The following is a 141845-nucleotide window of genomic DNA, read 5'->3' as shown; positions in this document are numbered from 1 at the left end:
GAGGATACTGCCTGGCCCACCATATACGCTCATTAAATATTAGTTGTTGCTGTTATCAGTCGCTACGAGTAACAACAGGCTTTCAACAGCCTGGTAGTTGAAAACTGTTCTTGTGGTCCATTGAGAAATAGATGTCGGGAGTGGATGAGACAGATAAGAGATTTCAGAGAGGGAGCAGAAGACGGGGAGGTCTTCAGACTTGTAACGACTCAGGCATGGCACCTGGGGATGGAGAGGAGGCGGGAGGAAGGCTGGCTGGGCGGGAGGAGTCCCGGACTGTAGCACACAATTGCAAGAAAGGCTCGGCTGTGCCCACGGGAGTCCTTGAGCCAAAGCCATCCCGGGGGGAGTTCTGCCTTTCTGGGATGGGCTTGCTTCAGTATCGCCCTCATGCCCAGTCACTGGCCGGCAAAGCCCACAGAAAGCAGGGGTTCAGCGTGAATAAGGTGGTGTGTCCTGGGGTGGGGGGGCAGCTGGGGCTGTCAGTCAAACTTGTTCAACACAGCAGGAGATCTGAGTGGTGCGTTTTTTTATGCTGCCACAAAAAGCAGACGTGGCCCTGGAGCCAGAGTCCCCACATCCCGCATCGACCCATCAAAATGGGCTCGTGCAGTGTGCGGTGCCCTCGGTGTGATAAGCTCACCCGCCAGGGGCGCTAGGGCGAGGGTGCTTGGCCGATGTCCAGAGACACATCCTGGACAAGTTTGAGGTTGTGCAAGACGAAGAATATGACAGGAACCAGACCAAAGGAAGGCCCAGTTGGACCAAACGCTGCTGACTTTGGGAAGGGAAAGCTGGAAATAGCCTTGTAACGGTAAGGCAAATCCAAAAATATACCACAGAGACTGCTGCAGAGAGTCCTTGCTGTTCAAGGGACATGAACACTGGTGACGGGTGCTGTCCTCACGGGGAGACGTAGGTGGGGTGCCTGATCCCACCCAACCAAAGGATCTGGGATTTGTAGGGAAACACCCCTGCTCTCTGTGGAAAGGACCGCTCGCTCACTGGGTCCGCCTTCTGATGACAAAGACCGAGAAATTGAGACCCGGTTGTGGACAAGAGCTGCACACACTCCCCTATGAATTACAAGCCACTGAACTGAGTCTTGAGCCAGGGATTAGGGACTCCCAGGGCATGGCTGAGCCCTCTGTTTACCGCCAACATTTACCGAGGCTGTGCTACAAAAAGGGGGCAGGTACCCAGGGAGGGAGACAGACAGACGGGGCTCAGGGAGGAGACAGGCTGACATCTGGAAAAGGATGCGTAGACTCAGGAAGGAGGCCGAGGTTCAGAGAGGAGCATGAGAGCTTAAAGAGGGTCAGAGTGTCAGAGTGGGGAGGGGCTCAGACGGCGGGAGCCCAGACAGAGGGACAGAGCGTGGACGTGCAAGTCCCACGGCTGGGTTCGGGCTCTGGGGACTCACTCACCCAGGCAGCTCTCGAAGGCAGCAGCCACCTCTCCCCCAGGCTATCCCTCACCTCACCCCCATTTTCTGGGGCACCTGTGCTGCCACCCAGAGTGGGAAGGACCGACACCCTTGGGCATTAGTGGTGGTTAAAAAAAGAAGCTCCAGTGGAGCCTGTGAAGAACGCGTCTCCCAGTTTAGGGTGCCAACGGGCTGACGCCTCCCCTGCACCCCACTGGGTGGGGTGGGGGAACTGGGCCTTCCAATGATACTAAGAAGCACAGGATACCATTAGTAGTAGTTTGTGACTGTCATTTCTCTTGCCACTGGCCCAGGACTGTGAGGAGGGATCTGACCCCCACCCTGCCCAGGGACCATTCGTACCCAGAGGCTCCATCCCGGGCCACGTAAAGGGTGTGATGAGCGTGGGCCTGGCCAGGGCAGCGGCCTACGTGCAGCTGCAAGCTGCAAGGGACATGCAAAGTCCCTCACCCCTCACTGAACAGGCGGGAGAGCTGGGGCTATGGAGGGCAGTGGCACTCCAGTGTCACACCGTGAGGTGCCGAGGTCTGCCGTCCCCAGGCCAGGAGTAATCCCAGCAAACCCACTGGCACTTCAGGAGCCTGGCTCCAATGAAAGAGTGAAGAATGATGGCTACCATTCATTCGTGCTGACTCCGGGCCAGCCTCACGTGAGGATTCATGCAACCCTCAGCAATTCTCTGAGGCAGATATTATTGTGAATCCCATCTTCTGCACAAGGAAGCTGAAATGAGGTGCCAGAGGCTGCAGAGCTGGGAACTGGTGGAACCAGGAAAAGAGCCCGGGCCGGCTCCAGGGCCCGGGCAGTTAACCACCAGGCACCCTGCCCCGTGTTAGACTTCTTGGGAAGCCACCATTCACTGTCACCTGTCATGGCAGGTGCTGTGCTAAGTGCTCCGTGTAAATGCATTCATTCACGTAATGACCACGTAAATTAGTCATCCAATAAATATTAACCATCTCCTATATGTCAGACACTGGGCATCCAGCCATCACAAGGAGAGTTGGATGCCTGCCTCCCTGATGTTCTAATCCTCACATGGGGTAGATATTTTTATCCCCATTTTTAGATGAGGCACAGAGAAATGGGGTCACTGCCCAAGGTTACACAGCAAAGAAGTGGTGCAGCCTGTATTTGAGCCTGGGCCTGGCTGAGGCTCATCCTCTGCTTTTAGGGAACCTTTTTAGGTGATATCCCCAGGAGGGTCTGGACCAGAGATGGCCCCCCCCGGTAGCTGTCCAGGACTCAGACCCTTTCGAAGCCCCCAAACATGCCGTCCCGCCTGGCCTTGGCCTCAGTTCCCGACTGGTACAGGGGCTAACGGCCCTGCCCTGTCCAAGCTGTTGTGAGGGTTCCCTCCTCCCTCCCTCCATCTTTCCTAACACAGATTTTGATGCTTCCTGACATTGTACAGACATCACCGTTTATGAAACCCCTCCTCCTCTTCTGGAGGTTATTTTTGCTCCATTGTGCAAAAGAGAAAACCCAGGGGCGCAGAGAGATGAAATGGCTCACCCAACGCAGCAACATGATCAGAATTTGAGACCAGACATGTATACCTTAAAGTGGCCCCCGTCAGGGTCCCTGTAGGAACCCAAAGAGCCACCCAGTTGGGTCATGTGGTTCAAGTTTAATAAAGGAGTTATTTACAAGGGGGCGGGGAGGGTTTAGGAACCCACCGAGGAGAAGGCCGTACCTCAGGGGGGCTGCGAGCGCAGCTACTATCAGCCACAAGGGTGAGAAGGGGGAGAAGCTACTGGCATCAGGAGACTGAGAGAGAGCCCCTGAGAGCAGCTGTGACCTTCGGTGGGGGACACAGCTGGTCTGAGATGAGCTTGCAGGGAAGAAGCTGGGAATAAACACCCCAACCTCTCCCTCTGCCCTCCCGCGTACTCCCCGGGGGCCAGGTCCACCTGGAGGCCAGCGGGCAAGGGAGGTCATGGACAGGATCCCTGGAGGGCAGCCTCCCAGGACAGAGAGTGGGGAGAAACGTAGGAAAAGGATGTAGGACGAAAACCACACGCTCTCCAGGCAAAGTGAGTGCTCTTTCCCTTTTACCGGCCCCCTCTCGCCCAGCGCGGCAGGCTCCGCCGCCTCTGCCAGCAAGGCCGCTAACGAGTATGCACGTCATTATGGGTAGGTCATGGTGCAGAACCAAACAAGCCCAATTCTCAAGATTTCAAACCGGGTAAGAAGTTCACGGCCTGCAGGCTCGCCACTTGTTTTTGTCGAGTTTCGTTGGAACGCAGCCACAGGCATTCGTGTCTGCATTGTCCACGGCTTCTCCCCTGTTACAACAGCAGGGCTGAGTGGCTGCGAGAAGCCCACAATGTTCATTATTGGCCAAGAAAGTTTGCCAACCCCTGGCTTAAGAAAACACAAAGGTTTGTTTTTCGTCCGTGTTACACATCCATCTCCAGCCGGCGGGGTCCCTGCTCCGCAGCGTCCTCTCCGTCAGTCACCCAACTGGTGAGCCCACCGGTCTCCAGGTCTTTGTCTAAAGCAAGCCCTGTGGCCAGCCTAACTTCAAGGGGGCAGGAAAGTACCATCCTCCCAGGCGCCCTACGCGGTGAGAACCGGAAGTAGACGACGGGCAACACCCCAACCGCCGCCTGTGAGCGCAGCCAGCGGCGGTGAGGCAAAGGAGTGAGGCTGCCATGTTTTGCAGCAAACCTCACCGGACTTCCCACTGGGCGCAGGGCGAAGGATCCAGTACAGGTGGAGAAACTGGAGAGGTCAGTCATGGCTCCCCAGCCTTGCCCCCCTTTATTACAGCGCCTATGGAGACAGGGGCAGAAAGGTCTTGAGACCAGAGGGTCCCTGGGTCCTTGTCTAAGAACTCGGCCTTGAGGGGTGTGTGTGTGTGTGTGTGTGTGTGTGTGTGTGCGCGCGCGCACGCATGTGCGCGGGGATGGGGTGGTGATAGCCTCCCAGGAGCTTCCTTCTCTCCCTATCACAGACCGGAAGCTGGACGAGAACCTAAGAGATCCTGGCTCTGCTGCTGGCTTTATGACCAGTCACCTTCCAGCTGCATGGACGGGACACCATCCCTCCGAGCCTCCATTTTCCAGGCTATGATAAACTCCTCACCGTGTGATTCTCAGGATGCGTCCTGGGACCAGCAGCATCAGCACTGCAGGGAACTGATTGGAAACGTGAATTCTCAGGCTCCGCCCCCCATCCAGTAAATGGAAACTCTGGCCTGAGGCCCAGCATTGCTGGTTTTAACAGGTCTCTCAGGTGAGTCTACTGTTCCTTCAAGTGTGAGAACCGCTGATAACAAATGAAGCTTAAACCATTGGGATGTGTAAAGCCCGGGCACACACCTGCTTCTCCTGCAGCCTTCTCCACCTCCGAAAACCACAACTTCATTCTTGCTCAAGCCAAAAGCCTGGAGTCATCCCGGGTCAGGGTTCCGCTTCCCCAACTCTGCGTTCTAAAACGTCCTGGAAGGTGCGCCGTCCTCACCACCCCCTCCCCCCTCGGGGGCCCAACCTCCATCCTGGGGCAGAAGCTTCCATCCGCAAGAGCTTCCCAGTCCGCCTTCCTGCCCTCACTCCCCATGGCAGCTCCTCACCCCAGCAGCCGAGAGGATTCTCTTAAACATGAAATCAGATTATTCCACTCCCCTGCTCAGAACCTCCGATGTTTCCCATCTCGCTCTGAAGAAAATCCTGCAGGGCCCTGCTGGGCCCGGCTCCCACTGACTCTCTACCTCCTCCCGCCAACACGCCCCCCCTCGCTCCCTCTGCTCCAGCCACACCGACCTGCCCCCTGTTCCTCCAACATGCCAGGCACGTGCCCTGCCCAGATCAGGGCTTGGGCTCCAGCTGTTTCCTCTGCCCCAACCCTTCTCAGGATATCCTGGCTCCTGCCCTCACCTCCTGTAGATAGCATTCAGATAGTCCCCTCCTCCTGCTTTGTTTTTCTCAGGAGCACTTACCACCACCTGACATACATCTTCATTGTTTCTCTGTTTATCATCTGTGTCCCCACTCGGACCTGAGGTCCCTGATGTCCCTGAGGCTGGGGACTGCCTGCTTTGTATACCGATGCCCGGAAGATTGCCTGGCACTTGGTAGAATCTCAATTAATTTTGTTGAGTGATTAAAGAAAGAATTAAAGAAAACCCAACCAGCAAGTAAGTGCTGGTTTCTCTCCCTGCCACTTCTGTCAATGACTTCGCCTGTGCAGGGCCTGGCTTCAGCCAGCACAAGGCCAGCCCCCACCCTGGGCACTCACAGGAGCTGGCACGCAGAGGGACTCTGGGATTAAGGACTGGGCCCTGGGGGGCAGCTCTGGGATCAGCAGGTCTGCATTCAGGTCTCTGCTTTCCCCCTGTTTAGCTCTGTGACCTTGGGTGAATGGCATCACCTCTCTGATCTCCGATTTCTCACCTCTAAATTGGGGAATGATGATAATAACGTGCACCTTGTACCTTGCAGGGCTGCTGCAAGGACGAGGCAAGAGCAGGTAGAGGGCGCGGCCCTAGCTCGTATTAAGCACGCAATACATAGGGATTACTGTCATGACCCTTGATATTGTTCTACTGGATTCGAATCCCAGCAGCTGCCATCTTGCTACAGGACTTCGTGCAAGTCACTGGCCCTCTCTGGGCCTCCTCTTCTCCATCTGAGCGGTGGAGAAGGGGGTGTTGAAGGAGGCAGTCTCCACGGTGCTTGCAGCAGACTCCCACGTCCGTGCACAGAGCCAGGCCCATGCTCCCCAAATGCCCTGTGCAGTCCTGGGGCCAAGGGGGCCAGCTCAGCCGCACGCTGCCTTCTCCCACTGTCCTCCAAGGCTCCACAGGGAGGGTCGAGAGGAGCCCTGATGGGGGGTGAGACACGGTTCTGGGTTGGATCTGACAGCGCAGAACCCAGGTCCAACCTGGAGTTCTTCCTCTGGGAGCCGTGTGCCTTGAAGGTGAGGCACTTAATCTCTTGTGCCTTGGTGTCCTCGTCTGTAAAGTGGAAATAATTATAACTGTTGAGAATGAAAGTTTAGACAATGAAATGTTTAAGGCAATGCTTGGCACAAAATAATCACTATTATTACTATTAGCTGTTATTGTTACTGACAGTCACAGAGAGCCTTTGGACCAGGCACCATGCTTAGCATTTTCTAACTTTGATTCAATTCTCACAAAATCCCATGACATTTTGTCTCCATTTTGGAGGTGAACGAGTTTGGCTCAGAGATGTAAGCCGCTTGCCCAAGGTCTCTCAAGTTCAGTCCTGTCCTCTTGCCACACTGTTCCCCCCGACTCTTTGTCTCACTGTTGGGGAAACTGAGGCTCAGAGAGCTTGATCCCAGGCTCCAATCCTGACGAGCCTTTTACAGGGGTCTTACAGAGGGCAGTGCTACGGGCCCTCACTCCCATTCAGAGAAGGACACCGAGGCTCGGGGCAGAAAGGCGCTCTCCCAGGGCACTCCCGTGGGGCAGAAAGAGGACCCGCGCCTGGCTGCCCAGCAGGCAGATGGTGAGGTCTGTGCAGGTAGAGGCCCCAGCTCCACCCGGGAAAGCGGGCCCCTGCTTCAGCCCTGTTCCTCCTCCCCTCTCTTTGCTTTATGACCTGTTTTATGAGCATGGCCTGGCGGCTTCTGTGTTACCATGGGAACCAGCCAGCATGAGCTCCTGGCAGCTTGATCTGGGATTGGCAATTTTGAGTCAGGAGCCAATCCTGAGGGGCAGTGGGGGTCCAAGTGTTGGGATCTATGGGGCCCTGGGGAGGCGTGGTGCCCACCTTCCCCTTTGCTCTACTTCATCTCCCAGGCACTAAGGAGCTCAGGGCCCTTGCAGTGGAGAGCTCCCAGGGCTGCTGGAGCCTGGAGAGGCTGGAGCTGACTGGGAAATAAGACGGGTCACCCAGTGGGGGCTCGGCAAGCCGACAGAGCAGGAGGGGTGGGCTCATGCACTCAGGGACCCAAAGAGACACAAGAGGGAACATGAAGGGCCTCACAGACACACAGATGCACACAGAGAAACAGACACGTGCACAGTAGCTCAGGGAAAATACACACACACACAAATCCAGAGGGATGCCTGGGTGCCTGGAGACACACATAAGACACCCAGACTCATGCAGACACAGAAAGAGACATACAGACGTACGCTCCTCACCAGCCGTGTGACCCAGGCACATTGTCCAACCTCTCTGAGACCCAGCACATCATCCGTCAGAGAGGCCTCTCAACGTCCGGCTTGTGAAGACAGAAAGGGGCAGAGGAAAGTGCCCACAAGTGCTTAGAGGCCCTCATCCGTCCACTCAGTGATGCATATTGAGGACCTCTGAGCTGCGAGAAGCGAGCCAATAAGGACCTGCTCTCAGGAAGCTCACAGTCTCGTCCAGGAGATAATATACAAATGCATAAACAAAACAAGTCTGAGTTGTGAGACCTGCCATGGAGTCTAGAAAACAAAATGACAGTGACTTGTAGAGAACCAGTAGTCAGGGAAGGCTTCTCAGAGGAGGCACTGCTAGCCTGCAATGGGCCTGATGAAGCTCGACATGGAAAGGTGTTCCAGGTAGGACAAGCAAGTGCAAAGGCCCTGAGGTTGGAGAGGGGCTCCATGTGTCCAAGGAGCACCAAGAAGACCTTCTGCTATAGCAGAAGGAGAGGGCTCAGCGAGGAGGTCAAGGCTAACTTGGGTCCAGATCAGCAGGGCCTTGCGGGCCACATTGTGGACTGTGGGTTTCACAACACAAGAGATGGGGCCCACTATACAGTTTCTCTTGGGGGACGACCTGGTCAGAATTGCACTTGAATGAGCTCACGTTGGCCACTGGTAGGGAACTGCCTGGGTGGGGCAGGACCGCAGATGGGGAGGCCGGGCTGGGCGCTGTGGCAGCATCCGGGGGCGGAGCGACTGAAGCCTGGAGTAATTTGGTGCCGATGGTGGAGGGGAGAGACGGCCCATGAACGCGCCCATGCAGCGCACTTTTGTTCCTGCGCCGGGCACCGTCCTGGGCCCTGAAGATACGGCAGCAAGTGGGACAGGCAGAAATGTCCCCATACAGGGGTGTCCGGACCTGCGGCCCGCGGGCTGATGCAGCCCAGATGGCTGTGCACACAGCCCGACACAAAACCATAAATTTACTTAAAACATTACGAAATTCTTTTGTGATTATGTGTCACAACATATTCAATGTGTAGCTAAGACAACTCTTCTCTTTCCAGTGTGGCACAGAGACACCAAAAGGTTGGAGACCCCCAAAGATGAAAGACGAAGACAAATGAGTAAAATAAATTACAGCAGAATAGTCAGTGTGTGATGAGTGGCCATGAGGGCTACAGAGAAAAACAAAGCAGGGGAGGCAGAGGGGGAGAGGTCGGGGCAGGGGGTGGGGGTCAGACAAGGTGGTTTGCAGTTTGAAGTGTCAAGGAAAGGCTTCCCCGAAAGGTCGGCATTTGAGCAAAGATCTTAAGGAGATGTAGGAGTGAAATCGAGAGAAGAGAGCTGCAGGGAGCAGAAATAGCAAGTGCAAAGGCCCTGAGGCAGGATCGTGCCCTTACATTTGAGGACAGCAAGGAGGTCCCTGTGACTGTGGTGAAGTAAGATGTGGAGGCAGGTCACATGAGGAAAATAGGGAAGGAAGAGAAAGGACGCGGCGAATGGTGATGGGAGATCAGGGGACCCGGACACCTGCAGGAGGAAGGGAAGCCAGTAGTGGGGTGGGGGCAGGGCAAGAGCTCAGGTCAGTCTTGGCCCCAGTCTCCATTTGCCCAAAGGGCCCTGGCCCAAGAGAATGGAATCTCTTATTTCTATCTTCCAAACCTTCATCAGTCAAAAAGTAGAAGAGAATGCGGGGAGGATGTCTCCAGGAATGGAAGGCCACTGAAAGTGTCCCCTTACCCATACCTGGCCCGGCCCGGTAGGGACTTCTCACGGCGGCTCTGTCAGAACACCCTCGGCCATCAGGATGTGGCGGGGAGCTCATGGGGGAAGTGGTGGCAGCCAGAGCGTCAGAGTCAGGAGGCCCGTGTGAGCCTGCCTCTCGTGCTTTCTCACAGTATGGCTTGGGCAAGTCGCCCCCAGCCCATTTGCTGGTGGCCTGACCATATCCTCCTGCCTGGGGTACGAGGATGGAGTGGCAGTGTGTACATTCAGCACCTGACCCGAAGCTCAGGAAATGCCACGGCCCTCATTCAGATTCCCGAGCAGGTATCTTAAGGTGGACTGGTCTCCTAGGGTCTATGAAGGCACAGAATGGGGTGCACAGCCAGCAGTGGCTGGTGTCAGGACTCCTAATCCTGACTAGAGATACCCCAGCCTCGATGCAGGCAGCAGGTGGTCCCCAGGGTGAGCCCCCTAAGCTGCCAGTGAGCAGAATGGATTTTCCGGGCGGCAGGTGGTTAATTAGAGAGCTGCCTCCCATCACTCGCCAGGTCCCCGGATGCCCTGGGTTGGATTTCAGGCTCCTTGGTAGTTTCTTGGCACAGCCAGGCAGTGCTGCTCTGGCTATGAGCTCCCCAGCTGCCCAGCCCTGCCCGGCAGGAGCAGGACACAGGAGGGGGGCTCAGGGCTGCGGTCCACACCCTCCTCAGCCCCCATCTTTCCCACGTCATCCCCATTTGTAAGCCCCAAGGCAGACCCTGGATTCAAGGCAGCTGGCTGAGATGCCCTCATTCCTGTCTGTCCAAAGGGGACATCCACCTTGTCGCACCTGACTCCCAGAGCTGGGACAAGGGGCGTTAAAGAGTGGAGGCTAAATGCCCCGAATCGTTAAAGAGACAGGCGGGCCACAGTGTAAGTGAGGCAGAGTGCCATGCGGCCACCTGCCGAGGGGCCCCCTCCCCAAGCAGCCCCGGGACAGGTCAGAGGACGACCCTGGGATCCAGCCGTCCTTCTGGGTATGAATCTGAAAGAATTAGAAGCAGGATTTCAAACAAATAGTTGTACGCAGTGCTCACAGCAGCGTTATTCACAACAGCCAAGAGGTGGAAGCACCTTAGTGTCCACCGATGGATGAACAGATAAAAAAAAGTGAGACATACATACAATGGAATTATTATTCAGCCTGAAAGAGAAAGGACACTCTGACACAGATGAAACTGGAGGCCATTATGCTAAGTGAAATAAGCAAGTCACAAAAAGACAAATACTGTATGATTCCACTTACATGACATACTCAGAGTCGTCAAAACCACAGTGACAGAAAGCAGAATGGTGGTTGCCAGGGGCTGGGGAGCGGAGAGTGAGGAGTTATTGTTTAATGAGTACAGAGCTTCAGGTTTTCAAGATGAAAGAGTTCTGGGAATGGATGGCAGGGATGGTTGCACGATACGGTGAATGGATTTGATGCCACTGACCTTATACTTAAAAATGGTTAAAATGATAAATTTCATGTTATGAATATTTCACCACCATAAAAAAATCGCATGCACACAATACCCACTAGATCAAGCAACGTCTTCCGGTGGCTCTCAGCAGCCCTCGCCGCACGACACCCCCACCCCCGCCTCTCTGGCCCCTCCCCCCGCTCACTCCACCCCTGCCCCACTGGCTTCCTTGCTCTTTTTCTGACCCACCGACTTCAGCCTTAGGGCCTTTGCACCTGCTGCCCCTTCTGCCGGGAAGGCTCTGCCCCAGATTTCCACAAGGCCTATTCCTCATCCTCCAGTTCTTGGGTCGAATGTCACCTCAGTAGAGGCACCCCCTGAACAACTGGAATAACAGCCCGGGCCACCCCCCTACCATTCTTTACCCCCTTATCTGAGTGTATGTCTCTTTACAGCGTGTATCATCACCCGAAATAAAACTGACACTTACCTGCTGTCTGCTTCACTGGAACGTCTCGACTCCAGGTGGGAGAATCTCAGCTCTGCGCTCCTACAACAACGCTGGCACGTAAATTGCTCGCTAAACAGTTGTTGCCTGAAGGGAGGAGGGTCCCATTCATGCGCAGTGTCTGTTGATGAGGGGCACGTTTCGCTGTACCTGTGCACATGGAACATACAGGAAAGGCCTGGAAACACGCCTGCCAGGCACACGGCAGTGACCCCCCAGCAGCGTGGGCAGGAGGAGCCGAGGGCAGTGGCTGGTCAGGGAACTTTCGTGGTTTTTGTTGCACATCAGGCACCGTGTGCGACTGCAGTGCAGAGCGTAGCCGTGTGGCACCTGCAGAGCCAGAAACAACCCCGAGGTAATGATGTCATGTCCCTGTAGTGAGGGTCCCGTGGAGGTGCTCACCCCACCTTCCCAACAGCCCCTCCAGAGGGGACCGTGACGACCACCCCTGTGTCCCTGTGAAGCCTACTCTCCAGTCCCCAGAGAGTAACTGACTTCCTTCCAGGGACTGCTCTGGGCTTGGTACACCGCAGAGAAGCAACTACCCTAGCTCCACGGGGCTTCCACCTTAGGGGAGATTAGTCCCAGGTAAATGGGACTTGTCTGGGGGGGTGTAGCAGACTGGTGGGACTGGCGCAGGGAGAGCGGGGAAGCAAGCAGCGGAGGGATGGCAACTGAAGTAGGGAGTCAAGAGCAGCTCCCGCTGGGAGGGTGGCATTTCAGCAAGGATCTGAAGGAGGGGGGGGGGGGTAGAGAGCCTGTGGATCCGGGCAGGCCGAGGGACAGGCAAAGTCCCTGAGGCATGTGGGAGCACCAGCCAGGAGACCCCTGAGGCCAGGGGCACGCTCTAAGGGGAGGAGGGCAGCCGAGAGTGCTATCTTGGGTCTGTGCGGTTGTTGTCAGACCTGTTTACCACAAAGGGCCTCAAGCTGTCCCCTAGGGAGGAAAGCCCAGGGGTTGAGCATGGGTTAGGTGCCAGACAGATGCAACAAGTACATTTCGAAATTGCTTGGGTGAATCCCCCATCTTCCTGGGACTGCCACTGCAAGAGAGAGAGAGAGGGGAGGAGCCTGGGAGAAGGCAGCCTTTGCACAAGAACCCCTGTGATTGCTGCTTTCCGCTGGTCTGGTGTGTGTTAACGGGGTGGGAGTGAGGATCCAGGCACACGTACACACAGCCTTGTGCTCCCAGCCCTGAGGCGTGTCCCCGTGAATGTGTGTGCTCCCCTGGGGCTGTGGGGAATCCCGGGTTAGGCAGTGGTGCCCTTAGGCCTCCAGCCTGGGGGGCGTGCGGGTGCCCTTGCCTTGCCCTTGGGAGTATTCCTGCGTCCGGGACAGGCTCCCCGATCATCGGGGGGTGGGTGTCTGTGTCCGCACCCTTACCATCGAGAGTGTGTCATGTGTTTATGTGCCATGGATGTGCACAACGGCTGAGAACTTGGCTCCTGCAGCGTGACTCACTGGGCTGGGATCCGGGTTTTGCCACTTGGCTGGTATGACCTTGGGCAAGGGACCTGACCCCTTTCTGCCCCACTTCCCCAACAGTAACATGAGGATGATGATAAGGCCTACCTCGTAAGGTTGTTGTGAGAAGCAAATAAATTAATATATGTGACATGTTGGAATGAATGTGCCTGGCATATTCGAAGCGATGTGTGAGCGTTACTGTGTTAGCACTCTGTCTGCATGTCTGTCTGTCTGTCTGTCTGTCTGTGGAGGCAGATCAGTCTCAGCCCTGCATTTGCAGGGCTCGGCCTCCTCTCTGGCGGATGAGAGCTAACGTGCTGACTGGGGTGGGGGCCGCGGGAGGGCTGGCAGGAAGGGGCTCCCACCACGGCCTGGCCAGCTGCACTTTTCACAGCCCAGTGACTCTGACCCTCTGAGCAGCCAAGCGGCTAGACGGGCGGGCAAATGAGTGACCCCTCCCCTGGGCCGCCCGGGGCCTGTGCTGGAGCCATCTCTAGCCCTGGCCACAGCAACTGGGTCCACGTGGCCAATGCCTTTCGAATTGGGGGGATCTCAGAAAGCAGAGTCAGGTCTGAACCACCTGGGTCCCCACACCACAGCATTGACTCTTAGTGACAGCTGACACCTACGGAGGGCTGGTGGGGTCTCAGGCCCTGGTCAGCACTCATACAAGGTCTAACTCGCTGAAACCTCCCATTGGTGCTCTGAAGCAAGCCCTCCCATTACCCCCACTTTGCAGGTGGGGAAACTGAGGCACGGACTCTGGATTGCTCACTTAAGGCACACAGCTGGCAAGTGGGGAGACCAGAATTCAAACCTGGTTGTCAGGCTCCAGAAGCTGCAATCTCATTTCATGTCTCCTTCACTGAGTTAAACATACTGAGTTAAATTGACTGAATCAGTGTATGTTAGATGAGTGAATCAATGAAGAACAAGCTCCGAGGTGGAAAAAGGAGGCTGAGAAAAAAATGACGCGTGATTCTGGCAGAGCAGGGGACCAGCTTGGCGCCCTGCTGGGGAGCCCTGGGGATGGGAGGGGAAGGTGGAGGGGGCCAGATGGTGGGGGTCCGGAGGGCCAAGCAGAGGGGCTTGAATGCGAGCCGGCTCCACTCTTCAGAGACCTGGCCACGCGGAGGTGCCATGGGGACAGGCCACCTGGATCCCTCTTTGTGGATAAGTTGGTGAGTGAGTCCCGGTCTCTGGGACAGCTCATGGCTGGAGGTGGATTAACAGGTCTGGTTAAAACAGAAGTTCTGCAGCCAGTCCAGGGTGGAGGCCAGGGTGCCCTGGGGGCAGGTCACCTCCTGTCCCTGAGCCTCTGGTTTCTCGTCCGAATCTACTTGTGGGAGAGACAGAAGTCATTAGTTTACTGCTCAACGCGTATGACTTAACTAGTGACCATCTGCTCTCAGACAAGGAATTTAACAGAACTAAAATAAATCAATGGAAGGACACAGTGGAAAAGGTGGATAACATGCATAAACAGATAGGGAGTTTAGGAAGAGAAAAAGAAACTATTTAAAGCAAAGAACAAAAAAGGACTGACTGGAAATGCTAGAACCGTCCTGCAGAAGAAAAATATGCTATCAGAGGGAAAGAATTCTTTTGATGAGATTCTCAGCGGACTGGACCCAAGAGAGGGCAGCAAACTTGGTGAAGAACTCTTCCAAACTGAAAAGAGAGAACGAGAGTAAAAATTCCTGGTACAGGCTTCCTAGATTTGTGAAGGTGGCTGAAACCCAATGCCAGACACAGGTCTCGCTCAATGGCCTCGCACTTTTAACATTTAACAAATATGTATCAGGCTCCTAATATGCACCCGACAGTGTTCCCGGCACTGAGGTCTCACTGGGGATCAAAACAACCAAGGTCCTTGCCCTGAAGGAGCACACACCTACGGGGAGAGTCAGACGAATAAATAAGGAAAACCTAGAGTATGTTAGGTGGTAACGTGTCCTTTTGAAAAACAGCACGGGAGAGAGTCAGGAAAAGTAGAGGCGACAGATACAATTGTAGCCAGGGAGGCCTCAGTGAGAAGGTGAGATTGCTGCAGAGACCTAAAGGAGGTACTGCAGGGAACGATGTGGTGATGATCCAGGGAAAACGAACAGCTAGCGCAGAGGTCCTGGGTCTGGGTGCCCGCAGCCAGTTAGTGGGACATCCAGAAGGCCGGGTCTGGAGAGACGCATTTGCACAACACTGCCCCAGAAGACCAGCGCCCTGAGTCCCTGCCTCCTCCCCTGACCAGCTGGGACTCTCTGGTTACACTGGGCTTCCTGGAATTGACTTCGTACCAGACTCTAATTGTCACTTGTGCCCGACTTATTTGACTTATTTGACGTTAGGCCTCCTTCATGAGGAAACTCACTAACCATTTGGGGAACTGAAACCTTTGCCCTCTCTCGACTTTCCTCCCATCTCTGTACACATTAATGTAGGTTGCATCTCAGGCCCAAAGCCAACCTTTATAGCACAGGGGTGAGGCTTGACAGTATTTCCCGATGATGTCCCCCGTCCCGTGATGATCGAATAATTCTGGGGATAAGATGTTCTGGAAATGAAGCTTCGCATTACATATCAGCATATAAAAGAATTCACTCAAGAAAAAAAATTGTCAAACTTAATCCAGTTCTTCAAATTTTATTTAAGCACACAATCATTTTTTCATAGCACCTATTTGCATCTCTGCCTGAGTCAGTCAAGTTAGTTTATAACAGGTTAGCTTTGGGGACTGAAAAGTCTGGCAGTCATGAGGGCCTCAGATCGATTTAGAGCAAGGCTTTGGCTCTATTGGGAATTCCCCCAGGATTTCCATTTCTTCCTCTTTGTATTCGTCAGTTTCATTCTCAGTCTGGCTACTTTCCTGGCAACGAAGTAGCCACAGCAGTTTTGGCCATTATATCTGAGTGCCCACTACACGGAGAAAGAGGAACCTTCACTTCTCCCCATTGTGGACTGGATGCCCTGACCTTATTGTTATTATTTGTTCATCCCTGAGCCAATCGCTGGGCAAGAGGATGGGCACTGGCCAATGACAGCCCATTCTGAGCATGAAAATTTTAGCATCTTCCACAAGGCCTATGGCAATAGCCTCCTCCTTAGTAACACTCATTCTACCTACCCCAACCCCATTTTTCTCTGCTAAGAAAACCTTTGTTTGTTCCCATGGCACTGGTCATCCACTGATCTCTAGGAGGGTTGGCCCTGCCTGAGCTGTTGGTCCAAACTTCATATAACCCTACTCCTCTTCGCTAACTGTTGGCTCAGGAATGGCTGTATGGTGATTCTGGCAAATTAGATGCAAGCAAAAATCTGCCGGGTGGGGCTTCTAGGAAATCGTTTGCCTTTCTGATATAAAAAACCAACCTAGCTGGCATGACCTTTTGCCTACTTATCATTCTTTTGTATTTAAACCTAGAATAAAGACTTGATACCTGGAGGTGTTGCAGCCATCTTGGGACCAAGAGGCAACAACTGTAAAAAACACGCCATTGGGCCAGATGGCAGAGCAGAAAGATGGAGCCCAAGATCCAGACAGCATGGTTGGGCAGCCACAGGTACCCTGGACTACTGTATTAAGTAAAAAATTAGAAATTTATATTTGTTTAAGTCAACGGCATTCCTAACATAAAACCAACAAATGCAACTTTTTTTTAGTTTTTACTTTTCTGTAAACTAGGAGCATAGAGACACAGCCTTAGAAGCACAGCTCAAGTTTCACTGAATTCCACATTCTTTCTTAAACACACCTTGCCTCAGGCAATGTCCGCACACAGGCAGATCAGCCCAGCCTTTGCATCCAGTCCAGCGGTGGGTTGAGTGTTCCCTCTGTTGAGTGAGCATCCAGGAGACCCGGAGCAGCAGGCCACAGAAGACAGCCACTACCTCACCTGCTTCATTGTGGGGTATCCCTGGGTGCTGTGGGCTGATGGCAGAGACCTTCAGCGACACCAGCACAAAAGCACACTCTTGAATCCAGATACCGATTGAGGTTGAGCAAAATCTATCTAGAGCCTTAAATTTATATTTTCCCTTTTCATCCCAGTCATCTCACTTTTGGAATACTTACTGAAAAATAATCACCACCCCCTACAAAAGAAACTGGACAAATCTAAATGCCCTCCAACAGGGAACTGATTAAGAAACTATTTGATGAAATAAATATTACATGGACACAAAACATGATGTTTACATAGTTTATAATAGCAAAGGGGGATATTCAAAATACTTGCTAATGAGAAAGCCAGCTGCAACGTTTTATATATGTATGGTATGATCTCAATTATATAACAACCAGGAGAGAAAGACATTAAAATGTTAACAGTGATTGTGCCTGCTTAGGGTTGTCATGGGTATTTGGGGGGCAAATTTTTCCTGCTGTTCTATATTTTTCCATTTTGCCTATATGTTCTGCTTTCACAAGCAGAAAGAACAAAATTGACTTTCCTTTTTAAAGCTTTCAGGACCCTCCACTGCGTGAGATCATTGCTGTCCTCTTCCCTCCAGTAAAGCAGATAATCAAGGGCTTCCAGGAGCAACTGACCCCCTTCAGCGTGGAGCCAAAAGCAAAACAGCTTCCAAACCTGGCATGTTTGATTAATAGCTTGAAATTCTTTCAACAGGCAACCGGAGTGGTGGGAAAAGGGGAAGATCAACACCCTATTTTTAAATGGTGACGTGAGCTCACAGGAACTAAAGGCAAGAAGAGGTACTTACCATTCCAGGCCTTATGCAAATCTATGCAAATGAATCACGCTCTGTGGCTAAGCTAGAATTCTGGGTCTGAGCTCCCACCTGGGTTCCTACCTGGATTCCTGGGTCTCAGGAAGCTGAGCCGAGAAAGGAGGCGGGAGAGGAAGGAGTAGGGATGGCCATCATTCACTGAGTATCTACTAAGTGTCCAGCTTGCAAAGCAGTTTCACAGGCTGCAGCTTTTTTGACCATCGCCATGCCCAGAGGTGCAGGTAAGAAGATCATCCCCACTGTGCAGGTGGGTCAAATGGAGTTCAGAGGAAAAAAATGACCTTCTTTAGATCACAAAGGGATCAGCCAGCTCCCAGTCTGGTGCCTGGGACCAGAGTAGACCACCCTGGAGTACAAGGGAAGGGTGCTTGTCTCTGGCGGGCCCGTCCACAGTGAGACTGGAAAAGAGGAGGAAAGAAAAGAGGTGAAGGCTGCTGCGGCCTGTGAAGCACAAAGGTCCAAAACCCCCAGATGCCAGGCCAGTAGACACCCTGGTGGGGTGCAGGCTGGGCCTCACCTGGCGTTTGCACTCCTCCTGTCCTCTGCCCGGAACAACCTCCCCGTAATCACCTACTGGCTCTCTAACTCCCCAGGCAGCTTTCCGTTCCAAAGTCATTTTATCAGAAGGGCCTCAGCTGACTCCTCTACCTAAAAGAGCCCGAAACCTCCCAGCCCCAACATCTCTACCCACTCCACTTGGTCTCTCCTCAGAGCACTGACCACCTCTCTGACTTACTGTACAGCAAGTCCTCACTTCATGTTGTTGGTAGGTTCTTATAAACTGTGACTTGAAGCAGAACGACATACAATGGAACTGATTTTACCCCAGGCTGATGGATAAAAACAAGAGTTAAGTTCCTATAGCATATTTCTGGTCACAAAAGCATCACCAAAATTCTATATAAAAAAAAGACTTTTAATATTAAACACTGAAATAAATGTGAGTTGTATAGACATTTAAGAAAGATTAATAAACACAAGTCAGATGATTTTTTTAAAGTTTCTTAAGTATATATTTGCAAAGCAATATAAACACTGTGTTCTTCTATGAGTGGAAGTGAGTAATAAATAGGTTTTTTTTAAAGCTACAAAGAAACCACCTTAGTTGCAATGTTAAAACTTTATTTTTTTAATATTTTATTTATTTATTTTCAGAGAGCTGGGCAAGGAAGGGAGAAAGAGAGGGAGAGAAACTTCAGTGTGTGGTTGCCTCTTGCACACCCCTAACTGGGGGCCTGGCCCACAACCCAGGCATGTGCCCTGACTGGGAATCAAACCAGTGACCCTTTGGTTCACAGGCCTATGCTCAGTCCACTGAGCTACACCAGCAAGGGCACAATGTTAAAACTTTAAAAGGCAGTATATTATAATTATATTTTTTAGTTTTGTTTTTATTTTTAAATTTTTTATTGTTTATTGTTTATGCTATTACAGCGGTTCCCGATTTTTCTCCCTTTCCCCGGCTCCACCCAACCCCACACTCTCCCCTCCCTAGATTAGCCCCCAGATTGTCGTCCCTGTCCATGGGTTACGCAAGATGAAGACAATTTTCCAACCCACTTTTATTCCAGGTCAGAATCTCAGGAGGCCAGAGGCTGCCCCGGAAGCTCAGGGTGCAAGGCGGGAACCCACGCTGCACAGGACGGGTTTCCACCACGGGCCCACTCACACACACCAGAGAAGCTGCAGGCTGTGGAACTCACTCTCTTATCACAGGCTGATCCCCTCACGTGCACCCTTTCCGTCTGTGGGAGGAAACCCGAGTACCCAGAGAAACCCACGCAGACGTGAGGAAAATATGCAGACTCCACACAGACAGTGGCTCCGGCTGGCAATCAATTTTTCTTCCTCCTCAACGTTATAACAAAACAACTTTGAACAAACAGCATCAGCCCAGGACCTTTGCAGATGTATGTGCTTATGCCACAAGAGTGTGCCCCGTGAGAGGCGGAAGTTTAGCTTTTGAGTTCACCCTGTGTCTCTAACACCAGGGACAGGCCTGCTGTTCAAGACACATGTAGCAAATGAATTAAGGAGTCTCAGCTCCCTGGGGACCTAGTTACACAGCCTGGGACCATGGCCCAGCAACAGTAATAACACCTCCATTAAGGGTACATTACTGTAACAACCCACATTTCTGAGCACGAATTCCACATCGCTGTCCTCATTTCATCCCCACACCCACTATCCAAGGCAGGAAATGTAATTACTCCCGTTGGATAGAGACTGAGGGTCTGAAAACTCAGGTGAAGGCTCCAGAATCAGAGTGTAACCAGCAGAGCCAGGTCTTGAATCAAGCATGTGTGATTCTAGAACGTACTTCCCTACCCACCACATGGTGCTCTAGGCGGATCCCCCGCAGTGAGAGAGAGCAGGTGTTGCATCTGCATTATTTATGTCTGCATTCCCTGTGTGTGGCAAGGCATAAACTGCCCTGCACGGGTACTAGCAAAATAAATCCGGGGTTCTCGAAGTATGGCCCTGGACCGGCAGCGGCAGCAGCATTGGGGACGCGTTGGAAATGTTCATTTCCGGGTCCCATTGAAGACCTACTGAATGACACAAAACTGTGCCAAGAGTATGAGAACCACGAGGATGAATGAACGGACACCCCAGCCTATTGCCTCATCAGTAAAGCAGGGTGATCGACCGCCCAGGGGAGCGATCATGAGGGTAAAGCGAGACCCAGCACCGGGCCAGCAGGGGTTCAAGCTCCCCTCCCACGAGCCACCGGAGGAAAAGTTTCATCTCCAATTTCAAGGCCTTTGATTTGAGCCTCATCTGGCCGAGTAGATGCCAGCTTGTCAGAGGGAGCCAGGAGCCAGGAGCTGGGAGTGATGGAGCTGGAGCAGGAGGATCTATTATTAATTAGCATGTAACATTGATTAAGAACCCATAGGGCACCTCAGCTGTGAGGAGCCTGAGTGAGCCTCCATTCTTGCCTGGAGGGGAAAGTGATTAGCAACATTATGAAAGGAAATATTCATCCTGTAGCAGCCCTGGGCAAACACCTCCAGGGCTGGGAAAATTTTCTCTCCCAGGGGTCTCTCCTTCAGAAGCAGGGCAGCTGCCTTCACAGCCTGGGGCAGGCTTCTCCTGGCAGGAGGGTAGACCAGCTGCCTTCCGACCTGTCTGCAGGCATGGGGTGGATGGGCAGCCAGCATGCTCCGGGTCCTCCGCCCAGGCCGAGGGGCCAGAGATGCCGTAGGTTGGCCTTTGGAGATAGCAGTTCAAAGTGCTGGGAACTTCCTGGTTTTTTGAGAGATAGAAGCAAACTAGATTGAATGTGTCAAGTCTCCTAATTTTTAAATATGCATAAGACATTCTGGGTTGGCAACTTTTTTAGCTACTCAGATGCCTTTGTCACATTTAATCCTTTCAACAATCCCATCTCCATCTTCCGGTTCAGCGGTTTTCAACTGGTGTGTTGCAAGAGGCACCCTGGTGTGCCTCGAGAGTTTTCGAAACGTGCAATGCCTGTCATCGAGTCCGGGGTGTTGACTTCTTTTCCCTTAGATTGTCAAATTTAAAAAAATGACAGCCGCCAACAAAACAATAGCCGTCCATTGCAAATGAATCCAAATTATACCTATTTCTTTGTCAGATCAGCAAAAAACCTAACATGTTTTTGGCATGCTGCTGAATTTTACTAATTAGTTTACGTGTGCCACGAGGTGGAACATGTTGACAGTAGATGAAGAAACTGAGGTTCCGAGTGGTCACTCACGCAGTGAGTCAGTGGAGTAGCAGGGGGTCGGAGCTTCCTGGACCCTTGCCTTCCGCACCGGACCACACCGGTGTCCTGCCTCTTGTGTTCCCAAAACATCCAAAAATATCCCAGCAGGTCTACGAGGACTGCCCATCCAGGCTCTTCCCCTCCACACCCAGTCAGACGACACATCTGGGTGTTTGGATTTGAGCGCCTGGACATCATACCTGCGCCGTGGCCCTAAGGGTAATTCTCTGCTCCTCCCAGACCCAAGTACCCATGAGCCAGCTTCCCCCCTCGGCCTGCTTCTGACCTTTGACCTTACATGTCCTGACCAATCCCTCTCACTCTGCACCTTGGGACTCAAGTCTTTTCTGCCACTGACTGGCCTTGAGCTTCAGGTAAGACCCCACACTTCTCTGTTTCTTCTCCACCCCAAAGAGGACGGTTTGGGTCCACGAATCAAGGTCCCGACCTCACTGGTTCTGTGATCAAGCCATCGACCAAGTCATTCCTCAACTCCAGAGCAAGAAGATGGACTTGGTAAGTGATGATGGTGATAATATAACATTGTTTCAATGCTACGTACGCACCAAGCACTCGATATGGATTCTCCCGCTTAATCCTCACACCAACCCTAGGAAGGAGGTGGTCCTGTAAGTGCCGGTTCATAGCAGATAAAATTAAAGCTCCCCCTGGAAGTGATTCCAGGGCGCACGCGTGGAGCCGCCACTCCGATGCCCACCCCACGTCTCCTCCCAGGGCCCCCAAACACGAGGCTTAGTGGCGCCTTCTAAATTCCTCCATCTGTAAGCCAGGCCACACCAGGTCCCTGCAGGCTGAGCAGGCTGCCGTGTTTCCCAGGAAACCATCTTGAGCCCTGCGGATTTATTAAGGAGTCCACAAACTCGGAGAAGAGTTTTCACAACGGTAGAGCTGACCACAGATCCCTGGAGAGGTGGTAAGCTTCCCAACCCCGCAGGTGTGCAAGCTCATGCCAGACAATAAAGTTGGGAGAATGTTGTAGCAGGAATTCCAACAGGAGATGGGGACGCAGAAAGGATGAGCTAAATCAGTGGCTCTCCGGGAGAAAACGGCAGCAGCGACGAGCCAGGCCTCCTGGGTTCAAATCCCGCTTTCTTTGCTGTGTGACCTTGGGCAAGTTACTCAACCTTTCCTTTGCTCCACGTCCTTACCTTTACTGCAGACCTAGTCACGGGACCTACCTCACAGCCTTGCCGTCAGGTTACATGGGTTGATATGTGTGAAGCGTTTATCAGAGTGCCTGGCACGTGGTAGGTCTGGGAAGCCTTAGCTATTACTTTCAAACTTTTCCTTTTAACTTCGGGAGTCCTAACGTCCAAGCAAAACTTCACTGGATGTCCATGCAAAAAAAGTAGATTAGAGAGAAGCTGCCACCGGAGCAGGTGGGGGCCGGGGGCACTGTGCTGTCAGATCTGCCCCCTTCCCACCGTGGCCTCAGCACCACATCATGGGTCTGTGGGGCTGACCACAGCCTAGGCCACCGCTGGCCCTACACCCAGGAGGCGCAGACATGCTCCCTGCCATCAGAATCCAGGCTGCTCGGGCCTCTCAGAATGATAGCATCCAGCAGCCCCATTTGACAGTTAGGGAAACTGAGACTTGGAGAGGAGTGGGGGCTGGCTGAAGGCACCAGCCAGTGAAGGAACGAGTTCCTCAGGTCGCAGAGGAGCCCGGAAAGCCGCCTTCTTGCCCCCTCCTCCCACCGTGTGAAGCTGGCTTCAGGCCTCAGCTGTGGCTGCTGGGAAGGCAGCAAGAGGAAGTAACATTTAGAGAAGGAAAGAGGGTGGCGGGAGCCAAGATCAAGTGTGGCAAGAGGAGAGGAGCTCAAGGCTGGAGGAGGGGCTCGGCCGCTGAGGCCTCCCAGAGACAGAGAGGGCTCCTCGCAGTACCGCCAAGCCCAGGGCAGGAGACCTGGAATCAGCAGACCTAGAAGAGCCCCCAAATTTGCCTCAATGTGCCCCCAGTACTCTGCTACCCTTTCTAATGAGATGCACTTGCAGGGAAGGTCACGGGCTGCCTGAGGGGTGACATCAGAGAGGACTCGGGAAGACGCGGAGGCAGTTAAAGAGGTTGGCAGGGTGGATCACCCCTAATGGGGTCTAATTTGTTTGTGTGTTTGTTTTTGTTTAGTATGATTAGATGAGGAGGAAGAGAAAAGAGGGGGAAAGAGAGAAATGTGAGGGAATTCGCCTGACTGGGGATCAAACCCGCAGCCTCGGCATGTGCTCTGACCTCAGCCTTCTGGTGCACAGGAGGATGCTCCAACCAGCGAGCCACCCGGGGCAGAGCCTCATTGTTTTCACTGGCATCCAAGCCTCACCCTAGTCACCTCAGTCGTATTAATAACAACAATAATTTCAGGGGGTTTTGGATGCTTACCATAGGGCAGGTGCAGTTCTAAGTCTTCCTAAAACAACCCCATGAGAAAGCACCATGATCCCCATTCTACAGGGGAGAGAACTGAGGCATATGAAGGTTCCAGAAGCGGCCTGGGGTCACACAGCTGGTACTTGGCAGAGCAGGATTCCATGGCTCCCATCGTGATTAGGAGTCTGGCAGAGGAAGAGGACCTTCTTTCCGAAGTTCACGCATTAGAGACTTCAGGGTTACTGGAACCGTAGTAGAGCTGCTGAAACCATGTGCAGGCAGCTGCTTTCCATATGTTCAATAGTTCGTCAAGCTAGCCCCAAAAAATAATAATAATTTTCCCAGCTTCCTTTTTGGTTAGGAGTAGAACATGACACTGATCCGGCCCATGAGATTTAGGTAGAAATCCCAGAAACATCGTTCTCCACAATTAAAAAGCCCTTTTCTTTGCACTAATCCCTTCCCCTTCTTCCTACAGGAAACATGAAACAAAGATGCAATGCCTGAGGCTGGGCAATTATTTTGGCACCATGAGGCACCTGGAATGAGGACAAAGGGCTAATTGCTAAAGGTGGCAAATATATTGGCAAGCAGAACTGGGTCCCCAGTAGCATCGGTGAGAGCCATGTTGGACCTGGTGGTCTGCCTGCCCCGGATTTCTTGCCACACAAGACGGTGAGTACCAAGCAGGCTGTGCCTCAACAGTAAGGTTTCTGATATTTGTAGCTGAGAGCATTTGCACCTCTCCTAATGGTGGGAGCTAGGTGAGGCCCAAGGGCTGCCTGTCCCTGTGCGGAATTGCACTATGTCCAGGAGCCGCACCCCTCCCTTCCTCTCTCTCCCCCATTGCACTAGCCCCAGACCTCTGCCTCAATCAGGGCTCAGAAAAGGCTACTGGGTAATTGCCCCTTGGGCCACATTGTCACCAGCCATCAGACCAACCAATCTGAACCCATCTGAGAATTGTAAGGAATGAATGGGGGGGGGGGGTGTCTTACCCCAAACTCACCTACCATGAAAATTCCAGGTTCCAAGTATCCAACAAATTAAACGCCCAGGCACCACATTCTGTGTGACCCACAATTACCGAACGAACCCGTCATTCATGTGACTGTTAAACAAATATTTATTGAGAGCATGCCAAGTTCCAGTTGCTCACAGAGGAACAAAGCCAGCACAGTCCCTGAGGTCACGGGCAAGCCATAAACAAGTGAATGACGGTTTCTCTTAGTGCCAGCCCTGGCCTTTCCAAAGCACTTCACGGTTACATCACCTAACTTTATCTGCCCGTCACCCTGCAAAGCAGGCACCATTTTCTCATTTTACAGAAGAAACAAAGACACCAAATGGGAACTAAGAAGGGATCTCCCAAGGCAGCCAGCCATGTCTAAGAAGCCCTGAGACGAGGCTGGTCTGGCTACAATGGTCACCCCTGAGGCACGCCCTCTGTCTACTAGAACAACCCAATCAGGCCCCTCTTCCACAGGGATCTGTTGCTCTGGGCACCACAGAAACAGTTCTCAGAAACACCAGCCTCAGTCCCAAAAGAGAGTCAGGCTGGGATGCGGTTTTGCCAGCTGCACAGCAGCACCCTCGTCAAGCTGTTGGCATCCGGTGGTCCTTTAATTATTCAGCCCCCGCTGAACACACAGACCAGGGCTTCAGCCGTGCTTTTTGGAGCTCACCCGTGAGGCAGCCTGGGTAATGAGTCCAGGCCTGTCATGAAGTTTGGAATCTTTCTGGCCACAAAATATTCCCTGGTCCTCCCACACCGGTCCTGTCCCTGCAGCGGCAGGTGACAATGAGCCAAGGTGCTTCAGTGACGCCAGGTCCCAGGCTGGGTTTGCAATTTTGATGGCTAACACCTCTTAGCCTGATTTCCATCCCATTCACCCCAAGGTCATTCAAACTTAGAGCTAAGCAGAGTGTTAGGCAAGTTTCTAGGGTTGGTGATGGGTGAGGGGTAGGGTGGTCATTTCTTCCTGGCGAGAGGCGGTGACTCAGAGAAGCCACAGGACAGGAAGAAGGTCTCTCTTTCCAACATGGACAGAGTCACATGGACCTTGGCTTAAATCATGGCTTTGTCACCTGCTAGGTGCCTGTGTCCTTGAACAAGTCACTTGCTCTTTCTGGTCAGGCATCTTGAATATAAACTGGAGATTCAGTCACCCCACACGTGTGTACTGGGCCCCTAATCCACACCAGAAACAGGGGACCCAGTGCGGAAATAACAGACAAGTCCCTGCTCTCACAGTGGGGCTTTTATAAAAATCGGAATCAAGGTATCCAAAGCGCTGTGTCCTTTCTGTAATAAGGGCTCAATACATGGTTGTCATTATTGCTTTTGTTATTACAAGAGAGTTTAGGCTTTGTACCTACAATTATTTTCTATCATCCATTCTGTGTTATCATTTCCACCACAGCAGATAAGAATCCCCCCGAGACACACACACACACACGCGCTGGCCATTTGGAAGGAATTTATTTCTTCCTTCAGAGTTGCCTTTGACATTCATTTCTTCTAGTCTGTGGGTTTGTCGCATTCATTACCCCCGAACCCTAACCTATCCTAACTCATCTTAACCTGGCCCAGCATCCAGCAGGATCCAATAAATAACTTCTCCATCTACTCACGCATCCTTTCACTCACTCACTAGACAAACGCTTATTAAGTGCTAACACGTGCCAGGACCTCCTGTGACCAAGGCAGATGAAGTCCCTGCCCTCGCGGAGTTTCTGTCCTAGAGGGGAAGACAGACAGAAGGTCCGACGTGTAATGAGGGACAGAAGAGAGCGAGGCAGGCAGGCCTTTTCGGATCAGCTTTGATGAGGAGGTGACATGTGAGCAGAGACCAGGGCGGGTGGGGTAGGAAAAGGAGCCTGGTGACCTTCTGGGGAAAGCGCGTTCCAGTGCAAAGCTCTGAGGCCGGAAAGGTTGACAAGGGAAGGGAGCTCAGGGGACAGCCTGTGCTGGGTCCCCAACTTGCCACAAGGGGAACCAGGCAGAAGCGTCAACATAGGCACCGATGGTTGCTGGCAACTGCCTTAGGCTCGCTTAGACTCCTAGAATAGGGGCCAGAGGGGGTTCCCCTGGCTCTCGCCCCTGAAGAGTTGCGAAAACAGGGACCAGAGAAGGAAGTGGGCTTCCCAAGGTCACATAGCCAGCAACGGCTGCACTGGACTGATTCCACACCTCCTCCCTCCAGCCTGTGTTGTCTCCATGAAACTACTCATTGTCTTTCTGGGTGTCAGATAAAGGAGTCCAGGAAGGTCCCAGGAGAGCCAGAGGGCTGCACAGGATCAGAGACAGACTGGAGAGAGAAAAACTCCCAGTCCCCCTCCTCCCTCTTCTGCGCTTGTCCTCATGCTAGAGAACCACCGAAGGGAGAGAGCTCTCTCATCCTGGCTCTGCAACTGGGAACCATGGTTACGGCTGCCTTTTGATTGGCAGGGGGTCCAAAACGCCTTGGAGCCACCCGTACATCCTAGAGGTTGTTTCAGAAGCAGAGGACAAGGGCCGGGGGACAAGTTGGAGTCACCAGCAACCCCGAGATACCACCGGTTCACCTTCCCCTCCCGAGCCAATCAACTGGGCACCCTTGCACCACCGCGAAATCCTTTTTAGAGCTCTGAATTAAAAATAAATTTGCAAGCACATAACCAGATGTTACATGGAGAAAAGATAAATAACTCAGCCTGTCAAGGAACTGCCTCATCTCAGTCAACCCTCTCTCTTTCACAAGGTTTTAATTTTTAATTTCACAGCGGTAACTATAGCAACCTGCAAAAATAATATATTCCAAAGCAAAACAACTTTCTTGGCTCTGGCCCGGCGTCTCCATGTTCCCTCCTTGCCTTCTCTCTTCCAGCTTCCCGCAGGTTTGTGCCCAGAGTTGAGGAACGCTCCCAGCTTTGAACGCCCTCATTCATTAAGTAATTAATTCATTCAGACATGAGTGTCTCTTGCCACCCAAATGCATGCCACTCCTAAATTCCTGGTGCAGGGTGGGACCGTGGGTTCGGAATTGTGAGGGACTTCAGGTGATTTTTTGTCGATTTGGTTCCTAAGTTTTGAACCAATAGGAGCAAGAGTTTGGCTAGCAAGGGACACCTGTATGTGTTAGAAGTCTAATTTGTCCCCCGGACAGTGCTGGGCATTGGGCTGAGAGCCAAGGAGGACTGAGCCAACTTTCAATGAGTCCCCAGCCCTGTGGGAAAGATGTATAAATAGATCATTGTGATAAGATAAGATGAGCCTTGTACAAAAGGATTGAGTAATGTACAAATGAAACACAAAAGAAGGGAAGGGTTGTCAAAGCTCGAGTGGTCTAGGAAGGCTTCAGAGAGGAGGTGACTTCCGAGGTGGGTCTCGCGGAACGAGTAGAAGTTTTTTGAGTGATTAAGATAGAAAAGGACGTGCCAGGCGGGGGGAACAGCAAGTGCAAAGGCAGAAACACAAGGGACAGGTCAGTAGGACCCAGCAGAGGGCGAGGGTTGTGCCTGGGTGGGGGGCTGGGGACAGGTCAGCGGAGCAGAGCCACACAGAGCCTGGGACGCTATGCTAAGGACTCTGAAGGCAAGGGAACATCAGCAAAGCCACGGAGTGGACGAAACATACTTCAAAAAGTGACTCTGGGGACAAGTGTGGGGAATGGGTTGGAGGGGAGAGTGGAAATCCAGCCTGCGGGGAACGCAGGTGGGAGCGGCCTGAAGTGGGTGACGACAGAGGGGAAGTCTTAGTTTGGGTTCCCTAAGAAACAGACCGTGAGCCAAGGATTCAAGCTTCTGTAGGAGGCGATCCCAAGGAGCGCTGATGGGGGGAGGGGAAGCGAGACAGGGAAGGGAAGGAAGCCCATGATGCGTGGTTATCATCAGGCAACCGGAGTGGAGCCTGCTTTGCAGTTCTGGGAGCCAGTGCCCAGAGTTGGGCAAGGGAGCTGGGGGGTTAAGTGCCAATTTCTATAGCACTGGGAAGAGGGCTGCTACCCAGAGGCCTCGGTTCCCTGGCACTTGTGACGTACCGTGCAGGCTTGGGAGCAGAGCCGGCTCCAATGGCCAGAGAATGTCTCCACGCAGACTCGTGAACTGGCAGAGGACACAGGGCCACTGTGCCCTGAAATGGGAAAAAACAGGCCACCGGGATGTGAGTGGCTGGTCAATACCACCTGCCCAGAGAAGTTCTAGAAGATAGTGTGCGGACATAATGGAAGACCCTGGCATCCGGGAGGACGGGCAGACTCACTGGCACACACAGCCTCGTACAGGGGAGAGGGTGACAGGACCCAACCAGGCATGGACCCAGGCTGGCCAAATGGGCACTGACCAGACACTGGTGGACCCCAGCACGGCCCCCAGGGCCCCCACAGGGTGGGCCCGACCTTCTTTTCGAATGGGGAGTCCTGTCTCATGGCAGAGAGTTGTCCCCTCAGCTCCTGAGTCCAAGTGGAATAGGTAAAGAAAAAACGTGCCAAGTGGGAAAAGGCGTGCGTAAGGGTGTGTTCACGCACAGGTGTGGGCCGGAGCTGTGACCTTGGGCAGGCGACTTGCCCTCCCGGCCACAGTTTTCTCATCTGCAGTAACATGTGGTTCATAGAAGTGCCTGCTGCATGGCTTGGTGTGAGGACGTAGTTAGAAGATGCACTCACCTGACGCCTAAAAGTCACCTAGCAAATATTTTACCTGTTATTTTGGACAATATTTTTTGAGCATGGCGCCTAGGCTGGGCCCCAAGGACAGAATGGTCATCAGACACAATCCCCGCCTCTGCCCTTGTGCCGCCCACAGCCTGTGGGAGTGCCGGAGTGCTTTCTACAGAATGTTAAAGAGAGCAGAATAGAAATTGTGCATAAAGCGTGTTTCTAATTTTGTTTAAACACACACACTCCCAGAGGCCCGAGGGATACACACCAACATGTAATGAGAGTTACCGCGAGATGGTGGAATTAAAGGTGCCTTATGTTTTAACGATTCTCTTTTGTCTTTTTTTCTTTTGAAATTTCATAGTAGTTTGTATTATTTGAAGTCATTTTCCGAAAAACAAAGGGAAACAAGTACACTTCTATCTCTGACTCCCTGCTTCTCGCGATTCCTCCTGCTTTCCCAGGAAGCCAAAGTTCCCCCCATGAGACGGTGCTCACTGGTACTTCCCAGGGTCCCAGGGCATCACTGCTGGGAAGGGGGTGGGGGCCCTCCATCAGTGATCCCAGACTGACCGATGGATCTGTGAGTGGAGAGGGGAGTCGAGTTCCCTGTGGCCGCCTGTGAGTGTGTGCTCTGCCCCCGGGGTCTGAGGACAGGGGTCAGGGCTGGCTCACACACCTGTTCCCAGAGAGGCGGGCCTCCCCGGTTCTGAGGGCCAGACCCAGTGGTTGCCTCTGCCCATGTTTTCTACACGGCTTTGTCTCTGTGCTGCCTTTGTTCTTTATCTCTTGCCTCTTTGAGCTCCTTCTACTGTTTCTGAACTGAATCGGGGGAGAAGAAAATTATGTTGACACCGTAAAATCACAAGGTCCATACCTCGACCCCAGAAATTGGCTATTAATACAGATATCGACCACCGATTTTTCCCGTTTCCTAATCTCCTTTGACATCTAGAATGGTGTGATAGGCCCCATGCTCTTGGGACATTCTGGTGAGGTCCCTGTAGCGGATGTGACAGCATTATCTGAGTCCCGTTTTGTGAACTGGCCCCTCCCCAGCACCCAGGTGGGCTTCCCGAGGCTTCCATCAAGACCACCCAAACAAGAACCAAAGTACTTTCCTCGGATGGGTGTAAGGACATGCATATGGATGTATGATTTGGAGGAGAAAGAAGCCTTCTCTCCTGCCTGGCTTGCTGGTCTTGGGATACCCGAGGCTGGGTTTGCCTGTTGGTGACCACCTTCCTTACTACACGTTGAGAGCCGGTTTCTAGCATAAAGCCCAGAAGAAAGAATGACTTTGTTTAGTCCCTCTGCTCAGCCATTCCTGAACTCGCCGTCCCTAATGGGAACCAACACACACCCTTGATTTCTTAAGTGAGTCCAAGTTGGGTTTTTGCTCATTGGAGCCGAAGGAATCCTGACCAGCACACAGGGGTGGACCGCTATGGGTCAGAAGTGCAGCTGCCCCAATTCTCATGTTCCCAAGCACACTCATTGTTTAGGAAAACTGTCTCTCCCGCCCTGACCGGTTGTGGCTCAGTTGGTTGGGTGACATCCCACCAAGCAAAAGGTTGCTGGTTAGATTCCTGGTCAGGGCACATGCTCAGGTGGCGGGTTCAGCCCCAGTTAGGGCAAGTGCAAGACGCAACGGACCAGTCTTTCTCTCTCTCATTGATGTTCTCTCCCTCTCTTCCCCTTGCTCTATAAATACATAAGTAAAATAATATAAATAAATAAATAAAATTTAAGAAAGCTGTCTCTCCCCCATTGAAAATATCCGGATGAATTTCTGGGTGACAATGCCACTCCCTTCCTCCCTCCTATGTCACTGTCTGGATCCCTGATACCCCAGGTGAGCTGGCTCCGAGTCCCCTCCAAGCCTGTGGAACTTCCCACATGGCCCTCCACGCCCCACCTTTCCTCTGCTCTGCAGGGAGATGCACAAGGCCCAGAAAGTAACCCAGACCCCTGAGGATGTCAGAGCCACTGGATGGAAGGGCCTGGATCTCTGAATGACCGTGAGGCATCGCTCCAAGCAGGACTGTGACTCGGGGACATATAAACGTGATTGTGCGGAGCCTCTGAGATTCGGGGAACCTTTGCGATGGCAGTGGGCCTGCCCTGCACAGTAAGGCGGCACTTGGGAGGGCCACCCAAGAGCCGAGATCCCGCGGGAATCTCAGGGCTTTTCACCGCAGCACAAGCCTATACTGAGCTCCTCTTCTGGGCTCACAGAGCCCCCTGCGTTTCTCTTTAGTCTGCAATTCTGCCCACGGTTGCCTCTTTTCTCATCTGTCCATCTTCTTCACCCGGACCATACGGTCCCCAAGAGCCAAGTCCTGACCTGTCTTCTTCTTCTATGTGGTGTCCCTGGTGTCTAGTTTAATGCCAGAAACATAAAAGGACTCCAAAAGTATTAATTCATTGCCTTTGTAAAATGGCCAGATGGATAAAACTGTTGTGAGGCTTAAGGGAAGTTCTGATTGTGATGCTGCAGGGCACACAGTAGGTCCTCAGCAAATAGCTGCAGAATAAAAAGGAGCTAAATGAAGACACCTGAGGGCTACCATGGGCTGTCAGAGGGAGGCCAGGACCGGTCCTACCCCAAAGCCTCCAGAGTCAGTTTTCTCTGGTCCCTGGCTGGCCGCAAACTCCACAGGGGAGGTGGAGCCCACACACAGCGGTTCCAGTTCCGGGGGGAGTGTTTCTCAAAGGGAGGCCTTCCCCAGAGGGTTTGGGTGTTGCTGGGGAAGAGGTGACAGCACCTCAGGAGATCACATTCCAAAGGCTTCTGCTGTAGAAGTAGACTCCTCACCCTGGCTTCGCTGTGGAGGTGAGTGTCGGATGCTAGTAGGCTTCTGGGGTGAAGCTTCTCTTTCAGCTTGAAACCTCATCACTGGAAAGGTAACTCCTTGCATCCAGTTCTGTCTGCTGGAAACAGGCTTCAGGGATTCAGCCCAAGACTTCTAGGTTAACGTCCAAACGGCACACCTGGGCTTGGGGTGGGCGGGGACTCGCCTGAGCAGCATGTGTAGGAACTCGTCGCTTGAGCCAAGTGCTGGCTCTGGGTAATTATGAGACTCTGGACTATGTCCTTAGCCCATCTGAGCCTCGGTTTTCTCATGGATAAAGTGGGGCGATAGCTCAGATTTGCGTCTCAGTGGGTTGGGTGCCACCCTGCAAGGTGAAAGGTTGCTGGTTTCATTCTCAGTCAGGGGGCTTGCCCGGGTTTCGGGTTTGGTCCCCTGGCGGGTGCGCATAAGGGGCAACTGACGGGTGTTTCCCTGTCACACTGATGTTTCTCTCCCTCTCTTTCTCCCTCCCTTCTCCTCTCTCTCTAAGAATGAATAAATAAATAAAATCTTTTTTTTAAGTGGAAGCAGAATGATAGCAGCAGCCACAGTAGAGGGTTGCTGGGAAGATCAAGTGAGTTAATACAAGTGAGAGTCGTGACCGCAGGGCCTTTCTCCAGCTGGTGGCGGGCAGTGTGTTCCGTGTCCTGACTCTTGTGAGCGTGCAGACCAGTCGAAAGCTCTGGTGTTCATTAGCCCTGAGACTGCATTATGCTTCATGTTACATGATTGGATCTCTGGGGCTCCACTTACTATGTCCCCACAGCGGGGCAGTGAGTCCTTCCTCCCTGCAGGGAAGTTGAGCAGCTACGATGCCCTTAATTTGCTGTGTGGCCTTGGGTTAGTCCATTTCCTTCTCTGGGCCTCAATGTTCTATCAGCAAAACAGAGAAAATGGCCTGCAGAGGGATGATGATGATGATGAAATTAGATCATTGTTTATATTTGTATTCATTCAACAATTGCTTTTATTGAGCACCTGCTATGCGCCAGGAACTGTGCTAGGCTCTGGGGACGTAGCAGTGAACAAAACAGACAAGATCCCAGGCCGGGGGGGAGCTGACATCACAGGGGCAGCCATGCGCTAAACAAACAAGTAAAATACGCAGTGTCTCCTCTCAGATGTTGAGAAGTGCTGTGAAGAAGGAACCAGTAAATCAAGAAAAAGGAATAGGGAGGAAGGGGGTACAATTTAAAATTGGGTGGGCAGGAAAAGGCTTCCCTAAAATAGGTGAGGAGTCGCAGAGAGGTTGCAGAGAAGAGCTTTGCAGGCAGAAGGGCCACCACAAGAGTGTCCGGCACGTTCCAGAATGCACGGCCGGAACCACGTGAGTGAGTGAGCAAGGGGAAACTGGCTGCGGTAGTCCAGAGGAGCAGCCAGGGTCAGCCGGGCAGAGCCTCGCAGGCCCCTGTAAAGACTTTGGCTTTTCTCTGCAAACATCAGAGAGCCACAGGAGCGTTCTGAGCAGAGGGAGGGCATGGCCTCGCTTTCATTCTCCCGACAGAGGGTAACCCAGTGACAAGATAAGATTGGTGCTGCCTCCGCCCTGCAGATCCCTCGGAGGGGCTCACGGCCCCAGGGCCTTGGCAGAGGCCCTCTGCTCACGCTGCCTTCCAGCGGGTGCTCCCCACTCCCAGGCCTGGGGCTCTCGTCCCCATTCTCTCCCCCCAGGTTTCCATCTCGACTGTTGCCTGTCTCCTGGTCTAGTCCGTATCCTGCCTCCACTGGGGAGTCAGCCAGAGCCTTAACTGCCCCTTCTCCCTCCCTACCTGGACAACTAAGAAGCAGGATCAATGGACCGGCCTTGGCGCCCAAGTACCAGGTTCAAAGCCTCCCAGCTTAGACGCCCTGTGCCTCGAGTTCTTCGTCTGTAAAACGAGGGTAATGATAGCAGACTCACCCTCACACAGTGAGCGGAGTCCCCACAATCCAGTCCTGTGAATGCAGCACAGTGACATCACAGAGCTAAAGGACATCAGAGCTCTGTCTGGGCTGCACTGTCCCGAGAGCAAAGACACGAACTCACACCGCCCACTTCCGCCGGAGAACAGCCCAGGGGTCACAGGCTTTCCTGAGCTCCCAGACCACTTCCCGGTCATCTCAAGACCACCCACATTTCACAACAGGTGCTGGACCAAGGTCGGCTGCCCGTCCCCACCAGCCTGTGGACAGGGGTAACGAGTCTGCACAGCAAGCTTCCTGGGAGTGCGCCCGGCGTGTTCCGTGAATGCCAGTGGCTGCCGGAACACCCACCACGTGGGCAGGACCTCCTTCTTCCTCCGCTGGCCCCCAGCCTGTGAGAAGGATGCAGGTAATGACCATGCTCACATGTTCCACCGATGGCTGGTATACGGCAAGGGCTGAACAAATGCTTGTTGGGGGCAACAGAAAACACCAGTAGAGGTAGGTGTGTATCCTGCTTGTATCGCCCCCGGGGTGAGTGACCTGGGCTGAGTCACTCTACTTCTCCGAGCCTCTCTCTGTCCCCTCATCTGTAAAGTGGGAGGACTTGGTCTTGGCAGGTGGATGGGCTGTCCCTGCACTCCCATGCCACAACTGGGTCCTCACTCGGACTCCTGAAGGATACCCGCAGGGGCCCGGTGGACACAGCAGTGCCCATGGAGCCATGGTGGCATCTGGGCAGAGCTGACTGGGGTCGTGAGCTCTGGTGAGTGACAGGTTGAGGGCTCCCAGCAAGACCTGGTCGGCTCTCCGGGGCGGGGCCTGTCCAGCAGGTGGGGCACAAGTGGAGCCATTGCTTCTGCTCCATCAATGATTTTGTGTTTGGTAGGTTTGCCCTGGGCTCAGAGAGGGGCAGGACTCCCTCACCCCCGTTTAGGGCAAAGAGAGCCCCAAGAAACCCATCATTCTTGAGGGCTTCTGTATGACCCCTGGGCTCCTAAGTGCTTCCTGTCAGCTGTTACTGAGCACTCACTAGCACCAGTTACTGTTCTGTGCACGTCTCGTGTTCCATCTCGGATGAGGCCCCTCGGTGACCCTTTGAGATGGCTCTTATTAGCAGCTCCAATTTACAGGGGGAGAAACCGAGGTTCAGAAAAGCTAAGTAGCTTGCCCAGAGTCACACAGAAAGGAAGCAATGGAGCCAAAATTTGGACCCAGGTCTGAGCCCCTGTTCTGTCTGCCTGGTGGGGCAGTAAAAGCAGAGAGGCTCCCAGGCTGTGGTTCCTGGGCCTCCAGGTCTCTGGGTGGAGCCCCAGCTCTGACCTGAGCTGTCGGGGGCTATGCTTGGAGCTAAAGCCTGACTCCTACCTGGGTTCTCCTCTCTCCACAGTAGCTTTTCACCTCAGAGGCAGCCTAGCCTGCTGGCGGAAGCCATGACCTCTCCCAAGGCTGGGCACCAGGGCTCAAAGCCTGGCTCTGCCCCTTTGTTCTCCACGCCTCAGTTTCCTCACCCAGAAAATGGGAGCATAGGACCCAAGCCATCAGGCTGCCGTGAGGAGCAAGCGAGGGACTGTGGATAGAGGGGCAGGCAGTCGGAGTCAGCCATGTACCTCCGGTCCTGCCAGGTTGCCCTTCTCGTAGTCCCGTGGACTTTCCCCGTGTGTCTCTGTCCGCCATTTCTCTCTCTCCTGCTCTCTGCCTTCTCTTCTGAGGTGTATCTGTCTTGCTTTGAAAAGCTTCTCTTTGTCACTTTCCCCTCTTTCTTCCCCTCTTTAGGACCCTTCTGGGTCCTAAATCCTGGCTCTGCGTTCATGTGCTACATGCACTTAAGCAGAGAGCAGAGCTGTCGTCCTGACAGTGGACACCCTCAAACTCCGCTTTCTAGAAAATTCTCCTGGGGAGCTCACCAAATGCAGATTCCTGGACCCGCTCCAGAGACCCTGAGCCCAGGGGTCCAGGGGAGGGTCAGGGCAGCTGCCATTTAACCAGCACCCTTTCCCTACCTCCCAGGTGAGATGCGTTGGCTCTTGCACTAAACTTTGAGAATCACAGCATTGCCCTCAGTTTCCGCATCTGTAAAATGGGAGCAAACGGAGCCCGCCTTCAAGCTCATAAAGATAAAATGAAATGATTTGTCTAGAAAACAGTGCAGGTGTCTTCATTTTTTTTCTTGTCTTGGGTTTTGTACAGTTTGTCTCTGCCTTCCCCCCTTTCTCTGTTTCTGGTGTCTACTCATTTCTTTTTCTCACTGCTCTCCCCACCCTCTACCTGGAAGTGAACCCAAGCCCAGAGTCAGAAGCTGTGAAAAACAGTGGCCCCTTGGTAAGGCCTGTGGGCCCCAAGGTGGACCAAACAGCCTGTCAGCTCCTCCCGGCCCCGCACCCAGCTGTCCCCCAAGTCAGAGCATCTCCCGCACCTGCAGCCCCACAGTAGCAAAGCCCAGAGAAGATGGGATCCGCTGTGCAGGAATGGCCCTGCTGCTATGGAAACCAGCGCTTAGGAACCGCTCAGAGCTGATCCATTCGGGGGAGAAGGCTGGCCTTGGGGGAGGGGGAGAGGCCAAACTCTGTGCCTTAAACTTTGCCCTCCTATTACCACCCTGTGATGCTGGGCAAGTCACTTAACCTCTCTGAGCCCTCTCTCTCCGTCACCAGCCTGGGAGCAGCAGCCCCCATTAGCAGTGGGTGATAACGACCGCCAATGACTGAACGCCGCGCTGAGGCTTTCAAGCCTGAAGACACGGCAAATTGCCATTTGCTTTCATTACTGCGAGCTCAAAATATTCTAGTGCCAGCTTGCTGTGCAACCCCGTGCCACCTGAAGGTCACCAAACGATTTCCATGATAGAATTTTCCCTTGAAGAGGCGTGGGGTCCACTCTGAGTCACCCACAAACACACAAACACACCAGCCACTGAGCTAAGCTGCTCAAACACCCCCTGACCCCACTGAGACGCCCCGCGCTGAGGTTCCTCTGTGAGGAAGGGAAGGAGAAGTGAGCAGAGGTCTGACTGATCACTCCAGCCGCAGCTGCCACCGCAGAGCCAGCAAACAGAGAACTTCTCTGGGCTCCTCACGCCTTCAGACCTAAATCTGGGCTCATCGGCCTGAGTTTCGAGGCCCCCAGCGCCAGCCTGGAAGGCTGCCCCCAAAAGGCCTGCCCTGCCCCCTGCTCTCCGACATCGTCTCTCAACTTGGTCCCAGGGAGGGAGTGAAAACTCCTGCCACCCACCCCTTCAGGGGGGCCAGGCAAAGGCCTTACCCCCCCCTGTGCCTTAGCTTCCTCATTCACTGAGACGCTAGCGCCCTCCCACACACCCCACGTGTGTGCAGGGTGAGCTGTGGTCTCACGGCCGTCTGTCTGTGCCCTTTCCCGTCTCCTGTCTTTGCTCGTGCACTGTCCTCCCCCCGGGGTCTGCTCCCACATGTTCCCCAGAACTCTCTGGGGTCACCCGAGCCCCACCCTCTGCACCATTCAGTCAGATTCCCCAGAGGACACTGTGACTTGCCCAAGGTCACCAGAGAAGTGCGTGGCTGCCGAGCCCGGGTTAGAACCCCTGCCCCGGGGGCGGGAGCGCTGAGGCCAGCTGCTGCAAAGAGCATCCACGCAGTCGTGCAGCCAGCCGGCGTCTGTTTGTTTGTTTTCCCAACAAGCACTTATTACACCCCAGGCAGGCTGCGTGGTGCTGGGGACCCAGCCATGAACAAGGCCAGACGAGAACACGAGCACACAGCCCAGAGAAGCAGACAGATGCTAAACAAGTAATTATAAGCATGATGGATGCCACAGAGGAAAAGCAGGGAGAGCCCTGGGAGGGGACAGGAGGGGCTGCCACTGTCTCCCATTTGAACAAGGTTTTGAAGCAGCGTTGCCCCAGGAGGGGCTCCTCCCCCCCTTGCATCAGGAGAACCCCCTCGGGAGGCTGGTTCAGCCCCCCACTGCCCCCGGCCTGCAGACCACCAGGACACGTCCCAGGGAAGGCTGCTCTGAGGTGTGAGGGCCGCGGATTTAGAGGCCTGGGAGGGAGGGAGGGAAATGTCTTCTGATTGCCCACCATGTTCTGAGTTCTTGCCAGGCCTCCGAGGTAGAGAGAACCAGCCCCAGGTCTCAGGTGAGCAAGCCAAGGCTCAGAAATGCCCAGGGCCTACTGAGTGCAGAGCCGGCCTCCAGATCTCCGGGGGAAAGTTCCCCAGACGGCTCAGCTTGCAGGTGCCCGGCACGCAGCCCCACTGGGTGTGAAATGGAAAATGGATGGCCAGTACCCAGAGAGCTGACTGTAAGGTGCCGCCGTACTTCACAACAGAGCCTCGTGGTAGCACAGCGACGAGAGGCTCCGGCATCAGAACAAGGAGTGTCCAGCCCGGTGCCTCCGTGGATCAGCTGTATGGCCTCCGGCAAGCTGTCCAACCTCTCTGAGCTCAGTCCCAGTCTATGAGACAGGGATGATGGTGGGCTGGGAGGGGCCTCATCCCTCTGGCCTTGAGGCCTTCCCTCTCCCTCTCCACCCCTCCATGCCAACCACACTGGCCTCCAGGCACCCGTCCCCTCCCTGCTCAGCAGCTTTGCACAAGCTGTTCCCTCTACTGAACCCTTTTCCTCCAGACACCCACGTGTCTCTCCCCCTTCCCTGCACCCTTTGGGTCTCTGCTCGAATATCACCTTTTCAGAGAGACCATTATCCCTGCACAACCAGGACCTGCACCGTCACCTGTGTCCCCTTGTGCTGCTTTATTTTGCTCCCTGGCACTATCTCCAGCTTGTACTGCCATCTCCCTGCACAGAACAGAGGTTGCCCAGGGCTGAGGCTTTGTTTTGTTTTCCCAACCAAGGCACTTGACTAGGGCCACTCAGGCGCACAGGCCTCTGTATCCCCGGGGCTATGCAATTCCCGGGCAGCCCGGTGGAGGCATTTGTGGGGGGCTGGTTTGAAGCGTTTTGCCTCTAGCCTGGCAGACAGCAAGGCTTAGGCACAGCGTATGTGCTGCTGCTCTGCAAACCTGCTCAGGCCTCCTCCTTGGCCCCAGCTAACACTCTGGAGGGCAGGGCAGTGAGTGGCCCTGGCCCCTCCCCGAGCGAGCGCCCAGGAGCTGACAAGCAGTGGGAAACCAGATCCAGGCTTGGCAGACGCTTGGAAGGGGCTCGGTGCCGAGGGGCAAGTCCCTGCCAACCTCTCTCCCCCAAACAGCAACTGATTGTCCCAGCAGCTCCCAAGTCCCCCGAAAGACCTCCCAGTGGCTACTGTCTCACAGGGACGCCTGATCTCAAAGGGGCCAGCCGCCTGGCTGCTTCCGGCCACGACAGGGCATGGTGGTCCCAGCCTCGCAGGAGGTCCTGGGACTTCCGGGCCTGTTGGAAACTCACAGCGGGGCGCTTGGCAGAGAGCAGGCGAGGACAGATCCCGGGGGCCTCCTGTCCTCTTAGCATTTGTATGCAGGTGCTGGCCCCGAACATGAGCTGGAATCCATCACCAGAAAATAAAACACTCAGGGACAGCAGCCTCAGAAGACAAACGGCGTCAGGCCGTGGGGAGCGGCCACCCCTGCGTGCCGAGCGTTCTCTATGTCTCACTCTGGGGGCGTCTCCAAATGGGGACTTGTGCAGCTCCCCCAACAGGGAACTCATGAGATCTCCACATCACAGAGAGGGGGAAGGGGCACAGAGAAGAGAAGCCGCTTGCCCAGAAAATGGAAGTCAGTGTTAGAACCCAGGCCCCTTGGCTGCAGAGGCGGGGCCTCGAGGGCTCTGCCACACCCCGAACCTTCCCTGCTGGGCCAGCGCATGGGGGTGTGTGGGGCCGATCACCAGAATCCTGTTGCCATGGCAAAGGCCTCCTGTATGGCTCCCCAAGGGAGGTGAGTGAGGGTCTGGCCTCAGACCACCTGCATGTAAATGGGATACGGGGATTTTGCAAGAAAGCTCATTCCCAGGCCCACTCTGGACAGCTGGGGCTGGCTATTCTGCCTTTTCATAAGATCCTGGTTGAGTCTGATACTCAACCTGAGTTTTAGAACCCCTGGCTTAGAGACAACTGTGATCTAGTCAGAAGTAGCGTTTTGTTAGGCAAACGGACCTTCAGAAGAGCAGCCTGCGTGGGAGCCGGATGCTACAAGAAGAGCTACTTACTGTTCATTGAGCATTTGCTTCGTGCTCATTTCATCCTCAGAACAGCCCCACAGAGGGGGTAATAGGATTATTTGCCCATTTCACAGATGAGAAAGCTGAGGCACACAGAGATTAAGTTTTCTGTGCAAGGCTGCACCACTAGAAAGGGGCAGAGCCAGGATTTGAGCCTGTCTTCACTGAGGTGGAGATTTCATAGCCTGCCTTGCTGCTGAGCTCAAATTGGGCTCTTATCTCTACCTACCCAGCCCTCCCACCCCACCGTCATCCTGGTAACCCAAAGTCTAAGGGGAAAGGAAGAACAATGCACAGGTCATGAACTCCATGGGGACGTTCACGAAAAGAGGGGCACGCCTGGGCCTGGGCGGACACAAGAAAGGGACCCTGCACCCAGAAGGGGGAGCTAGTCAGGAGAGTCTCCTCGGAGGAGGCCCCTGGACGCGGGGCTCTGACAATGAGAAGGAGTTTGCCGGGCAAACACCCGTAGGCACACGCAGAGAATTGTCACGTGACAGCCATGTGGGGCTGGGGGAACACTTGGTGACTTAGAAAGGCCTTTGACATCCTGGCTTAGGAGTCAGACTGCAGGACGGTGCAGGTGCCACTGAAGGACGGGGGACACGGTCTTTGCATTCGGGAGGCCCAACCTGTGGCCTGGGAAGGCCGACTTGGAGGCAGAGAGACTGGAGGCAGGAAGATCCCCGGTCTGGGGGCAGGTGAAGCTGAGCTAGGGCAGCAACAGTGAGAACAGGGGCAGACAGGACTGCTGGGGGGAATGCCCAGGACGGACCACACAGACTGAGGCCAGGTGGCTGTGCAGAGGAAGGTAGAGGGAGGCAGGCCAAGGGCGTGGGGAAAATCCGGACACTACGGGCACGAAGGCCCCCAAAAGGAGGAGAGCAGATGGGGGTGACGGCGAGTTTCTTCATAGGCACTTTCTTTGGTTCAGGGGGCCCGTGGATCATCCAGGAGGCGTGTCCAGGAGGAAGTCGGAGAGACTTGAGGGGGGTCACGAGGCAGTCTGAGGACTGGCGAGGTCACCTGCTGAGAGGTGAAATGGCGCGGGAAGGGTCCCCAGGTTGCAGCCTGTGCCCACAGCCTGTGCTTTCAGCCTGTGCCCACACCATGTGCCCCGCCTTGACCAGACTTCCCTGTCCACTGTCACACTCATTCTGTCCTCAGCTGGGGGGGGGGGAGCAGAGCCTCTCGTCTCGCCGTCAGAGGCTCGCACAAGCACGTAGGGGAGGTCCGTCTCATCACTGAGTGACCTCAGCACCTTCCAGGGGCCCTGCACAAGCTCGAGATACTATACGCGAACTAGACCAGGTGAGTTTGGCAGTGTGGGGTCACGGGAGGGAGGCTCTCAAGGGGGCAAGCTCTGGGCCTCTCCACCACACCCCATGCCCACCTTCCTTGGCTCCCTGCCAAGGGCACAGGGTGCCCCTCACACCAGTGTGGCTGTGAGCAAACACCACTCGTTTTTTTCTCATCTTTATCCGCAAATAGAGACGCTAATATGTAGTTAATACAGCAACAGTGTCTAAAGCAGGAGTGTCAAACTCATTGTCACCGGGGGCCACACCAGCCTCGAGGTTGCCTTCAAAGGGCCGAATGTAATTTTAGGACTGTGTAAATGGAACTACTCCTTAACAGTTAAGCGAGAGCTCAGCACTGCCACCAGGTAGAAACCAGGTGCCGGGCCGGATAAAACAAGGTGGAGGGCTGCGGGCCTTGTGTTTGCCACCTGTGGAGGGGTCCCATGGATGAAGCCCTGAAGAATGGTGGAGGGCGGGTCAGGCCCTGGTGAGCATATCCAGACTCCACCGGAGCCCCATCTGAGGGCCACACAGATTTCCATCCCCAAGGCTGCAGGATAGGGGTCAAAACTGAATGTAATCCTGTCAAAATTAAATATGCAAAAGGCCTGAGCACAGTGGGCCTTGCTGTAAGCTGGCCGGACCAAGCACTGACACCCTCCTGGGCCTGAGCACTGCCGGGACTGATTGCTGGCGCAGGCGGTTGGCGATTTGGAGGTTGGGGAGGGTGCCCTGGACTGGTCCAGGCTGGAGCCTAGAGCAGGAGCATGCCAGGTCTCGGGGAAATCTGAGCTGTAGGCTGGCGCTGGCAACAAAAGGTATTTGCATCAGATAATGGGTAAAGTGTCTTGCTATTTCATTAACTCGTGTAGCAATGGACTGCCGCAGAGAGAAGGGAGATTTGGAAACCCACAGGGTGGTGGGGGCTGAGGTTGCTCCACAGCAACCAGACTGAGGGCTTCCAGGGGGGGTCAGTGGCCTGGACAGGGCTGGACAGAGGGTGGCCTTTAGGTGGAAGAGCGCGGGCGAAGCCTCACCCTACATCCTCAGCCCCCAGCCTCAAGGCCAGAGACACGGCTGGGAGCGGAATCAAGCAGCACACGCCTGGCTGGCACCACACCAGCACTCACAGGAAGTGCTCAGGAAGAGGAAGCCCAGAGGCCCAGGTTGGACTTGACCAGCACGTCGAAGACAAGAAGGAGGCCGGTGTGGCTGCGGCAGAGTGGGCAGTGAGGATGGTCCGACCTCAGGACAGAGAGCATCCAAGGGACCTGCCAGATAGAGCAGAGGCAGCTGTAGGGTTTGAGTTTGCCTTTTAAGCGCCATAGCAGCCCATGGAAGTTCAAAAGCAGGGGAGGAGCATGAGTTGATTTAGATTGTTCAGAGGCCTCCCGGCTGCTGGCTGGGTGGATGGCAGGGGCCAGGTAGGAGCAGGAGAACTGAGGGGGGCTAGAGCAGCGTCCCATGCAGGGGGCGGTCAGTGAGAGTCGTATGGGGAGAGGTAGAAAGAGGTAAATGGGCTAGAACTGGGTTTTAAAGGTGCTGTTGGCAGGACCTGAGAATGGATAGGGGGTGAGGCAAAAGAAGGAGACTCGGATTACCGGGATTACATAAGATTATAAGATGTGGATAAAGGGTTTGTCTGGTATGGCATCTTGCACATGCTCATAAATACTGCCGATAAGAGCAGAGCTTCTGAGCCGAGGCCAGCCTTCTATCAGGATCAGCCCTTCAGGCAACGCAGGGTGATGTTTCTGGTCTCTGTTTCTTGGGCTGGACCAGGTGGCCACTGTTCAGTGTGTGCAAGACAGCATGGCACTGGGCGGGGACTTGCCCAATGTCGCTGGGCTTCTTCGGAACAGAGCAAGACCTGGAAACCAAGTCTCCTGACACTGGAAACCCCCTCCGGGCCCTGAAAAGTCTGATTTCCCAGGCGGGAGTTGCATCAGCACCTTCCTCCAGCATCCGCTGAGGAACTGGTTTCCTTCAGCGCACTGACGGTCCGACCCCGTGGCCTTTGCACTTGTTCCCTTCCTGAGCCTTCCCAAGACTGCTCCTCACCCTGCCGCACCAGCAGCTCTGCAGAGGTCGGCCTGCGGGGTTTCCCAGCATGGGCAGCGGCCCGGGCAATCCCAAGGGTCAGGTCGCTGCTATTGCCTCATCTCCGTCCACAGCTGACTTGGAAGGACTCCCAGCCCCATGGCCACCAGCACGCCCTCTGCGGCACCACAAGTACCCACGAGGCCTGGCCCTGGCTCCTGGGGGTCGAGGCACACAGGATAGATCCACCTTTCCTGCTGGGACACAGCCCAGGCGGAATCCCCCTTTGTTCCCTTTTGCCAGGTTTGGACATGAGTCAGGGAAGGTCTCATTACTTTTTCCTCTCTACTCCTCCCCAGCCCACAGAGGCAAGAGCAGGCAGAGCAGCACTCGGAGTGGGTGGGAAGTGGGGGTGGGGCCAGCCGGAGCCAATGCCCAACTGCCTTGTCGGTAAGGCCGGCCAGGAGTCCAGGAGCCTCAAGCCCATGGGCATTCCTTCCTCCTTTCCTGAGGCTCCAGCCTGCTCCTGGCCCCAGAATCAGGATAAAGTCTTTATACTTAACCCCCGTGTGGTCCCTGCCTCACTCACAGCCAAGTTCAGACAAGAGGCAATCAGGGGTTTAAGTGGCTGCCAGAAAAGGCTAGCTGCCTGGTTATTAAATATTAAGAGGCAAGAGCCTGGGAACGTATAATTGCAAATGAGACTTCGAAGCAGATGTTGCCAACAGCTTGGACCAGCGTTCACAGTTGGGACCAACAGGGGATTTCAAGTCCCCAAGCCAGACTGCTTGCAACAGCCCTGCATTTGCGGGGCACCTGCTGAGTATCAGACTCTGAACTGGATGCTGCAGGTACAAAGATGGACCACACATGTTCTCAGCTTCAGTGGGTGTTCTGGGTCTGGTAAAGAGGACAGACCAGTCAAGTGTAAGTTCTGGGCTACAGGTGGTCCTCGGGGTGGTGTGGGCCCTGGGGAAGCTCCTGTAAGGGAGTGGGTGGTGAAGGCTTCGCAGGGGGAATTTCAACGAACGTTTATTGAATACCTACTGTGTGCCAAACATTACTGTAGATTCTGGGAAATAAAGTATGTACTAAGTCAGAGACTTTCTCCCATGGCATTTAGTGGAGCAGGAGCTTGCATCGCGCTGACAGACAGGAGTTCACACCACAAAGAAAAGGCAGAGGGGAGAAGCTCCTGCACAGGTCTGGAGGCATGAAATGTGAGATGTCCTGAAGGTGAGTGGCAAGTTCAGTGTGGCCGAGCGTGAGAGTGGGGGGTGGGATGGTTGGCAGTCCAGATCTGAAAAGCTGCCTGGGTTAAGAATTTGGGTGAGTCCTGACCGAGGTCAGAGTACAGTGAAGTGACCTCCCTCAAGAACAATCCATGGCTCCCAAGACCCCTGGGATAGAACTAGTCTGGCCTTTTTTAATCCATCACCCTGAGAATCTATGAGAGAAAGAAGACACCCCCGATGGACATCCTGAGAGAGGTTGCTGCCTGGTAACCCTGGCCACCCGCCCCACCCCAGGCTGTGAGGGCCCCACAGGAGCCCTGCCCCTTGGCTCTCTTCACACCTGCAGCCTGTTATGCCAGCTCCTGAGTGGCTGAAAACATATCCTGGGAACATAGGCATCTTCGTCTCAGTCTCTGCAGAAGGTAATGGGTGATTTGAGAGCCTGGGCCACTCAGGATATAAGTCCTTGCCAAGGGAAGATTCCAGGTCGTCCCCAGGTCAACATCCCAGCTGACTGCCCCCCCTCTGCTGCTGCCACTGCCCTACCCAAGCCAGCGGGGTGGACAGAATGAACTCCCAAGGCCATTCCCTGGCCATGATTCTACACAAAGAAAGGCAAGAGAAAAGGGAGGAAGAGAACAATGAAGATGCTAAGACCACAGGATTTTTGAGTCCTTGGAGATGGTTCTAGGAGCCTAGAGTTGCTTGGAGTTGAGATTCTAGAATTCTCTAGACCTAAAACTCTAGGATGCCAGAATTCTGTGATTCTAAGACTAGCTTGACTGGGGAATGAAAACATCATAGCCATTGCATTCTCTTACTAAAATTCATGCCTCTGGAGAGAACTCCACACCTTAACTCCAACGCCAAGCAGACTTGTTTTCCCCTTTCTGCCTCTAAATTGTCATCTCAATTCTCAGTGTCTGATCCTCTACACACCCCTCCACAACCCCTCCTCCAAGCCTGACAGCCACACATTTGCCATCTGCATATAACCCAGTGATTAGCACAGCCGAGCAGGAGAGGAGGGGTGCGGAGCCCTTGCTGCCCGCCAATAAGACAGCCAGTAAGTCGACCAGGCTGCAAGGAGTCACCCCCAGTTCCCTGAAAGGACTGAGCAGGGAAGAAGGCCAGTGTGCACACTCATGCACACACACACACACACCCGGTGAAACACACAAAGAAAGATTCCAGGCACACCATCATACAAAGACACAGACACACACACCACACACAGACATCTGCAGACAGCACGTGCTCACACACATGCAAACAAACCGAACAGATACAGGCAGACACATGACCCCACAGTGACACAGCCCCGCACATACAGATACACAAAGATCCAGAGAAAGACATGCACCACTCACAAGCACAGCACACGTGGGTATTTGTCGTGCAACACACCCACATACCTATAGAGACCAAGCCACACAGAGAAACACACAGTGGCACACACAGACCCCAGTGCAAACACACATCAACAAACCCAAATAAGCAGGTGCATATTTGTTACAGACACCAACACACTCCGGGGATGTCGGTGCACCCTCCAAACAAGAATTGTGGGGAAAGTCACCCTTGTCATTTCCCTCTCATCCCTCTGTCACCCACACTCATTTACGGGATATTATTGAAGGCCTACTACGTACACAGCCTGGCTTTGGGCCCTTGGGACATCCCAGAGCTTCAACACAGTGGAGTGGGGAGGAGCAGCTCAGTGAGGCCGCGGCCACACAGGGCCAGCTGGAACACATGTAGGCAGTAAGTTCAGAAAGCCATGCCCTGAGTTGTATAAAATGAATCGTCCAGAAGGGTAGTAAGCTCCCCATTGCTCGAGGCAATTCAGTGTAACAGAGAAGGCCACACATGAGATGGGAGAGGGAGTGCTGGGGGCACCGAAGGCCCTTAAAAGCCTTTCCAGCTCTGATATTCTCTTTCTCTCAATTCCACTCGGCTTTAAAATCATGATCTTCAGAATTTTTAAAATCATATTCCCTACCAGTAAAAACATTTTAAATATGCACCCCCGCTGTATGATTATTTGTTTATTTGTAAATGCATCATATACTTTTTGGACCAATATGTACTTTATAGCCAGAACCAGAAACAAAAATAGAAAAACTTGAAGTAATGTGATGAAAATGCATAGATCGCTACCCTTAAGGACAGGGAGAATTGGAGGGTGAGTGATGTAGCATTTATTGAGTACCTGCTGTGTGCCAGACTTCTGATGAATATTATTTCTTGAATTTTCAAAATAGCCTTGAAAAGAGCTGTTGTTTTTGTTTTTTGTTTTTCTTTTTTACAGTTGAAGAACTGAAGCACAGAAAAGCCACTCAGCCAGTAGTGGGCAGGGCTGGAATTTGGACCCAGCTGCTCTAGGATGCTGAGGCTCCACCCTGAGGCTTGTGTCTCAAAGGGAAGGGGTGGGGCTTGCAAGGGGGCGGGGAAGACCCATTCTGCTGCTGTGAGCAACAGTTGGGCAGCTGAAGTTCCAGCCCTGAGCTGAGTAGGAGGGACTGCGAAATTTGTCAGGAGCCTCAAATGACATCCCAAAGGCTTTGGGCTTGAAAGGGAGCAACAGATTGGATTCTCGGGCCACAGGCACAGCTGGGCAAGACACACACCTTGCTTGCTACTGAGAGTGTGGTCCATGTGGCGAATGCCAGCAGCTTTACCTGGGAGTTTGTTACAAAGTCAGAACCTCAGGCCCCACCCAGACCTGTTACACTAAGTCAGAATTTACATTTGATTATGCGAAATCCATCTGCTCTGTGATCCTATCCCATTGGGATGGCCGGAAGTAAGCCAACAGTGGTCATTCTGGGCCTTCTTTTCTCCAGTTTGCACAGTTTCAGAGTCGTAGAGAGTCCAGAAAAACGGGAGGCGGCTTCCGGGAGCCTGTCTACATGGTCCTTCCTCTAGCTCCTGGGCCCATCTTGCTCCGAGGAAAAGCCAAAGGCCTTACTTTGGCCGCGAGGCCTCGAGGACTGTGCTGGGCTTCCTGTCCATGCTCGCCCCCACCTCCCCTCACTCTCTCTGCTCTAGTCTCCCAATGCCTCTGCTGTCCTTGAACTTGCCACCCCAGGATCTTTGCACTAGTTGTTCCTGTCACCAATATTCCCATGGCTCTCCTTCACCCTGTCTTCAGGAAATACCATTCGCTGAGCAAGACCTTCCCTGCCACCTGCAAAGAAGAGCAGCACCCTGCACAGCCCCACCCCCTCACTCTCTGTCCCTCCCCCTACTTCCTTTTTCTTGGCAGCTATGGTTGTGTACAGAGCGGGCAAGTGTTTCATAATTCATGTGACTATTTTTCCAGCTCTCTCACTAGAATGTGAATTCCGCGAGCACCCAGAACAGCCCCAGCCCACAGTAGGTGCTCAATAAAATATCTGTCAACTGAATGCATGCTGTGCCCACTGTCCCACCCAAGGCGCTCACTGGTGCAGCAGTGCTGTGGGGATATGGGACCTGCGATGACACAGAGGCCTTGGAACCTGGGTCTTCCTGGGACACCACTTGGCCTGCCCTGAGGTCATGCCCCCCCCCAGTCCCACTGAGGGAGGGACAGCACCTTCACCAGTCTCGGACCCTCCAGTTTTTCCAACATGTTCTGCCTCTCCCCCAGTCTCTCCCAAGTCTGCATGGCAATTCTTTTGGTTTTAGGCTTTACTAAAATCCAAGGCAGGCTTGCTATGGGCCCAAATCCCCACAGCACCATTTACAAAGCCCAGTTACTTGCTTGAAACTGAGGAGAAGAAACACCAGGAGGACGAGCACAGACCGACACGTTCTAATCTGGCCCATCGCACTTCCAGGCGGTGGGACTTGGGGCCTCGCCATCTCCCTCAGTCTCTTATCCATTCTAGGGATCGGTCACTGCTTTCCTGGCCGGACAGGTAACATGACCCAGTGAAAGCGCAAACTCCAAAGGTCATAGGTGTGAACCACCTCACGCCCCAGGCACTGGGGGTGAGGTGGGCAGTTCAGGGAGAAGGGTAGATTGAGGGTAAGGAGGAGAATAAGGGTTTTGGTATAAAAAGATCTGGAGTCATCCCCCTTGCTTGCCGCTGACCCAATATGTTGCCCAGGCTGTCAGTGTCCCCCTATCACGGAGCTTATGTTTGCTCATCTGTACCAGTGGGTGGATGTGGGTGGCACGTCCCAGCCTGGCCCCAGCCAGGTGAGGCCAGCATCCGGCCCAGTGTTCACACAGCAGGCTGAGAGGCTCCAGAGAGGTAACAGGCCAAAAAGCTCTGGACACAAGCTCTGGAGGGACCGCCCATCCCACCTTCCTCCTTGCTCCGGGGGGGCGATGGCGCTGCAGAGGCCAGCGTGACCGCAGTGCCCTGAGACCACAGTGCCCGCTCCTCAGAGGCTGGGAGCAGAGAAAGTGGTGTGTGTTTCTCTGGATTTCCCTGAGAGCATGGCCGGCTGCTGCCCAGGGACCCAAACTTCCCCTCAGGAACAGGAATGAGGCCAAGTGGAGCCTGGGCCGCCCTGCCTGGGAAGGAAACCTGAGTTCAGCGAGGGCAGCTGTTCCTCCAGGAAACCCAGGCCAGGCTGGGCCATCAGGGCAGAGGAGCCTGCATGTTCGGTGGAGCTGCCCACACCTCGTGGACAGAGCGGCTCACTCAGGCTCCTCCTTCTACTTGTTTACTTGACTCCCTGTTTTACTGCTCCAGGTGCGGGAGAACTAGGACCCTGCATGGAGCTCACATTTGAGTGGGGGAACAGCCATAGCCCCCCAAAGTATATCATATTTACAAAAAAAATAAACTGGGGTAAGGGGTCAGAAATGATGGGACACTTTCAGATAGTGATCGGGACAGGCTTCTCCAAGGAAGGGACATCTGAGCAAAGAGCCAAAGGAAGGGACAGAACAAACCAGGCAGCCAGCTGGGAAGAGAGGGTTCTGGGCACAGGGAACAGCAAGTGCAAAGGCCCTGTGGGGGTGTCTTCTGGGCACGTTCAAGGAACGGAGTGAGCCAGGGAAAGGGGGAGGCAAGGTCAGAGGATCACAGGGGGCTTTGTGGGCCACACTGAGAGCTTGGGCTTTTATTCTAAGAGACAAGAGGCAGGGTTATTGGGAGGTTTCGGTGGAAGGACGAGATGGAGAGTCCGGTGAGGAGGTAACTGCACTAGTCCAGGTGAGACATGGAGGTGGGCGGGGCCAGAGGGTGATACAGGTGGTAAGGAGTGGTCAGAGTCCGAGTTTATTTGGAAGGCGAAGCCAGGATGATTGGCTGACAGCATTGTGATTGGAGAGGAAGAGAGAGGGCTGGAGGGAGACACCAAGGGATTCTGCCCGAGCAACTGCTTGAGTGGGACTGAGTTGGAGAAGATGGGATGGAGGCAGGCACCAACCGTGCTTCTCAGCTGCTGTCTGCTGCTTCCGTCCATCTGTCTGTCTCCCCCACCCCTGCCCCCCTCACCCTTTTTATCCGTTATTTCTGCCCTCAGCCTGTGTTCGGATGAGAACTAGAGGCTGAGGCCACCCAAGATCGCACAGCTAGTGATGGGCACAGCCTGGAGTCGCTCACACAGCTCTCAGCCACTGGGCTCCGCTGTCCCATCACCACTGGAGAGAGCTAGACTCACCCATTCATTCATTCACTGGATCCTTCCACACCTCAGCAGGCCCTGGGGAATCATCAAGCCAGCCTCTGGGTGGTGAGGGGCACCCAGAGAGGCCACCGAGGCTCATAGGAGTCAGAAAGTACAGAGGCTGGGAGCAGGGGCTGAGGAATGAGGACGCCTGGATTTGAAGCCTAACTCTGCAGCTCACAAGATGTGTGCTCTTGCACGAGTCCCTTAAATCCTCTGTCCCTCTGTTTCCTCATCTGTTAAATGGGGGAAAAAAATTATGTCCACATAAGAGAGGGAGTAAAAAGCATGAGAAAATCCACTAAAATCCTTCAGGCTTGGGACTTAATCAGCACCCCTACATTTTTTGCTACAATTAGTATTGTTATTGGGCAGAGTCAGCACTTGAACCCAGGTCTCCCAGTGGATGCTGAGGCAATCAGCTCTCTGTCCTTGTATCACCGCCTGGCAGGGGCCCACCACCCATAGCTGCAGGGAGAGGCTCAGCTCTGCACAGCTGGGCTCAGCTCCTGGCAGAGCAGATCCCTAGAGCCCAAGAACAGTGTTTAGGGCCTGACAGCACGGTCCCACCTCTGACGAGCTCTGAGAGCTTCTTGCTAGCCTGCCGAATCACTTAGTGGCTGACTTCCTCAGGAAAGCATTAATTACAGCATGGCTCCCCTGGGCCCCCGCTCTGTGATCCGCCACAGCCCCTCGGCTTCAGGGCACTGTCTGCTGTCTCTGAGCCAGTGCTGTCACCCACTTTGCTTCACCTGGCAGGGGGACAGAACAGAGGGAGAGACTGACCGACCCACAGCAACCCCGGGGCTGGGCTCCTGCACCACGCCCACCAGTCCATCCAGCGGTTCTCCAAGCTTGAGCCCCAGACCAGCAGTATCAGCATCGTCTGGGAAGCTGTTAGAAAACCAGGCTTTCTGACCTTACCAGAGACCTGCTGAGTCAGCAGTCCTGGGGGTGGGACCCTAGGATCCGTGTTTAACAAATCCCTCCAGGTGGCACTGATGCCTGCTCCCCTGGGGACCCGCAGGTCTGAGTCCCGTGCAGCTATGGTGGCCAGAGAGGAAGGAAGCGAGGGAACACGCTGTGAAGAGGTGATTATAAAGTGAGGTGCACTGAACCACAGGCTCAGACAGATCCAGCCACCGTCGAATCCAGGCTCTGCTGATGTGTGTGCTGTCGGGAAGGTCACTTTTTAAATTAATGCATATTTATGGAACCTACTCTTTACTGTTGAAGGCCCTGGGGCTGCACTGCTGGGAGCAAACAATGGCAATAGCCAGCCATTATTCCTATATTCACTCATTTAACCCTTACGAGAGGGCTTTAGGTTCTACCAATACCCAAATCTGGGCGAGCAAGGCACATAGATGGACACAGCAGCCTGTCTCATCCGCTGAGTCGAGGCTGGGCTGCAGTTTAGCCGTGGGTGTGTTTTCAGAGCCGGGCGCTGGGCCTTGGGGCCACACTGAGCTGCGGCTGGTTAAGGAGACAGACAAAACTCAGCAGCAACACACCCCTGGCAGGCCATGGACATGCAGTGAAGACAGACTAACGTGAGGAAGGGGATACAGTGCATCAGGGTGGAGCTCTAGGGTGACTTTTCTGTGGATGCTGGACCAAGAGAACAAGGGCCAGGCCCCTTCCTGGGGCGGGTGAAACTGCCTCGGGCTGGGACAGCACAGGGGCGGCTGCTTTAACAGGGTGGTCTGCCAAGGCCTGTCTGAGGAGGTGACCCATCAGCCGAGGCCTTGCTCTAAAATTTTCTTACCTGTAAGATGAATCATTAGCACCTCCTCCCAGGTGTGGTGTGCATATGTCACACAAACATCTAGGAAGTATAGTAGATGCTGAACAAAAATAGGAACTATTGTTAACTGAAGAACTGACTTCCAACCGAACTGGCTGGGCCCCTCCCTGGCTGTGTGTCCCCAGCAACTCACTCTGCCACTTTGAAATCTGGTGTCTGCAGCTATCGAATGGCTGGCGCGGGGCCCGGAGATAACCCACAGAAAGGTCAGAGAACAGAGCGGGGCGCGGTCAGGGCCCTCCCACCTCCCGCACCCACCCTGCTTTCTCTCCACACTGTCAGCAGCTCCTCTCAGGGGCTGTTGCTTCCCTAGTCCAGGCTGCCCAGGAGTCCTTGCTGTTTTTATTTTTATTGTTCTGGCTCCAAAGCTGAGGCCTCTCACTCCAAATGGTTCCTCTTGCCCAGAAAAATAGGTCATTGGCAGCTCCAGCCTCCTGACAGGCCCCACACAAAGGCGGCCTGGAGGGCTGACTGCTGACGCTAGCCCAGGGTTACGGGAAGTCAGGGCAGAGCCCGCGCAGGGCGGGTGCCAGGCAGAGCCGGGTCCCTGCAGGTTCCTGCATGCCCTGGCACAGCGGCCCTGGTCGAGTCTCTTTCTCCCTCTGGCCTTGTTCCCCAGCTCTGGGGGCGCACTGGCATTGCCGAGGCTTCAGTGAGATGATGCATATAGACGGGGCTGGCACACACAGGGGCGCCATCACCCCACCTGCAGGGGCAAACTCCAGATATGCTCTGCTGCGGATGCGTTCACACCTGCACCCGTACTGCCCCTGGGACTTGTTCCCATCTCACAGATGAAGAAACTGAGGCTCTAGAAAAAGTTTTCCCCAATTTGCGTAAGTCAAATTGGCGGAGTCTTGGTTTTAGTACCTCTGGTGCGCCTCTCCTCCTGCTCGTTCCAGTGTTCTCTCCAAAAAGGAAGGGACATGATCTGACTTTTATAAAAAGGTCCCTCTGGCTGCTGAGCGAAGAATACATGGAGGAAGGGGAGGGCAAAGCTGGAAAGAGGGTTCCCAGGTGGGAGATCCATAGGCTTAGACCAGGGCAGTAGCAGCCATGGAGGTGCTAAGAAGTGCTTTGGTTCTGGATGTGAAGGGAAGGCCCAACCAGTGACATGTACTGCTGACAGATGGCACTGGGGAGTGACAGAGAAGAGTCACAGCAATGCAGGCATGGAGCCGCTTCCAGCTTCCCGATGGGGATCATTCAGGTAGTCACTCAAATATCACCTCCTCAGAGGCCTTCACTTACCTCCCTTCCCCTCATTGGCCCTCCTGGCCACCCTCCCCCTTAGAGCTTTATCCCCCATCTGGCAGACCACACAGTTTACTTGTTATGTGAATTGACCAGAATGTCAGTTCCTCGGGGCGGGAGTTTTTGTCTGTGTTTTCCCGTCTGTGGCATTCCCAGTGCCTAGCACAGAGCCCAGCCGCAGTGGATGTGCGGTCAGCAGCACGGCTGAGTGCACGGAGGAATTGGACAGGTAAGAGGCAATTCCGTTCTAATCCAGGGCAGCCCAGAAGCCCTCCTGTGGGGGCGGCTGACTCACCTCAATTATCTGCCATAACCTCACTGTGAGACCTCAAATCAATTGTCTGCCAGCTCAGGATACCCAGCCGCCCACTGGGCTCAGTGACCCCCCAACCCTAATGGTTGGCCAGGGGTGATTTTTCTATGGCTGCTGGATCAAGGGGACAAGGCCTAGGCCTCCTCCTGGGGCAGATGAAATGAAACCACCCTAGTGTTGGAAGCCTTGCTGGGAGCCTTTGCTGGAGGTGCTGTATATAAATAGCAGGTGGTTCAATTATTATCCTTCCCTAATCCGCAGTTTCCTAATCCAGGCCAGGTGTGTGTGTGTGTGTGTGTGTGTGTGTGTGTGTGTGTGTGTCCTGGGGAATGGTGAATGGTGAGACCTCTCCCTGGAAGCTCAGGCCAGGAGTCGGCCTCAGCTTTGAACTTCATCAGTGGCCCCTGCCCCCATTCCCACCCCAGATGGATTTCACTGATGGATTTTTCCCAGGAGTCTCAGCTGGCCACCTTCATGGTCTCTGCTAGATGTGTCCTGAAGAGTGAGAGACTCCCTACCTCCCACTTCTGCTACTAGGAGGACCCCAGAACAACCTTTTCCCAGGCACCCTCATTCCATGTTCCACTACCTGTAGCCCACTCTCCACCTGCAGCTGGACTGGCCTCTTAAACACATGGCCCAGACCACAGGCTTTCCCCTTAAACCCCAGTGGTTTCCTATCTGTAGAACAAAAGCATTTTTTTACTAAGGCCTGCAAGGCCACCAGCTAGACCGCTCTTCCCCATCCTCCACTCATTGCCCTCCAGCCACACTGGCCCCAGGGTCTTTATCTGTGCTGTTTTCTCTTTCTAGAACAGCAAATCCCCAAATCCCCAGCTTGCCGCCCCTTCTTGTGATTCAGCTCCCAGCTTCTGGGGAAGGCCTTACCCTTACCTAAATGAGCGCATCCTTCTCACTTTCTGAGCTCAATCTTCTGTTGTTCACTAATTATTTCTACTTTTCTACGTATCTGTCTCTGCCATAGAATGTAAATGCCTCATAGACAGGGACATTGTGTGGGACCCTCCTGTTTTTCTCATACCCACAGAAAAAAAATACCCTTGCACTTCAAATACTGCCCAGAACCCTCTGGGCTCCCAAAGACTGTTGTCAAATGCTTTAACTTGCTGATCAGATGCTATGTAGCACTTGGGACATATTAGGCACTCTTTAAAGTGTTGTACAAATATTAATTCATCCAGTCCTCACACCAGCCTTTTTAGGTTGACACCCAAGTTGGCCTCATTTCAGGTGAGAAAGCTGAAGCACAGAGAGGGTACAGTATTTTCCCAAATCTTCGCAGCTCATAGGAGGTACCTGGCAGGATTTGAACCTGGGGGAGTCTAGTTCATGCTCTTAAAAGCTCTATTCTGCCCGTCTCTCTCTTAGCACAAGACCAGGTATGGGACAGGGAGGCTGAGATGGGAATGGGGGTTGTCGCTTTGCAAAAGGTCTTTACTTAGCCTAGGAATCAGGAACTCAAACCCTGTTTCTGCCCATGGCCTTAGACAAGTCCACTTCCTTTCCAGTCAGGACTGTCCTTTGTTGCTTCATTCATACCATTTCCTGAAACAGCCTTGCCTCTCAAAGTTGGTTATCGCTTATTTCCAAGCCCCAAACCTTCCAATTAGCAGCGGGTCTTGGACTCCTTTCCCTCTCACCGCTCAGAGCCACCTCAGCCAGGTGACCAGCACTCCCACTTCCTGTCCCTGGCTGCTCCAGGGAAACCCAGCTTAGCTCCAAGGAAAGGGGAGGAGAACGAGGGAGAGTGAGAGGGCCAGGGGGTCTGGGGAGGAGACAGAAAGACAGAGAGATAGTGAGGCTCTGCCCTCTCCATCTCCAAGCCACTTGCCTCTGTTCCCCTTTTGCTCTCCTGTTCTTGTTGCCAGTCATTTCCTGGAGCCCACGCAAGTCGCCTCTCTCCTCTATCCCCTGAATCTGCCACCCCTGACAGGTAGGCAACCGGCAGAGAGAGCCCACCTCCCCAGGGGAGCAGGGACCCTTCCCCTCTATTTCTCTGGCCACAGCCCCCCCTTCTCGCTTTCTCCACCCTGCGCCTCTTTTCCAGGCGGCACTGAAGTCCTTCCTACACACACGCTATTTTTGTACCATCACTCTCTCTTTCCTCCCCCCTTTCCCTTACATCCACTTACTTCCTGCTTGTCCTTCACCTAGGCCCAGCTCTGAAAGAATCGGAGACCCTCTGGCCCAAGCCCACCCCCTCCAGGGGCCTTCCGCTTTGGGGCACAGGGGCAGGGCCACTGGGGGAGGGGCAAAGCAGACACCCTCGTGCCCCCTCCACACCCCCACTCCTTCGCCGCCTGCAGCCTCTCGCCAGAGGGAAGCGGGCACTAGCCGCGGCGGGAGCCGGGAGCCGGGAGGCAGGGGCCGCCGGCCGCAACTTCCCCAGTCCACCTTAAGAGGACGGTGCAGCCAGCTCGCGGCGCCGACCTTAGAAAAACAAGTTTGCGCAAAGTGGAGCGGGGGGCCCGGCCCTGGGCAGCCCCGGCGGTGCTTCCACGCAGCTTTTCAGCCTTCGCTGGCGACGCAGGTCCGAGCCCGACAGGCAGTGGGAGGGGAACAGGAGAGGGGGCGGTTCGGGGCCGGTGACAGCCGCGCGGGCTTCTGAACTGGCACATTGTTGGAGGCGGAGGCTGGTCTAGTCCCGAGCCCGAGCCGGGTGCGCCGGCGGCAGGGGCTGGCGGGCCGCCTCCCGGGGCTGCTGCCGGGGACCCGGGAGGGGGTGGGCGCCGCGGCGCAGGCGAGGGGCGACGCCGGCCTCCCCGCCGGGCGCACGACACCGGCGCTCGCTCTCCCCTCCCCCGGGCGCGCTGCAGGCGGGCGCTCGCCGGGAGGTGCCGCCGCGGCCGGAGCCCCGCGGCCCCCGCGCGGGCGGGAGGAAGGAGGGGGACCGGGAGGAGGGAGCGGGGCCGCGGCCGGGCGGGCGGGGGCCACAGCCCGGACTGCGGCCGGGAGCTGGGCGAGCCGCGGGCGCCGCGAGGAGTCCGGGCGGGGCAGGTGGGTAGCGGCGGGGGCGGCTGGTCGAGCTGCCCTGGACCCTGGCTCGAGAGCCTCCTCTCTCCCGCGCTGCCTGTCTCGATCTGCGCGCCGCCTCGCTCACTCCTCTCTCTCTCTCTCTCTCTCCCCCTCCCTCCCTCTCCCCCCCCGTCTCCCCCCTCCCCCGACTCTTCTCTCGCATTCTCCCCCTCTCTCGCCTCCCTGGGTCTCTGGCTCTCTGCCTGGCTACCCCGGCTCGGGTCTGTTTCCCTCTCCTGTCGCCTCTCTCCGGCCACCCCGAGCTTGCTTTCTCGCGCGCTCGGGTCTGTCAGTCTCTCGATCTCTCCCGTGGGGTGGTGGTGGGGTGGCTCCGAAAATCGCGGCGGTGAGGGCGGCCCCTAAGCAGCTCCAGGCGCCCATTCCGGGGAGGGAGGGGGAAGCCCGGCCGCCGGGGGAGGGGGGGCGGGGAGGGAGAGGACGAGGGGGGCTTAGTCATTTCCCCGCTCCAGCCCGCGCCCGCCCGAGCGCGCACTCACGGCCGCTCTCCCTCCTCGCTCCGCAGCCGCGGCCCATGGAGCTCGCCGGCCGGGACCCCGGCCGCCTCGGGCCGCTGCTCTTCCTGCTGCTGATCGCTGCGTCCTGCACCTGGACAGGTAAGCACCCCTCCACCCGCCCCCCACCGCTCCTTTCCCCCAAACTGTGGGCTCAGGCCTCTCAGACCGTCGCTGGGAGCCACTCGGCTGTCAGCACTAATAAGGGTAGAGATGCCTGTAACCAGGGTTACAGATTCGAAAACTGAGGCCAAGAGAGGGCCAGCGACTTGCCCAAGGTCACACAGCCAAGGATGGAACCCCGCGTCCCCCCACTCTGACTGTGTGCCACTGTGCTGGGCACTGGGACATACCCAGATGAGTTGCTTCACCCGGCCCCTGCCCAGCGGGGTCGGGGAGGCAGGCCGTCAGCTGCTTTTGGAGCAGGGTTTCCCTGGCTAAAGAGCTTGTCTCTCAGGACCGATGCTTTCCACAGGTTTGCTTTCAGGGTCTGAGAGAAGGGAGTAGGGGCAGAGGTATTCCAGGTATTGAATTGCCTGGGATGGGACAGAAACAGGCTCTTGCAATTAGGGAAGGGGAGAGCCATTCCCTCCGGTGGGCAGAGTGAGACAGTGTTAGTGTGTGTGTGTGTGTGTGTGTGTGTGTGTGTGTGTGTGTGTGTGTGTCCGGGAGAAAGAAGGCCGTTGTAACCCTGGGGTGAGCTGCTGCGACCAACAGATCTTGATATGACAGCACCGTGGATTGTCCCTGTGGTTACCAAAGCCTCTCCCCGATGGCCCTCCTCCTTGCTGCTCACCCCCCACACCACACATCTTCCTGCCTTCCCCAGGCTGCCAGGCAGCTCCCTGCCGTTCAGGGGTCTGTGAGGCTATTACCTGTGGCTCTGAGCCTGTCTTGTTGTTGGCCTACATCAAACACCTGGCTGCCTCCCGCAGGCAGGCTCTGAAGGCTGGCATGTGTTCACCGAGGGGTGAGGTCACCATTCAGGAGTTCTGCTTCTTAAAGAGGTTTTGCAAAACCACCCGTCTCCTGGGAGAGCGAGGGGGACAAGAAATGGCATTAAAGAGTACCGTGGGGGAGAAGAAATGAGGATCTTGATTTTGGGCTTCTTGAAGCTGCTTTGGCTTCTTGAAGCTGTGCTGTTGGCAGAGGGGGTCTCTGCACCTCCCTCCCTTGAGGAAAGAGGCAAAGATGAGCTCAGTATCCACCTCCCCCCTTTTGCATTTGCCTGGAGACTGGTAACCATCTGAAAGCAGTGAGAAAGGGAGGACTAGCACAGAGTGGGTGGAGGGAGAAGTGGGGGTAAACAGCTGCTCCTCTCTGCCCTGCAGTCTCCCTTGGACCCTGGGATCCACCTAGGCATCCCCACCTCCATCCCAGGGTCTTTCAGTTACAGTTGGGTCCTTGCTGGGCGGAAGGAAGCATTGGTGTATTTCATATCTCTGGTGAGTGGCATCTCTGATCTGCTCCTTCCTGCCTGAGCCAGCCATGCACACCCTGCAGAGTCCCAGTCCCTGCCCTGCCGTCCTTCCCGGCCTGGAAATGCTCGAGCATCTCTCACACGTGTTTCATGTTCCTAAAGCAGAGAACTGGGCCCAAGTTAATTGCTAAATGTCTGCTCCAGACCCTTCTCCAACTAGGACCCTGTGGCTCAGTTTCTGGCAAATGAGCGGTGAGGAAGCTGGTTAACAAGTGTTTAGGTGGCCAGCCTGCCTTTCCCCAGGGCACTGGCTGGGAACACCACCACCCCTTCTTGTGGGAGAATCTCTCCCTTTTGTCTATAAAAACAATCTATAAAATGGTAAAGATTAGGCCATAAAACTTCCGTTCCAATCCATTCAGCATCAATAGCCTGAAAAAGTGGGAGCAGCAGAGGGGCCAAGATTAACTTTGAAATAAATAAATCTTAGGAGGTGAGAATAAATTTCTTGGCTGAGGGTGGTGAGGGAAGGGATGGGCTGTCGCTCTCACAGCTGAAGCCTCCCGACATCCTTCACTCTATGCTCTGCAGGGTCCTGGTCACACTCGGGGCGCTGGCCCAGAATTCACATGGTTTGGCTGAAGGGTGGGGCTTCGGGCCCTTCCTCAGTTGATCTAAGAGTGAAATATGACAAAACTGAATGGAGGGCAGGACAGAAGGACAGAAAGGTAGGAGGAGGCAGCTGCGCAATTTTCTAAGAAAATGGATTTGTTTGGGTAAGAAACTCAAATGTCAGGCTTAGGAAGGTGGCTCTGCATTGAATGACTCCTAGTGTCTCAGGCCCAACTGTCCGCCTGGGAGGGGTCCCATGGTCACTTTTTGGGGGGCGCTGGTCACGGGAGTCCTGGTGTTTGGGGGAGGCAGGGGAAGGAGTTTCTAAAGACTGCTTTCAGTGTAAGTGCTGCCACGGGGAAATTCTAAAGAGATGCCAGCGAAGTCACCAACCTGTGTTCTCGGAGCCGAGGTGAAGCTTGTTTCTTAAAACAGCATCACCCAGGGAGATTCTGAGACTGACAGAAGGGCAGGGGACGGAGACATGGGGACACCTGGGCAGACCGGTGCTAGAGCAGGCGCCGCACATGAGACAGAGCCCGCTACCTCCTGTCTTGGTCTTCCCTGGGTCTTGGGACGTCACCTGCTGGGCTGACTTCAGACGAGCTTCCATTTACTCCTTGCTCTGGTCTGGAGAAGGCAAGGCCAAGTTGGGGTTCACACTTGGGGGGACAGCTGGGCCCTCTGCTGAAGCTCTGGCCTTTTGATAGAGGGTGGCCAGGCCGATGCCTCCTCTGTACTTTCCTAAGTGGTGAAGTTAATCTCACTTCCTCTTTCACATGAAGAGAAGCGTGGGGAGGGGCTTTAGCCCTCTTGGGCTCAGGCTACTAGAATGTCTTAAAGGCACGTGGGCTTTGGGTACTTCTGCCCATTAATCATTCCTTTCCAACCCCGTGGGGACTCAGGGTGTGATTCACTCCACTTGCTGTCTACTCAGCGAGTGTGAAGTCCTGATGCGAACCATGTGTGGAGAGAAGCGAGGAGGCCCAAGGTTCTTTGCATGTTAACTGCATCCCAGACTGTTTGCTGACGGCCTGTCTGCATAGCCTCCTCCCTCAGCAAACAGAGGCTGAGTTGGCTGTTATCACCATTGTGCAGATAAGGCAAGTAGAGCCCCAAACTGGAGAAGTAGCGTGTCCAAGGCAGGGAGACTGGATTTTGAATCCCGGCCTCCCAGCTGTACCGTCTGAAGGAAGACGTTTGTGCTGCTATAATCAGTGTCACTTAGTCCAAGCTGGACGGAGCCAGAGGGACCCCCCTCTAGGCTTCAGGGGAAGTTTGTAGAAAGGTCCCTCCTGGAGCAGAAGTTTTTAACTGAGTCACAGTCGTTTCTCTGGAAATACACCGGCAGTGGCAACACTGACAGCCCCTCGGCCCTCGCGAATGACAGCTCAGGGGAGCGATGTGACTCCCGTCAGAGCCCCCCATCTGGGCTGCCGGGCTCTGGGGCCCCCAGCGCTGGAATATTCCTGCTTGCATCTCTCTGCCTGGTGCCCTTTGCAACAGATGGAGAGGGGGCGTGTGAGAGGAAGGCGGTCTAAAAGTGTTGTGAGGATCCCACTCTCGCTCGCTCGCTCGCTGCCTCCAGTGGCTCCGTGTGACAGGTTATTTTTTTATTTGTAGTCTTGGACCGACCGAAGGTTCCCCCCAGCCCCTTCCTGTGAAATGGGCTCAGATTTCTGGCCTGTCAACACAGCTCAGCTCTCTCAAAACTGTGGAGTGGGTCCACATGTCTTCTAAAAAGGAAACTGGCCCTGGGCCCTCTTCCGTGACAGGCCTTATTTCTCGGCCACCTGTCGTCCAAAGAGCCGACCCGTTGGAGATGCTGCTAGGTAAACCAGGCGTCATCCCTCCTGCAGGCCAGAGCTTCCCGGCCACTCGGGCACCTCAGCACCCGCAAGACCTTGAGAAATCCCACAGTTGTGGAATCCCCATTCAGACCCTGTTGACTTCCGTGTTCCCCAAACTTATGAACGAGAGGGGTTTGGTTTGTGTAACACCCGTTTCCCTGGCCTAACCCAGTTTGGGGAATGCTTTTCTGCAAATCCATGCCTTCAGCTAAACTCAAAGATGTGCCTCTGCTTACACGGTTCCTGCCGTCGGAGGTGCCCTTCCCTGCATCTCCTGTCCCCTCGCGTCCAAAGCCGACCCCTCTTTCACCGTTCAGCGTGTGCTGCCCGGTGCTCCAGGGGATCTCTGCCTGCTCTGAGCTCCCCCGGATTTCATCTGCCCGTCCGAGGCTTTGCGTTGCTTTCCCTTCTTCTGTCATGCTGTGCGTACATGTTTAACTCTAGCGCCTGGTGGCACGGTGGTCCTGCAACCGTAGTGATCATTACTTTAGCCCCTCCACACGGAGACGCAGCTTAGCCTAGCGCTGAGTCACAGGCTTGGAACCAGACCCCTGGGGGCGAGTCCAGCAAAACTACCTGCTCAGACAACTTACTGAACCCTGCGTCTTGGTTTCCTTATCTGTGGAACAAAAATGACACGAACAACTCTGTTTCGCGGAGCAAGTCACTCACTGTGTGGGGAATGCTAGAAGCCGTGCCTGGCGCGTTGTCAGTGCTCAGCACGTACTAGCCAGTGTCGTAAGCGTCAGTTTTGTTTTACTTGGATTTTCTCATCCGTAAAAGCAGGGCACACTCTCGAAAAGCACCCAGCACAGCTCCTGGTGCAGAGTGGGTGCTGGTAAGGGAGTGAATGTCTTTTCTGCCCGAGGTTTTTTCCTGTAGCTTTTATGCCAGCGGGGGATGGACACATTGAGCAGAAACCCGAGCTGGTGATTTAATTGTCTGTGGGTAGGACTGAGCGCTGTGGGCACAGCTTGCCTCTAGGTGTCTCTGTCTCTATCCGCAGGTCTGGGATGGTAGGTTCCCGAGCCTGGAAAGCCGTAGGGGGCCCGAGAGAGCTGTCAGTCCTCTCAGCCAGCACCTCACTGTGCTGAGAACACTGCAGCGGGGAGGGGAAGGGACCGGCGGGCTCACGCAGCAGATCTGTGGCAACGTGTGGCTGGGAGGCCGGGCCAAGCCCCTTGCCATTCAGGCCAAGGGTTTTTTAAAATGCTAAAAGTTTCCATCGCTAAAGCTGGAGATCTGACAGGATCCCGAATTCCATGGGAAAACACAAGTAACAACGATGGGAGCCATCTTTTCGGGCCACTTACTGGGCCCAGCACTTGGTGTGTATGACCCCAGTGGCACTCACAGCTACCCTGGGTAGTGCGCCCGTAGCGGCCATCAGATCTATGTGACCAATGCGGAAATGAGCCTCAGAGAGGTGGTGTGACTTGCCCAAGGCCACACAGCCAGTGGCAGAGTCAGGATGAGGACCCAGATCGGCCCATGTGGTTAACTGGACATCACTTACTCGGCGTGACAGGTGGGGGGGACTGTGCCCGGGGGTGCCAGCCTCTTGCTTTCATGGCACTCCTTTCATATTTCTGTCAACCAGCGGATCCTCCCAGAGGTGGCAGATGTTCCAAGATGTGTTTCCGTCCCGTACTGGAGAAGGAAGCATCTATTTTCACAGCTGAAGCTGCCTTCCTGTTCACTTGGGCGTTCCTGGGCAGGTCTTCTATCGAAGCCCTGCGCAGGGTGGGTCTTCCTTGCCAGGTGTCCTGCCAGGCCTTCAGCCTGGAGAGATGCAAAACAGCCGAGGTGGAAGTCAGAAAGGATGTAGAATGGGTCTCTGTGTCGGTGAGATTTCCCGGCGCATCCATTTGGGGGCGCAGGGTGTTGGATGCCTGCAGATTAGCAGCGGGAGCTGAAGGCAGTCAGGTGGCAGAGCAGGATCAGGAGGGAGAGTGGAAGCGGGAGCCAGCCTGAGCTTCCAGGCGGAGAGGGTGGGCGCGGACCCCAGGGCCTCTCTGTTGCGCTGTTCTCCAAGGCCATGTGCCCTCCAGAAAGGGAAGCCCACGGTAGCCCGAGAGGAGCCTTGAGTCCATGCTTTCCCCTCCTCTTTTTATCTTGGAAAATTTCAAGTGTACACAAAGGAGGAGTGGCGGAGGGACCCCAGCTCCAACACTGATCTGCCATTGTGTTCGCCCGCCCTCACCTTGCCGAGGTCGGGGCTGGTGGGGGGTACATAGAGCACGTGCTGGAGATCGGGGAGCATTTCGTCCATCAGCCCTTTGACGTGTGTCGTGTAGTCCTCACCGTGGGCCAAACAGCATGGATCCTGATCCCCGTCTTGCAGATACGGACCCGGAGGCTCCCCGAAGCCAACATGGGCTCCTTCCAAGGCCACATAGACAGTGAGGGTTAAAGCCGGCTCCAAGTTTACTCTTAACCACTTTGGTGTCCTTGTTATGGTTATTTTAATTATAAATATTCCTTCAACACCTTTTTCTGAGCATCTGCTACGTTCCAGGATTGGCTCTGGGTGCTGGGGGTACAACTGTGGACCAGACAGACACAAACGCCAGCTCTTACGGAGCTGACGTTCTAACAGGGAAATAAAAATAGACCCAAGTAAACATTACGTCAGGTGAAGGCAAATAAAGCAGGATGCGGGACTGGAAGGCTGAGTGGGGACAGAGGCAGAAGGAGCAGCTGTGGGAACATCAGGGGAAGAGCATTCCACACTGAAGGAATAGTAGGTGCAAAGGTCCTGAGGCTGGAAGGAGCTTGCTCTGTTCCAGGAAGAGGAAGGAGGCCAGTGAGGCTGGAGTGAAGGGAAAGGGGTGGGGGAGTTAGGAGAGGTCAGGGCCAGACCAGGTAGAATCTGATTAAGCATCTGACATTCAAGTCAGGCCATGTGATAGGATAATTACTCTGTAGACCATCTCATTTAATCCTCACCACAATTCTGTAAAATGGGAACTATTAGTATATCCATTGGGCAAATGAAGAAACTGAGACTCAGAGAGGCGAAGTGACTTGCCCAAGGTCACACAGCCTGTAAATGCAGAGCCAGGCTGTGAGCCCAGGCCCCTAAACGCTACAGCATCATCATTCCTTTCCTCCTTCCACCTCTGGCCCCTTCAGTCTCTTCACCCGTAGGAGCCGAGTGATTCAAATCCTTCTCGTTCCTGCTCCAAACTTCTCAGTGGTTCCCACTGCCCTTAGAATAAAATCAAACTCCTTGCTCACGAGACGTGGCATTTTCTGGATCACACCTACCTCCCCACCCTCACCCCGTGCCTGACTGCCCTTCCTCATGGGTTGCAGCCACGGTGGCATTTCTGGTCTTCGTGTGCACCAACTGCTTTCCTACCTCTGGGCCTTTGCACCTGCTGTTGTCTCCTGCGGGAACACCCTCCCTGGCCTTTGCTTCCTGCAGTCTCTCCTCCTCAAAGAGGTTCCCTTTATTCGCCATCATGGCGCCAAAGTTGTTTCCTGGCACTCTTAGCCATTTCTGTATCGTTTCTTTACTTGAGGCCTGTCTTCCTCGATAGGTTATAAACTGCATGAGAGTAGGGACTGTGTTTTTCACGGATGGGCCTCCTGGGACATTAGCACAGGCCTGGCAGCAGTGGGTGGTTAACACACTGGGTGAATGCAGAGGCTACGTGGGTACTAAGATCTCTGCTGTTGTTGTTTTCTTAAATCCTCACCCAAGGCTGTGTTTACTGATTTTTAGAGAGAGAGGAAGGGAGAGAAAGAGACAGAGGGGGGAGAGAGAAAGGAAAAGAAAGAGAGCGAGAAAGACATTGAAGTGAGAGAGAAATATCAATTTGTTGCCTCCCTTATGCACCCCTACCGTGGATCGAACCTACAACGTGGGTATGTGCCCTGACCAGGGATTGAACCTACAACCTTTTGGTGTATGGGATGACACTCCAACCAACTGAGCCTCCCGGCCAGAGAAAGATCCCCATTTTAAGGAGGAAGCTCTGAGCCACAAGGCACAGAGACAGTCACCCTGGTCCAAAGGCAGAGTGTTGCCCTAACTACTACCTAGTCCCTCTGCGGCCAGGGCCAAGGGCACACCACAACTCCCTGCCCACTGTGCTGACTCGGGGTCCCAAAAGTATCAGGAAGCACAAAAGCATCGGTGTTAGTTGGGGTGGGAGACTTGGCCAAGAAGTCCCAGTATTTGTACATAAAATTCTGGCCGCACAAAACCGCGTGCCTGTGTGGACACCCCGGGGAAAAGAGCAGGCATCCCGTGACACGTGACACAGGCAGTGCCGCACTCGGCCGGGGTTTGGCTTGGCGGGGCCGTTTGGGGTCCGGTTCCCCCCAGGGTCCTTCATTGCATGAAGCCAGCTGGTGCTGTGGGTAAAGACACAGGTGGAGTCAGATCGTGATCTTGGCCAAATGGCTGTGCCTACCTGAGCCTCAGTCCTGGCCTTTGTGAGATGGGCGTAGTGACCACCCTATTATGGCTGGGCCCTGGTGGAAGTTCCGTGAGGCCTTTTGTGCTCCTGGTAATGCTGGAGTTCGATGCCTGTTAGCCATCATTGCTGGTACCGTGACTGCTGTGTGATCATCATTTTGTGGTTGGGGCTTGAAAGAGCACGTGGAGCCCCCACTCTGTTACTTACCAGCCCGGAGACCTGAAACCACTATATTGCCCCTCTGGGCCTCGGTTTCCCCTTCTGCGAAGCAGAGGCTCAGCTTGGCCACTCTCTTGCAGGCTCCTTCTTCCCCCGATCCTCCTGCGTGCATACCTGTCTGTCATTTGTCTCAGTGTCACCCCAGAGCCTTCCCTAACAAGGTGGGCCATGAAGCGGGCGGACGCTTTGGGTCACATTGCCGACTATGACTCCAGTATGTGCTGCTTACTGGCTGTGTGTCCTGGAGCAAGTGGCTTGACCACTCTGAGCTTCAGCTTCCCCATCTTTGAAACAGAAACACAACTACTATTTCTTTTCATGTGGGACTGTTGAGGGTTAAGGGAATTAAGAGCCATGGAAAGTGCTTTTGCGAGCTGCAAAAAGCTCTATAAAAGGCATCAGTGAATAGTGTCAGCTTGGGGAAAAATCTCGTCCGGAGACTGTCTGCCACAGGCAGCAGAGTGTGCTGAAACCTTGGCAAATGCCATTTAGCAAATGCGTGTTGCTTTTAAGGGGGCCTTTATCTTCTCTGGGAAATGTGTGCATGTCCTTGGCAGCCTGAGAACCCAAAAGCCTGAGCCAGAGGGGACCCCGTCACCAGGAGAAGCGATTGTACACGAGCTCCGATGGCAGGCAGCCCTGTCGCTGCCCCTCCCCTGCTTCTCGGGGTCTCAGCCTCCTCGCCTGCAGGAAGGGGGTGGTGACAACAGTATTCACCTCACCAGGCTGTCATGACAGTTAAATGAGAGCTTCCCACTATCTGGCCTCACCCACCCGCTGCACCCGGGAGGGCGTGGCCGGGCAGCCCCCGGCCTGTCCTAGAGGAGCCGTTGGGCCTGGAGGTTGGAGAGACCCTGCCTGGGTTCTCGGCTTCGCCAGGACTCGTTTCTCCCTCTGCAAAGTGGGGATGTGGGAAGAAGGTGCTTAGGTTGTCCGGGTGCTGAGTGCAGTGAATGGGGGTGTTAGGGTTCCTGCCTGCTGTCCGAACCTCACCTGTCCCCCAAGGCCTGGCAGGTACAAAGGGCACTTACAGCTCACACATAGTGGTAGTTGTTGCCTCCTGCTTTGCAAATAGGGCCACACTGCAAGCAGTTCTTTGTCACCTCCGGGTTTTGTCTAAACCCAGCAAGCCCTCACCAGGGCCTTTGGCCCGCAGTGCTTCCCCCTCCCCGCCAACAGCCTGCTCTCACGTCGTGTTCTGAGTGGTCCTGTGCATGCGTTGGGGCAGAACTGGTTTTCCCTCAGAGCGACTCTTTAGATTCTCACACTAAAGGCTGTGACCTTGTGTGGTCCCCTTCACCCCAAAATATCCGGGGTTTGGGAACAGCTCCTTGGTGTTCAGTGCCTCCTCTATGTCAGGCACAGTGCCGAGGTCTTCATCTTCATTTCATCCTAAACAACCCTGGTGTCACTGCTATTAGTATCTTCATCGTTATCGTCATCCCCATTTTACAGATGAGAAACCAGCGGTCCAGAGGGGTTAGACATGCCCTAAGGTCTTTTAAATGACAGTGGTGGAATCCAAACCAAAACATACGGTCAGCCAAGGCCGGGCACTGGTATAAACCTGGAGGGCAATGTAGGGAGAAAAACTAAATCCTTACTCTCAGAGGGCTTATGGGTAAGTCTGGAGCGGGGAGATGGACCCTAAAGAGATGAACAAATATGTAATATGTTGGGTGGTGAGTGATAGAAGAAAAATAAAGCTGAGCAAGGGGCACCGAGAGGGTAGTGTTTTATGCAGGTGGCCAGGGAGGGCCTCTCAGACAGGCCTGGGGGGGCGGTGAGGGAGCCAGTGTGTAGGTAGATCAGAGTTCGGGGAAAAGGCCTGGCCAGTGCAAAGGCCCTGAGGTAAGGGCGGACCTGGCATGCCTGAGAGCAAGGCTGAGGTTCCTGGGTGCTGCCGGAAGGATTATGGGTCTCCCCCTGAGTGCAGTGGGGCCTGCAGGAGGGTTCGTAGGCTGCTCTGGCTGCTGGGGGGTATGTGTTGGAGAGAGGTGGGGTGGAGATGGGGAGGCCAGTTTGGAAACTGAAACAAGGACCCAGGTGAGGGATGACGGTGCGGGAGAGATGGTAGGAAGAGAGCAGAGCCCTGGCCAGTGTGGCTCAGAGTTGGAATGCTGTCTGTAAGTGAAAGGCTGCAGGATCGATTCCCGGTCAGGGTACATACCTAGGTTGTGGGTTCATCCTCAGTCCGGTGCAGGCGAGTGCAACCCCCAGTCCCGGCGCCTACGATCCCCAGTCCCGGTGCGGATCTCGGTCTGGGTGTGTACAGAGGCAACTGATCTCTGCTTCTCTCCCATCAGTGTTTCTCTCTCCCTCCCTCTCTCTCTAAAAAAGCAAACAAAAATGTCCTCAGGTGAGGATTTTTAAAAAGGGAGAGATCAGAGGCTGGCCAACTCTTAGAAGCTGAGCTGGCAGGATCTGCGGACAGATGGGACATGCGGGAGAGAGGGGAGCTGAGAAATGCACAGTTCTGTCCTGCTCTTCCAACCGCTGCCCCTCTAGCCTGGGGCAGAGATGGTGGTGTCCCGAGTTCACAGGTGAGGAAGTGCAGGCTTAGGGAAAAGTGACATCGCCAAGTTGCCCCACCAGAAATGCGACATGCTGGCCTCTGGCCCCAGAGGCCAGGTTTTAGACTGTGTTGGCCCCTTAAGAGTTTGCCTGCTTCATGGAGGGCCTACCGGGGTCTACCTTTCCCTGCAAGCATATGGCACAGTGCCCAGCTCCCTGAGTCGCCTGGAGTGGGGTGGAGGGGAGAGCACCCTGAGCCTGCTGGGCCCGCCCCCACCTTATTTACAGTGCCCCATGTGCCCCCCTTTTTGTGGGTTCCAATGCAGGTGGTTAGGCTGCCCCAGTGCTGGCCTGTTGTTCAGGTGGCAGCTGAAGCCATCCTTTAGGGTGTCGGGTTATCCCAGCCCCAGGCTGGCTCACAGCCAACAAGCACATCCCCAGGACTCTGCCCCGGTCCCTGGATTGTCCAGGGCCCTTCTCTCCCCTCTGTACCTGTCCTAAAGTGGTTTCTCCCTCCTGGAACACCATCCTCTCTCCCTAGCCTCTGTCAGCCTCAAGACCTAGCTCATAGACCACCACCTCCAGGAAGTCATCCCAGATAACACCCCTCTTCCAAGACCCCATCCCCAATCCTCTTGTTGCTCACTGCTCAGCCTACACATAGTTGTTGCCCATGCCCAGGACTCTGCCCCACCTAGCTCTTCCCTAGCTGTGGTGTGTGGCATCTAACAGGGACTGGCAGCAGAGTGGGCTTTGAGGGGGCATGCATGAATCAGTGTGAGTCCAGAGAAAAAACGACGCCTAGCTACAGCTGTCGGGGCCCTGAGTTCCCTCGGGAACTGCTGATCCACGCAGCCACCACCCAGGCAGCCCCTCCGTGAATCAGCCCAGGGACCATCTGTCCCCTGCCCAGAGTCGTGAGCTCCAGCAGGACGGCTTCAGGCTGGCCTCTCACTGCTGTGCCCTGTGGCCACACATAGTAAGCAGGTCTCAGTAAAGGTTCCAGCCTCCTCTCAAGGCGGGAGCCTGTGCCAGGTGTGTGCACGGCCGTGCCCACCAGAGGGATTTGAGGGAAGCGTCCCTCCTACCCTCCCCCTCTCTACACCCTGGGCACGTGGACAGTGGTGCACACCGGCGGTGGGTGGGCCCACCCTGCCGGCGTCCCTGCCCCCCGCACCACGTCGGCACACTCCCTCTCACGTCACACTCACGTGCACACCGCTCCCGCCACACACAGGCCTCTCAGCGCACACACCCTCCACACACACATCCGTGCACACGTCCCACTCATGTGCCTGTCTCTCCTGTGCTGTCCTCTCGGCAGGCGCATCGCATGCACTGCCACGCTCACACCTTCCCAGACATCTGCTCACACCTTAGACACGCCTGCTCCTGCTCACACACACCCAGGCCACCCTGGATTCTATACTCCTGCACATGGGTCACACCCCTTGTGCCCGTTTGCTGACCCGCATTCAGACACGCTATGAGCCGCACTGTCACACGTTTCTGCACGTGCATCATCTTGTGCACACGCTCACCTGTGTGCACACCCCGGCTCCACCCATGCACACATGTGTGAATGCTTGCACTTGGCCCCCTCAGGTGCGCGTACACACTCCCTCAGCTGCTCTCATTCCTGTGTGCATGCTCTCATCCACACGCCTGCACGTGACACTCACACCACACACTCACACAGAGCCATCAGATCAGAACCAGGAGACGCCAAAGTGGCCCCGGAGGCAGAGCTGTGGGCTGAAGAACCAGCAGCCCCCGCCCCCGGGATGGCCAGTGGTGCTCCTGACTGTAGTCAGGGAAGGGGTGTCGGCTCCCTGCTGTGTGGGCCGGGGTGTCATTCAGGCCATGTTGAGGTGCTGAGCCCCAGACATGGCCAGAGCTCCGGCCATACCCCACACCCGGCCCTGGGCTCCTGGTTTGTGGAAACCTGGTGGGCGGCCTGCACCCAGTCGCTGAGGCCCGTTTGGGGGCGATGGGCAGGCTCCCACGCAAGTGGCAGTGGGTGCTGGTCTGGGCAGCGCTGGCTCTTGGGAAATGTCTCAGCTTTGTCCTCCGTGCCCCAGTGAGGTGCGCTTCTGCAGGACTCTTACCCAGGGACCACTGCGGCCCTGCTTTCTCTCCAGCAAGTTTAGGGTCTAAGTCGATTTGTGTCTCCTGTTAGAGAAGCATCCATGCTTACTTTTCACTCATAATAAAAATGGTTTTCATTTTTTGTTAATCTCGAAAGCCACACATGAACACGGGAAACATACATATCTCCAAGCCTGGTGGTCCGTTCTCAGGCCCCATCTCACCTTGTCACTCACACCTCCTTGGCCTGGCTGTGGGAGGCGGAGGAGACAAGGGTGGGGTGGACCCGCAGGTCCCTGGGATGGCGTCGGAGATGGCAACTTCTCTGAAGGGTTGGGGTTCATCCCAGTGTAATCACTCGATCTATTTCTTTAAAGTCTGTCTTCTCTGCTGTGAGCAAGCTCCACGAGGCCAAGGACAGAGCCGCCCCACAGCCCTTGCTCAGCCCAGGGCCTGGCGCTCAACAGACTCCAGTAATTCATCACTGGCCGCCTCTGGGCTGGGGGTGCCCGTGGGCCGCCTCTAACAGCAAATACACGGGGCGGCACCACCCACTGTGCTGACTCCTTTTATCAGAAAACTTCCTCACGGGTTTTATTCATTATTTTAATTTTTTCCCAAAGCAATAAGTGTTCACTGCAAAAGAGACAGAGAGAGAGGCTTCAATATATTATGTACTATAGAGTAAAAAGAAAATGTGTCCACCCCGTCCTATTTCCCAGATGTAACACCCCTCAGCATTACGGGGTCCATCACTCTGGACAGTCCATCGGTCAGTCAGCCTGCACATGTTCACTGAGCATTCGCTCCGCGCCAAGCCCTGTGCCAGGGGCTGAGGAAATAGCGGTGAGCAGACGGACTTCTTGGGAGGGCCATTCAAACAATAAACACGTGCAGAGTGGGCAGAAGTAGTTTACAGTTGTTCAGAGGGAAAACGATACGATGATTAATGAATAATAATGCAACAAGTAAACTCTGTTCCACGTACTCACAACTGCAAACCTACTTTTGCCACACCCGATATGTAACATACGTACTACTTGTACCGATTCTTCTTATTACAAAGTGGGATACTGTAGATATTCTGTAATATTCATTCAGTTTAGAAAATCTGAAAACTCCCCAAAATAGAAGGGAAAAAAAGAAAAACCCATCGGCCTTGGATTCGTGATCCAAAGAGACTTGTGTGTTATAGGTTTATCTTGCAGCTGCTTATTTATGCGCAGTTTTGTTTTGCTTTATGAAGTCACGAGCCCACTGAACCATAGTTTTTCTTACTTTTTATCACACGAGTAATGCAAACTGAAAACATAAAAACAAAATTTCTTATAAATCTACCACTCACCGTTAATCACTGCTGATCTTTACTATCACATATCTTTTTCGTCAAAACTAGAAGTCTGGGACCACAGTGAAAATGTCGCTCAGCAAATAACTGTGAATCCCGACATGTCTCCGTCGGTCACTGCGGTCCTGGGCCATCGTTTTCGGGGTGACAGACTTGGTCCTCGTGTGGGTTCAGCATCACGGCGTCAGCTGGTCTCTTTTTCTTGGACATTAGGCTATTTCCAGTTTTTATTTTTATCAGAACCAAATGGATGAAGCAGAATGTCTGTACATAGCTTTAGTTATCTGAGTATAATTTTACATTGTTTTGATTCATTCATATTTTAACTACATCAGAATGTTGAACTCAGTTGTCTTTGATGGTCATTGTTTTGGGTTTTTTTTCATTATTTTGTGTTTATATTTTTTTCCCTCTGAATGCTTTGCAGTGAACAGGTTTTATTTGCGTAGTCACACCATCATTTAAAATTATGCCATGTAGAAATGCCCAGGTTACCACAGTTTTCATTATGATCGCCTTTCATGGCACCTGTAATTCCACCTAGAGTACAAGCCACGATTCACCCAGCCATTCCCTATCATCGACCGTTGGGTTTTCCCCCACGTTTTTCAAGGTCGTTATTCAGGAACCCCACTCCAGAGAGCTCTCACCCCTTTGGTACATCCTGCCAAACTGCTCTCCCGAAAGGGTGCTCCAGTGTCCACTCCCACCAGCAGCCCTCCTCTCCCAGAGGCCGATGGTTCAGGCCCCTGGACAGTCGCTCCGTCTGCCCGGAGGGCAGGAGAGACCAGGAAGTGGTCTTGTCAGCAATGGCAGCATGATGACAACAGGCCCAGAACCGCAGAAGTGAGTTTGAACAAGCCCGGTGCCCAGAACAGAACCTGCAGAGAAAAAGAAAAAGCAAGCAAGCAGGAAAAAAATTCTCTGCCACAAAAAAACACACACATGCACAGATTAAAATAATATTTGGCACTTATGTTGCACCGTTAAAATTCTTCAAACACTTTATAAACACCAGCTAATTAATTAAGCCGCCTAAATCTGGCTGCGTTTGGTGGAGGGAACTTAAAGGCGGGTGGGGGCAGCCGTGCACAGCTCCAGATTTCACTGCCGCCTGCCTGCGTGCGACTGCGGGCCTGGGCGTGCCCCAGCAATAGCCCTGCTCACGTGTGCAGCCTGGCTCTGCAGCCTGCTCGCCTGCTCACACCACTCCCCTCACAAGCGCTGATTCACAGCCTGCGCGGTGTTATTGATAAAGATAATAATAACGGCCACGCATTACAGACATTGTCTGCGGGCCAGATGCAGTCCCAGGCCCCAGGCTTGCTGGTCACAGCCTTGTTAACAGACAAGGAAAGAGGGTCAGAGAGGGGGTTTACCCGGGAGCAAGTTAAAATCTTTCTTCGCTCATTCATTCATGGGTGCGTTCAACATGTCGTTACTGAGGGCCTGGTGTGTGCCAGGCACCTGTGGACGGGGTTGGAAAGAGTCCTCATGGATCCTGCGTTTCGTTTGGGAGACATGGCAATTCAGAGAAAATCAAGCATATAAGTAATGTGTCTGTGATCATAGTGGGAACAGAAACTAAAGTTTAACCAGCCCCTCAGTGCAGCACCTATGTCCAGCTGTGTCATGGTCCTCATGACTGTCATGGGGGGTGAGTGGCAGATGGCCACTGTGTGGAGTGAAGGCCCGGGGAGGGTGCAGTTGCCAAGCTGGCTAAGGGGCACCCCTGCTCTCCCCAGGCCCACCGGCAGCAGTTCGTCCAGTGTCCACGCTGGAATGCAGACCCACTGGGAAAGTTCCCGACTGGATGCTGTTGGCATTGCTGGTGCTGCCCCAGATGTCTCGGGGTCACTGCCAGCTTCTATTGACTTCCTCTGTGTGCCTGTCACACACCTGCCGCACCCCAAGCCCCTGTGTTCTGTGGACTCTGGTTTCTTCCCTGTACCTTAGAGGCCTGGCTGCCGTCAGGCCACCAGTCTGAGTTTCTGCTCACCTACCATGAGAACAGGACAATCCTGGCCTGGGAATCAGGGCTGGGACTATAGGCAGGGGATGAGCGGTCTGACCTGAGGCCCTGGGCTTGCTCCTGTGAGGGGAGATGGAGTCCATGGGCCTCCCCTCCCTCGGACCCCCCCCCACCAGTGCAGTGGTGCCAGGCCACTGGCTGGTGGGCAAATGCACGAGGTCTCCTTCCTGCCCAGCCAGAGCCAGAGCAGGCCGCTCAGAGCATCAGCTGCAGCCCTGTCTGACGTACAAGGCGGTAGTGGCCTAGGTCAGGACAGGACAGCGTCACATTGCTGGCGATGGAGCTCCCAGAGACCAGATGGCCTTTCTCCACCTGTAATGGGCTGCCGCCAGTCCGTGTCTCCATCTTTCTTATTCTGTCCCCTCCCTACTGTCTCCCTCATTCTCTCTCCCTCTGCCTATCTTTGGAGAAAGAGAGAGAACTCTCCCTCCCCTCCCAAGGTCTTTATGATCCATCCCCACGCCCCACCTTCTTCAGAATCAGGGCCCTGGCTGTGACTGGCTCTGAGCGCCTGCAGCGCATCTCACAGGGCCTTCACCTGCCTGTCCCTCCTCCTGGCTGGGTCCGCCCCTCCCCCATCTCCCGTGCCCAGAGTCTGTCTCACGTGCCCAGTTCTCTCCGATTTGGGGCTCAGGCCTCTCTCCCTATCACCGACCTCCAGGACTCCTTCCAAATTCCCAGTCTAGAAGCCCTTGAGGCCTGACCAGGTCCCTCTCCTGTGTGTCCCCAGCACCCAGCACCCAGCACGGCCTGGCCTGCACGAGCATCAGTGTGAGCTAGAGCCAATGGAAGTGAAGTTTCAGAAGTAGACCGGCCCTCATTTACTCGTTGTATAATGATGGTACCTTCTCCCGCACCCAGTGTGGTGCTCGGTGACTTAAAACAGAGACTAGGGGGTGTCCACCCATCTTGTGGATAAGGAAACTGAGACCCAAGACCAATGGGGAAACTCGGTTAGATGTATGTAAAAGGTGAACTGGGTTTCTAACCAGGTCAGGTGGCTTCAAAGACCAGATGTTTCCTTTGGACACTATCCTGGCCCAGGCTTGTTGGTGTATCCTGGGCCAGGGCACATCAAAATGGGGTCATCTGTTTGACAGATGACGACACGAAGGCTGAGAACACAGTGAAGGGACCTGCCCGCCTAAGGGCAGCACTGACATTCACGTGGTACCTGACAGTATCAAGTGCACTCACCAGAGTCCCCACCGGATTCTCTCAGTGATGGCCAAGGTCACACAGTAGCCAGCCCTGAGCCACACCCAAGTTCTCCTGCTTCACTGCTTCACAGCCTGCAGGAGCCCCAGCTGCTGAGTCTGGCTTCCGGGGCCAGGTCCAGAACAAAAGCTCAGCCCCCTAGAGCGCCCCTCACACACACACGAAGCTGCCACCCACCTCTGAGCCTTTGCCCGTTTTCTCCTAGGAAGGCTGTGTCCCTTTCTTCCTGTTGAGTTCAGGTTTGAGTTCAGAGCCCAGCTCAGACATGACTCTTCCAGAGCGGGCTCGGGAGCTCAGACCCACGCTCTGCCCCATCACTTAACCTCTCTGTGCCTCGGTTCCACCTTTCATAACAGGCCCTCACATTACAGGTTCACCGTGAAGGTTACATGTATGGCACATGCAATGTGCTGAGCTCAAGGCCCACTGTTTTTAATAAATATTGACAAAATCTACATGATCACAAATGGATGAAAAAAAAAACTCTGTTCTGTGTTTCCCTCCAGGAGAGGCAGGTGAGGAGCTGCAGGTGATTCAGCCTGAGAAGTCAGTGGCAGTGGCAGCAGGAGAGACGGCCACTCTCACCTGCACCGTGACCTCCATTTACCCCGTGGGGCCTGTCATGTGGTTCCGGGGGACAGGGCCAGGCCGGGAGTTAATCTACAGTCACAAAGGAGGCCACTCTCCCCGAGTAACAAGTGTTGCAGACGCCACGAGGAGAAACAACACGGACTTTTCCATCCGCATCAGTAACATCACCCCAGCAGACACTGGTACCTACTACTGTGTGAAGTTCCGCAGAGGAAGCCCTGACACGGAGCTCAGGTCTGGGGCAGGCACTCGGCTCACTGTGAGTGGTGAGTACAAAGTGGGACACTTTGTCCCTGCTGTGTGGCAACAAGTCCATAAGAAAGACCTTTGTTTTAATAGCAGCAACTAGGAATCAGGTGGTGGGTGCTCATAGTCAGGGTCTGATTCCTGGTCTGATGTCACTCCTTCTGCAGGTCAGGGAAGTTGAGGCCTTGGCATGTCCTGCTGTTTTCTCAGGCCCCACAGCTGGTAAATGGTGGGAAATGTCTGGAGCCCTCTGCTTGACCCTCTTTCTGCCCTTGTCTTTTCCAATCCCATCTAACCCCCTCGTCCAGGGATGAGGGAACTGAAGGTCTGAGGGACTTGCCCATCATGAGGTCAGACCTCACCCCTGCCTCCAGAGAGCCCTCCCCTCAGTGTGGCCGAGCCCCCCTCCCTGACACTCACTGACACCTGCTGGGAGCCAGGCTCCCCTCTGGGTGCTGTGGGAGCTGCAGGGGACTGAGCAGGCAGAGCTCTTCCCCACGGAGCTTCGTTCTCCTCCCTGCAGTTGGGGGAGATCCACGCAGGGCAGGGAGGGGGACGTGTTCCTTTATTCCCTCCTCAGAAGCATCACATGAGAAGACATTCCCAAGGGGCACAGACTCCTGTTCACTCTGCCAGCCCTGCTGGGAGGAGGTGCCAGAGGTTGGGCCGCTCACCGTGGGTCTGTCTGATGAACCCCCTTTATTTCAGGGACCCGGTCACACTGTCACTTAGGCTCTGAGCAGAGTTTTCTCACACTGTCCCTCAGCCTAAGAGGAGGTGCCCCCAGTGGGTGACATAGGAGTTATCCCATTGAGGCCGCAAAAGAGCTCATTTAGGTTTTCGCCAGAGGCCCAGGGTCCTGAATCCTGGCATGTCAGCCCACATCAACCTCTAGACCATCCAGCCCAACCCCACCTCCCCCACGCACAGACGGGTACTTGAGGCCAACAGGTGGCAGGGGCCTTGCCCACAGTCTATGGCCAGTGACTGAAGGAATCGTCCCAGAGCCCTAGCTGATTCCAGGCCGCTATTTCTTGCCCCAACTTTGGACACTCTTTTCATCAAAGAGCCTGATGCCTGTACACACTCGATAAAAGCTCACTAAAACAAACCATGAACCATGGAGCCGGCATTTCTCCTTTCCATCAGTTTCTGAAAGGTTCAAATGCCCCTCACAATCAGACCCTGAAGCCCAAGGTGCTTCAGAAATCCTCTCCCAGCCTTCAGCCCCATCCCCCCAAATCAAGCACCCACATCAGCACCTAGAGCTGCCCCTTCTTCAACTGCTGCCTCACCCTGCAGTGTATGGAGACGGAGTCGTTCATTAACAGTCTCCTGATGGATATAAGTTGTTCCCAGCCTCTGGATACTAGGACAGTGATGCAGGGGAGAACCTTGTCTTTGTGTCATTTGCTCAAGAAGGAGATGCCCCCTGGAAGTGGCATTGCTGGGTCAGAGGGTGTGTGCATTTTAATTGCCAAATTCCCTCCTACACGTGGTAGCAATGGAGTCTCCCCACGACCCCTGGACATGGGCAGAGAATGGGACTTTCCCTGAATCTTCAGCTATTACAAAAGTTCCCCGGTGGTATCTCCCCTGTCTGGGCCATCACAGGTAGTAACTGGCTCCCTCTGAGGTCTGCTGTCTCCTGGCAGATGCTGGTTCCTCCTCCCCAAGCTGCCTGCCCGGAGGACGCCCTGGGTGAGAAGGCAGGGAGGGGGAGGGGGCAGGAGCCACGTCTTCATCGTGGCATTTACCTTAGAACCAGTGTGGTGAAGGAGGGGCCTCTGTTGCCCCTTTGACCGGTGAGGACACTGATGCTCAGAGAGGGGACCTGACCTGAGCAGGATGAGGAGAAAAGATTTGAACCCCGAGCACCCTGACTCACAGCCCCTGCTCTCTGCAATACACACTGTGCTTGTCACCATGTGCAGAAAGCTGCAGCCTCTCCTTTAAAATCTTGTGGTGTTCTGTTCTTCAGCAATAGGCATTGGAAAGGAAGTCCCGTGTGGGGACGTGGAAGTAGTTTCACAACTCAGATGAGACAGACGCTCAAATATCCTGTGATGTGCAGGCCCTGCTCCTAATGACATGGCTCAGCATACAAAAGGGTTCGGGGGGCTTCCCCCATCTGTTGTGCTGTTTGTCTTTCAGTGAGCACCTGCAGGAGCAGCCTGGGGACAGTGGCCTGGAGGGTCACTGGGGGTCACTGCACCCCCAGCAACACCATGTATTGCAATTCAGGACCTGCAGGCTGAGGATGAGGAGGGGGAAACATTTTCTAAAGGGTACTGGGCCCCAGGAGAGCAAGAGTTCAAATTCTAGACCCAGTTGTCTGGAGCCCACGTCTTCCAATGTTTATTGGTGCAGGGTCCCCAGGCCTGGGCACTCAGAGGTGACCGACGCCTCCCTGTAATTGCTTGAAGTCGAGAATCTCAGAGGGAACAGAAGAGGGGTCAATGTCAGGCTCCTGCAAGTGGGACGCCTGCCCTATAGATGGACATGAAGCTTGGGGTCACAGGAAGTTTGTGGGACACAGTGGCAGGTGAGAAGACAGTCCCTCGCCTGTCTCCTCATCAGTACAATGGTGATAACCGTGGACTTTAGGAGAGTGGGAAGGTTTGAGCACAGAGTGCCACCTGCAGAAGTGGGCAGTCCCACCAACCTTGGCAGGGTGCTATGAACATACAGGGAGCCTTGTGGTCCTGGGCAAGTCTCGGTGCCCCTGGGGTCCTCAGTTTCCCTGTCTGTGCAGGGGTGGTAATCCCAGCTCCCCCTCAGGAGTCTGTGAGTACAAGAGGGGATGTCTAGAAAGCCCCTGGTGGGCAGATGTCACCGAGCATCAGTGCCCAGCGGGTGAGCACCTGTGCTGAGCCCCCATGCCTGGGCCCACACCCCAGCTCTGCCACTTCCTGGCCTGTGACCTCTGACACATCACTCCCCACACTGTGCCTGGTGTCCTCACCTGTCAGTGACAGCACTGACCTCACAGAGCAGCTCCAATGACTGAGTAAACACATGTGAGGTGATCAGAGTGGTGCTTGACCTGTAGTAAATGTTCGGTGACTGTGGGCTATGACAGGCTGAGGCCATAGGACCCTGGATGGGACACTTTCCTTTCCAGGCTTCAATATGGTGGGGTTAGAGGTGGGGTTCAGTGCCTTTCAACCTTGGCTGCTCACTGGCATCACCTGGCTCCATCCTGGGAATCAATTTAATTGCTCAGGTGTGGGTGGGTCTGGCAGCTGAATTTTTTAACTGCCCAGAGGCTGCTAGTGCACAGTCAGGATGGAGAGGCCTGAGCTAGGCATTGTCTGGGGTCACAGAGGAAACCTTGTATTCTTTCCCCTGACAAAGGTGGCTCCCCCTGCTGCTGGGGCTGTGAGAACAACACCTTTGGGTGGTGCGGGTGCTTCAGAATCTCATGTGCCAGAGACGGCTCATCAGAGGCCCAAGAAAATGAGCCTGAGTGGAGGGGCAGGGACACCTCCCACAGAGCAGGCCAGGGCTGAGAGTGGCACTCTGCTCTCTCTAGGCCTGAGGACGCACAGCCGGGACACCCCCTGAGATCTGAGCTCCATGGCTGGGGACGCCTTCCATCTTTAAGCCCCTGTGTGTCTGAGCAGGCTCTGAAATCCCACAAATACTCACTGCCCAGCCCCAGAGCCCTTCCTGCCCCAACACACCAGCACGTCACTGCCGAAATCTGCTCTCCTTTTCCAAAATGCTTCCAGCTTCTGCAAAGAGCTGATCTGTAGGGAAACTCCTCAGATCTCCTGTGTGTTTTGAAAGTCAGTTCATCAAACTTGTTTCCTGAAGGGATCATTTTTTTTTAAGGGAGAGAACCATAATTTGGCGTTTCTCTGCTTTCTTCATCTGGGTTTTGCACGGCCGCTGTGGGGAGCACAATTTGAGACTTTTGTTGGTGTCCCCACTATGCTTTTTCTCCCCTTCTTACTGCCTAAAGAAAAGGTGGTTTCAGAACTAGAAAGACAGGCCTTATGCTAACAGTCATAGGTGTTATTTATTAAGCACCTTCCACATGCTGGTCTCTGTGTTATACACACCTCCTCACTCCTCCTGCCTGGTGGTGTCTCCATCCACTCTGTGCAGAAACAGACACTGAGGCTCAAGGATAAAGAGCTGCTAAAATTAACCCGAGTGCAGAGAGATGAGCTCTGCCCTTTGCTCCCAGTGTGCCCTTGGCCAGCCGGGTTCCCCTCTCAGCCTCCTCCCACAAGTGAGTCCACCCAGGGTGGCCTGCAGGGCGTTGGGAGGGTGAGTAGCTGAGGGGCACAGAGGCCTCAGCCCATCATCAGGAGACCAAGAGGCTCCTGATCAGTGGTACCCAATCCCAGTGTCCATCCCCCCAGGGACATACAGGCTGCTGGTGTTTTTATGACTTGACTTATTCAAGTGACACCCCTTTATCTATGTCCTCAAAATGTTTGATGAGGTTTAGGAAGCAAGTTAGATATTTATAGATGCAAACACTTGGTAATATTTGCTGTGTGCCCGCTGTTAGAGATGGTGTTGGGTAATACTAACAATTTCAAGACACCCTGCAGAATCTTTCTCCAGGAGGAAGATTTGGATTTCTCTCACTTTGGATTCTGTGATGTGTGGATGCTTTCGGGACACAGGAGTCCTTCCTGCTTTGTGGGCCTGCGTCTGTGTCTCTTCTGATTTACTAATGATTAAGAAAACGACTTAGAGTAGAGCAGGTTGTAGGGTTGGGTCAAAGAGGTGCAGGGATTAAGCAAAAAAATCCACGACAAACCTCATAGACACAGACAACAGTGTGGTGATGAGCAGAGGGGAAGGGGGGTAGGAAGGACAAATGGTGATAGAAGGAGTCTTTACTAGAGGTGGTGAACACAATACAATATACAGATGATGTATTATAGAATCGTACACCTGACACCTATAGAATTTTACTAACCAATGTGACCCAATAAATAAAATAAATAAATAAATAAATAAATAAATAAAATTATTTACATTTAGCTCTCTCAGCACTCAGTGAACTTTATTTTCATCCCCAAACTGAGAAGACCCCAAATTCAGAAACACGTCCCATCACCCCCCCCCTTTGAAATTCAGGGGTTGGCACAGGTTCGCCCTCACTGGAATGTGTGTGGACAGGACGAAAACCAGGGGGGAAACTTGTAAACACCTGAAGGGAGAGTTCTGGATGTAACTGCGTCCAATTTCATAACGTGTTTGTGTCTGTTTATTTTTGTGAAGCATCTTCTGTTTTACTCAAAGCAAAACAGCTTCCGTTACCTGATTTAACCCTCCCTGCAGCCCGGGAAGGAGAAGTGCCTGCTGTCCCCTGTGACAGATGGGCAGGGATGTGCCCCGGCCCCACCTCTCCTGGCTACCAGACCTGTTGCACTTCATGGGGTCCCAGTCCCCACAGCTTCCCCCACATTTACTCTGTGAACACTGTCTGTGAGGTCAGGGAGGTGTCAGGGAGGCCAGACAGGAAAGTTAATAGGAAGAGGGAGAGAGCTCAGTACAGTTGTTCCCGAGCCCAGAGGGGTGGGAGGTCACCTGGGGACGAAGGAAGGTGCCCTTTGAACTCAGGCCTGGAGCTGCTTGTGGGCCCTGCCCCTCACGCAGAGTTTACCTCTGGGGACCCAAGTGTCCTGCTGTGTAGGATGAGGATAATGACATGCCCTCCCAGCATTGTTAGAGGATAAAACGTAATAATATGAGAAGGTTCTTGACAATGTCACATGCTTGTCATTGGTGGTGATGATCACAGTCATGTTTATTTTTCATTGTGCTCCTTTTAAAGCCCAACCCTCTCCCCCCATGGTGTCAGCCCCCACGGGGAGGGCCACACCTGGGCAGACAGTGAGCTTCACCTGCGAGTCCCACGGCTTCTCCCCCAGGGACGTCATCCTGAAATGGTTCAAAGATGGGAATGAGCTCCCAGCCTCCCAGACCACCGTGGACCCAGAGGGAGACAGCCCTTCCTACAGCATCTCCAGCACAGCCTCGGTGCGGCTGGCCCGGGGGGATGTCCGCTCCCAGGTCATCTGCCAGGTGGAACACGTCACCCTGAAGGGGGGCCCTCCTCTTCGTGGGACTGCCAACCTGTCTGAGATCATCCGAGGTAGATGCCCTCACACCCAGCCCGAGCCCACACCTGGCTCCTACCCTCCAAGCCTGTGCCTCCCCCGGCCATTTGCTCCAGAGTGTGATTTCCCTGGAATGTAATTCCCGACAGTCCTTCCCATCACAAGGCCCTGGAGGTGCCTGTCACTCACCACTGTTTAATGGCAGTGACCAGGGGAACGCCTACCACTCTGCTTGGTAGTTTCACCTGCTTTACCAAGAGCAACTCCAATAACTGGGCACCTACTGTTTACCTGGCCTCTATGCGCTTGGTGTTTTCACTTATTTTGCTCCAGTGATTATGTTCCAGCTGCATGCCACAGCTGTGCTTGGTGATTTCACTCTTATTACCCTGATAGCAGGTCCCAGTTTCTGAGCACCTACTGTGTGCAGGGTGCTGTGCTTAGTGATTTCTTTCACATGAAAAGCAAGCCCTGAGTTCTGAGCAGCTGCTGCCTAGTTAGCGCTGTCCTGAATTACCCCTTGCTGTGATGGGGGAGCTACGTTATGGGGATCCTCTGTGATCTGTGTGTCCACGAGGTCAGAGCCTCTGCCCTGTGCTGTTTCAGTTCCGCCCACCTTGGAGGTTAAACACGCCATGTCAGAGAACCAGGTGAACGTCACCTGCCAGGTGAAGAACTTCTACCCCCAGAACCTACGGCTGACCTGGTTGAAGAACGGAAATATGTCCCGAACAGAAACACCCTTAACTCGAGTAGAGAACAAGGATGGGACCTTCACCTGGGGGAGCTGGATGCTGGTGAATTTATCTGCTCGCGGGGAGGTCGTGGTGCTCACCTGTCTGGTGCAGCACGATGGGCAGCCGGCCGTCAGCAGGAACCTCACCCTGGAGGCCCCCGCTAACCCGAAGGACCACAGCACAGATGGACCCTTTGGTGAGGCCTCCACTCCAACTGACCAGCTCTGTTTAAATGTTATCATTTTTAATGTTATAAGTATTTATGCATGCTTACTACAGAACAATCTAGAAGTCTGTAGATAGAAAGTAGAATTTTGAAGTGAGCTCCCCTTCCCCAAACCCCAAGGTCAGCACTGGTAGGAGTTTGGTACATGTCTTCGTAGATCTTTTGACATCAGTATACGTTAAAGAAAGAGGGTGGGACAGAGGGGGACCGTCCCGTTCCCTGCCCTCCTGCTGTCTTCACCCAGCAGTTCTCCAAAGCGCCATCCACCTTGGCCCCGCCCCCTCAGCTCCGCCCCCTCCTCGCTCTCTCTTCTCCCTGGACTCCCTGGCTGCCCTTGAGAGCCTGCCGCCCTCCCCCGCCCCGCCGGGAAAGGGAGTGGGCGGGGCTTAGGATTTGTGCGGTTTTTCCCAGGTATAATCCCCCCGCTGTGATCAGTGTCCCTGTACGTATTCTGTCATGTGTGCAGCTGTCTCTGTGGGACGGTTTTCCAAAGCTTGTTTCTAGGACAAAGTGCATGCTCATGTAGGTGATGGTAATGTGTCTCTTCATGGGGGAGCAAGGGTGTCACTTTCTCAGCCCCTTCCAATGTGCTGTCATGCGTCTCTGTTTTGTCAAATGGCAGCACCTGGTTGGCATTTCGGTGCCACTGTGGAAGGTTTTGTCATCTGTCATGAGCATGGCTATGCCTTCTCCATAGCAGACCCTTTGAGTCGATAGAATAGAGGCCATTTCTTTTCTTCACGCATCCTTCAAGGGGACAGAGGGCTCTAAAGAAGTCCTGTGACCCTGCCAAGGTGTCCCTTCGGTGTCACTGAGGCCTGGTTTTCATAGGGTGAGCACTGCACTAGGACACAGGATGTGCGGATAAACCTCTGGGTCTGTCACAGACCTGCTGGTGACTGTGGACAAGTCAGTGCCTCTCTCGGGGCCCCTCTGCTTTCACATGGCCGTGCTGAAGGAGAGGAGCTTTGTGACCCTACCTTTGAGTCCCAGCTGCTGGGAACCATGGCAACGTGGCTTCAGGCCCTGATACAACCTGGCACACAGTAGGCATTCAGGAAGTAATACTTTCAGAAAGGATGAGAGAGTTGGCTGTTGGGTCAGTCACTGAGTTGTCCCCAGAGCTGTCCGAGGTAGTGAAGGTTGTTCTTGGCCTCAGGGAACAGGGGGAAGCCCGAGTGTGGAGGTCTAAGTGACTTGCTCGAGGCCACACAACTATCGGTGCTGATCTAAGCCCACGTGCCTGCAGCTTGGTGACCGGCTGTGCTCCAGGGTGGGGTTCCCTCCGTGGCCGTGGGCCCAGCCAAGGCCTTGCCTTCATTTCAAGTGTCCTGGAGTCAGAGCCCCTTCACCCAGGTCCCGGGTGCGAGTCTGTGGACAGACCCTGAGAGGTCTCCAGAGCCCACTAGTCACCTGCATGTCTGCCCCTCCTCACTGTCCCCGTTGTGACTGAGTTCCAATGGACCCGTGTCACCACATGGCCACCCTGGTTCACTCAGATGAGGGAGAGCGTGTCTCTGTCCCTCAGGAGTGCCATCCGTGCCCACGTCCTGCAGCCTGGTTTCCACTCTGGCTTCAGCACCAGTTTCCCTCCTGGCACCTCGGCCTGGTTTGTGTGCTGCGCGGTTCACCCTCCTGGGGACAAGGGTGCAGAACCGTGAACGTGCCCAGGTGGCTCAGGACATCCGAGAAGACCCAGCCAGGTTCTCAGTTAATGATGCTGTCTAGTGTCAACAGAGGCACTGGGTAGCGACTTTCTTTGTTTGTAGTTTGCGTACATGAAGCCTCCATTCTTCCTTGTCCATAGACAAAAGTTCCAACTTGAATAATATCTTCATCGTGGTGGGCGTGGTGTGTGCCTTGCTGGTGGCCCTGCTGATTGCCGCCCTCTACCTCCTGCGGATCCGACAGAAGAAAGGTGAGTGGATTCCCTGCTTCCTCCCCTAACGTTTGCCCCGGGCTGTCCTTGCCAGGGGCAGAGGCCACAGGAGCGCTTCGGGACCCTCCTAGCTCAGGCCGGGAGGCTGTCCGGTTACTGGCAGTCATGAGAAAGGAGCCCAGAGGCAGCAGTGCCCTGGCTGTCGGGACAGCCTCACCAGGCTGCAACCTGGGTGGGTCCCTCCAGGGCTTTGCCCCCATGGGTGCAAGATGGCCACCTCTGCCCCAGGCCTCACCTCTTCAGGGGACCGCTGTCGAGGTGGGAAACAGGGAGCTTCCAGGGCAGCAAGAGAAGGTCCCAGGGAGAAATAATATTCCCAGGAACTCCTGCAAACTTTTGCTGTCCGCTTACCTGTCCAGGCTTCGTGCCCCGCCCCTAGGCAGGATGCTGGAAGGGGGTAAGGGCACTCCCACCGCCCACCTGCACGGCTGTTGGAAGGATGCAGTGGGTGACTATATGGCAAAGGCTAGGACGGTACCTGGCCAACAGCGAGTGATCAGTAAATGATAGCCCCTGTCGTCAGCATTGTATGTGAGGCCGGAAACACACGCTGCCTCCCTAGAAAACTGCCCTCACAGTGGCAGGAGGTTGCAAGTTCAAATCCGGGACATCATGCCCTGCGTGTGCTCATGTGCACCGTGTAGTTGTGTAGTTCCCACTGTGGCAAAGCCTCTGACTTTGGAGTCAGACAAACCAGTGTTGTTATAGGTTCTGAGCAATCGGTTTGGCCCCCACAAGCCTCAGTTTCCTCGCCTGTAAAATGGGTGCAGCAGTTCCTGTGTTGAAGGGTAGTTACAAAACCAAAGAAGCTCATGGGAAAGAACAGCTCTGATGCGTTCTTGGGCCTCAGAAAATGCAAGTTTTCTTTCTTACTTTCGAAGGAAACAATTTTTAGCCAGTGTGTCTGAAACTCATTTGACTACAAGTGATAGAAATACATTTCATGTGTCAACCCGACACATACACACCCCAGGAGATAAAATTAGAACTCTGATATTTTCTTTTTTGTCATCTTCTATACTAAGGTCTCTTAAAAATGCTGGCAGCGAACTACCACGTGCCACAGCCTGCAGAGTGCGAGGTGCTGTCCTTAGCTGCCTGTCTGTGCTTGAGGGGGCATGTGGTGCATCAGCCCCACACCTCCTCTGCACCCCTCACCCCCAGGGTGCCCCTCCCTCCTGGGCCGGCTGGAAGGACGTAGCTGTGAGTGCTGGCAGGATCTCCAGCCACCTGCCCAGGAGGTCTAGAGTCAGGCCCTGTGACTCTGGGATCTGGAAGAACTTTTGCAAGCAATCCACCCAGTGGTTTCCCTACAGTTCCTGGAGAGCCACACACAGGGGGGACTCCTCACCCACCAAGAGTGACAAGCCAGCCCATTGGATGGAGTGTTCACAGTGGCTATTAGTGAAATCCTGCCCCTCGTCCGAGACCTCGTCCCTGGACACCATGTCACTTCTTGCTTATGTGAGCTCATTACCAGGGGCTTAGGCCCCAATGGCCAGGTGTTCCAGGGGAGGTGTGGGGCCTTGGAGAGCTGCAGACATGGGTGTGGACCACCCAGCCCCCAAGGGGTGGGCCTGTACGTGTGCAGAGCCCTGCTCTCAAACACAGGCTCTGGGGACAGTGGCAGCCAGCACTCATTCAGCCCCTCAGACATGTCAGGCACTGTTCTCTCTGCAGAATTCTGTATTATTAGCCCCATTTGACAGGTGAGCAAACTGAGGCATAGGAAAGTTGCAAAACTCGCTAAAGGCTTCATACCTGATACATGGTGGGTCAGGGTTCAAATCTTGGCAGTGAGTCTTCAGGGACCACTCTGTGCATCACTTCTACCCTCATGACAAGCCTCCTTCTCTCTCCTTGGTCCCTGGAAGGGCCCACCCATCCCTCTACCTCAATGCACTGAAATATCTTCATTTTAGTTCTACCAGTTACCAGCTGTGTGACTGTAAGGAGTCACCCACAGTCTTTGGTGTGAAATGGGGGTGATCAGTCATTGAACTCCCTGACACAGCTTGTGTCCCAGCACTTTACCACCCTCATTCTCCACTGAGATGTTAGATGCTGAGCTCTGGACCTTCCCAACTGGTACCCGCTCACCTAGAAATCCGAACACGTGCCCAGGCAGCACACGAATAGGTCTGCACCGAGGCAGCCTCCCGCCTGCTCACACGAGGCGCAGAGCACATCTGAGTAGTGCGTGTTGCTTTTTAATTACAATTTTGCAGTGGAATTCGAGTCAAGTGGTGGCAGAACCCCAGCGGCTTCTCTGCGGGATGCCCCACATCACAGGTTTAAAAATCTCTGCACCAGATGGATCCCTTCTTTCTGCCCAAGATCCTTTTTGGGAAAGTGGTGACATGAAAATAAATGAGTGTCCAGCCCAGTCCTGTGAGTGAGAGACCTGAAATCCATGCTCAGAGGAGAAAACCGACCCATCTGGGTCATACAGCGAGCTAGGCGGCAGCAGCAGCAGTGGGATTCACGCCTGCTCCCCAGGTCACAGCCCCGCTAGAGTCTGTCCCGAAGCAGAGAAAGGCCACGACTGGGCCCCGGGCTGACGCAGGGCCTCAGGGGAGGGGTGTGGGGAAACCCGGACCAGAGCTAGGGCAGGGGTGCGGTTCCTCCCAGGCTGAAGGCTGCTTGGGGACCTGACCTTTGGCAACTCCCAGAGGTGAGAAAGCAGGAAGGGCCAGCTCCTGGTCTTCCTCAATGGAAGATAATGGAGCACCCCACTGGGGTGAGCTTGGGAGGGTAGGGTTTCAACAGTTTCTCCCAGTGTCGCTGGAGGCGAAACTTTGCCCACCCCACCCCCGCAAAGTTGTATAAAAGAAAAGTAAATGTCCAGCGTGAGTAACTGGCTTTTGTTTCTTTTCTCTTTCAGCCAAGGGCTCCACTTCTTCTACAAGGTAAGTGCCTCCCGGGCTGGGGTGCTTTTGCAATTGTTATTTAGCCGGTTGACAGCCCCAGAGCTGAAAAGCGTAATCCACGGTGAGCCCCACACCTGGGCCAGACGACCTTTCCGTGTCTTCCCTTTGTGAGTGCCCCGTGCCAGGCCCGTTCTTTAATTACTGCCTCAGATGAGGGGATTTCCGTGCCCAGAGGCACCAAGTTCTTGCCCGCTGTCCAGAGACAGCAAGACTCTTACGAAATCCTGTCCGAATGGTGGCAGAAGCCTCCTGCACACACAGCCCCCAGATCTAAGTTGTACACTTTGCCCTTCCCTCATTCATTAAACACTTGTTGAGTGCCTTGGCACGGGTGGCCCTGGAACGCCGGGTGGGGAGGACAGAAAGCATCTGTGCCCTTCTGAAGCTCGTGCCCTGGTCAGAGGCTAAGTCAATGACATTATGTCACAGATGGTGCCTTGGTTTGTTGCTTCATATTTTCAGTGATTTGTACTGAGTCCCTACTGTGTGCCAGCTCTGTTCTGGGTGCTGGGGATACAGCAGTGACGGAAAGCAGCCCGGACCTCAATGGGGTTCAGACACTAGTGGGAGAAGCAGCAGGAAGGGTAGAGGTAAAATGATGCCTCACGTCCTGTCAGGTGGTGACGAACCAAACAGCAAAGGGGTGGAGATTCAGGGCAGGGCCTCCGATGTGTGAGCCAGCTGCAGAGCTAGGCAGCCATGAAGCAGAGGAGTGTGCAGGCAGGAGAGCAGGTGTGGCCAAGGCCCCCAGTGAGATGGGCCAGGAGGCCTGTGTGGCTGGGGCAGAAGTACCGAGAGGAAGGGCAGGAGGTGCCCGTCCACAGGCTCTTCGCTGAAGCCCATGCAGCTGGATGTGTTACTCATCCAGACTTGTCGGCTTTCAAGAGGCCTCCAATGTTCAGCCCAGCAGAATAGAAGCAGCACCCCACAACCTATTACATAGATGCACCTGCTTGGAAATATGTGAACATCTGTACTGAGAGCAATAAATAAAAACCATGAATAGCTTTGTGCTGGTTTAGGTCAGGTTTTGCCACCCAGTGGATTTTGCAGGTTTTCAACCTTTTGCAGCTTTGTGGGTCTCTGATTAGAGAGCAGGACCTGAGGGTCTGCAGCAGAGGCCAGTGGTCTAGGGTCTGTGGCCGCCAGGACCTCGGGCTTTACTCTGGGGGGGATGAGGAGCCATGGGAGGGAGATGATCTGACTTTTGTTTTAGAAGCGTCACCCTGAGTGTCGTGTGGGGACCCGGCTACAGGGGATGAGGGTGGGGGCAGAGAGGCCAGGGAGGCGGCATTGGCAGTGGTCTGAGCAGGTGATGGTGGCCTCAGCCCAGGTGGTAGGATGGGCTGAGAAATGGTCAGATTCCAGGTATATTTTGGAGGTGTAGCTAAGAGGACTAGCTGATGGACTGGATGCAGAGTCAAGGAAAATGCCAAGGGTGGGGACGGGCCGGGGACAGTCCTCTGGGTGCACACCAAGTACGTTCTTCTGCAAGCGCAAGATTTGGCTTCCATCCTTTGTCTAAAAGCCTTTGGTGGCTCTCGTGGCCCTCGAGATGGTCCAGATGCCCTGCTGAGGCCCTCAGCCCCTCATGGTCCAGTCCCTGCTGACACAGACAGTGTCACTCCTGGCCTCTCCCCAGTGTTCGCATCCTGTGGCTCGGCCACCCTGTGACTTCCTCCCTCCCCTCCTAGTCCCAAACGCTGGCCTCTCTCTGAGACGTGCTCCCCCACTCCTGCTCACTCGCCACCCAGGGGCCAGCAGTCACAGTGGGCTCTGTGAACAGCGCCCCTTGGAGTTGTGCAACAGGGAAGCTAGAGTGGGCACCCCTCCTCTCGCCTGGTTACCTCCTGCTCCTCCTCTGGGCTCCTCTGGGCATCATCTCCTCCAGTACAGGGAGCCCCTCGTGTGAACCCTCCTGGTGCCCCTGCTTCACATCCTGGCGTGTTCTCTGCACTTGTCCCCAGATTGGAGCCCACCCCTCCTGAGGGCAGGATCATGCCCCTCACGTTCACTGCCAAGAGCTCCGGAACGTGGCACTAGGCATGGAATGCAGTAGGTGCCCCGTGAAGGTTCGTTAAACGAACGAGTGAATGAACGAACTAAGGCCGTCCCAAACCACCGCACAGTATCCATCTCCTCCTCCGCTGAACCCCTGAAACTCCCTCTCAGTGGCTTCACGGCCCCAGATGTGAAAGTATCTCTCTTTTTTGTTTTGTTTTTATTATTATCATTAGTTTTGATTTGCCCTATCTCCCCAATTAGACAATTAAGTTCTAGAAGAAAAGGGCAGTGTCAATAATAATAACGATAACAGCATCAGCAGCTAACATTTATTGAGTGCTCACTGGTCCCGGGAACCCATCCACACCTTTGCCTGTATAAGCCTGAAGGTGATTTTAATTATTGCAAAAACCCTATGATTTACTATTATCCTAATTTAATTGAGCAGGGGTTCTCAGGCTTGAGTGTGCAGCAGAATCCTCTGGAGGGCTCGTTAAAACAGATATCCGGGCCCCACCCCCGGAGTTTCTGGTGCAGAATTTGTATCTCTAACAAGTTCTCTGGTGGTGCTTATGCCACTGTTCCGGAGCCAGAGGTGGAGAACCCTTTTCCAGAAGGTTTTTATTGCCCCTGTGTGCGGTTGCGGAAACTGAGGCTCAGAGGAGCCGTGTGGCATTCCCTGGGTCCCACAGCCAGTGAGTGTGGGTGCTCGGCTCCCTCCTGGTCTCTCTGACACTGAGGCTGACGCACTTTATCTGCACCCTGCCTTATTTCTCCTTCCCCTGAGAAGCTAGCCATTTTCCGCCTGTTTTGTGTTTTTCCAGTGTGAGCCTACACAGGGAGCCGGCTGATCACTTGCTCCCTTTCATCTCTCTAAACCAAAGTGATAGCTCGCAAGCGGTAATGGTGGTTTCCCATGTAGCAGCCGCTTCCGCTGGGCTGGCTGGGATCAGACGCTTTTTAGAGGAGGTTGGCATGGGTAGCGCTGAGCACCGCAGGGACAGTGCCAAGGGGGATGCCGTCGCTTTGAGCTCAAAGGGCCCTGCAGGGCGCAGAGCCGGTGCAGGGATTGGCTGTGTGCAGCTCCCTAGGTCAGGCACGCACAGGCAGAACACTGTCTGCAATCTCCCCCCAGCTCAGACGGCAGCAGAACGTGCCTGCTCCCTCAATTGGGCACTGGGGTGCATTTGGTCGGCCGTTTGCTCACTTGTCAGACATTCTCTGCATTTATCCTCGGAATATCTAGGGCTTCCCTGATAGTTTCGTTTATTCGTTTGACCGAGCCCAGCTCAGTGCCAGGCCTTGAGCTGGGGGATTGCAAAGGGGAGCAAAAAAGATGCTAGCCCCAATCTCATGGCACTTCTGATCCAATGGGAGAGATGGTCATCCATTCATTCATTCATCCCTCAAATATTTACAGCTTGCTGATGATGTGCCGGCCCATTACGGGGTGTCAGGGCCCCAGTGAAATAGATAGGCCTAGTCCTTGCCCACATGGAGACCACGGTCCATCGGGAGGCAGGTGACCAAACGAGCCAGGAGGTTAATACACAGTGTGATGCAGGTGTCAATGAAATCAAATAAAGCTGGGCACAGAGCTGAGCAGGAGGTGGGGTGGGGCATGGTGGGTGATCAGGGAAGGCTTCCCTAAGGAGGTGACGTTTGGAAGATAGCTGAAGGACAAGAAGACACCAGTCATAGGGATATCTGGCGCAATAGTGACCAGTGGACCAGGCAGAGGGAACAGCCAGTGCCAAGGCCCGAGGCAGGAGCAGGTGGGGATGTTCATGGATGTGGAGGAAGCCAGGGCAGCTGGAGTGCAGTGAGCCAGAGGGAGAAGGTGAGAGACTGGGGGCAGGTCGTGCGGCCCTCGCCCCTCAGGATACGCAGACGACTTCACTGTGTGGGGAAGGGGCTGAGTGTTTTGAGAAGCAAAATGATATGACATCATTCATGTATGTTACATGTGGAGAACGGTATGCAGAGAGGCGGGAAGAGAAGCAGGAACACAGGGAGCGGGCTCCTCAGGAATCTGGGAGCTGGGACAGTGGAGGTGATGGGGTGGTGGGTTCGATGTGTATTTGGGGCAGAGTCAACAAACCTTGTGGTGGATTGGACGTGGGTTGTAAAGGAGGAGAGAGGAGACTCGGGCGGCTCCCACTTCTTTAGCCCGAGCACAGGGATGAGTAATCAAGACAGGAGAGACTAGAGAAGAGACGGCACGAAACAAGGGCTAATTTCTTCCAGTCCGAGACATCGCTCTGAAACAAAGGAACCCAGTGTTCAGAGGAAGGAGCTGGGTTCCGTGAAGGTTTCCTGGAGGAAGGGCTATTTGAAACAGGATCTGAGCAAAGAGGAGTTAACCAGATGAAGAGGCAAGTGTGCAAAGGCCCTGAGGCAGTCGGACTGACGTTCCTCCCAAGGTGCTCTTGAGCACTCTTTGAGCCCCGATATGGGAAGGAAGCAAGATGGGCAGACAGACAGACCCGTGAACCAGCTGGGAAAACATTTACGGAGCTTTGAAATGGTCACGGAGGTTCAGCCCGGTGAGCACATCACTGCCAGAGGGGCCTCCCCAAGGACATGATGCCTAGTTGAGTCTCAAATGGCACACAGGTTCACCAAGAGAAAGAGTGGTCAACAGGGTCACTCAGGCTGTTGTTGATACATAAAGTGTGTCACATGAAGTAGTTCCCTTGAAATATTCAGTGGGTGGAGTCCTGGCCAGTGTGGCTCAGTTGGTTGGAGCATCGTCCCATAAACCAAAAGGTCATGGGTTTGATTCCCAGATTCCTAGGTGTGTCAGGTTACACACCTAGGTTGTGGGTTCAGCCCCCAGTCGAGGTGCGTGCAAGAAGCAACCGATCAATGTTTCTCTGCCTTTCTTTCTCCCTCCCTTCCCCACTAAGCATGTCCTCAGGTGAGGATTGAAAAAGAAAAAAAGAAAAAGAAATATTTGATGAGTGGATAAGTGGGGAAATGGGGACAGGGCAGCGAATGGTCTGGGGTGGGGGTGGTCAGTAGGGGCCAGACCACATGGGGCTTATGAGCAGGATGCTGAGCTGGACTTGAACCTGAGGCAGTGGGAGCCCCAGAAGGATTGGAAGCAGGTGGGATGTGGATAGACCTGCGTGATCCTCCTTCTAGACGGTGTCCCTGCTCCTAGAGGGTCGTTCCTGCGGCCACGACGGACCCATCATGGCCCAGAACTGCCTTCTGAGCCGGGCACTCATGCCAAATCCATTCATATGGACTTGAATGTGAATCCGCTGCCAAGCCCATTGCTCACTTCTGACATTATCCAGCTAATGTCCCCGGAGTTGCAGCTCGAGAATTTGTACAACCCCTGCAGAACCGGAGGCTCTGCTTTGCTCACCACCTTGATTACGACCCTGCAGTGAACCGGGCCAGGGCCTTCAATTACAGAATCAAGTGCATGAATGGCTGCTTTGATTAAGCAGGACACTTGCTCCTTCGCTCTTCTTTTTTTAATGAAAACACCTGGATGTGTACACTGTGGAACAGTTGGAGAGCATGGGAAACGAAAAGGAAGGAAAAATACCACCCAAAGATCACCGCTGTTAGCATTTTACTGTTTTCTCAGCGTTGTCCACACATTTTTCATAATTGAGATCACTCCACTGAGAATTTTGTTTTTTCACTTATCTTTGGATGTAATCATTTGTCATAAAAAAAAAAGGAACCTCTTCATAAACCTTTTAAATCTTGATCTACCAGTCTATCCCAGTTTCCTTAACCGCTCCCAACTGGCAGAGCTATAAGATGGAGACCACCCTCCCACCCCACCCAGCGCCAGCCCCTCTGTGCATAAAGCTTTTTCTCTATTTTGAATCTCCCCCCGCCCCCAATGCAACCGTGAGTCTCGAGATGAGGACTCCTTCCAGCTCTTGACTCGCTGACCCAGGCTGCTTCCCAGAAGGGCCGCTGCCCCTTTTACCCTCCTGTCAGCAATGCACAAAAGTGTCAGTTTCACCGTATCGTCCCTGGCACCGAATATTGGAATTTTTAAAGATCCTTGCCGATCGAGTGGCTAAAAAATTTGGCAGCGCGTTGCTTAAAATTCCCTTATTGTGAGCCGGGCCCATTTGTCCGGACATTTGCTGAGCGGTGGTTATTTCTGTGGTGCAACGCTCCTCCTCGTCCTCCACCCAAACAGGAAGTGGGACCTCCGTGTTATTCTTATCAATTTACATGAGCACTCGAGACAGGCAGGGTATTTTTATCTGTGCGTCTCTTTCCTTTTTAGGCTGCACGAGCCCGAGAAGAACGCCAGAGAAACAACCCAGGTACAGTCCTCGGCGAGGTGCCCTTCCTGGGAAACTTGATGGTGTGATTTCTTACACCAGCTGGAGTTGCAGATTCTGTTCTAAATTAAGACTCCTTTCCCGGGCGGGAGGGTGCGGAGGGTGGAGGATCTTTACATCCCTCAATTTCCCCTTGTTCTCTGCACATTCTCTCCCTCTGTTCCAGCCCAGGAGGTCTGTCTCCACCTCCCTGACTCATCGCCACCCATTGCACAACTCCAGGGGGCGCCCTTCACAGTGTGTTCTATGTAAATGGAGTCAGGCTGCAGCCTTTCGTTCTGTGGAGGGTGCGCTCCTGCCTGTGTGCCTGTGGCCAGGCCCATCCCTCCACCAGGGGCACCCTGCCCAGCTCACCCCTCGCCCGTCCTTGGGCCCCTCCCGTAGAGTGACACACTGCGCTGCCGGTCCCTCTCTCTGACGGAGAGACCTCGCGTCTTTAATTACCTCCTGCGAGGACGCGCTCCCTCCAGCTGGCAACATCTCCGCGCCATTGCTGAGGAGATTTCACAGGCCGGGTGGCTGGCCTGCTTCCCTTGCCTTGCTCCGCACCGGCTGACGCTGTCAGGCCTCGGAGGCAGAGGGCTCCCCTGCGTCTTGTAACAAGACAGGCGCTGCCCCGGACCTGGAACAAACGAACACCAGCTGTCCTTGACATTTCCCTGGCTGTTGTCATCGTTTTACAGATAATCTGTTGAAGGGAATTGGGGCTGGTGAGAGACATGATGGTTGTAGGCCCAAATGCCGTGCCCTGTTCTCCTGACCCAGCGTGGCCCCCCAGGGGCCCTGGGAGTGAGATCAGGAGGTAATTAGAACAACAAGGCCACTTCCAGTCATGGGAGAAGGGGGCCTTCTTCCCAGTCATTTTACCTCTGGAACCTTCTGGGGGAAAGAATGCACCTGCCCCAATCACTGAACCCTGTACAAAATTCAGTCAGCGAAGACTTGCTGAGCACCTACTATGTGCCAGGCCCTGGGCAATCAGCGGGGCAGTTGCAATGCAGCTTGTGAGGCGCTTGCTGCCTCGTGTCGGTGCTCCTGGGGCCAGGGGCCAGCCCTCCTCGCCGGGAGGGCCTTTGATGCTGGCAGCGCGGGTTTCCTAGAGAGAAGCGCAAGTGTGCAGGGCCTGGGGCAGAGCGGCCGTGTGGTCAGACCACAGCTTTAGCAGCCAGCACACTTTGGTTCTTCTCCAGCTGGGTGACTTTGACCAAGTTATTTAACCTCCCTGGGTCTCAGTCCTGTCACCTGTAAAATGGGGTACGTCGTCCTTCCTGAGCAGGGTGGTGACCGGGCCTAAGTAAGGGGCCCCCCTGGCAGCAAGCAGCATGGCGCCTGCAGCTGTAGGGGCCAGAGATCTACGGCTGTCCCTGTGCACCCAGCAGGACTTGCCCCATCGGCAGCTCCTCCCCACCCCTGCGGCACAGGTGCCAGGCGCAGAAGAAGCCGTTTATCGCTCCTGATGGGGAATTTCAAGGCGCGGTTGTGGGGTTTGCTGGTGGCTGACGACCACACCACTTACTGAACTCACGTGCCCATTCGGTGCGTGCCGGGCTTCATCCCAAGGGCTTCCCTAAGGGTCTCGCCCGAGCCTCACAGCGACCCTGATGATATATAGGATGATTATTCCCACTTTACAGATGGGGGGATCTGAGGCCCAGGAAGGTGAAGTGAATTGCCCAAAGCCTCTCAGCTGGAGAGAGCAGAAGCAGGAGCTAAACCCCGGGCACCTTTCCCACCCTCCTAACCGGTCTCACTCGTCACACCCTTATTCTCTGCCCCCACCTCCGAGCCTCACCCTGTGAGTGAGGCCGAAGTTGTTGCCATCCATCCATTTGTTCGTTCGTTCATTCAACACCGATCTGGCTGCTTTTGTGTCAGCCTTGGTCTCTGTATCATAACAAATGTCTAGTGAGTACTTGTTGAATAAACGGCTCAATGAATGAATGTCCCGTCCACTGAGGGGTCAGCATTTCCCCAGACCCCCAGGCAGACGCAGTCCTACGTGGTGGGTGCTGTGAGGGAGAAGCGTGGGCTGAGAGAGCACAGAGGAGGATCCTGGACCCTGGGTCTCCTCGGGGTGAGGCAAAGCCTGTCCCCAAACATCCAGGCTGGGTGAATTCATTACCAGGAGGAGGAGGGGGCAGGCACCATGCTGAAGCAGGAGTATTGATTGACAAGGCAGGACAGAGCCATGGGAGGAGGTAACACTGAGTCAGCACTGGGAGGTGACCGCAGTGGCCTGCAAGAAGACCCTCAGGCTGTGGGAGGAGGGAGGTGGGTCGGAAGGGCAAGGCTGGAGCAGGTAACCTCGCCAGAGAAGAGCCGGGTGTGAATTATGGCTGAGTCAGGTGGAAGCCAAGAGTAAACAGGCACCCAGACTTGGTACCGATGCGGGGTGAGGGGCGGGGGCTCCGGACTGACCTTCTCTCCATCCCATTCAGATCCAGGACAACAACGACATCACATATGCAGACCTGAACCTGCCCAAGAGAAAGAAGTCGGCCCCCCGGGTGGCCGAGTCCAACAACCACACGGAGTACGCCAGCATCCAGGCCGTCCGGCAGCCCACGCCCGAGGACACCCTCACCTACGCGGACCTGGACATGGTCCACCTCAACCGGGTCCCCAAGCAGCCCGCCCCCAAGCCCGAGCCGTCCCACTCAGAGTATGCCAGCGTCCAGGTCCAGAGGAAGTGAGCGGGGCCTCGGTCATCTCTGGCTCGGTGCCCGTGAGCCTGCCCGTCCCAGTGGGGCGGCAGCCCGGTCCCCAGAGGGCTGTGGTGGCACAGGTCTTGGGACCCAAGGGTGAAGCTGGCTCTTGTCTCCCCAACTTGCTTGGCTCTCCGGGGTGGCCACAGCCCCCCACATTGCCACACACAGAGGCTGACGCTGCCAGACTGGCCGGGGAACGCACCTGGTAAGCGGCCAGAGCAGCCAGGGGTCCCAGCACTCTCACGCTCCTCTCCATCAACCATCGGTCTTGGTCATGGTCTTAGTGATCCTTGACAGCCTCCTTGATGCTCTGCAGCCTGATCTTCCAAGGTGAGGAGGAAAACCCCACCTGTTCCTCCTGCCGCCACCGCCACCACCACCACCATCCAACGGGGACTTTGGGAAGAGTTCTGTTGCGATCAAACCGTCCCATTCATGGAGAAGCTAGGAAAAAAGGAACCTCTGGGACCACATCCTGAGACTCAGTGAGGTTGCTGCCAGCCGTCCTGGCCTCCCGTGTCCCTGGACTGACAAGTCACAAGCCCTGGGGAGGAGAGGACCCTCCGAGGAGTCCTCCACCGCCACCAAGGACTGAGTCACAAGACCCTCCTCCTCCTGCCCCCCGAGGCTCCTGGAGGACCCGGCGCCCTGACGGTGACACTCCACCTGGACCTGCCTCTCCTTCCCAAACCTGAGCTTGCTTCCTCCAGCTAGCACTAACTCAGCAACATCTCGCTGTGGACGCCTGTAAATTATTGATACATGTGAAACGTGCAATCTTGAAACTGAGGTGTTAGAAAATTTGATCCGTGGTGTTTTGTTTTGTTTTTCTCTTAAAACAACGGCAGCATTATCTTGGCTCCTTGTCATGTGTTAAGTACACGGTTGGGTCTCGTGCCGTCCAAGGTGTCCCCGTCGGTTTCCTGGAGGGAGTTTCCTACAGCAGAAAGTGTCTTTCCTCCGCGTCCCAGAGCCCCGAGGACGGGGACGAAGGCTCCGGTTTGGCTGCTCCGTGGAGATGCTTAGCCTTCTTTCCAGGACTCAATTGGCCACGTCGTCAGCTGAGCCAAGGGGCTGGTGCTCCGGCCTTCCTGCCCCGAGCGTGGTAAGTCTGCACCTGCCAGTGCTGCTCCGGGCTGCCGCCGTCACCTTGCGGTCTTGTCGAGACCTGATGCCTCAGTCCGCTCACCTGAAAAGAGGGGAGAGGAGCGATGCCTCCCCCCCACCACCATTCCTCATACGCACTTTAGGGCCATGCAGGGTAAGAAGCTACGCCTGGCTTTTCCCCGACTCCGTTAGCGACCTTCCCCCACTCCCACTCTCTGAGCGCAGAAGTGAGTGATCTTCCATTTCCACTCTCAAACCCTATCGGGATCAAACTGGAATAAATCCAAGACAGACAGGTGGCCTGGGCAGCCGCGAAGCCAGGACTGGCCCACCTTTCTGTCCCTCTGTCTCAGGAGGTTGGGCAGAGGCTGTGATCCATTGTCCTCTGACCCCCACCTTCCATTTCGGTGTAGGAGCCCGGCTGGGCCCCGGGCAAGCCAGTGTGGCACGCCGTGTATTCAGTCTTCACACACAACCGATCTTAAAGCCGAGATGCTAATTGTCGCTGCCCGTCCCCACCCAGGTTCAGATGCTCAGTGCCCAGGGGGTAGCTGGCTCAGGCCACCAGAGCAGGCGAGAAACTGAGCCGTCCCGCCCGTCAGCATGACCTGCAGGGGGAACTCGGGACACTCAGCGCAGACCCGGCTCTGCGGAGGATAGTGATTCGATGTTTTGCTTGATGGCCTCCAGGAAGGAGCCGAGCCAAAGGGCCATGTGGGCAGCTTTGGCCCGACGAGCTAGAGTTTCTCCGTGACATCTGGGAGCAGCTTCCCAGCCACCTGGCTCGGGCTGTTTCCAAATTCCAGAAGGTTGGCTTGTAAACCTTTGCCTCCCTCTCTTCTGCCCAGAGAGAATGCGTGCACACACACACAGACACACTCACACAGAATCTTAAAAGAATGTTTTCTTGGTGCCATTTTAATTTAATTTAATTGTGAATTTCGGAAGGGGAGTAAGGGGATGAGGCCAAGGAAGCCATGTGGTTGGAGCTCCAGACTGGCAGCCTGGAGATTCTCATACCTTGTGTATCGAACCCCAGGAAAAGGAAGAGGTCGGAACGACAGTGCGGAAGGAGCGTGGTTCTGAGAGTTTATTTTAAGACTGCTGGGAAGGGAACAGGCCCCATTTTGTATATAGTTGCAACTTAAACTTTTTGGCTTGCAAAATATTTTTGTAATAAAGATTTCTGGGTAACAATGACCCCTTTGGGTGTGGAGTGTCCTTGTCTGTCTGAGTGTGTCCTCCTGTCCCCGGGAGAGAAGGTCACAGGTGACCCTAGGGTTTGGCGGTGATCGTGGCATCTGGTCCTCAATCTTGGGTTTTAAATAGACGCACAGACCATGTTTCCCTGGCCCAGAGAGGGTCAGTGTGAGGTGGTGCCCGAGACGCCTGCCTAAGCAAATTCCAACAGACAGCTGAGTTCAGATCGACTCTGCAGCTCGTGGCTGCAGGAATCCAAACCACTCAACTCTCCGAGACGACTTAGGCCCGTCCATCATCAGCATTGTGAAAATAGTAGCAACCCAGTCGCGGTCCCTGTAGGGGATCAAGGGGTCATGGGTCCCTATGCTAGGACAGTCGCTCCTTCACTAAGCATTGGGTCTCCCCCACCACCAATCATTGCACATCAGGGTCTGGTCTCCCCTCACCACCCGTGGGATCTTAGACAAGCAAAACCTCACTTTCCTTCTCTACCAACTGCAGAAACCTAATATTGGTCCTGCAATATCCTTGCCAGATGACTCATACCAAATACTAGTCCAGGGCAGGTGTTCAGTAAATGTCAGCTTCCTTACCTTTTCTCCGTTAGTGTATTAATAATACTAACAGCAGTTATATTTACCGCTTACTGTATGCTGGCACTTTTTATTAAGTCTTACAACCCTCTACAACTCGAGGTACGTAATGTTATTGACCTCACTTATAAACAAGACACAGAGAGGTCATGGAATTTATACAGGGTCACACAGCTAATGAGTAGTGTTACTGGGACTTCACCACCCGCTGTCTGACTTTAGCGCCCCACCTCTAACCTCTGAGCTAGTATTGACACATCAGGTGTCGTCACTGACTATGCAACACAGTAAGTGATATGCCGAGTGCTTTACAGTTATTAACTCATTTAACACCCCACCACCACCACCATGTGAGGTAGGAGCTCTTGCCCACATTTTACAGAGGAATAGACTGACGCACAAAGAAGTTAGATTATTTCCCAATGTCCCGTAGCAGAGCCCGGGCTAGAGCCCGAGGAATCTGGCTCTTTCCCACCACATTGTACCACTGTATTTAATTCTCAGCCCTATTGGCAGTGCCCGTGTCCATTTTGCAGACAAGGAAAACTGAGGCTCAACAGACACAACTTGACCAATCTCACACAAGGAACCTTAAGCCGGCCAGGGATTTGCCACTCATAGCTGCAGGAATTCAAACCACTCAACTCTGAGACGACTCAGGCCCCACCCCCACCCAGGTCCATGCCCTGCGACTCCTCCGGAAGAGCACCAGGAACATCCCTGAGCCCTTGGCCTGGTTCCTGTGAGCAGGGACCACCTGAGGCAAAGAACCTCCTACCGGGCTCAGAGGTCACCAGCCTCACAGGCTGGGACCTTGGCTGTGAAGGAGAACTCAGCTCTCTGTGAAATCTGTGTGCTGTGCGCCGGATGAGGTGTTCCCGGCGCGCATCCAAGGCTGAGTGGGCGGAAAAAATGCCTTCTGTTTTCTGGGAAGGTGGGGGTGAAGAACTGTGTGTCCAGGCAAGGAGATTCGGGGGGTGAACCTCCCGCGGCACCTGGGCCCGGCTTCTCCGCGGCTCAGGTCTCCAGGGCTGCAGGTTGGCAGGCGAAATGAACGTTGACAGGAGCCAAGCGACCCTCATCCTAGCTGCCAGCACACCCGCCAGGCACCCGGCATTTGTCGGACACCTTCTCCGGTTCCGCATTGTGCCAAGGGGAGCGGTAGGGACCCCCCGCCCCAGAAGACCCAGACGCTCCTGCCCACGTTACCTGATAATCGGGAAAATCTGTCCTTCCTCAAGATCCTAGTGCCCAGCTGTAAAAGCCCCTGTGCCTCCTAGCATATTCCCAGCAGGTACGTTGGGATCGAGTTTGTTTATTGTATTTAATTTTTACATAAGCACCTACTGTGTATCCACAGTCTCTTCAGTTCTGTGCAAATATTAACTTACTGAATATCAATTCACGCCATCTTCTCCACAAACCTGTAAGGTAGACACTATGATTACCCCCAGTTTCAGAGAGAAATTAGAGCACAGGGAGATTTAGTATCTTGTTCAAGGGCGGCTATCCAAGGAGGGGTGCAGCTGCAGGTGTGGGTGGGCATTGGATGGGCAGGTGGGGGTTGCTGGAGAGACAGGGGGTCTTCAGACAGTGTTGGGGTGCTGTGAGCTCTACAAGGAGGCAGGAAACACCACATTGTTTCACCCCCAAAGATAAAAACATCAGGGTTGTCCCGGTCACCTGCCTGACCGTCAGACAGCAGGTGTGCCCTCGGGCCACCCCAGGGCTTAGCCTGCCAGGACTGGGTCCCCACTGCACCCATCCTTAACCACAGCCAGGTGCTCAACCAGGATCCAGATTCGTTTTCTGAATGCAAGGTTATGAAATTGTAAATGCTTTTGAAAAACACATGTGCCCCAGATGTCCAAACCCAGGCCAAACCTTGGGGACGGAGGTCAGAGAGAGGCCATGCTCGGAGGATTCTGTGAGGGGAGGAGCCGGAGGGCCCTCTGGGCAAAGCGCGGCCCTGCATCTCCCTCCGAGTGGTGGGGTTGCAGATGTAGAAATCCATCAGTGATGGCTCAACTTGTCTGCAATTCCCTGTGTGTATGTTATACCTCAAAGTTTTAAGACTAGTGCCCTGTCCCCCTGGGGACTCCACTCCCCAACTCTGATGCCTGCCCCCACCAGACAGGTTCTCCGAGATGGTGTCAACACTCTCTCTGCGGTCCCCAAGCCCCGCCCAGGGCCTGGCTCCCACGAGAGCGTCAGGGAGAGCTGCTGACTTCTCTTGAAAGATAGCATCCAGTGACCAAAATAGCACATGAAACCGCAAAAGTGCCAAACTGGGCATGAAGACCAAGGCTAGCTGCGAGAATAAACCATTTATCTGTCATCTCTTCATCTGCTGAGACTCCCTTCCTTACTCTCCCCTCCCACCGGATTCCCGCCTCCCCTTTCCCTGGGGTCACAGAGGCAGCTGCACACACAGTCCTCACCCTGCGACCTTGGGCAAACAGCCTCACCTCGGAGCCTTGGTTCGGTCACCTGAGGAACGGGACAGTAGATGCCTGTACCTCAGGGACTTCTAATAAGGTGAAGTGGAATCTGGGTCTAAGACCCTTTGCAATAGGGTGGTGCAGACAGCAGCCAACTCACACCCCCACACACACACCTCTATACGCTCACCACACACACCACATGCATTCACACACACATACATGCATTCACACCCCCACACTCACACACACCCCCATACTTGCATACATTCACATACAATAAAGCACATAATCACGTCCACGCCCACACAAACACACACACTCTCACGATCACATCCGTCGACACTCACACTCACATACCACATACCACACACATCCACACATTCACACACGCACCCCACAAGGTCAGGGTCTCAGAGGAGCTGGACAACAGCGGGCCTCCTCTCCTGGCTGAGACAATCACATCAGGTCCCTCCCTCCCTCATCAGGCTGGGCTCCTCTCCCAACGTCGGCCACGCCAACATGCAGCCTGGTGTTCAGGGTCCTCTTCCTTCACCCCACCCGACCTTTTCACAGGTACTTCCTGCTCTTCCCCAGCCCAAACTGGACTCTCCAGCCAGGCTAGTCTTCTGTCCCATCAAACACTGGTGGACGCCCTTGTGACTGCCCTGGCCCCACAGTGAGTCACCCCACGATGACTTAGTGCCTCCCCAACCAGACTGTGACGTCCCCAACAACACAACTTCATTTTCTACCATTAGGATCCAGCCCCCGGGGGAGGGGCCGGGGAACTGACGGCCACCATGTGCCAGACACCTGGTGCATCCCAGGCACCTGAATTCTTTATTTCACTGACCCTGCACACCCTTTGCTTGTATGATGGGTGCCATGGTGTCCATTTCATAGATAAAAAACTGGGGCTCTGAACAGTAAAGAGGTAAGCTCAAGATCACTCATTCAGCCAATAATGATTTCTCCAGAGGCTACTGCGAACCTGACCCTGTGTAAAAATTCTGAGGCCACAATGTTGACCCAAGATGAGCCACATTCTTGTGAGCTCAGGGTCTGTGAGGGAGCTGGGGCATCTGGTGCTCTCGGTTCGTGCGTGAGTGCTGCTGCGACAAGGGGGCGTCAGCATGTGGTTTCAGGAAGTTATAAAACGTGATACATACAACTACAGAATGAGCGCATTAATGAGCCAGCCAGCAGGAGGGGACAGCTGAATCCAAGAGTAAATGGGTATTTACAGACTTTCAAAAAAAGAATATAGAGTAAGATTTTTAGGTTGCGTATAAAACTGGTTAATGTTCTACAAGAGGTGAAAAATCATACCTTTGGAGTTATCTGGTCTCCCAGACAAAAATCTACAAATTAGCGTATAACTTTACAAAACCTGGGCCCTAATCAAACAGCAAAGTCAAACTCAGATAGATGTGTTCCTCAAAGAATTAACTAACCTTGTAAGGGGCCTTTAAATTTTTTTTTATCCTCACCAGAAGACACTTTCACTGCTTTTGGAAAAAGAGGGAGGGAGAGAGAGAAACCTTGATGCCAGAGAGAAGCATCGACTGGTTGCCTCCTGTTGGTGCCCAGACTGGGACTGAACCCACAACTTAGACATGGCATCTATGTCATTGTTACCGAACAAGAGGAGGTGGTGGTCCGAGGGAGGGGCAATACAATATTTGGCCCACCCAGGGATGCCCAAAACTGCTATACAACAGGGGCCCCTCCTAAAACCAGAATACTAAAATCTACTGGGCCCTTCTGTCCGCCGCCAATTGGAAAGACATCTCTTAAAGCCAGAGATTTGTGAAAAGGAAACAAAATGTTTATTTAATGCTATTCAGGCCTAATGCCACCACTAAAATATCAAAGTCCTTTATGTATACACCTACACCCACACAGCGCTCCCCTTCTCCCACTGTCCCAACTCCGGGTACCGTAAATCAGGAAAAGAGCACATGTCTGTGTTGCAGACCGCTGGCACCGTCAGCTGTGTCACTGTGCAGGATCTCGAGTTAATCCAAAGTACTGTGGTACCCTCTCATGGTCCACTGGCAAGAGTCCTTTGTACCCAGTTCCCGTCAAAGTCTCTGTTGCTTTTCAGGCCCCGCAGCCAAAGGGGGCACCCCAAAGCCGCGTGGGCCTCTTCTACCAAAGCCACAGGAGTCTGCACTCCACCAAAAGCATGTGGCTGTCTTCTTCACCTGGCTGCAGGGATCTCCATTCTGGCAAACCTGCGTGGTTTTTCCCTTTCACCTGGGAAAGAGGGGGTCCACACTCCGCCAAAACCACGTGGCTCCCTCTTTCACCCCACCAACAGGGGGTCCTCACTCTGCTGAAACCGCGTGGCTCTCTCTCAATGGCTGCCGTGCCTGGCTCTTAAATCCCAGCACCCATCTTCCTCTGTACCCCTATTTCCGACTCCTCCCAAGATCAGTTACACCTGCCAGTATTTCTGTATTAATACGTTTACTGGGCTGCCATCGTTAGTCTGGGCAGTAATCATCCCATGTCCTCGAGCCAATCTTCTCCAAGCCCCTACGCAGGCGCTGTAACTTGGGGGGACCTGCCCCCAGTTACATCTTGGGGGGGAAGTGACTTCATCCCCCTAGCTCCAAGCCTGGCCACAGCCATTTAACATATCCAAGTGACCGCCAGAGGCTATAGATATGTTAAAAGACAATGCCATGGATTAGCTGCAAGGCTGTGGCTGTACAAAACTGTCCCTTCCCCCCAACTCACACCTGTGGGGGGGGGGGGTGAGGACATCTTATATGTCTCTCCATTATTCCCATACACTTTGAATTCTGGACACCATTCCAAATCTTTTTTTTTTGGGGGGGGCCCCCTTGGCTGCACCCTGTATCATCATGACTGGGAATTGAACCTGCAAACTTTCAGTTACAGAGCGATACTCCCACCAACTGAGCCACACTGGCCAGGGCTTTAGTGGGCCTTTTCGCACAGGCCTCACTCAGCCTACATTGGACAGAAGAAGCTTCCTGAAAAGAAAATCCCTGAGCCGAGACCTGAAGGACGTGTATGAGTGAGCCAGACAAAGGGGGTACGGAGCAGGTGGTGCCTGGCAGAAGCAAGCCTCCCCGCGGGGGCTGGCCCCGGCCAGACGCTGCAGCCCGGCATCGTCCTGCTACTCCCACCACTCCCTGCAACAGCAGCGCCCCGGCAGTTCCTGGGATGAGCCACGTGGCCTTTGCATGTGCTGCGCCCTCTGCCCAGTACGCTTGCTGGGTTTTTCCTGCTTGTCCTCCAGTCCAGAGACTGGGCCAATGCCTTTGTTTGACACCGTCATAACAGCCCCGCCCAGAACTTCTCCTTTGTTCCCTTCATCCCTGGTTGCAACATCTGTGATTATACATTGACCTTGTGATTACTTGACTAACAGCGCTCACCCCCGCTGCCTGGGAGCTGCCTCGGGGTTAAGGAAGGTGCTGCCATTGCTCCCTGACTCCTGAGCCCAGAACACGAAGGCATCCAACAAATATTTGCCGGCTTGATGGGAGGAGGGATGAAGGGATGGGAGGATGGAGGGTGGAAGGATGAATGAATGGGAAGACAGACCGCTAGATGGGAAGGAGGGAGAGAGGATGAGTGGCTGGATGGGTAGATGCATGGGAGAGTGAATAAATGAATGGGAAGGAAGGGAGGGAGGGACGGAGGGAGGGAGGAAGGGAGGGAAGGAAGGAAGGAAGGAAGGAAGCAAGGAAGGGGAAAGAAGAACATGAAGAGAATGTAAAAAAGCCCAGAAGCTGGAGACCATGTGACATCTTAAGAGAACTGAAGGCGCCCCAGCAGACGGGTCCGGAGTGGAATTCAAACCCCAGGCCACCCGACCGCTCCCATGGACTCGGTCTTCCTCTTGTCACGGTCCTGGGTTCAGAGCAGTCCCTGGTAGAAAGATTGATGCATGCTCCCTGATGGGCACGGAGCCAGTGACCCTTGTCACTTGAGCCTTTGATTCCTCATCTGGGGAAACTGGGGCCGCACGTGGCAAACAGAACCGGAGACTGTGAGGACCTTTCCCTACCCTGAAACTGCACAACTCTGGTGCTGCTGGGGAACGTCCCAACTTCGCGAGCTGGTGGGACTTGGCTGCTCGGCAGCTTGTCCTTCCTGGCCCCACTTCAAGGACAACAGGCCAAGCCCTCAGGGTGGAAGGTGCTGTTCCCAGCCAGCAGGGCCATGGTTCCCCGCAGGCTGCTCCAGGCAGGGTCAGCTGGTGCAGCAGCCGGCCGCACGGATGTGGGCCACAGACCTGCCTCCGGAACGAGGCCGGGTGAGAGCTGAATGGTGAGGAGGCTGCGGCGGTCAGCTCCGTGCAGCCCGGCTCCCTGGTGCCAGTGAACAGACCCTGTGCACATGCAAACGCACACATTACTGCTAATAGTATATTCGGGTTGCAAAGGCGCTCGGGTGTCCAGGCCGGGAGCTGCCATTACTGCAGGACCTTTCTGCTGAAAAATATTTCTTGGAGCAATTAAATCTTCAGCTGTCTTCTTGTGGGCAGCGCCAGCTTGCATTTTAATTATCTTTAAAAGAGGGAAGTAGGGAAAAGGACACAAGGAGGAGAATTCTTTTAAAAAATAGTCTGCTTTATAAACACGGCCATCATCTCGGGCTGTGCATCTGCTCAGAAAGTCTCTCCCCCCTCAAGACCATGACCCTTGGGGCCCCAGGCTCCCGGGAACGTTGGAAGGGGCCCCTCTGGGGGGTTGGGGAGTGGGGCATGCTTGAGTGAGGGCTGGGGGTTCCACGGGGAAAACCCTGTGGTGGCATATTACTCAGGCTCCTGTTTGTTCATTGCTATGCTTTACCAGGTGGGAATTGTTCACCTGATTTTACAGATAAGGAAACTGAAACTGAGAAAACAGTTGTCGTAACATGAGCTACAGAAACAAAGAGGAATAAACTACCAATACCCACAACAATGTGGATGAATCCCAAAATACGTTATACTGAACAAAAGCAGCCAGATGCTCCGGAGTACACCCTGCGTGTTCCCCTTTCTAAAAGGTTCTGGAGCCCACAAAAGGGGTCCATCAGGACCGAAAGCAGAGAAGTGGGCGTGGGGCCAAGAACAAAGGGACTGACTGACTGACGGTCAGAGGGGACTTCTGGGGGGACGGAAATGTCCTTCATCTTGACTGAGGCTACGTGGATGTGTAGATCTATCAAAACTCATCACACGGTATTGTTAAAAAGAGTATATTTTATTGTTTGAAAGTCAGACCTTAACAAAGTTGATTTAATCATAACCTGAAAATACTAATGAGTTAATATTTATCTAGACCTTCTGTTCCAGTCCGTCAGTGCCTTCCACATGGTAAGTTGTTCTTTTATCCTTCGCGCCAAGCAGTAATGTAGGTACTATGAGGAAACTGAGGCATGGAGACCTTAAGAAACTTCCCCAAGGTGATAAGAATAGTAGGTGGCAAAGCCTGGGTTCAAATTCAGAGAGGCTGACTCTGCAGCCCTAGAGCTTCGAAAGCAAAGGTCAAAGTTACCCAGCCCATTAGTCCTAGAGGCAGAATTAAATCCCAGGGCCTTTCCAACATGACCAAACTGGCAGAAGGGGACAATCCATTTAAGATCTATTTCCCCAGCATCTACTGTAGGTCATCCTGTGGACACATGGGAGCGATGGAAATTCCAGGTCCTTGGAGGTGGGGTGCAGCACAGGGGAACAGGTGAGGCAGGGATCGCCAAATAATCACAAAAAATGAATGTGAACTTGCAGTCGGTGATCAGTGCTCAGAAGGGGAGGTTACTGGGAACCCAAATACACAATCCACACTGGAAGTTTGCCCAAGGCCACACCCTCTGGCGCACACAGCGCTGCCCAGACCTGCAAGAGATTCCTGAGCTGCTTGCTCCTAATTCAATTTCCCTTCCAAGCTGCCAGTTCTGCTGATGCAGGACAAGTTTTAAAATCTCGTCTTTCAGGAGATGCGGGCAGAAGGCCTTTGAAATCATGCCTATGCTGTTTTTAGCACCTTCCGCTTACAGCTCAGCTATTTCAAAAGAATGTCCCCTGTGCATTCCTCGGGCTGGGCCACCCAGGGAGCCACATTCCAGCTCAGTGGGAGCTGCATGCCGGGGGACAGCTGGCAGTGCCTGGGCCCTAATGAAAGACCCTTGCCTTGAGCCAAGAACCCAGGGCCCCCCACCCCCCAGGGAGATGGCCTGGGCCCCAGGAAAAGGAACAGCGTTTTTTGGCCACATTGGTGAGGTCTGCTCCCAAATGCACACAACCTTTGCTGACAGGTGCCTTGTGTTGAGAGTTTGAGTTGGGCCTTTGGGTCCAGTAGCCAATTTATTCCTCCCAGGAAGCTCCGCACAACCACCTTGTTCCCAGGGGAGCGTAGAGAAGGGAGGCACCTTGCCCCGGACCACACTGAGAACGGAGTCCGCGGCATCGGCCCTCCCCCCTGACGTGCGGGGGGGCCTCCCCCGTCTCACTGCAGCCCCACCTCCGCCCACTGAGGCAATCACTCATCACCACGCAGCGATCACATTTTGGGAAGTCAGACTCTGGATTTGTGTTCTGGCTCCCCTACTTTCCAGCTGTGGGCCTTGGGCAGCTTTTTGACCTCTCTGTGTTGGCGTCCCCCTCTGTAGAGCGCTTCCCGCAACAGCCCCCCGCCCAAAGCCTCAGACCAAAGGGAATGAGACAATAAATGTAAGAGTGGTTACAACAGGGCCCAGATGACCATGAGCCCACAAAAACTGGCAGCTATTCTCATTGTATAAGCTTAGTTTTTATATAAATGGGGTCATATCCGCCTATTTCATGTTTGGGGCACCTTTCCAAATAACACACACAGTCTACCTCATTCATTTAAACGGCTTCCTGGAACTCTCATATCCATTGCTCCTCCGTCCATTCATTTGCCGCAGGAGTGTGTGCAGTGGCGGCTCCCACGCACCAGCAAGGACACTCGACCCACGGAGTCCTTGCCTTCGCTCTAGTGCGGAGACAACGAACAAGCGCACAGATAAACAACAAGATCATTTCACCTGCTGGGTGCTGGGAAGACAATAAGACCGTGCGAAGTGACGGAGAGAGGCTAGGGGGCGAGAGAGAAAGCAGTTTAGATGCAGTGCTCTAATTCCCCCAAGGAGATGGCGTTCATACTGCCACCGGCAGAAGGAGAAGGGGGGAGGCAAGGGAAGAATCTGGGCTGGAATATTCCAGGCAGAGGGAAGAGCAAGGGCAAAGGCCACGAGGCAGGACAGAGCTCAGTGTGTTCGACTGGAGGTGGAGAACGAGCATTTTTAAGATGAGCGTGGAGAGGCCAGCTGGGGCCCAGCAAGGCAGAGCCGCGGTGAGAGCTCAGCTTTTAGCCCGAGAGCTGTAGGAAGCTCCTGGAGCAGGGGAGAGGCCTGATCTAACCCGAATTGTCACAGACCACTCTGGCTGCTGGTCAGGAACGGATGGGAGGGGCACTAGTGGAAGAATGAGGGAGGGCCTATGTTCCCCATGGATGAAGGTTTGGGCCGTTGCTATTTTTTCCCTCCTTGCAAGCAATTTTGCAATAAACATCATTGCACAAAAATTCCTAGAAGGGGCATGGTCATATGCAAGACACAAGCATTTTTTTATCATGTCCAGATTGCCACGGTGCCTTCCATTTCACTGCCCTGGTGCAGGCAGAGTGCCACTTTCCACACTGAACTTTCTCCGCCTGCTTTGCCCCCCCAGGGAACACTCACCCAGCCTCACCGACCCTGGCACACACCCACCAGTCTTGAATGCATTCGTACTTCTTGTTGCAACCTGGAATTACACGTTGTTAAAAAGAAAATCTCAGAATCAGGCTAAGTGGCGAAAAAACTGCTCAGGGGGTGCCTGTTCCAGGGGGAGTCAGAGAGAGGCTCCCAGCTCCCCGAAGAGGGCCAATTTACCCCTATTCTTCCAACCACGGTGAAATTGCTTTTTTTCCCCTTCCTGTTCAGCTGTGAAAACAAGGCACGGCGCTGAGACAGCAGCGAAAACAGGCCCCGAGTTTACAAATGATCAAGGACCAGGAATGAAGAGAGCCACTGTTCTCTGAGCCCTCTGCTTCCCACCCATCCCTGCCACACCTGGCCTTATCAGCGCCCCCTGGTGGCCACCCCCCACGGGGCAGCCTGCACAACTTCCATGCCGCTCGCTCTACTGCTGCCACTTACTTCCCTTTTCATGAGTGGCCTTTTCAAAGCAAGCATTTCCTTTTAATCAGCGGCCACAGCATACGCAGCAGCATCAAGGCGTAATTTCACAATTTTCTCATCACTTAGGGCTTATTTTCGTTGTTTTGAGGGAAGGGAAAGGTTTACTGAGGTTTATAACTAGCATACGTGCAGAGTCTGATTTTAATCTTGGTGTTTGGCAATGCTTTGAAGAAGGTTTATGCTATGTCTCCCAGACTGACCTGGCGGGTTACTTAATTGGGAGAGGATTTTGCAACATACTGTTTCTTAATATTTTATCTTTTAAAACAAGTGACTTTTTCCCCCCATAGCTAAATAGATGGATAGCAAACTCTCTGAAACAAGCCGTCATTATTATTCATTAACTGTTGATGAGGTAGCGGCTGTCAGATTGGACTCACTGTCTCATTTTATCTCCTCGGTAACTCTTAAGGGAGGTCTGCGTTTTGCAGAAATTTTACAAGGGAAGAAATTGAGCGATCAAGAGTTAAATCACCCAAGGTTGTGGAGCTCATCGGGGCAGAACTGGGATGCACACAAGTGCTCTCTGTCTTTGGCATCCTGTTCTGTGCCAGCCACAGGGCCTTGAACTGTCTCAACCTTGCCAAGCCGGAGGTGTGTGTCCCAGAATTCCTGCCTCAGGTGGTTGGCCATGTGCAACATTTAGCTCCAGTTTTCCAAGGCACAATTAAGAAGCCACCATCGTTTCATACTCTGAAGGTCGGAGCACAGCGCCAGGCAGAGAGGCCACTCACGCATGTCTGCTGCTGGCCTGCTGGCTGTCTCGTTGGCATGAGGGCGACGTTGAGACTCAGAGCTCCCACCAGATACTCCTCAGCATCTCTGAGTCCTGGGCCAGGAGCCCACACAACTCCCTGGGAAGGGCTCTTGCTCCTCTGCAGGTCATTTCGGCATCAAGGTCGGGGACAGGCAGATGCAGTTTGCAGTTTGTCCTCGCTCTCGCCCGCAGATAGACGCTCTTCTTTCCAAGTGCTGGTCCAGCTGACCCACGGAAACTTCCAGCTCACACTAAACACAGGGGTGACAGCCTGCACAGACAGCTCCATCAGCTCCCATGCCGCGTGAGGTCACAGCTCTACGATGGATCGCTCCTTCTGGATCACTCGTGAAGGTTCTGCTTCTCCGATGGGACTATAACTGAGTCACAGGCATTTCTGTGGTAGGTAGTTAGACAGCTGTGATCAGAGCTAGGACAATGGGCCAGGTACAGAAGGTCACCAGGGTGGACGGGCAGAGCTGGGAAAACAAGGACCCATGGTAGCATTTCCTCCCGTTGCCTGTTGCTGGTCAGGTGGTTTAGAAGCCTGACTTGTCCTCCCTGAAGATAACATCTAGGTCTCAGTTCCAGGCCCAGAAAAGCAGCAAAACCAGACAAGCAACACCAGGGCTGCCTCTAATGACCCCCGACCCTGGCACTGACAAATCAGTGATGACCGTGACCCTGAAATGACACACCTGGAAAGCTGAGAATGTTCTGCTGGAACCCTCCCCTGTGGGTTTCCCACCTGCAACGGAGAGAGGAAAATCCTCAGGACGCAGGACCCAGAGGGCAGTCTCCTCTGGGGAGCACACCCACGCCGGTCCCTTCCCCCTCTTCTCACCCCACATCTCCTAAACAGTGAGAGTGCCCACGAGACTTCACCCTGACTGCTGTGGTTCGGTTTGCTGGTCATCTTCCCGCAAAGCTAAGGTTACTGGTTCCATTCCCAGTCAGGGCACATGCTCGCGTTGTGGGTTCAGTCCCCAGTCGCGGCACATCTGAGGGGATCGATGTTTCTCTCTCACATCAATGTTTTTCTCCCTTTCTCCCTCCCTTCCCCTCTCACTAAAACAATAAATAAAATCTTTAAGAAAAAAAAAAAGAATCCCCATGAGACTTGCAACCAGCAGAGCAGCGGGCGGCAGCAGCTCATCCCGACTCACCCCCTGCACCCGTCTCCAAGGCCCCTTTTCTCCGACTGGCCAGTGAGCCAAAGCCTACGCCCCCCCCCCATTGCTTCTTCTAGGCCACGTCTGTCCTGCTTTCCCTGTCCTGGGTGTGCTTTTACTGCGGCCAATACATTCTTGCTTTATTGCATTTTGTCTATCGATTGAAATCTTCCCTTCAAGATGACAAGAACTGAGGTCTCCTCGTCTTGCCAGTAACATCCTGAATTTTATTTAGAAAGTGGCCAGCTCCCCGCCACCTAAATTTGACAAATACAGGACATTTGATTAAATTTGAATTTCAGACAAATAACGAACACTTTTTTAATGTAAGCATATCTCATGCAATATTTGGGGCATATTTATACTAAAAACTTATTTTTCATTTATCCAAAATTCAAATTTAATTGGGCATAGGTGCCCGGTATTTTATCTGGCTACCCTGTCTTTACCCCCCCGCCAAATGATGCCCTTCCAAGGAGAACTGCATCACTGAGCCTCTTCTAGTGGCCAGACCTGAGAAGCTGGGAAGCCCCCACAGAGCCCCGAGTCCACAACCGGATCACCACCACCCTCAGGATGAAGTCCCCGTTCTCTAGTGAGACACGTAAGGGCCCGGCCTGCCGCCTACCTGCCCTGCTCACACAACCACCTAGAAAGACCTCCTGTTCTCCCAGCCTCTTCTCACCTGCAGGGCTCTACCTTCACGTTTCCCCTTGCCTGGAATGCCTCTCCCTTCCTTGAATGCCCTTTAAACTCCTAGCCACCCCTTGATACCTTTAATACCACGTCTTCCCGGAAGCCTTTCCTGACCCCTACAGGCAGAGAGGTGTCTGCCCTCACTTCTTTGGCCCTTAGGACTTCTTTCACACTTAGTTGACAATGGAATCAGAGCTTATACACGTTTAATATGCTCTTACGACAAAAGAGAAAAGATGGGTAATTGAATAAGGCACCAGCGGTTCAGTGGGCGCATGCACCCGTTCAGGGGATGTGAGCTACAGGTGAGAATCTGTTTTTCCCTTTCTCCTGGCACAGGACCTCACTGAGCAGTCCTGTTTTTCACTTATGGTATCATTTACATACAACAAGTATATCAGAGTGTAATAGAATGTAATATACACAATATATATCTGGGTCTCAGCCCCCTGGGCCTCTTATCCTGCAACTACTTGATAAGTTTAGGCTTTAAAGATCAATGTGTTTTTGTTGTTTTTAAAGATGTTATTTATTTATTTTTAGACAGAGAGGAAAGGAGAGAGAAAGAGAGAGAAACATCAGTGTGTGGTTGCCTCTTGCATACCCGCAACTAGGGACCTGGCCTGCAACCCAGGCATATGCCCCAGCCAAGAACTGAACCAGCAAACTTTTGGTACATAGGCCAGCGCTCAGTCCACTGAGCCACACCAGCCAGGGCAATGTTTTGTTTCTTTAAAGCAGCAGTATAGCTCTGGCTGGTGTGACTAAGCAGATTCAGTGCTGGCTTGTGAACCAAAGGGTCGCCAGTTCAATTCCCACTCAGACAGGGCAAATGCCTGGGTTGCAGGCCAGGTCCCCAGGAGGGACCACATGAGAGGCAACCACACACTGATGTTTCTCTCCCTCTCTTTCTCCCTCCCTTCCCCTCGCTCTATAAATTAAGGGGGGGAAAGTAGCAGTATACTGGTCAAGAATGGGGGATTTGGCAGACCAGACTTGCCTAAACTCAGATTCCAGGTCTAGCACTTACTAGTTGTACAAACTTGAGCAAGGTGCCAACACCCCGGCACCTCGGGCTCCTCATCTGTAAAATGGCTGTGAGAAGAGCAGCCTCTTCACAAGGTTGCTGAGAGGATCAAATGAGTTTACAACCTGTGAAGTGTGAGGTGGTCCTCACACCCACGACGTCACCCCAGGCCCGGGGGAGGGAAGGGCGGCCTGGGCCAGGGCTGCAGGGAAACCGCCCCTGCCGGACGCACCCGCAGGCGACACGTGTGGCTCTCCAGCCTGGTGCCTCCTCTGCACACGTCAAGTGCGATTTTTATTATACTTGGTTTATACTTTCCGAGCCGACTCCACTGAGCAGCGCTCTCGGAAGAATATAACCAGTGCAGAGCCCTGGGCTAAAGTCCCATTCTGCCGTTGCCAGTTGTGTGACCTTGAGCAAGTCACTTCAGCCTTGCCCACTTCACCTGTCAGATGGAGAAGGTGACGCCCACCCTGCAGGGGGCTGACGCCGGTGCTAAAACACGAGCTACCTGACTGCCTTTACTGTTTTACTATTCACACGGCTGTTTTCCCGCCGTTGCATTTTTTAGTGTGCGTGTGGTTCTCCCCACAGCCTGGGAACCCTTGAGGATGGGCATGAGTTCCCATTAGTCCAGGTTTCAAGGTCAAGTCTGTGCTCAGAATCAAGGAGGCATCCACATAGGTGGAAAGAAGGAGGGAAGGGATAAAGGGAGGGAGGAAGGAAAGGAGGGAGGGGAGGGAGGGAGGAAGGGCCGTCCCCTTTCTTTTTTGGACCCCAGCTTGTCTGACAAGGGTCTGATCAGAGGAATGGATCAACAGCCCCTGTTCACTCTCATATCTCTTTCTGAAATCACAACTTAGGTTTATAGCTGTCTAATTTATTATTATATGGTGCAGTGCAGGGTAATTATATGCTGTGGTATAATTTGTTATAACTTGGGCTGAGGCCTATAACTGTATAATTTTTTATTATACAGTACAGTGCTGAATAATACGAAGAGTATATAATTTATTTCAGGCTTAGGAGCTTAACCTGTAATCCAAATGCAGCACGTACACTGTGCAGATGAGTTAATGTTTCTACGGAAACCTCCACTTAGCGATTTCTCCATTTCTAACTTCTTTCCTTGGCTTCTAAAAGCACCTCCTGGCTGCGAGTTGCCGAGCTCCTAGTCCTTCCTGTTTTGTGAAAGGCTCAGATCTCAGGCAGCCCTGGGCCAGGCTGAGCAGGACTGACATCGGGTCACAGAAAAGGAGGGCCTGGAGCTGTCACCCTGCCCGGCGGACCTCTGGAGGCCATGGCTTGCCTGGGAGGACTGTTGGCTGCAGGTGCAGGACCACCATCAAAATCATTTCTTGGCTCCCCAGCGGGAGACCTGACTTTGGGGGTCTCAACGCGTGTAGCTGATGATTCTCTTGTTCTGTTCTCAGCCCGGAGAACACGTGGTCGAGCCGGAAAAGGTCCCCGTGGAGCCTGCATCCTGGGAGTCCAGAGCATGCATCTCTTATGTCCTTGTTTTTCCAAGGGTGGTTCCTGGACCAGGCTTCCCCTGGTTGCTGGTTGGAAATCCAGAATCTCAGCCATCCTCCCCTGCTGAATCAGAATCTGCATTTGAACAAGACCAAACCCCACCCGTCTCCGCCGGTGACTCACACACTGGAGAAGCACTGCTTGGGCCTCTCCATGACTTAGGAAAACCGTTTCCCTCTGTGGAGCTCCCCACCCCTCAAGCATATGCCCACTCACTGAGCGTTAACACGGAGCTCCTTCTCCCTGGAGACTATTTTCTCTTTTTTAAGAAAATCTTTTTTTTTTCCATGATCACAAATGTTCCCTGCGTCACTTTTGGAAATGACCAAAATAAATTCACAAAGAAGAAAACTGAAATCTCCCAGAAGTCCACCATCCAGAGATGACGCTGTTAATATTTTAGCTACTAATTCATCAGACATTTTAAATACATACACATATATTTTCTACACAGAATGTCAAGAGCAAGTGGGATAGTGCAGAGTGGCGCTTCTCTAAATCCCGTGTGCATCACTTTGCTCGAACACGCGTGGCGGGCCCCACGCCAGAGCGCCTGGTCTGAAGGCCTGTGGGGGGCCAGCGGAGGAATCCCTGGTTAGGTGGAGCTGCTGGTCCAGGGACCACATTTTGAGAATTGCCGATGTGGCCGTTAAGGTTCCGACCCGGGATTTAGTGTCGGAGGCTGGAATCCTGACGCTACCGCCTGCCACCCTCCGCGGGGCGGTGTCTCCTGTCTCCGGCTCCTGCATCCACAAGGATCTGCCTCCTAAGATTATTGTGGGGTCCAAATGAGTTCATTAATTAAGCAGAACACATAGGCAGTATTGAGTTGGAGTCAATTCATATAATTTTATTACTGATTTTTCTTAAACCACTGTTTACAAACATTTTTCAAGTCCTTGCTCTCCTGCGCATTCGTTTTAGAGGCTGCGGGCTGTCTTTCAACCCGACGCAGGCACCAGGTCCTTCGTCCTTGCCTGACGCGATGTAAACGGTGCCGCAGTGCGCGTTCTGATGGGTAAGTCACGGCGCACCTGTGCGGCGATCTCCTTAGGATAGAATGTTCTAGATGTGAAACTGCTGGGTCGAACAACAGGAACATATTCACGGCTCTTGGTGAGCTTCGCTGAACGGCCTCCCGGACAGACTGGACCGAGTGAGGACGCCACCTGCGGCCCTTGGAGCTCCTCTTCCCTGCCTTTTCCTCAATACCTGTGTGGTTTCCCACATTATGCTAATGTTTTGCTTAATTTGAATTTCTGACATGACTACTGAAGTTGAGTATCCCCCTTCCAATATTTTAGGATTAGGAAAAATATTTTTAATCCCTCCAAGGCTGTGTTTACATGAAACCAGCCGCCCTTTTCCCCTCCAGCGAACCGACTCTAACTCGGCCTCGCTCCGCGCCCCTGGCCCGGTGGTAGCGGAGGCGTCCGCTCACCTGCAACAGCTGCCTGGTGCAAATCCCACCTGTGCCGCTGGTAACACACCTCCCACTTAATAGACAGCTGTGCATGAGAGCAGGCACGAAACACTCAAAGGGCAGACAGATGGCGAAAAGGCATTCGTTCAACACGAATTCCGCCGTGCTCTCCCTGGGGCCGGCCCTCTGCTCAACACGGAGGGGCGGGGGTGGAAAGTCGGGGGATCTCAGAGTCGGGGGTGGGGAAGAAGCACACAGTAAACACACAGCCGAGAGAAGGGCAGCGCAGCAGAGGAGGACGACGCGGTAGGAACCCAGGGAGGGAATGGCACTGGCGTTGAAGTCAGAGACGACCTGGGTTCAAATCCTGTCCCTTCCAGCTCCTAACTTTGGGCAGCTTGCCTAGCTTCTCCGAGTCTTCATTTCTGCACTTGTGAAATGTAAAGAATGACCATTTTGAGGGTTAAACAATTTTAAATAACAAGTGAAAAATATCTGGAAAGAGATAGGGTATAAGTCTCAAAATGGCAAGCTGAATGCCCAAAACAGACTTATAAAAGGTCTTATTTGGTCCGTCTAGTGTTTTTGGAAAAAAAATTAAAGAGGAATTAGGATTGTTTTTATACCGTGTTAATTGTTCAATAGGAACACCTGCCGGTAGATTGGTCCCTTGAGAAGAGATTTAGGCTCATTCATTGACTTTCCTTCTGGCCAAGATGGAGTGAGAAGGAATAAATTTATCCTCCGACCAGAAACAAAAAGCTGGGCAGAATATATGAGACCACAACTTTCAAGAATCAGACATCAGACTACAAAGGCATTGATCCCTGAGAGAGAGAGAGAACCAAACAGAGGGGCCCCAGGATCGCTGCAGCTCACTTTCCGGAGAGCGTTCTCAGACCTCGGTGCAGGAGGGGAACCAAGGTGGAGCCCAGTGGTCTCCCTGCGTTTAGCTCCCAGGTGCTGCTGGGAGGTCAAGGCGGCTGGAGTTCACAGGGCAGAGTGTCGCTGAGGAGCAAGCTGCACAGAACGAGAGAAAAAAGGGAGCAAGAGCCCGCGCTCAGGGGGAGCTGCAGAACACCTCGTGAGCCTTCCTCCCAGTGCCGATGAGCAAGCGCATCTCTATTAGCCAGGATTCTCCAGAGAATCAGAACCAATTGGGAGAAAAGATTTATACAGCAGTCCTCCCTTATCTGCAGTTTCACTTTCCATGGTTTCAGTTACCAGTGGTCAACCACAATCTGAAAATAGTAAATGGCAATTTCAGAAATAATCAATTCATCAGCTTGAAGTTGCATGCTGTTCCGAGCAGCGTGATGAAATCTCGTACAGCCCCGCTCCTTCCTCGGGGCATAAATCATCCCTTTGTCCAGCCACACACACTGCCTGCCGGATAGTCACTAAGTAGCTGTCTCGGCTATCAGATCGACTGTCATGGTGCTGTGGTGCTTGTGTTCAAGTCACCCCTCTTTCACTGAATATTTAATGATGGCTCTGAAGTGTAAGAGTAGCGAGGCTGGCGATTCAGTCCTCCAAAGAGAAGCTGTAAAGTGTGTATGTAGTATAGAAAAAAAACATGGTATGTATGGGGTTCAGAAAGAGGAAGACGGCAGCGAGGTAGGAAGGAGCAGATCCCACTTCCCTGTACACACAGGAGAAAAACCTCGTTGATTTACATACAGAAGAGCAGGGCAAACAGCCAACAGCACCCAACATATGTGAAGACGGGAGACCAAAAATTGTAGCGGACATTGAAAAACCAATAAGTAGGTGGAAGCCGTGAACACCAGGACCCTGCTGGGAGAGAAAACCCACCAACAAAGGAACCACCGACAGAGAACAGAAGAAGGTGAAGGAGGGAACAGAAGCCACACTAACCTCAGTCTAGGACCTATCCGGAAATATAACTAAATAGTGGAGAAATTACCCAGAAAAAAACAACTGAAAAAGAGCAAGAGAGAATCCCCAAAACCTTGTATACACGGAAGAGCCAGCTTCAACACAACCTGCCCATACCAGCACAACAAAATATAAGAGGTGGCGGACAGAGTGACCCTTAGTTAACCAGCTGGTGGGAAGGACCCACCAAAGAAAGATCCAACAACAATCAAAACCCAAAGACAAACACAGAGCCAACTTAAAGGACAGCCCAAGACCAGTGAGTTCGGGAGATCAAGGAGACTGTGCCACTGAATCTCACAGGTATTGTACCACAGAAGTTCACCCCATAAACCCAGGGAGCCAGAACAGATCAATTTAAGAAGCTGAGGCTAACAAGAAGAGCCTCGCAAACAATGGGAAGACAAACAAACGACCCCCCAATGAAAGGAAAGGAGGAAGCCTCAGAAAGAATGCTAAATGAAATGGAGGCAAGTCAACTATCAGATATTGAGTTCAAAGCAATGGTTATTCAGGAAACTCAATGAGCTCACAGTGAATTACCAGAAGCTACAGGGAAACTACAATGAACTCACTGCAAACTATATGGGGTTTAGTACATCCACGGTTTGAGGCATCCACTGGGGGTCTTGGCATGTACCCTCCCACAAATAAGCAGGGGCTACCTGTGCTGGCTAGGAAGTCCCAAGATCTGCCATCTGCAAGCTGGTGTGGTGATTCTGTCTTGAGTCTAAAGGCCTGGGAACCAGGGGAACTGACGGTGTAAGTCCAAGTCCAAAAAGCCTGAGAACCAGGAGTGCTGACGCCTGATGTCAAAGGCAGGAGAACACAGATGTCTGAGCTCAGGCAAAGAGCAAGTTCACCCTTCCTGCACCTCTCCACGATAGGCCCTCGAGGGATTGGATGAGACCCACCCAGTTGGCTGAGGCTGATCTTCTCCACTAAGTCGAATGCTAATCTCTTCCAAAACCACTCACAGACACACTCAGAAACGATGTTTTACCAGGTCTCTGGGCATCCCTTCGCCCAGTAAGGCAGATCCAGAAAATTAACCATCTGCTCTGGCCAGGTAGCTCGGTTGGTTGGAGTGTCATCCCAATACACCAAGGTTGCAGGTTCCATCCCTGGTCAGGACACATACAAGACTCAACCAATGAATGCATAAATAAGTGGAACAACAACAAATTAGTGTTTCTTTCTCTTTCTGTCTCTCTTTCATTCCCTCTCTCTCTCAAATCAATAAACTAAAAAAGAAATGTAAAGAAATGTCAATAAATTTAAAGTTAGCCATCACAATATGTGTGAACACGGCCTCCAGAGTGCATGGGATTATGGGTCAGAGGGTTTAAAATAAAAGACGGGCGGAGACTGGCTCTCTCTTCTTTCTCAAGGACACCTGGAGGATCCTGCTGCAGTTGCTGGCGTTTCCCAAAGGACAGTATTTTGGATGGGAAGGAACTTGGGGGGCAGCCCAGGATCAGGCTGGCCTGGCAGGGGGTGGCAGGGTCACTCTTCTCTGGGTGTTCTAGAGGGGACGAGCCCCAAGGCAGAAGCCTGCCATTCTTCCAAAATTGTGAGGCTTTTGTATCATATGTTGTTTTAATTTGTGAACTAATCCTATAGAAATAAGATAATTAAAAACTAACAGAGGTAGTGATAGGGAAACTCAGGAGTTAAAGATTGTAGCCTTACTTAATAGGCTTAAGTGATTAAACCTATAACTAAAGAGTTAAAGAGTTTAGCCTTAATTGATAAGCTTAAGTGACTAATGCATCTGGAAAACTGTTATTTCAAAATTGTGTAGCTTTTGAATAAAGACTCCTCTCCTTTATCATCAAACCTTGCCTCCAGAATTTTGCCCAGGGTGTGGCGGCAAGCAGCAGGTCCCCACTTGCTGTTCAGGGAAAATGTATTGCTGGCCTTCCTAGCGGAAAGCAAACTGCTTCTGGTGGGCCCATAAGCATGGATGAATAAAAAGGCATCTTCCAGACCGGGTACCAGGGGTATTCGTTTGCTCAAGGAATGAACCCACAGCTGGTACAGAAGCAGCAATTAGAGTCACCCCCTTGGTTAAGCCTATGACAATCCACTGTCGTCGGTCTTTTGCACAGGTCAGATAGGAGAGCTGAAAGGGGCGTGTTGGGAATCACCACTCCTGCATTTTCGGGTCCTTGGTGGTGGCACTGATCACTGCAGTCTCACCTGGGATGTGGTTTTGCTTTCGATTCACCATTTTCCTAAGCAGGGGTGGTTCCAACGGCATCTACTTGGCCTTTTCCACCATAATACCCCTCACTCCAGAGGTTGGGGAACCAACATGGGGATTCAGCAAGTTTGCCAAGTCATCAATTCAATTACACGTTCTAGGCTGGGGAAGTAGCCACAGGGTGGATCTGGGGACCCATGGTGAGGCGGATCTAACCTAAAACTCCACTGACCACCTGACCTCCGTAAGCCCCTACTCTGAGTCTCGGGTCACAGAGACGTTTTAGGTCTCCTGGAATTAATGTTCGGAGCAAGTGCCCAGTAGTCCCCAGAAGCTCTGCTTATTTCTTTTCCTCTTGTGTACAGTTACTTTGGTAAAAGGGCACAGGTCCCTTTGGGGAAGGCTTGGATTAGCAGTGTGCATTTTCAGAAGTGTACTGGGATTCCTCCTCAAGGGGCCCTGGGCCTCCTTTCACTCAAGGGATCCTGAGCCTGTAAACTAGCTCAAGTCTGGGAATTAACTGAGGGACTGTTACAGAACAGAGGTCCAAGGGGGGCAATATTTGGTCCACCCAGGGTTGCCAAAAACTGTTACAGAACAACCATGTCCCCTCCCAAGGATGGTAGCTAATACCTACTGGGCTCATCTGTCCACTGCCAGAGGAAAGACATCTGCCTTTGATTTTCTGCAATTTCAGTCCTGCGGCTACAGGAGAGAGACAAGGCTTTCCTTCAGGGCTCATAGGTCAATTGCCAGAGCTTGAGCTGGGAGTTGGAATCCCTGAGCTCATCCTTTTCCTCCGCCACTTTGTTCAGCGACACTGGGCTCAAGCAACCAATTTCATTATATTCCTTAATTTTCTAAAAAGGTTTTCAAGTATCGTGCACAGTCACCCAGCTCCTCGCTTCTTATTGATTCAGTCGAAAGGAGTAGTCATGCAAATATTTTGTGTATCACTATAAATTGTGCATGCCATGGACCATCTGAGTTCTCTACTACTGGATATTGGGTCATTCGCATCTGTAAATCTAGCCATATTAGAGAACCTATTCCACAAATTCTGTTCCTCTCAAATCACTTTTTTTGCCCTTTGTATTGAATTATTGGGGTGACCCTGGTTAACAAAATTGTACAGGTTCCAGGTACCCGATTCCACAGCATATCATCTGCATAGCACCACTCTTGGTACTAAAATCTGCATTAGTCAGGGTTCTCCAGAGAAGCTGAACTCAATTGTAATTAAGTAATTGACTCATCAGGGAAGCACTTATAAAGGTTGGTTACCTAGAGTGCTGAGTCCTCACGGCTACGTTAGACAGCTAGGGAGAGAAACCGAGATGCATAAGAGGGTTTGAGATGAATCGGGAAGCGACAGCCCCTTAGAGCTCAGCCCACAAACAGCACACTCTCAACCTGCCACACAATATCCCTAGGAACTTGGTCAGGCTCTCCAGATCTCCAAAAAAAAACTAAAGTCAACAGGGGAAATCCTGCCTTCTAGGCCAGAAACTCCCAGCCCCCAACCCCATTAATACTTCTGCAGACATGCAATTAATAGGAGGCCTTTGCTCGCAAGTACCTGCAGAAATGGGAACATTTAACTGGAGGCGTTATCAACTTAAAATGCCCAAAATGTAGCTCTTTCCATGCCCAAGTCAATTTTTGCATGCAAAATTAGAAAAAGCCAGCTCTAAAACTAAAACTGAATGAATAGAAAGCTTGCTTGATTGAAAATTAGAGGCTTCTAGGAGAAATACAGGTAAATTGCACTCAGAATAGAAAACCAGGAAGGCTGGTCTCAGGCAGAGGTTGCATACATTTCTTGGACAACAACAAAGTTAAGGAATCTACCTAAAGATCTCCCCAGCTCTCTCCAGACAGGTCTCTAGGAGGAAAACTACAGAATTGCAAAATAGAGTCTGCTGGGAAGCTCCTGTAGAGGAGTCTGATTCATTATAGAGAGCCAGGTCCCCTTAAGAAGGGTTATAGAAAACTGAAAGAGGATTTAGAAAGAGAAGAGAAACAGAAGCAAGACCATAAAAAGGCGAGATATCAAAGTTCTTGGAAACATCAAGGTCAGGGAAAAACGTTACTTGTTCAAATACTAAAGGCCAGAGTTACAGGATGAGTTTTGCTACCCATAACTCCGTAGAGGTAATAGACACCCCCTGTACAGATAGATGTAAGGGTAAGAACTTCAATAAGGCTAATTAAGGCCAGAGGCCATCAGAATTGCCCGGGTGGAATTAAGTGAACCCAACGAGCAATGCCTGGTCACCACTGACTGCTGGTAAAACTCCACACCTGGACATACTGTATTGCCACTTCAGGAAGGCCTCTGCCCCTGTGTGGGAGAGGTGACACAGTGGGCCTCAGGACACTGATGCTGGCGGTGGTACAAGACCAGGGTGGGCTGCATGGTAAGACAAGTTTATTCTGGGAACCTGGGCACAAAGCAGGGGACACTTTCTTCAAGCCCACTATAGGCTAGGAAAAATGGGGGCACCTGTTTTCTTTCATACTCTTCTCTATTCTCTTCCAGATGGGAAACAGCTCCCGTAGGTGAGTTTAGAGACAAAGAGTTTCTAGAAAATTTTCTTTCCCTGAAGACAATAGGCAATATAATCTTCATCCACAGTGCCTCAAAAGATCCTCTGTTAGGATACACACTTGCCAGCTGGCAAAAATTTAACCCTGCATTCCTCAAGGAAAGGGCTTATAGATAACTGACTTATTAAACCAAACTCTGCCTTTGAAATACAAATGCCTGGCATCCGAAAACTCTTATTTGGACCATCTTTTAAAGTGTAAATTCCCGCCCTGGCTGGTGTAGCTCAGTGGATTGAGCGCCAGCTGCAAACCAAAGGGTCACCAGTTCGATTCTCAACAGAGCACATACCTGGGTTGTGGGCCAGGTCCAGGTCCCCGATGGTGGCCACGTGAGAGGCAATGACACATTGATATTTCTCTCCCTCTCTTTCTCCCTCCCTTCTCCTCTTTCTAAAAATAAATAAATCTTTTAAAAATATATAAATTTCTGGGAGGTAAATCTTATCAAGAGAGAAAAACCTTAGCCTTCTGAGCAAATGAATTTAACCTATTTCACATGTTCAAACTTTTTAGATCAGCGAATTTTATTGCTGTATCATGAAAGTATCTCTCTTAAAAGTATGTGTGTCTGCCAGTAAAGGAGCCTTTGTTTGTAGAAGTTATGAAGTGTTTTTGCTTACTTTTCCATTGTCACTATGAATTAAGGTTTTTGAGAGTCAAGAATGCTATTTGAGTCAGAAAGACATTGTAGGGTTTAATAGTAGTAGGTGGAAAGTACGGGAATACTTGTTGAAAGAAAAGAAAGTGAGTTGTTCCAAAGCTGGTTATTTCTGAATGAGCAAGGTTTATGAAAGCTACAGGAAGGTTTATAGAAGGTGGTGAAAGTTGTAGAAGGTTTGTGGAGAGCAATCTTGAGAAGGAATTATAGAGATAAGCTGAATAATAAATTTAATGAAGTAAATGAATTCAAAGGTCAAAAGGACTCTCCTTTACAGAGTTGGAGTTTGGTTCTTTTCCACTTTGTTAAAAGGACAAAAATTTTCCTCTTGCTTGCCAAATATAAGGAGACTTATTTTTTAAAGCAGTTCGGTAAACTATGTATTTTTCTCCCTACCTGATCCCTTAAAAATTTGGAAACTCTTAATGAGAGAGTATTATTATTTTCATAGCAGTACATTTGCATGAATCCAAAAGGAATCTGATTTCTTCACAATGAGACACATAAAGCCAGTTTCCAATTGCGGTTTTATTAGCTAAGACTTTGACCAGAACGTCATGTCTGAGAAAGACATGCCTGGACTCTGGATGTCTTCAGAAGCCTTTGGGAACTGGGATTGACTTTCAAAGTTGGAAAATGGTCTGGTGCCTTGCTTATTTATATGGTTTATGGCAGTCTTTACAGGTAAGGAGTGAAAGTTACTTTCCTGGGAGATGACGAAGAAAGAACCTCAAAATATTTGGGGGATCTTAAGAACTTGAGGAATCAACCCAAATGTACAGATGCCGCAGGCAAAGCCTGATGGCAACTGTGTGGCTTGGCTTCTACACCCCGAGGGACTAATGAAAGCTAAATGTGAAGATTCCTTGTGAGCTTCCAGAAAAGAAGATTTGAAAGAGCCTATATGATCAATTGTTATTCTTGTTGTGTTCGTGCAAATAATCAGACCACATTGAAAATGGACTTTGAGTAGTCTCTTTGATGAAAATGAGGGTAATTTTAGGAGGGAAAATTGTGTTTTAATGGAATCACAGTACACAGTTGTGAATATTAGACTTCAGCTCTGTTAAAAGCTTAGTTTTCACCAACAAATTGAACTAAATCCTAAATTTTTCTAGTTTTCTTAAATATTTGGCTATAGCTCTCCAAACTAATGTTTACTTTTTTCCCCATCCATTGACTTGAAATCATTGAGAACTGAAATGTTTTCTTCCATCAGACCATTCATCATAATTCTTGTCATTCTAGCCTTTGCCCCAATAACACTGAGATTTATAACACAGTTTGTCTCCACCAGGTTAAAAGCCCTACTCATACTCAGGTAATACTGCCTCTAGACACCATTACCACCTCCTTTTGTGACCAGGCCTCATTGCCCCTCTGACAGAGAGCAAGGATTTTCTGGCTCTGAAGGAAAAAGTCACCTCTCTTCAGAAAGAAGCAGCTACAGAAGAGATCTGGTGCCCCTTTTTCTTCCTAAAAGAATTCAGAGTCAAGACCCTTGAGGAGGAAATGTGGTGGTAGGCAGTTAGACAAGAGCAGATCAAGAACGAAGGGCCAGGTCCAGAAGGTCACCAGGACCGATAGCCCCAGGTGCCTAGCAACAGGCAAAACTGAGAAAACAAGACCTTGCCCCCAGGGTAACCTTTCCTCCCAGACCATATCGCTGGTCCTACAGTTGGACCCCCTGAGTTTTTCTATCACTGGTCACTCAGTTAATGCCACCTAACCTCTTCTTCCTAAAGATAGCAACTAGACCTCAGTTGTATTTCAGCTCTAGGCTCCCCAAAGCAGCAAATCCAGACAAATGATGCTGGGGCTGTCTCGGGACCACCTGCATTGACTAATAACCCCTGGCCCCAGTGCTGACCAATCAGTGGGGACCACAACCCTGAAAGGACACACCTGGAAAACTGATGAGTATTCTGCTGAAACCCCCCTAAGACCTCTCTTAAGATTCCCACCTTCTAGAGAGAAATAAAAACCGTCAGGACTTGCCTTGGCTGGTGTGGCTCAGTGGATTGATTGCCAGCCTACAAAACCAAAAGTTTGCCAGTTCGAGTCCCAGTCAGGGCACATGTGTGGGTTGCAGGGCAGACTCCCAGTAGGGGGAATGTGAGAGGCAACCACACAGTGATGTTTCTCTCCTTCTCTTTCCACTTCCTTCCCCCTCTCTCTTAAAAACAAACAAACAAACAAACAAACAAACAAACACCTCAGGGCAAAGGACCTAACACACCATCCCCTTCTTCCTCTTCTTCCCCCATAAGCGTGCATCTCCTAAACTCTAAGGGACCCCATGAGACTTGCAATCAGGGAAGCAATAGGCAGAGACAACTCATCCTGGGCCGACCCCCCTGAACCTGTCTCCAAGGCCCCCTTTTCTCTAACTTCCCAGTGAGCCAAAGCCTAGGCTCTCCTGTTGTTTCTTCTATGCTAAGGGCTTCATTTCACTGTCCTGAGAATGTGTTGCTGCAGCCAATACATTCTTGCTTTACTGCTCTTTGTCTCTTAACTGAAATCTTTCCTTCAAGAAGAGAAGACCCAAGATCTCATCATCTTGCTGGCAACAGTTGGAACTGAGTTTTATCTGAGTTAATTTTCAGAGTTAGCTTGAGACCTGAAAAGATGGATAGGTGATGGAGGCATAGAGGAATGGAGGGGCAGATGGAGTGTTACAGAACAAGAGGTCTGAGGGAGGGGTGATACAATATTTGGCCCACCTAGGGATGCCAAAAACTGCTATACAACAGGGGCCCCTCCCAAGGACAGAATACTAATATCTACTGGGCTCTTCTGTCCGCCGCCAATTGGAAAGACATCTCTCAATGCCAGAGATTTGTGAAAAGGAAACAAAATGTTTATTTAATGCTATTCAGGCCTAATGCCTCCACTAAAATATCAAAGTCCTTTAGGGTATACACCTATACTCACACAGCTCCCTCTTTCACCTCACCAAGAGGGGGTCCTCACTCTGCTGAAACTGCGTGGCTCTCTCTCCCTCAATGGCTGCTGTGTCTGGCTTTTAAATCCTCGCACTCATCTTCCTCTGTACCCCTATTTCCGACTCCTCCCAAGATCAGTTACACCTGCCAGTATTTCTGTATTATTACAAGTTTACTGGGCTGCCATCGTTAGTCTGGGCAGTTATCATCCCATGTCCTAGAGCCAATCTTCTCCAAGCTCCCATGCAGGCGCTGTAACTTGGGGGACCTGCCCCCAGTTACATCTCGGGGGAATTGACTTCATCCCCCTAGCTCCAAGCCTGGCCACAGCCATTTAACATATCCAAGTGACCGCCAAAGGCTGTAGATATGTTAAAAGACAATGCCACGGATTAGCTGCAAGGCTGTGGCTGTACAAAACAGCCCTGCATGTTCCTGCTCCATGTGTCCCTTCCCCCAACTCACACATGTGGAGGCGGGAGGGGTAAGGACATCTTATATGTCTCTCCATTATTCCTATACACTTTGAATTCTGGATACCATTCCAAATCTTTTTTTCCCCCCCCCCCCGCTGAACCCTGTATCAGGAGGAATGAGGATGGACAAAGAAATGCACGCACGTACATGAATGTCTGGATTATTGAAGAGATGAATAAATGAGTGAATGGTGGAGTAAGAAAAAGAACAAATAATGAACAAGTAAATAAATAACCATCAGTGAATCAGTGGACGAGTTAATAAATGAGAAAATAAGCAATCGGGAGAATGAAGGAATAAGTAAACTCTTTGCATGAATAAATTAAGAACAAGCAGATGGGTGAATGAGTTGATGAACAAAAGTGGTGAGTGAAGGAATGCCACAGGGAATCGGGGCCACCCAAGCAATCGGAGCTGTGTTTGTCTGGTGCATAGCAGGTACTGCATGAACATCCGTTGAATAAATGAATAACCAGATGAAGGTTGATAGACCAGCTGACTCAGTGCTGAGGCAGTGGAGTTGACCTTAAGAGACTTGGATTTGTATCCAAGCCCTTCACTTTTCAATGATGTGACTTTGAGCTTATCCTTCCTTTCCCCCTGAGCATTCGTTTCCCCATCTATGAAACTGGATGACTGTCTTTATTTTCAGGGCCCTTCTAAAGATGCAATAGTAAGAGCTATGTGGCTGTAATAGAGGCTCAACAAATGTTAACTTGCTCTGGCCCTCCCACTTTTTTCCGTCCTGCTTGAAATCCCTTTGGGATATATGCTTTTCAATATTACAAAGCCCCTGACGTGGCTCCCTTCTCCCGGAAGCACACATCGCCATTTACACATCTAAGCATTTGAATGTAAGCCAGAGCACCACCCAGGGATTCTGGTCTGTCCTCATGAAATGCTCTTTTCCTAAGGCATTTCCATCTTAGTTGAGAGTCCTCAGCATTTATACTTTATTATTGGTGCTTTTGTCGTCATCATAATTATTTAACATTTCTCCCAGAGCTTCTGGCAAGGCGAGGGGACGAAACAAGTTGGGCCTGTTTTTATCTGCATTTTAAATTTTGAGTGGAGAAAAGATGGAGTGGCTGGAGGAGAAAAGCGCTTTGTTTCCGGCTGAAGCTTAAATTTCTGAAAGCCAATTGCCCAGTGCAGAGGAGAGCTAGGGCAAGCCTTCCTTCCTTGCTTTGTGGTGGGGAAATTGCTTAATCACTTGTAGCTACAAAGAAAAGTCAGCACTGAAGAACAGGTTGTTTTCATAGGAAGTACAGGGAAAAGTTCTCATTGTAATGCTAATGAGTGTCCGTTTATATTAAACAGGTGCCCGAGCTCCCGCTTTAAATCCTCATTTCCTTTTTGTCTCCCAGAGTTAGAACCATAGATCCTCAGGATGGTGGAAAAACCTCCCTCAACGTGTATTGCTCTGTCTCGACACAAGGGGGCGCTCCCAGATCAGACACGGGTAACTGCCAGCCTCCTGCCCCGCGGCTGCCACCTCCTATGGATGCAGCATCTTTGGAGACCTACCCAGAAGAGCTGGACCAGGAAGCTCCTGCTCCCATATGATCCCCATGAAGACCAGGTGCAGACCTGAAGACTGGAGCAAGGTCATTACAAAGGAACAGGATGTTTTTGAGAATGGATCACTACCAAAGAGACTGGGCCTGTGGGGAGGCAATGGAACTAACTTGAGGGCCTACTGTGTGCCAGGGCTTTACATAACTCAAGTCCTTCATGCCACAAACACTGATGGCTGTTGGTGGTGGCTTCTCAGTATGAGGAGGAAGCTGAGGTGCAAGGAGGAAACTTGACCCTCCAATGAGTTTCACTGGTGGCCAACAAAGCTTTCCCCACTTCTGAGCAAAAAAGTGGTCTCAGCTGCAGACTAGCTTCAGCCTGATCCCAGGTGAGCTGTGGAGAATGAATGGCACCCACATGAGGTGAGGCACTGGTATTTTGCACCCTAGGGCCTAGGGAGGGGGAGGGTAGACTCATGGGGAAGAGAACAATGTCCTGGAGAAGAGAACAGCCTAGACTCAGAGCAATGGGGAAGGGATGCACCAGCCAGAAACAGGTACTGTGCATGGCTCCCCACCACTGGCTACAAAAGCCAGTGATGATTATTTCAGATGATGAGGAGGAGGAGGAGAAGGAGGAGGAGGAGGATGTCCAGGATTCATTCGTCCCCTCCTAGGCACAGAGTGCAGAGACAGCTCTGGGGAGAAGGCCCCTCTTCTAGAACTTCTTTGAGGACCTCAGTGTCGGCCTTGACTCTCCCATGACCCTTCCTCTCTACCAAGGAAGGCCCTCAGTGAAGACCAGTGTGTAACCTGGGGAGGCTGTGATGACGAGGTGTCTTCCCAGCAGGGGGTGGGAATCTTCCCAGGGGCTCCTGCAGCTGCAGGGCGCCCCCCCCCCAGTGCACACACCTGTGCCCAACCCCCACGCAGTTCTTCTCGATGGCTTTTCTCCTGCCCCAACCCCTCCAGTCAGGCGTCAGGTCCTGCCGAACTCCTGCCCAGGCCGGCATCGCCGTGTGGCCAGGGCAAAGCAGGGACAGTGGGGTCACCCCCAAAATCCCAACTTACCACGAGCCAGCTTGGGAACATTGGTGTCAGGGAGGGTTTTTGTATACAGAAAAAATTTCTTGTAAGTGCTCTTTATTTCATTAGTATTCAATGTATTACCATTGCTTTTTAAAATACTCTACTCATTCTTAGGACTGCAAGTTCAATTTATAAACCATTATTGCATTTCTACACAGTCATTTTCAAGGGGCCTTTGATTAGTGGTCAACCCACTCATACACAGACGATCCATCCCATTTGCAAACTTGGTTAATTAAATTATCTCCAACATTTTACACAGGGCTTACTAATGTAATACATTCAATTTCCTTTTTCAAACACTTCCATTGCCTGACCCGACAAGCAAAACTTTCCAAAGTACTTAAACCGCTTTGGAAAATCTAATTTAAAAACTTGTACATACAGTGAGTCTCCAGATCTCTTATCCATTCTAGTATCATTTATAAGTTTAGTATAAGATGATTTGTCTGCTTCTTGACAGAAGAATCACAAGTCTAAAATCAATTACACATTTTAAATTGGAGTCACAAGGCTAATTTGTTCGTAGTCTGGTATGCCCAAAAAATTTTTCTTCAGTGTTAGAACTACTTTAAATTCTAAATAGACAATGTATGGGTTTGACTTCTAAACCTTTTCAGAGTTACAGGCATTTACCTAGTGAGGGGACATTTCTCCATCCTAAGTGGACTGGCGTGATTTCCTTCAGTATGCTGTGTCCTCTGAGGGGCTAAGATTTCGTACTGTGACAGAAACTTCTGGGTCCCGACATTCATGCTCGCCTTCCTCCTCAGAACTAGGACCTCAGGCTCTGAATGAGCATTTGGCCACCTGGAATAGGACATTATTTCCCAGCCTCCCTTGCAGCTAAGCATGGCCATGTGAGTGAGATCTGTCCAGTGAGATAGAAGCACAAGTGTTCTGTGGCAAAGTCCAGAAACCTTTCTGAAATACAGCAAGTGTGTGTGTCCTTCCCTGACCCCTCTCTTTTTTGTCTGTTCCTCTACCTTGGTGTGATGGTTGGAGCCTCGCTATTCTTTTGGACCAGGAGAAAGGGCTCCTACTTTAGGGATAGTGGAGCGATGAGCTGGAAGGATCCTGGGATTCCGATGACTTCGTGGAGCAAAGCATCTATTTCACCCTGAGACAGATTTTTGGGAAAGACCCTTCCATCCCAGTGTGTCCTGGCAATGTGACTCTGCCCCTTTCCCAGCCACAGATGAAGCCCATTTCCCTGCCCTGAATCAGGACTGGTCCTGTGACTTGCTTTGCTCAGTCATACGCAGCAGAATCCACAGCGGTGACTTCTGAGGCTAGGCCACCAGGGGCCACACCGCTCCCACACCAGTGCTTTTGGAGAACTGAGCTGACCCTCCCTGTGTGGAAGTCAGGATAGCCTGGCATGGGATGAGGGTCCCAGCCAGGAGCACTGGAGGCCAGGCATGAGAATGAGGCCGAGGGGGCCTCCCAGGCCAGGCGACCCTCCAGCTGCCTGCCTCTGCCGCAGGGAGCCCAGGGCAAACCAACGGAGGGGCTCCACCAGCACACGGAAGAGGAGAGAAAACCTCATTGTTTTCAGCCACGACGTTTTAGGGCAGTTTGTTCATGCAGCCAAAGCTAAATAAGACACAGCCCTATGCTGCCCACCTCTGACTTTTTCACGAGAGAAAAATTCATGTTGTTTAAGCCGCTGTCATTGTGGGTCCTGGGGGAATGGAGTCCCCATGCTCCTGTGGACCAGAGATTCTGGCTGGAACGTGATAACTCAGTGTCCGGGCTGGTTCTCTCTTGTGCTGATGAACATCTGAGCCCTTTAAAAATTCGTTGCTGTGACAACAAGGGACTCCATTTCCTCTAAAGAGGTTGGTCTCCTGAGCAATTAGATTCTGGCCATACTCATTACCTAATTCTTCTGTCTAATCTGAAACTATACCCCCCACCCACCCACTCCCTGCCCTGCCTACCGGCTGCCTTGAGGTCAAAGCTGACTTCCTTTGCTAATCTTCTTAGGGAGTAATTGAATTCTGAAGCTGTTTCTAGTCCTTGCCGTCTGCTCAGACTGCAACTCAGACATTTGGAGGCTTCATTCCGGTCCTGTCTCTCTCCTTTGCGGTGCCCGGTGCTGCCAGAGCCCTGAGGTCGAGTTAGGCAGAGACCGAGAGCTTTCTCCTGCTCCGGGCTCGTCTTCTGAGCTGCAAGTGGAGACTGTTCTGACCTCCTGGGGCTGCAAGTAGCATCTGCAAACATGCTGTGGTTTTCAGGCCCTTAACTCCCTGCTTCAAGGCCCCAGATGACTTCCCAGAGCCCTGGCCATAAAGGCTCAGATGCTCTCCGGGGCCCGGAGGCTGCCTTGCCCTCCATCTGCTGCACTCAACAGCAGCCTCCTGCGGTCCACGCCCTGCGGTGGAACAAGGCACAGTGGCAGGGAACCGCCCTCATTGTTCCCACCGCAGGGCCTCTGCCCTGGGGGGCGGGGATGCTCTCACTCAGCCCTCCCGAGGCTCCCGCTCCACCCTTCAGCTCTTATTTTAAAAGTCATCTTTCCTGAGCGTGTTGTCAAAAGAACCCGCCGATCCCATCTTAGTCCCACCCATCAAAAGTAATAAAAATAACTTTAAGACGGAGATTATAGCTTCAATATAAAGGAAAGCTCTTCATTAAAAACTCACACCCACACAAAGACCGAACAAGGATGTTTATAGCAGCTTTGTTCATAATTGCCAAAATTTGGAAGCAACCAAGATGTCCTTCAGTAGATGAGTGGATAAATAAACTGTGGAACACCCAGATAATGGAATATCGTTTAGTGCTAAGAAGAAATGAGCCATCAAACCACGAAGATGTGTAGGAGAAGCTTGAGTGCACATCACCAAGTGAAAGAAGCCAACTTGAAAAGACTACACACGGTCTGATCCCCATGGTATAACGTTCTAGAAACAACTCAACTGTGGAGACACTGGAGGAGCAGGGGGCGCCACAGGTTAGGGGAGGGAGGGGTGGAGGGCGAAGAGAGGGAGTACAGGGGCTTTTTAAGTGAGAGAAACTACGATTCTGTACAATACTGTAATTGGAATACATGTCATTATACGCCATAAAAAACCACAGGAAATTCGGCACGCAGAATGAACCAGGTGGTAAGGCATCGATACGGGCTCACAGCGTAACCAATGCATCACCGTACTGCACCGTGTTAAATGGCAGCAAACCTGAATGTACAGGGGAAAGTGAGGAGCATGTGGAACTCTGTACTTTTCTTTAATTTTTCTGTAAACCTAAAATTTTAAAAGTCTATGAATTTTAAAATTAAAAACTGTTGATTTACTTAGTTTTATTGTATCTTTCTATTACCACTTATCTCCCTTCTATAAAAATAAAGTTCTGACAGCATTTGATTGTTATAAAGTTTAAAATGGGATTTTATTGATCGCTGTTTCACCCTCCACAGCGTGAACGCCAGGTGAACAGGAGACCAGCCTTGAGCCTCCAAAACGAGTGGATGACTTAGCGAGTTCATTGAGAGCCCAGGGCTGGCACGGGGTAGCAAGTATTACAGGAAAGTAGGGGATAACCACACCACTTGCGCTTAAAACCCTTGGAGTGAATTCTAAACCCGTTTCCAGGCACAGAGCCATGGACCGGCGTTCAAAGCCCTCAGTGATGATGCTGGGCCCGGCATTGCCCGGGAACCCCAAACAGGCATGCTCTCCAAAGCCTGATTCTGTTGAAGGGTAACCCTCCCCCGGAGCTGGCTTGCGAATGCACGTTCACTCTCTCCTGTGCGGAGCAGGATTCAGCCCAGAGCTGGCCCCTCCTATTATTGTTCCTTAAATGCATCCTTACGCCGCCCCTATTCCTAGAATATAATACTGGCTTTCCACTCGTGGTAGTAACATCGACTTTCCATCTTTAATCGACTCGTCCTCAGAAGTTAAGTTTTTCTTTAGAAGTTGAATTTAAAAAAACTATTAGGGCAGGGTGGGGGCAGTGGTGAGTGGCCGTGGCAGCGGGCAGGAGGTGTCTGACATTTGAGAAACACCCGGGTGAGCTCGGAGGCTCCTGTTTGCGAGCGCCGCTGTGACTGCCATTCAGTTACGCTGATTGATGGACATATATTCATCACGGGGTTACTTACAACTGCGGTCACAATGATATTGGCGATAATGTAAGCAACTCAAATGCTTATCCCATAGGAGGCAGGAGGGTTGGCTAGATAATTTGTCATCCAAAACTCTTTTAACGGCAAAAGAGGTGCCGTTAATCATGACGTCAGAGCTAAGGCACAATCTGGGGAATATTCCAGGCAAATGGGAGGTTCTGTCTCTCCACCTGGCTTGAGTAAATGATGGTATATCCGGTTTGTAAACTGATGCTTATATAGATTTATAAATGACACTTATAAAAAAATGTGTGGAAAGTGCGTAAGACATATAATGTTACATGAGAAAAGCTACAATCCAATGTTCAGAAACACGCAGGGAGGGGCCACACTGAAACATTCACCTCAGCTGCTCTGAGAGATGGAACCAAGGTAATAGGAGTCTTCTTTGCTGGGGGTTTATGTATAAATATTTATGCCTCTCCCTGTTCTACCAAACTCTGCTTCAACACATCTGACCGTGTCACTTCGTTGCTTGAAATCCTCCACGTGCTTCCCTTGTTCTTGAAACAAAGCCCCCTCCAGCCCCCATCGCACACTGCCTACTGGTCTTGTGTGGCCAAGCCCCCTCTCCATGTGCCTGCCCACCCACCCCGGCTTTCCTTCCATCTCTGGGCCTCCGCCCAGGCTGGTCCTTCCACTGCAAACGCTCCCTGCACTCACCGCACTCACAGCCGCTGCCTCCCGCTCCTCCTTCCCATCTCAGCTTCAGAGTCACACCTGGAAGCCTTCCCAGCACCTCCGTCTGGCCGGGACCCTGTTCTCCACACCTTCTCCCCAGAGAGACTCTCCATTCATTTTTCCTACCGATTTGCTATGAGAGGTCTTCCCTGCTGACCTGTAAAGCCCTCGAGGGCACAGCCGAGGGCTGTTCCGAGCCCCGCTGTGCCTTGGCCCAGGAAGGGCTCAGTCCACATTTGGTATCTGAACACCCACTGTGGGTTCATCTCACCAGAGCCTGCTGGATGCTGTTCTGAGTTTTCAAATGATCCTTAATGGGCAAGAGACACCGTTGCAATCTGTGAAATCAATAAGGTAATTGAATAGCGATATTCCCTAGTGCATTAACATACAGTCTAGCAAAAATTTGACTTATACACTTCCAGTGACTCATCTTTCATGTAAAGCAAGCCCCAGCTCTCCCCCAAAGCTCAAAGCTCAAACCACCTGGGCTACGTTTTTCAAGGCTTATGTGGGGTGGGGGCAGAAGCCAGGGTGCTACCAGCTGGCTGCTGCGGGCTGACTTCCCAGTGCAACTCACCGCACTGGCGGTGTCCTGAGAGCTCCCTCTGCCTGACTGTGGCCCTGAAGCCCGTTGTCCCCTGTTAAGGGGAGAATATGGTGCCTAGGGCATTGTCCTGTGTCCATCTGGCTCCCTGCCTCTTTGGAGGGTGCCATTGGCTGACAGGGTCACAGAAAGGTCCCACATGCTCTCTGCAGTCTGCTCTGCACACAGCAGCCAGCCTGACCCATTTAAATCCCCATCAGATAATGTCCCCCCTGCACGTAATATCCCCAGGGCACCCTTCTCACCCACAGCAAGGTCGACAATATGACATTGTCCAAATCGGGGCACTTTGGGAATTGAAGGGGCTCCGCTCGACCCACAGGGCAACTCCAGAAGCCAGGGGAGTGGTGAGTCCCCGGGGCCCCGTGTGATCTGATCCCCACCGGCTTCTGCAGCCTGTTCCCTACCTTCCCCCCTCACCCACCCCCTCAGAGTCCTTTTTATGCGACCATGCGGCCTCCCCTGGACCCTGGCGCTTGCTGTCCCCCTGCCTGGAGTGCTGTCCCCTCTCCACCAGACACCCACAATGCCCCCACCTCCTGCACATCTCTGGTCAAATGTGCCCCCTACAGAGAGGCTTTCCTGGCCTCTGTGAATGAGTAACACCTCCCGCCTGCCCTCGCTCATGCCCCCGCCCTTTTGTTTTCCTCCGCAGCACTCGCTCCCTCTGAAACACTGACCCATTTGTCCACCTACAGACAACTGGTCCCCCCCACCCCGCTGTTCCGAAAGTGGGCCCTGTGCAGTAGGGGCTCTGCTTATCGCCCACTGTGGAGTCCCGGCCCGCAGGTGGAGGGGGTGGCCCGGCTCTCTACACTGGCAGGGACCTGAACCCCACTGACACCCTCGGCAACCAGACCCTCGGCTCTGAGAACTTCCCCGTCGCTGCCGCGCAGGCCTCTGGGGCTTCAGGACCGGACACTGTGGCCGGGCCTGTGCTGAGCAGCCTAAGGCTCTGCCAGGCCTCCGTGTGCGTCCATTCACGCCCGGAGAGGCCTCCCAGGATGGCGGGTGGGAGGGGGGCCGGAGGGCATGCCAGTGCAGGGGGTGGGGGCTCGGCCTCAGACCAGCCAGGTCTGTTCCCAGGGGCCTGCCTGGAGAAGCCTGGACCCACGAGCCTTCTCTCCAGGCCTCCTGCTCTCTGGCCAGAGCCCCCTTGGCCCTCCCTCAGTGTCCGCCGTGCCCCATTGCTCCTCTGTGTCGCTGCAGCGGCCTGGTTCCCGGGATCCCACCCAGACTCCTCAGCCTGTCATGCTTGTCTCATCAGCCTTACCTGCTACTGGCCCACAAGTCCGCGTACCAGGTCTGTACCCTCCGCAGCCCCCGCCCACACGGCGCCTGCAGCCCCAGCGCAGGGCCTGAGGCGGGTCCTCCGTCTGCACCCGTCTCACAGCACTGTGGTCGCAGTGGAGTGCGCAGGCGGTTTCCTTGTGCCGCCACCTCTCACCCCCAGTCCTGCCTGCCTGGCTCCGCAGCGGACTCCTACTCGTGCTGAGTGGAAACGGGCCAATTGGTGCTGCAGGGAGCGTCCCTCCTGCCCCTGACCTCCCTCTCCCCATCCCCGTTCCCCTCCACCTCTCACCCCCTACCCTTGGGGCCTAGGCACCCAGGAGGGAAGAGGGGAGGAGTACACACTCAACTGGCTTGTGCCAAAGGGTTACTGCCCTCCAGCCGCCCCTTCAGTGCCCCTCTAAACCACACCCCTGCCCTTCTGCACACGGTGCCTGCTCCCCTGTGGGGTGTTGGTCCTTCCCCCGCCCACCTACTCCAAGCCCACCTACTCCAATCTTCGCTGAGCCAGGCCACCGTGGGGCAGAAGAAAGGACAAGGGACCCTGTGTGGCCGTGGGCAAGCAGTGACCCTGTTCAGAACTCACTTCCCCCAACTGTGCAATAGGGCCCGTCGTCCTCCACTGCCGTCCCCCTGCCCTGATGTGCCCCCAGGACTGTCCAAAGGCTGCGAGGGGCGAGGCGCTGGCAGGTGGTGGCCTGTGTACCACCATCCCAGATTCCTGTAGCCTCGCTGATCCGCCTTCCTCTGATCCTCTGCAGCCCTCGCCTGTATATTAGTGTTCACTGAACAAGGTCTCATTATGTAAAAAATAAAAAAGTAGTTCTTTGAAAAAAAGCAATCAGATGAATTTGTGAGGGAAAGGCCTTAGCAGGGATTACGCAACAGCTCTGCGCCAGACACCACTCTGGGCCTCGTCCTGTGACCCTCGCCCCCACCAGGGTGGGTTCCTCAGCCCATTTCCAGACAAGGACACTGAGGGTCACAGGCTTCATCACACATTGACTCAGGATCTGATGCAGAGCAGGGTTGTGTGGCAGCTCTGAAAGAACAAAAGGCCTTATGATGTTACCCACAAAATGACAAAGAAAACTGTGTCCCGAAGAATTCAAAGCCCACCTCCCGCGGCCAGTTAGCAGACATGGGACCTCCCTGAGGCCCCCAGCGCCCCAGACTCTCTGTCCGGGGCTCCTTCTCCAAGTCCAAACACCACAAGAACCTTACCAGTGACGGGGAAGCACCCTGCCTTTCCCCAAAGCCCAGGCCGGTGCCTTAGGAGCCCTGCTGCTGTAATGGGGGGTTAAGAATGAGGCCAGTGGGCATCTTCAGATGGCAAATGTCATGTCAAAGGAGGCCAAGATGTGGGGAGCCCCGGGGACAAGTATCATGGAGCTTGGACAGAGTCAGACAAAGATGAGACAAATAGGGAGGGAGTACAACTTACATGCACATTTACATATTCGAGGAGCAATTACAAACCTTTGTTCTGCATCCCCACAGCTATAAAAAGAGGAGAAGTGAATCAAGAATGCAGAAATGACGTCTACTAGGGTACCATTGTTCCCACTGCGGTCATGAGGGGTTTTGTCGTCTTTGCTCTGCGGCCTTTAATTAGCAGATGAGCCCCAGCGCTGGGCGAGTTTTTGAGAAGGGCTTGGAGTCGGGGGCGGGAGGAGGGGTGATCAGATCGGAGGGATCATTATGATTGTCACGATCATTATGACGAGGCTTTTCCTTGCCAGCAGTGGTGTGCGGCGTTGTCGTGGAAACCGCGTGCTTATTAGTAACTCACTCCGTTGAGGTTACTGGGATGCTGGCCTCCCTTAGCAGCTGGCTCGCTGGTTGCTCCCTGGTAGCCGCACAGTGGCCTTGGTGACCCAGACAAAGAGTCGGCTCTCTGCAAGGCCTGCGCTGCTCTGGTTCCAGTTCTCCCTCTGGCCTGCTCTCCATCTCCACAAACAGCCCATGAAACATAACCCCCCCCCCCAGGGCTCTCGAAACGTTCCAGGCAGATCTGAGTGGTGGTCATAGGGTGCAGAGCAGTTAAGAATGCACCAAGCCTCAGGCTTAAGGTTAAATACACTCTACAGCACTTACGTTATTGTCAATAACAATTTTTAAAAGTCTGTCCTTTTCTTATCACCTGGAGAGTTATGTCCTTTCCACAGGCATGCACCTCACTCAGGGGGCATCTGAACACCAGCGTCAGGGGCAGCAGCGTTTAGAGTGGGCGGCGCCTTGTGCCACAGACCTCTGGGTGCCCGTGCATCCTAGACTTTGTATTACTGACTCCTCGCTGCTGTCTTAGGAACTCAGTGCTTTTCTCCCCATTTGACAGTTTGGAAACTGAGGCTCCTTGAAGTGCTGTGGCTTGTCCAGAGTCCCCCAGGGAGGGTCCGTCTGAGCCCAAGTCTCTGCGACCCCTAGCCGTGCCCTTTGCACTACATGTGGGCAAACCTCCCTGACCGAGTAAGATGCGTCCAGAAAGGGAATTCCAGGACCATAGCATCGTTGAACCCAGACCATATGGAGAAAATTAAAAAAAAATAATAATAATAAAGGAATGTTTCTCATTTAAAAGAAGAGGTCATGAAAGAGTGGTGAGAGAGTAATGGGTCTCATTCCAAACTGCTCAATACTTTAAAAACAAATCATTTGCCTACACTGAAAAAAATGGAAATGCAGATTTCTGCAGTCTCCTAAAACTCAGACCTGGCTACTTGGGGCCCACATTCCCACAGTATACACCCTCCAGTTTGCCCCACTCTCCATGCAGCCCCTTCACTCCTTGAAGTGAAGTAGGGGGGGTAGCCACCTACTAATTGGTGGTCTGGCATCCTTTCATTCTCCTCCTGGGAACCATGCTCCAGTCCTCTTGAGAACCACCCCCTTTCCCACTCCTAGTCCAGCCACTTTGAGTTGGGTTGAATCCACCCCTGGCTCCAATGTTAGCATTGTGTTAATCTACCCAAAGTGATTGGCATTAGCTCAGGTTTGGACATGACCCCATCAGAGCCAGTGAAGGTGTAACAAAACTTTGATTGGAATTTGCTGGACTTGAACCTGCAGGTTGTAGCCTGGAGCTGCTTTCAGACATCTTAAAAGCATGAGGAGTCTTAGAACAAATCCAACATAGAGAAGAAAGGAGCCTAGTAATGAAGAGGTCCTGGTATCCTTATTTAACCCCTTGATCAAGCTCTACCTGAAGCTGTATCATATTCTTTATTTATGTGAACCAATAAATTATTGGATCTTTTGTTTGTTTGTTTCTTCAAACCACTGAAGATAGTTAGGAGCCATTTGTTTGCAAGTAACAGAAAAGTCTTCCCTAGAGAAGCCCTTGGCCCAGCCAACAACAGGAGTGAGACCCAATGAGCAAAAGTGATAGAAATCTAAATTTCAACCCAACGAAGGTGAAACTTTTCAACACTGAATTGTTAAGAAGTAGCAATATGTTATGAAATCCAAGTCAATGAAAGCAAACAGGTTAAAATTTATTATCAATGTGTCAGTTTTGGCGTGGCATAGGTGGATGGAGAAGTTAACCCCACCTTAGGTTCCTTTTGGCTTGATGACCCTGTGAATATTGAGAATTGAATACTCCTCAGAAAAAATTTCTTGAGTACTCTGAGAAGGTCCTTCCCCTACCCCTATTATCCATTATTAATAAATCCTAATTGTTCCTTTTACAACAATTACAATTTTTGACTTGTATTTTCAATTAAAAATTTTAATTTTAGACTTATAATTTTGTTTATTCCTGTCTCCCCCACTAGACCATAAGTTCCATAAGAGCAGAGACCTGGTCTCTTTTAATTTCCTGTATCTCCAGCACCAAGCAAAAGTCCCACCACACAGTAGGGCCTTTAATTACCTGAAGGAATGAAAGAATGAACAAGACCCTCACTGACTCCATGTTGTCCACGAAGTCACTCAAAAAGCCTGTGTCCAGATGGAGCCCACAAGGTCTGTGGCCACCGTGTCTCTTTCACATTAGCTCTTTTTAAGACATGTCATTTGTGCCATTTAATGAAGGACATCATTTCAGTCAAGAACATTCTGCCACCCAGGCTCTCGTGTCCTTCTTTTATTACATTGATTTGAAAGAGAGAGAGAGAAACATGATTTTTGTCATTCTACTTATTTATGCATTCATTGGTTGATTCTTGTATGTGCCCTGACCAGGGATCGAACCTACAACCTTGGCATAGTGGGCTGATGCCCTAACCGAGATACCTGGCCAGTGCTAGCGTTCTTCATGTCTAGCATGCTTGCCCTTGTCCGGGGGCATTTTTCTCTCCCTCCCTGGTCATCCAGCACAGGGGACAGCCCCACACTTCAGGTGGCAGCACCTCCTCCTGCTCCCCCCAGTGTGTGGCTGGGCACTTAAGCTTTGCCACTGTCCTAGAAGACAGTGTAGGGAAGGAAGCCCTCCTTTACCGAGCACCTACTATGTTCAAGGAGCTTTGTATATATGATTGCATCGAATCCTCTCAGCCGCCTTGCAAAGGTGGCACTCTCAGTCTTCACTGAACTAAGGCTCAGAGAGGCCAGCTGACTTACCCAAGGTCACACAGATCTCAGACTTAGGGCTATGCTCTTTCTATTATCTTAAATTCAGTTTTTTAACATAAAACTGTGCGTGCATGCGTGCATGCACCTGTGTATTTTTCATTTCCCAGCACTCTTTTCTGCAAATAGTGTTTCCACTCCCTGGGGACGGAGACATACATACACACAGCCTCCAAGCCATCAACAATTTTATTTATTTATTGTACTGAAGGAGTGGGAAATAACACAGGCCTA

At 53.1% G+C, this 141845-nt stretch overlaps 1 protein-coding gene across 7 annotated transcripts; it reads left to right on the top strand.

Moving 5' to 3' along the window:
* The first annotated feature begins 53480 nt into the window (after positions 1-53480).
* LOC119046231 (tyrosine-protein phosphatase non-receptor type substrate 1-like) lies at positions 53481-99042 on the top strand. Of its 7 annotated transcripts, none has more exons than XM_053671124.1 (9): positions 53481-53577; positions 57221-57311; positions 75447-75797; positions 81581-81901; positions 82473-82799; positions 84637-84747; positions 87653-87677; positions 93970-94009; positions 96466-99042. In XM_053671124.1, the coding sequence occupies exons 2-9, from the start codon at positions 57230-57232 to the stop codon at positions 96718-96720; spliced, it is 1512 nt and encodes a 503-aa protein (XP_053527099.1). In that variant the 5' UTR covers positions 53481-53577; positions 57221-57229; the 3' UTR covers positions 96721-99042. The 7 variants fall into 7 exon arrangements, with proteins under 7 accessions (XP_053527099.1, XP_053527100.1, XP_053527097.1 ...); XM_053671125.1 differs by lacking the exon at positions 53481-53577 and adding an exon at positions 55224-55344; XM_053671122.1 differs by lacking the exon at positions 53481-53577 and adding an exon at positions 55459-55615.
* The last annotated feature ends 42803 nt before the right edge of the window (positions 99043-141845 follow it).

The sequence above is a fragment of the Artibeus jamaicensis genome, unplaced genomic scaffold (genome assembly GCF_021234435.1).
Source record: "Artibeus jamaicensis isolate MK-2021 breed Jamaican fruit bat unplaced genomic scaffold, CSHL_Jam_final contig_685, whole genome shotgun sequence".
Classification (NCBI taxonomy): domain Eukaryota; kingdom Metazoa; phylum Chordata; class Mammalia; order Chiroptera; family Phyllostomidae; genus Artibeus; species Artibeus jamaicensis.
Note: the sequence above shows the minus strand (reverse complement) of the source record. Positions and strands in the feature narration are given on the sequence as shown.

Bases quoted from the DNA above. Each gene is read 5' to 3' on its own strand.
- LOC119046231 (XM_053671124.1), top strand. From the start codon at position 57,230: ATGGAGCTCGCCGGCCGGGACCCCGGCCGCCTCGGGCCGCTGCTCTTC. The intron at 87,678-93,969 runs GTAAGTGCCTCC...TTTCCTTTTTAG, and splicing joins GGCTCCACTTCTTCTACAAG to GCTGCACGAGCCCGAGAAGA. The intron at 94,010-96,465 runs GTACAGTCCTCG...CATCCCATTCAG, and splicing joins ACGCCAGAGAAACAACCCAG to ATCCAGGACAACAACGACAT.